At 45.0% G+C, this 144179-nt stretch overlaps 1 protein-coding gene and 2 long non-coding RNA genes across 5 annotated transcripts; 2 read left to right on the top strand and 1 right to left on the bottom strand.

Moving 5' to 3' along the window:
• Positions 1 to 30039: 30039 nt before the first annotated feature.
• LOC140619793 (uncharacterized) lies at positions 30040 to 38229 on the bottom strand. The gene is made up of 3 exons (XR_012019578.1): positions 38129 to 38229; positions 30561 to 30732; positions 30040 to 30453 (listed from the first exon to the last, which is right to left on the bottom strand). It is a non-coding gene; the product is annotated as an uncharacterized lncRNA (long non-coding RNA).
• On the top strand, positions 37736 to 51706 carry LOC140619792 (uncharacterized). Of its 3 annotated transcripts, none has more exons than XR_012019576.1 (4): positions 37736 to 37864; positions 41543 to 41628; positions 43757 to 43910; positions 45884 to 51706. It is a non-coding gene; the product is annotated as an uncharacterized lncRNA (long non-coding RNA). The 3 variants fall into 3 exon arrangements; XR_012019575.1 differs by lacking the exon at positions 37736 to 37864 and adding an exon at positions 39655 to 39840; XR_012019577.1 differs by lacking the exon at positions 37736 to 37864 and adding an exon at positions 39656 to 39840 and having other exon boundaries at positions 45913 to 51706.
• Positions 51707 to 77109: 25403 nt separating this feature from the next.
• Positions 77110 to 123377, top strand: MINPP1 (multiple inositol-polyphosphate phosphatase 1). The gene is made up of 5 exons (XM_072803718.1): positions 77110 to 77804; positions 80859 to 81056; positions 85722 to 85819; positions 95198 to 95331; positions 120306 to 123377. The coding sequence occupies exons 1-5, from the start codon at positions 77144 to 77146 to the stop codon at positions 120700 to 120702; spliced, it is 1488 nt and encodes a 495-aa protein (XP_072659819.1). The 5' UTR covers positions 77110 to 77143; the 3' UTR covers positions 120703 to 123377.
• Positions 123378 to 144179: the final 20802 nt, after the last annotated feature.

The following is a 144179-nucleotide window of genomic DNA, read 5'->3' as shown; positions in this document are numbered from 1 at the left end:
GAACTGTAGGATTTTGGTAGTTGCACTTTATCAAATTGTGGAAATTCCCTTCTATTCCTATCTTTCTGGTAGTTTTTTTCTTAAATCATAACATGGTTATTGAATTTTGTCAAAATTTTCCTGTATCCATTAATTAATGTGATTGCTTTGTTTTTCTCTTTATCCTATTAATATGGTAAATTACATAGTCTAATTTTCAAATTTTTAAACCAGCCTTGTATCACTGGAATAAACCCCACTTGGTCATGGTATGTAATTATCATATATGTTGCTGAATTCTATTTGTCCCTTTTCTGTTTGTTTGTTTGTTTGTTTGGCTAAAGATAGTAAGGGCTTTATTTCATGGGGTCTTTGTCTTGGCTCACTGGCATTTCTAGGATGTTAGCTCCTTCATCTCCAGGTCTGGAATATATGGGGCAAACAGATAAGCCAGGTAACCCAGTACCTTGTCATGTCTGGGTCCTGATGTCCCTAGGGTCTACCTTCTTCTTCCATCCTTCAGAAGCTAATGTTTATTTTATATGTGATTTCCAGGATTTTTATGACAGGAATAGGAAAAAGTAAGTCTATTCCATCTTTCCCCAAACAGAAGTTCAGTTTTTAAGAGGTCTCTCTGAGCCTTGATATCCCCCAACCTGGAGGTGGTCATTTTTCACCATTTCATGTCCTTGCTTTGCTGTTTATCATCTCTCATTCATAAACATCCATTGATCCTCTACATGCTGGACATAATCCAAGACATGATCCTCGTTGCCAAGTTAGACCGCATCTTGGGGCGCCTGGGTGGTTCAGTCAGTTAGGCATCTGCCTTCGGCTCAGGTCATGATCCTGGAGTTCTGGGATTGAGCCACACATTGGGCCCCTTGCTCAGCGGGGAGTATGCTTCTCCCTTGGCCCCTCACCCCTCTCTCGCCCTCTCTCTCAAATAAATAAGTAAAATCTTAAAAAAGTTAGACTACATTTTACCCACCTCTGACCCCCAAGATCTAGATCTGTTACACATTGTCCAAGCTCTTACAAAATGTCTAATGAAAGAAAGAAAGACTACTGAACAACTAGGTAATATAATGTAGAATCATGTGTGTAGAAGTTTTATCATCTTGGAAAAAAAAATTATTGGCCTTAAATATTTGCCTTCCTGCATTAAAACAGTACATTTAATGCACAATGTTCATTGCTCCAAACTTGCCAAAACCAAAAACGATCCTTATCCTTAGCCATGAGTGACCCTATGAGCAATCAGTGTTTTTGCAAAGCATGGTCTGCCAATCATCTGTATGAGAAGCATCTGGAAACTGATTTAGGAATAAGGATATTTGGTCTGAAATCGTTAGATAATGAATAACTGTTTTAACCAAGGGCAGGCTGTGAGTGAAATTGAGCCACAGGTCAAAAGGGTGCTGAGAGAGAGGCCCTGATGCGGATGGGGGCAGCGAAGACTACTGGGGGCCCCTGCCTCACCTCAAAAAGAATGCTCAGGACCGGCGGCACAGAAGGGTGGGCAAGGTACAGCCTCACTGGAGAAAACAGCTGAAATTTCCAGTCGGGGAGACCCTAGGGAGGAACACCTCCAACAAGGGTGGGTTGTTCTTTTTCAATATTTTATTTATTTATTCATGATAGAGAGAGAGAGAGGGAGAGAGAGGCAGAGGGAGGAGCAGGCTCCATGCAGGGAGCCCGACGTGGGACTCGATCCCGGGCCTCCCGGATCGCACCCTGGGCCGAAGGTGGTGCTAAGCCCCTGAGCCACCCGGGGATCCCAGGGCGGGTGTTAACAACGGAGAGAACAGCTTCCGCCACGCGAGCGGCCTGAAGGAACCTGCGATGATGTGCCCACGGCCCCCACGCGGCAAGAATCCCGTGTTGGCGTCTGCGTGACAGACCTTGGACGTTCAGGCCAAGAAAACTGTTCACCGCAAACCCATCCTGTGGGGAGGCGCAGCCGGCCGCTCCCGGGCTGCCCCCCCCCCGCCCCGGCCGCGGACCCCCGACGCGCAGCAAGAGGACGAGCCCGTGGTGTTAAGCGAGGCTCCTCCCGGCGTAACCCCGGCGGCCTCCGCAGCGCCCGCGGGACACTGGCACCGGCCCGGTCGGAGGCGGAGAGCACCGCGGCGGGCTCGGCTGCACGGGGGCCCCGAGGGCGCGGACCGAGGAGGCCCCGGCACCAGCGCTCCAGGGGCGTCGCCAGCCCCGCCGCCGCCGCCGGAAATGAAGCTTCGCGCCTTTACGTTCACCAGCTCAGCGGCGCCCGCCACCCTGAGGGGGCAAAGCATCCGAGGCCCGGCCTAGTCCCGGGGCGGGGGGCGGGGGGGCCCGGGCATCGGCTTCAGGCCCCCGCGGCCCAGGCCCGGGCAGCCTTGACCCGGGGGCCGCTGGGGTCCCCACGGCCCGGAGCAGCGCGGGGCCTTGTCCGTGGACTCTCGACCGTCGGGACCCTGAGGGAGCCTCGGGGGAGCCTCTCGGCTGCCGGCGTCCTGGTCGGGGTCACCGGGGTTGTGAGGAGACACTGCGGCCCGGCCTCCGAGGCGCCGTCCCGGGTGAGGAGCCTGTCCCCTGAGGCGCCATCCCCATCCCCGGGTGACGAGCCTGTCCTCCGAGGGGCCGTACCTGTGTGAGGAGGCTGTTCCCTGAGGCGCCGTCCCCATCCCGTGTGAGGAGCCTGTCCCCTGAGGCGCCCTCCTGAGGTGAGGAGCCCGGCCTCCGAGTCGTCGTCGTACCTGTGTGAGGAGCCCGGCCTCTGAGGCGCCGTCCCTGTGTGCCGAGCCTGTCCTCCGAGGCGCCGTCCTGAGGTGAGGAGCCAGTCCCCTGAGGCGCCGTCCGCGGTGAGGGCCTGTCCCGGGGAGGAGGTGAAGCGCGGTGGTCGTGGCCGAGGAGCCCGGGGGGGGGGGGGGCCCTTCAGGACTCTGCCCCCCGGCGCGGGTGCAGCTGCAGACGCCGTTTATCTTCTGGCGACGCGGGAGGCTCGGAGGAAGCGCCTTGGCCCGCGCGGAGCCGGCCGAAGCCTGCAGCTGCGGCGTGTGGGGAGCCGCGAGGCGCGCCCGGCTCCGGGTCGAGGCCCCACCGCGGAGTCCAACAGCCCTTGTGAAGGAGCCGGGGCTGGCGCGGGCGGTTTCGCTCTCCACGGCCCGGGCTGCTGGAACACGCTTTGTCCCGCGGGGCTTTTGATCTTTGCCGAGCCGCGAACACTCTTTCTACAACCCCTGAAAATCATTTTATTTTATTTATTTTATTTTTATTTTCTTTTTTCTTTTTTAATTCATGAGAGACCCAGAGAGAGAGAGAGAGGCAGAGACCCGGGCAGAGGGAGAAGCAGGCTCCACGCAGGGAGCCCGACGCGGGGCTCGATCCCGGGACTCCAGGGTCATGACCCGAGCCGAAGGCAGCGCTAAACCGCCGAGCCCCCCCCCCCCCCCCCGGGCTGCCCTGAAAACCATCTTAAACCCCGTTCCCTCCAGTTCCCTCCCCCAGGGGAGCGCTCCCGGACCGGACCGCGGAGGCCGAAGCCGAGAGCCCCCAGGCGGCCGGCGCCGCCTCCCCGTGGAGCCCTCACACGCGAGCAGGAGCGGAGCGAAGCTGCGCCGTGACCCCTCCCCCCACCCCGTCTCACCCCCCTGCGCTCCGCCCCCACATCTCCCCGCCCCGGTCCCCCCCCCAGTGACCCCCCGCCCCTCCGCCCGCGCGCTGGTGGCCCCTCCGCAGCCGCACCTTGGGCGGGGACGCGTCGGCCTGGTCGTCGCTCTCCAAGGCCGCGCTCCTCCGGGGAGGAGCCCCCGCCCAGGACACCTCCCAAGGCTTAGCTTGATTACTCCTGAAGCCTGGGAGGCGGCGGTGCTGGTGGTCAAGCAGGAGGAGCCAGACCCCAAGGGAAGTGAGGCTGCACCCACGGCCGGGCGGGGGCCCCCGGAGTTCCTGGGGGACAGAAAGCACCCGTCACAAGTACGCAGGTCTTGAAGAGAAATAAGGAAGTTACGAGAAATTATAATACACCTTATTATACAAATGCCCTGTTGTGCCAAAGGGAAGAGCAACGAACTGGGAAAATTAAAAGAACCCGGAAACAAGAACAGACCGGTGTAGACGTTAAAGGAAAAGGGAAGACACTACTCTGGCTCCCGCCCGCTTGCAGGCCCAGGAGCCCGGCTCTGGGAGCTCAGAGGGCGGCGGCCCAACCGGGTTGACCCGGACAGGATTCCACGGGGCTGAGGCCCAGAGGACAGCTCACGGGAGGCAGGTCCACCTGACGTTCGGTTCCTGCACACCTTTGATGTCACGCAGACCCAGGACGAAGTGGGCTGCAGGGTTGTATTGTTTTCACTTGCAGAGAATGCCATCTTGGGGGCGCCTGGGGGCCCAGCGGGTGAGGGTCTGCCTTGGGGGCAGGCCGTGACCCCGGGGTCCCAGGATGGAGTCCTGCACCAGGCTCTCAGCAGGCAGCCTGCTTCTCCCTCGGACTGGGTCTCTGCTTCTCTCTGTGTGTCTCTCAGGAATAAATGAAATCTTGAAAGAAAGAAAGAAAGAAAGAAAGAAAGAAAGAAAGAAAGAAAGAAAGACTCCCTCGGACTGGGTCTCTGCTTCTCTCTGTGTGTCTCTCAGGAATAAATGAAATCTAGAAAGAAAGAAAGAAAGAAAGAAAGAAAGAAAGAAAGAAAGAAAGAAAGAAAGAAAGAAAGAAAGAAAGAAAGAAAGAAAGAAAGAAAGAAAGAAAGGAAGGAAGGAAGGAAGGAAGGAAGGAAGGAAGGAAGGAAGGAAGGAAGGAAGGAAGGGAGGAAAGAAAGAAAGAAAGAAAAAGAAAGAAAGAAAGAAAGAAAAAGGAAAGAAAGGAAAGAAAGAAAGAAAGAAAGAAAGAAAGAGAAGAAAGAAAAAAAGAAAAGAAAGAAAGAAAGAAAGAAAAAGAAAGAAAGCCAGCCATGCAGAAGGAACTGGAGCTGTGCCCCCGAGGCAGGGGTGTCGGCCCACCGCTCAGGGCCTGGATTCTGAGCGGCCTGGGGCTGTCTGGGGAAGCCTGCAACCCGAGGGTCTAACACCTCCCGACGCCTGGACGCCTGCCGCCCGTCCCTAACTCCATGCCGTCCTCCTAGCGGCCCCGGGATGGGATGCAGCCCGGGCTCTCCCCTCCCTTCCCCCCAGCAAGAGCCACGAGCTGCTTCCGAGGCCCCCGCTGGCTGCCCTCCCTCCTTCGGACCGGCCGGCGCCCCTCCCGGGTCTGCTTGCTGCCCACGGGGTGGGGGTGGGAGTGGCAGGAGCCATCCCGAAGCCCAGGAAGGGCCCCCTCCTGGTCTCGCACCCCGATGCCCGCGCAGACCTGTGCACACTCGGGCCACCCCCAGTTGGGTCCCCAGCCTGCGGCCTCCGCGGCCCTGGCACCTGGGGCGGTACCGGGGCCCAGCCTCTGGCCGCCCGCCTGCCCGGGCCCCCGGGGTGCTCTCAACGCCCCCCCTCCCTCTCCCCTAGATCTCCCGCCTTTCCTGTGGCTGCTGCTTTAGGTAAAGTGATCCCGCGGGGCGTCAGCGGCTGCTCACAACCAGGCTCATTACCAGCTCCCCCGAGAGCCGGGAGGCAGGTGCAGTCCCGGGGGCGACTCCCGCGGGCATCCCACGGGCGCAGTTTGGGTGCTCGCCAGCCCCACTGCAGGCTGCAAACGGCACCCGACAGCTCCCTCCCCGGGACCCTCGGCAGTTGGCAACGCGGTGGGTGCCGCTGGCCCGAGGTCCGGCTGTACGGGGCCTGGCGGCGGCCTCAGCCTCAGGAGGGACCAGAGGCGGGGAGGCCCCAGGGAGGCGGGGGTGGGGGGGCGGGCTGGGTGGTTAGGGCAGGATCGCAGCCCTCATGCGACCGGTTCGAAGCTCGAAGGCTTTGGGCAAAGTACTTCTCCAAGCCTCAGTTTTCTCATCAGTGAAGTGGGGGTAACGAGCGGGCTTTGGGGAGAATGAAATGAAGTCGGCACAGTACTGGGCACTTGGCGCTGAAATGCCTGGAGGCATCCTCATTCCCACGGAGACCCCGTCCACCTGCAACACCCCGGTCTGGCAGTGGCCGCGCCGGGAGCTCGGCCGGAAGATGGGAGAGGACGGGCGGCCGCTCGCAGGGGGCTCTGGGCCTCCACGGCTGCCAGACGTGTCCCACGAGCGCCACAGCGACGGTGTTTTGAAACTATCCTTCTCTCTTCTAATGACAAATCGAGTTCCCTGCAGCGCCTGAGCAGGAGAGCCCAGGAAACCCTTCCCCGGGGGCCGATGGGATTCGACGCACACCTTCCCGCTTGGCAGCACAGGGAACGGTGATGAGTCTAACTGGAAGCCACTTCTGGCCCAGCGGGCTGCACGCTAACTCACGGAGGGCCAAGGTCAAGCCCGGGGCCTGTGCTCTCCCGGCCACACGCTGGCAGAGGGGAGAAGGACAGAGACAAAGGGGACATGTGCCCAGGCCTTCCCAGGACTCTGACAGCGGCTGCTGTGCAGGAGGCCAACAGCACCCCGGGACCCCCGCCCCGGCAGGATGGGGGGCAGGGCGACGCAGAGGGAGGCCACGGCAGGGCTCAGGAGGCTCCCGTGGGAGACCAGGCAGGTTACGGGACCCCCGGCCCCGGGCCTGGCCCAGCAGGGCCTCTGTGGGTGGGATGAGGACCCCAACGTCGAGGCGGAAGGGCAGGTCCCTATTCCAAGGGCCACAGGGAGGGCCTGGCTCCTCGGTGGGCCTGCAGCCCCAGCAGGTGTAAGTGGAGGGATTCGTGGGGGAGCCAAGGAGCCACAGGGTGCTTGGGGAAGTGCATTGCAGGGCATAGGGCACTTGGCTGCAGCAGCTGCCCTGAGGCAGGACCCCAGGGAGGTCAAGGCTGCAGCAGCTGCCCTGAGGCAGGGGGCAGGACCTCCAGAGGTCAAGGCCCCACTCTCCAGTCACTGTGGGGTCCACCTGCCCAGATGCCACGCTGGCAGAGGAGGGCAGACATGGGCCTGGAGGGAGCGGGAAGGATGGTTCATGGACCCTGATGGGAGATCATTGGTTGCCCCGAAGAGAAGTCTGGGCCTTTGCCTGAGAGGTACCATGTGGAAAGTCCTGGAAGGTCCTGCCCGGTAAGCGTGTCTCTGTGCATCTGGGAGCCCTAGCATTGTCTCCTCTCACAATGGGCCTCGGCCTCTGGAGTCGCTGGAAGCCAAGCGCAGGCCCGGGTCAGGCCCATCTCCGGGGCAGAGGGAGCTAAACCCACCTGCGGGCTGTCCTGCGCGGTTGCTGACAGGAGGGAGCACGGTCAGATCCTCAACCCAGAGAAGGTGCTGGAATCCCGGGGCTCGGGTCGCGGGGGCACTCTGCCCCCGGTGTTGCTTGCTGCCCCTGGGCCACCTTGATCTGCAGCCTTTTGCTGTAACAAATAGTCATTGTGAGTAAAGGAGCGTTCAGCGAGTTCCATGCCTCCTGCGGTGAATGATGGAAACTGGCGCAGGTCTTGGGGACCCCCAACCTCTGCAAACCCCACGAGACAGAGTACCTGGCAGGGCCAAGGTGGGAGACTTTATCCGTCAGAGAAGACGAAGAAGCCTCACGGCCTTCTCACCTTTGAGGCACAGTCTGTGAAGACGTGTACCTACTGCCCAGCCGGTAAGGGCTCCTCAGGACTCCAAGTGAGGCGTGGGTGCCGAGCCTTCCCTTGGGGTCGGGAGGAGGGCAGGGCACTGCCTTCAAACACTGTGCAGCTGTCATGGGAGGAAGGAGCTAGAATCGGGTTGTGTGGCTGGAGTGCCCTTCAGGGTCCGCTCCCTCCCGCCGGGAGGACGGCGAGTGGTGAGCCCCTATACGGGAGTGTGACTCTCTCACCTCGTCTGCACATGTGAACTTTTTTGAAATTTAGAAAACAAAAACAGAGGAAAAAAAACCTGGAAACTACTTGGTGACAAAAATCTTCCATCATTGTAGAAAGAAACACAAGGGTTTTGGGTTTTGTTTTCTTAACACGTTGAGATTAGACTAAAGGGCCACGGACACTCCACCCGGTGAATACCTGTGGCCGGGCTCGCATTTCGCCATTCCCGAAGCATCCGGGTACTTAGCCCTTTTGTCTTTAGTAATTGCTGTGGATTGGACTGTGTCTCCCCCAAACTGGCATGTGGAAGCCCTAATGCCCAAGGGGACTATATTTGAAGATAGGGCATTTAGGGGGTAGTAAGGTTAAATGAGGTTGTAATTGGAGAGGATTGGTAGCTCGTAAGGGGAGGATGAGAGAGAAATTTCTTTTCTTTTTTTTTAAGAGAGCAAGAACTGAGAGGGAGGGGCAGAGGAGGAGAGAGAGAGAGAACCCCAAGCGGCCTCCACACGGAGGCCCACATAGGGCTCCATCTCACGACCCTGTGATTGTGACCAGAGCGGGAATCAAGAATTGGATGCTTAACCAACTGCGCCACCCAGGCCCTGAGAGGGGAGGATTCTGCGTGCCTCCCCCGGTGAGGATGCGGTGAGAGAGCAGCGGGTCAGAAGCCAGGAAGGGGCTCCTGCCTGCAGCCAAACCCCGGCTCCGCTCAGCCGGAATCCTACCTAAAGCCCCCCAGGCTATGGTAGTTGGCTGTGGGCTCGTGGCCTAAGACACCGACCTTTTAGTGATTATTTCCTGACTTATTTCCTGCCTGTGTAGTGTTATCCCTTTTATTATATATGGCACACATAGGTATACATATAAAATAAGGCATAGAAAATATCGACACTTTATCAGATAATGCATAACACACGTATGTAATAGAGGTAGACAAAACAGATACTGTTTGGTGCGCCACCTTGTCAGCACACAGGCCAGAGCAGGTGACAGTGACAGCGAGTACTACGGGGCTGACTCCAAAGCCTCTTCTAGGAGGAAACAGCGAGAGAAAATCAAGTTCCTTGTAGATAACAAGGCACCTGCGAAGTAAGAATGACCCAGGCGGGCTTCCCCCATTGATGAAACCAAGACAGGGGTCTGCTGCGCACACCAGGTTCTTTCTGTGTATTAACATCTGAGGACGCAGCGTTGGGATTTTACTATGACAGAAACTCCATCAGCTCAGAACTGTAAACAGCAGAGACTGCATCCCAGGAATGAATGACTTCTCGGCTCTCTACCGGAGCAGCACCATCTGCTGGACTGGCTCAAAATACAAATTTTCCAGCCTTGAAGGTACTGAGGAAAGCCAAGGACTCCTCCCCTCTAGCTGCCCCTTCTTTGGACCCTAACCTCCCTTTTCTTGTTTCCTGACGTTGGCTGACACTTCCTTCCTGTGCTCATAAATATAGGCGTCCTATTTATATTTTGTGATTGCGTGGGGTTTCCTGGAGATCCGTTGCCCCCTATGCAATGGACGTCATGGAGAATGAATGTGGGGAAGGTTTCCTGCTAGCGGGGAAGGTTTAATGAGAGAGTTCGTCTGCAATTTTGCAAAGTGATGCCTAGGAAAGGGGAATGAATTCATATGTATGGTGCTCCCTAAGCTCAGTCGTTTCCCCAAAAGTATCGGGTGGTGTGTGTGTGTGTGTGTGTGTGTGTGTGTGTGTCAATGCCATCTAACTTGACTGAATTCCTGTCTCTACATCTAACCACTGACCAGACCTGGAGACTCCAGGTCTTTCTCCTCCTCCTAGCTCAGCCTATCCCCTCTGTCTCTCCAGACTGGGAGATGGACCCGACCCCAGCCGGAGGACTTGAGCGAGCCCCACACTCCATACTAAATCCACTCTACTTCCACCGCACCTTGGCTGGGGTCTAGCCCATGGCCTTCTGCCTGTGGCTGGGAGCACCCCCCAGAACCCTCTCCAGTCCCCATACTGATTTGAGCCTGGTCCCCCTCGGCCTGCACGTCTCTCTGGATTATCCACCCAGATCCTCTGTTTCTCTGTCCTCGTGGGGACAAGGATCTGAAGGAAGCCACGTGGGGCTCGTGGACAGATGGCTGAGAATCGGTCAGGGAGGACGGAGACCAGCACACGCAGTGCTGAGGTCCCCGGGGAGCCAGCTCTGAGACCCAGGTCAGGGGGTGGGAGGGCAGAGAGATCCGAGGGCGCCTGGAGGCTCCGTGGGTGAAGCGTCTGCCTTCAGCTCGGGTCATGATCTCAGGGTCCTGGGATCGAGCCCCATGTGGGACTCCCTGCTCAGGGGGGAGCCTGCTTCTCCATCTGCCCCCTCCCCCTGCACGGGCGCGCTCTCTCTCAAATAAATAAAATCTTGAGAGAGTCTGAGTGCCATTCAGTCCCAAATAAAGCCTCAGCTGGTCTTGCGGGGTGCGGTGGGGGTTGAGGATGGGATGAGTCCTCAGTAGTGACCTGACAGTGGGACGGGGCGGAGACCGGGCGGGAGGGCCGCCCCTTCACGCCCCTGGTCCCTTCGGCCACCGAATGCGGGCCCAGCGGGCGTGGCCTCGGGCGGGGGCGGGGCCCGGGGGTAGGCGGGGGCGGGGCCCGGGGTAGTCGGGGGCGGGGCCCAGGACGGGGCGGGGCCCGGGGTAGGCGGGGGCGGGGCCTCGGGCGGGGGCGGGGTCCGGGGTAGTCGGGGCGGGGCCTCGGGCGGGGGCGGGGCCCGGGGTAGTCGGGGCGGGGCCTCGGGCGGGGGCGGGGCCTCGGCCTCCGGCTCCGGTGGGCTCCCACAGCGCTCCCTGCTGCGGGGACTGGAGTCCTGCACACGCCGTGTGTTCTGCAGGGGAGGTGTGCGCAGGGCACGCCCGCGTCCCCCACTCCTGCCTCCTCCTCCCCCATTGTCTGTCCAGCAGACGACGCTTCGTCTCACCGCCCGCGGAAGTCGCTCTGAGCCCCTGGTCCAAACCCCTAATGTGCGGAGAAGCTGGAGAGTGCAGGGCCGCAGAGGGGGTCGTGGCGGGGAGGAAGTGCAGGCCCGGCAGGGGTGAGGGGGACTCAGAGCACCCGCCCCGCAGGAGAAGCCGGGTGCCCAGCGGGAGCTGGAGCTGGGACCTCACGGGGACGGAGCAGGGACGGGGCAGGGACGGGCCGGGACAGTCCAGGGACAGAGCAGGGACGGGGCAGAGACCGGGCAGGGACTGAGAGCCCCCCCCCCCCCAGGAGCCACTGTCCAGGAGCCCAGGGCCGCAGAGGACAGCAGCGGCATTGTGGGCCAACAGCAGACCATGAAATAATGAACAGAGCCCCGTGGTCCTGGCCGCCGGGCTGCGGGTTTCCCCAGTTGACTCACAGAGAGGGGGGAATTCATCAGTGTCCTCGCTCCACAAGTGGTTTCCTGTGGCCGGGGCACCTGCGGGGCTCAGCTGGTGCGGATCCGCCTTCAGCGCCAGTCGTGATCCTGGGGCCGGGGTGCCCGAGCCCCATGTGGGGCCCCTGCCCCGCTGGGAGCCTGCTTTTCCCCCTCTCACTGCCCCCCCTTCTCCTGCTCACACACTCTAATAAATAAATAAAATCTTAAAAAAAAAAAAAAAACCCAAGGCTTCCTGTGGAAGATCCTAGTGAGCAGAAAGAGAAAGCTTACACCAGAATCTCCTGCTTGCTTTAGGTTGTTCCCGCCAGCTGCACCCTCGCCCTGTAGCATGAACAAAGGGGAGCACGGGTAAATCCTTTAGTCCCATGGGGACCAAGCGTATCCTCCCCCCTTGAGGTTGGGGGGGTCTTTGGAGACAGCCAGGTCCTGACGGAGGGGCTCCCAGGAAGGAGATCCCAACCTTATGAACAAAAGGGACTCGAGAGAGCTCTCTTACCAGCTTCGCCATGGAGGGCGCAGAGGAGAGACAGGCGCCTGGGACACGGTCCCCACCAGCCCCTGCACAGCTGGTGTCTCCAGGAGCCAGGAGTGTCTGCTGTTGAGCCCACCTGGTGGCCCGTGTTCCCGTTAGCGCAGCCCCGGGAGCCTGGGACCGCCGTCTTGTAAGGCCTGCAGTCGGAGCCCGGCCCGGAGAGCCTGCCCTACCCGGCCAGCCGCTGGATGCGGACAACCTCAGATGCACTCATTCCTCCCGGAGGATGCCACGCCATCCACTAGCGGAGACAGAGGCTCCAGGCGCAAAGGTGCCAGAAAGGATCACTTAAAAATTAATAAGGGATCCCAAGGCCCGGCGCTGGCCATCATGCGGCCAGAAGCAAGCTCCGGCCACATACACCGGGGAGACAACCACCCAAATGTTTGGCCTCTGGGGGCCTGGCCTGCAGGAGAGCAGAAGCCACGAGCTGAGAAGTAATTCAGTTCTTGAAGAAATCTGTGTTCTGTGTCAGAGAGGATGTGCGAGGCACTGGGAGGGCCTGGACGAGGCCTCCCCTCCTGGAATCACACACTGTGTGTGTCGCCTCCGTGTCTGGCTTGTTGCGCTCCACCAAGGAAGTAGAGTCTGAAAGAGACCTTCCCTCGACTTACAGGGGAGGCCACAAAGGTCCAGGGAGAGAAAGCACTTAACAGAAGAGCGGCCCCAAATGCGAGGCCAGCCTGGGCCCCCGACAACAGCCACCAACACGTCCTAGCAGGGTGGCTTCAAAGCCCTGGCACCGCAGCTCTAGAGAACGCGCCCGGGATGTGTTGCCGCCTGCAAGGAGGCTGAAGTTCCACAAAACAACCGAGGTTACTCGGTGTGACACAATCTGACCTTTTTAAGATTCTATGTATTTATTTGAGAGAGAGAGAGAGAGAGAGAGAACGCAGGGGGAGATGCAGAGGGAGCAGCAGACGCCCCGCTGAGTAGGGAGCCCGACGTGGGACTTGATCCCCGGACCCCAGGTCACGCCCTGAGCCGAAGGCAGGCACTCAACCTCCGAGCCCCCCAGGCGCCCGTACCTTAACCTCACATAACCCTATGAGGCAGCTGCAGTCAGTATTCCCATTTCACAGTGAAGAAGTGAGTACACAGTATCGCGTACAGGCGACGGAAAATGTCACGGATGTTCCCAGTTCGTTCCAGTAGCACCAAGGGAAAGCGCCTGGCATTCCTGCAGACCTCTCATTAAGCTGGGGCAGAGGCACCTGGCAAGTGTCCCTGGCACCCCTGGTCCCCGAGCCCTCCCCACCCCCAACTCTGGAAAAAGCTGCCTCCAGAGCAAACACAGCGTGGCTGCCCCCAGGAGGGGGGGGATTGCTGTTTCCTTCACGGGACTGGCCCCCGGGAGATGACAATCGGGGCAGTTGGACACCCCATCCTTGCCCTACATCCCGTCAGCTCCCCATTCCTCTGGCCCCACACCCTCCACTGCAGGTTTTAACCCTTTGTTTCCCTACTAATCTCTTTTTCCACACGTGACTGTGTGTCCCTCCAGGGACATACGCATTGCTCGGTGGACCTTCTGTGCCCAGGACAGAGTCCGAGGCTGATCCGCTCTGAAGGGCCCGGGCGTCCGTGTGTAGCCCGCCCGCTATCCGTAGGCCCTGGGGGATCGTCCTTCCCATTGGCAGCAGGTGACTCCACTATTTATTTATAAGATCTCTTCTCCAAGTCCGGCGTCGGGGGAGAATGGGGCGGGGCGTGCAATTTTCCCGTAAGGAGTCTGACCCCATCGTAAGGTTGCATCAGGACCAAATGATAAGACAAAATCCAAGTATGTGCCCTCAGTCTCCAGGGAGAGAGGGGATGCGGGAGAAAAGATCTTTTATGTCCCCTCCTGCTGCACGGCTGAACCTAATAGGCCAGCGCACAGTGCTCTTGGTTGGTTGTTTTTACATCAGTTCTCGCCTGCCAGAAGGCAAAATAAATAACTTTCTGAAAGTTCAGTGTTCAGTCCCGGGAGTTTTTACGAATAAAATGAAACAAATTACATGCTTAAAAATCTGTCACTAACATCAGTTTTTCATAAAAAAGTACTCGGCGACTGTTCCAGTGGCATTTCTTTGTTGGGGCTGGAAATACTGTGTGAATATAGCTATGCTAATTTAGGGGCAATTTTCAAGTTTCATGAGTCCTTGAAAAGCTAAGAGTTGTTCAATAGGAAATGTTTTGGGGCGGAGATATTGGTAGACTGCTTTGTAGATTTATTATATCTTGACAGACTGATATGATGGAAATGAATGAAACATTAGACGCGCTTAATATTTTACATACGATATGTCATCATAATGGCAAAGTACCTAGGTCGCATTATTAACTGCCTTTGGATTTTAAAAATCTAGATTGTTATCCAGATGAATAGCTTTTCACCATTGCCTGCCTTGCTCTGTCAGTTTAAAGAAAAGATGATAATGGGCCTTCTTCCCGTTTTACAGCACGGCCGTCATCAAAACGTGGAAGCTGTTTCTGAAGGCAGTTCTAGAGCGCAGCAAGGACAAGGGCAAAGTCAAGGCTTTCACGGACATCTCCGAGCCCCAGTGACACTCTTGGCACCAAGTCCTGAACACGTCCCAACTCCCCATTTGTTGCCAGATGCTCCACAGGCCAAACTCCCGCAGGTTTCAAGAATTTGAGAAGGGAGGGGCTACTACACGTATCTCTTTGGGGGCTCCTGGTGGCTCAGTCAGTTAAGCACCTTCCTTTGGCTCAGGTCATAACCTCAGGGTTCTGGGATCGAGTCCCACGTTGGGCTCCCTGCTCAGCAGAGAGTCTGCTCCTCGCTCTCCCTCTGCCCTGATCCCCACTGGCCCCCTCCCCGCCAATCATGCTCGCTCTCTCACTCTCTCAAATAAATAAATAAAATCTTTTTTTTTTTTAAATATCTCTTTGTCTTCAACAGGGTATTTCACCTTGGAAGCAGCCAACATCTACTTAAACAAGAAAAAAAATCATCACAAAGATATAGGATGGCTCGAAAGAAATGAGCCACCAACCCCTGAGAAGACAAGGAGGGACCTTAACTGCTACCACTGAGTGAAAGGAACCAATCTGAAGAGGACTCGGAGCACAGGATTCCAACCGTGTGACCTCTGGAGAAGGCAAAACCGGAGACAGTGAGAAGACCGGTGGTTGGTGGGAGAGATGAATGAGTGGAGCAAGATCTGGGGGGACGTGAGGCTCTTCTGCACGATATCCTAATGGTCGCACCTGTCAGTGTACACTTGCCCGAGTCTATTGGGTGTTCGTTGCCAAGGGTGAGCTCTGGGCGGTGAGGATGCGTCCGAGTCAGTTCTGCGTTTCTAACAAAAGGCTTCCAGCTCGCCAGCGGAGTCCCCTGGTGACCACCTGGTGGGGGATGCTCCTAACGGGGGAGGCCGGACCTGTGGGGGGGGAACTACGGGAAATCTCTGTATCTAGGCCGCGGCCTCGCTCCTCTGATTCAAGACAGCTTTGAACTTCCCTTCCTTTTCCTCTTCTTTCCTTCCTCTTCCCCTCTCTCCCCCAGCCCGGGCACCCATCCTAGCAAACCCCTCAATGCCAGTCTCCAGCTTAGATTCTGAAGAAAGCACCGATATTTCCCGGTCACAGCTGTTGCCGATATCCTGAAATAGTGCACCTGCTTGCCCCTATCTCGATGTTACAGTCGTTATTAGCCTGCCGGGTCTTGTTACCCTGCACATGACTATAAATACATATTACTATGTTAAAACCCGTTTTTAATATTCTCCTACCTGTATTTCAGTATCACTGGGGCTTTTTGGCATCTCATAGATTTTATTTCATGGGTGCAGAGGATGGCAAAATGGGTCACCCCAGAATATGCCGCTTCGATATAAGGATGATTTTGAGCTAAAGGCTCTTGAGAAACGGCAGGTGCAAGAAGGCTCTGGCTTCCCCTCCTTCCCTTCCCACAACGCAAGGGATAAAACTCCCAAATGGAAGATGTCCTCCCTGTACCAGGAGAAAAGGAAGGCTTTTGTCACCAGGGATGGCAAGTCGGGGTCTAGAGAAATCCACACCAACAAGCCCTGCGAGCGAACCCCGACCTCCTGCCACTTCCCCACTACGAACTCCCCCAGCCCAGCTCCGTCCTGGTCCCAGTGTCACAACTTCCTCCCTTCGCCAGCTTCAGCATGGAAGGGTTCGGCTGGAACTGCTGCCCGGGGGCTTCACTTCCTTAGGAGGGCCCCACAACGTCCCCATTGCCTAAATGGGTGCGCTTCGGTCCCGTGGGGCTGCCTGTGTCAGTGTCATTGTCAGGCCCCGTGGAAAAGCCCACAAGAGCAGGCTGCCTCCCTTCCCCGGGGACCTGGAGCCAGGACACAGGCCAGGTGGGGGCGGGGGGTCCCGAGACGCCCTCCCGCCAGGCGCTGGTCTGCCCAGGCTCCAAGCAGCCGAGCTGCGACCCTGGCCCTGGCCCCGCCCAGCTCTTGGCTGCCCTCGCAGGCGACCGTCCCAGTCTCCCGCCAGACGTCCACACACGCGGGGCGAGTGTTTGGAAGGCAACAGAATGCGGCCGAGTGAGACCTACGGAAACGAAGCTTTTGGCAGGTGCCGCCTGGGAACCAGGCCCGGCCACCACTGCACTCAGCCTGCGTGTCACCAGTGTGGGGACAGCAAGGCTCCCGGGGAAGGAGCACCCGGGGTCCCACAGCCCCCAGGGCGGGGCGGATGCGGAGCTGGGCGTCAGAGCCAACGCGCCTGCTTTTTCTCTTTTGGAAAGGACGCTTTTAATCAGAAAAATTCTCAAACCCGCCCCCAGTACAGAGAAGTGTGTGATACACTCCCCCGCCCCGGGCCCACCACCCAGACGCAACAATTTGCACTTTCGTAACAATTTTATTTTGTCTTTCTCCCTCATACCCTCATCTTTTTTTCTTTCTTTTTTATATCTGGAGTATTTTTTAAATATGTATGTATGTATGTGATTGAGAGACAGAGAGCAAGCAGGGTGGGGGCGGAGGGGGAGGGAGGGAGAGACTCCAAGCTGACTCCACACTGAGTGCAGAGCCCGAGTCGGCTCAATCTCCTGTCCCTGAGATCATGACCTGAGCCAAAATCAAGAGTTAGAAACTCGGGGCACCCGGGGGGCTCAGCGGTGGAGCGCCTGCCTCTGGCTCGGGCCATGACCCCTGGGTCCCGGGATCGAGTTCCGCATCAGTCTCCCCGCAGGGAGCCTGCTTCTCCCTGTGCCTGTGTCTCTAACTCTCTCTGTGTCTCTCATGGATAAATAAGTAACATCTTTTAAAAAAAAAAAGTTGGAAGCTAAACCGACTGCCCCCCAGGCGCCCCTGTATCTGGAGTATCTTTAAAGCAAACCCCAGAATTTTACGCAGTAGAGCCGTGGAACCCGATAGAATCCAGTAGAACACTTTGCTGGAATGACGTTTTAACTATGCCAGTGAAGTCATACCATTCGGTCGGCTTCCAGCTCGCCAGCCGAGTCCCCTTCTACTTTGGATACGACCTTAGCATGGCCGGTACCCTCCTGGGTCGCGGCCAGCCTCACCTGCCGACACCGCTGAGGACGGTCGGCCTTGCTAGAGAACAGTCTAGGCCGCCTCGCCCCCTCAGCACCTCTAGCCCCTCGCCACTGGGGCAGGGCCCCCCCGCATCTCCCTCCCCACGGCAAGGCCCCTTCCTCAGAGAGGCCCCCAGCTGGCGCAGGGTCCCCGCTCCCCGGCCTGCGTCTTCCTCACAGCGCCCCGTCCTTCGCTTTTGTCTCGCTTCTCACAAGGGAGGATTTCGCCTGTACCTGCAGGTGCGTCGTCTCTGGCAGCAGAGCTGTGGGACGCCCGCCGGCCGTTCGCTGGGCCATACCTCGTCCTCGTCCTCGTCCGGGCACGCTCCGGAGGGTGCGCACGGGATGTATGCGCACAGCTAACACGCTATAAAAGGAGAAGTTGTGATGTATTTTGAAAGGATGGCCTCTTGTACCTAAACCTTTTATCTCCCAGTGTTCGGTTACATGAACGGATGCGCGTGGTTAGCGGCGCCAACCGATGAGGACGGGTAAGTGACCAGCTAGTCTCCTCCAAACAACACCCTCTCCACCATATACAACTTGTCCTTGTTGTCCTCAAGAGCTGGAACTTTATGACACACCTTCCTTTTGGTTCTAAATACAGACTTGAAAAAAAAAAAGACTTTATTCATTTATCTGAGAGAGAGAGCACGAGCTGGGGCAGACAGAGACGCAGACGCCCCGCTGAGCAGGGAGCCTGGCGCGGGACTCGATCCCAGGACCCTGAGATCATGACCTGCGCTGAAGGCAGACGCTTCATGGACTGAGCCCCCCAGTGCCCCTATATATATATATATATATATATATATATATATTTTTTTTTTTTTTTTTTAATGCTTGGTTGGGAGGTCTCTAGGTCATAAGCAAGAAATTCAAGTGTCTTTCTTGGAGATGCCAGGAGTCAGGGCCTAGGAGCCTGCCTCCCAGGCAGCGAGCATAAAACAGTCGTTTCCCATGAGGCTCAGAGAGTCGGCATGTGTTTTACCCGCATCAGATCCCTGCTTCCTCCTGCGACCCTGAATTATGGTGTTGGGCCCAGTCTCTATCCCAGTCCACACCCCGTGAATAAGACGGAATTAATAAGACACAAGGGGTTCCAGGTGGGGAACCAGAGTGCAACTGGCATTACAAGTCAGCCAATTGGCCAAAAGGGAAACATTTGTTCTCTTTTCTTTCTACAACCATGTTTTTATTGGAAAAGTCATCTGTGTATACTGTGAAAATGGAAAAGTGCTGAGAATCCTAAGGAACGGCATGAACATTGCTGACGATCCCACCACCAGGAAATCGTCACTGGTAATATTTTGGCTTATTTGCTGCCAGATGTTTTTTCCTTTGTGAAACTGCTATTTCATCCTTTCCACCTACAAACGTGTTCATTTCCTATGGTCTATGCTAATTTACCTAGATCACATCCCATACATATTCTTTCACACAGGTAAGAGCGTACTAAACAGGCTGTTTTCCAGTTTGCTTTGCTCATTTAACATTATATTTGTTCATAAAATAGAGACGTTTTGAGACCTGTCATGAAGGACTATTATATCCAGCGTGTGGTTGTGCCACAATCTACCCAACAATTTCCCGACTATGGGCTACACCAGCTGTTTCCATTTGTCCCCATTATGAACCACGCTCTGATAAACAGCTCTCCGTATAAGTATTTGTACCTATTTTAGATTATTTTCACATTTAGAAATGAGATTCTTGGTTACAGTTCACACATACAGGTTTGCTTTATGCCACTTCACTTAAAAAAAAAAAATCACTGACAGGAGCGCCCAGGTGGCTCAGTCAGTGAAGTGTCCGACTCCTGATTGCAGCTCAGAGTCGTGGGATCGAGCCCCGCGTTGGGCTCTGCGATGGGTGTGGAGTCTGCTTAGGATTCTCTCTCTCCCTCTCCCAGTGTTCCTCCCACGCCTCTTCCTCTCCCTCTCCAAAAAATAAAATTAATTAAAAATAAAATAAAACAAAATAAGAAAACATCAACACTAGGTACATGTTTTTTTGCTACCATGAAGAGGATTTACCACAAAAGCTTTAATAGGAATGCTCTTCTTTTGGATAGAAGAGGAAACGTATTAAGGTCTCTCTCTCTCTCTCTCTCTCTTTTTTTTTTTTTTTTTTAGATTTTATTTATCTATTCAGGAGAGACCCAGAGAGAGGCAGGGACCCAGGCAGAGGAAGAAGCAGGCTCCCTTCAGGGAGCCCTGTGGGGGACTTGATCCCGGACCCTGGGGTCACGCCCTAGGCTGAAGGCAGATGCTCCACCCCAGAGCCACCCGGGTGCCCCTTAAGGTCTCTTGGTACATGTTGCCAGGAACTTGATTTTAAGAAACACATGTCTTGTGAATGCAGGGGTTATGTGTGCTCACCCCTGTTTCCCCGGTGACTAGACCATTACCCACACTGAAGGTACTTAGTAAAATATTTGTTTAATGGGTTAACATAGGGCACCAGCCACTGAAAATAAAGGTTTCCAAAGGCAGCACCTACCTGTCAGCCCCTCTCCTGCATCCGAGACATCTTATCGTTGCTGATAACTAGACAGTGACGCTTACTGTGTCACCGTGGTAATGATGGAACTTCTCTGTGCCTGGTCCATCCCTCTGCAAAACCAGAGCAAGAGTATCTGCCTCACTGAGTGTTGTGAGCATTCCCTCCAGGGGTCACTGTGATGCCCTGGGGGGCACCAGGCTGCCATTGGCCCTCCCTGTGCCCATGCTCAGCCTCTCTCTCAGAGACATAAGCAACATCTTAAAAAACAAAACAAAACAAAAAAACCTACATACACCAAAAGTCAATTTTACTGCATGCTACTTATTAAAAATAGGCCGAAATGCCTATAACTCAAAATAATTTTTAATAAACATCCCAGCCAGGGGCTGGGTTATTATCCACCTCTTTCCTTGCTGCAGGCCTCTCGGATTGTTCCTGTTTCCGCACAAATAAAACTACCGAGCACTTCAGGGGCACACATCTTCATCCAGATTTAGGATTTTTTTCAATAGAACAGAGTTTCAGAAGTGGAATTACTGCTACGATGGGCATGAGTATCTTTAGGACTCTTGCAATCTGCTGCCAGGTTGCTTTCGTTCAGGGTTGTGCCAGTTGACCCTCCCACTGGTTGTGTCTGAGATTCACTGGGTTGGACACTGTTAAGCATGTGAACCTCGACTCCCTGTACGGGGTTGTTTGGAGAACCCTCGTAGGGAAGAAGGAGTAAGAGCAGAGGCAGGTGAACGCCTAGCCCAGAAGACCAACCAGACCTTCAGACCTGAAGATCTTTGTGCTCTTCTGATAAGGCCAACCTTTCTCCTCGTCCCAGTAGCTTTCCGGATTGGCTTCTGTGTCCTTATTCCTTCTCCCCCATCTCTTTTAGCCCTAATGCCAGAGCAAAGTTAGGTTCCCGAAGGGGAAAGGCTATTTTATATAATTGACTAAGCAACCCTTTTATAAAAATTTTATTTTATTTACGATGTGGGGCTCGATCCCAGGACTCTGAGATCGTGACCTGAGCCCAAGGCAGAGCCTTGACCGACGGAGCCAACCAGGTGCCCCAAAGCAGTCCTTCCGAAACACGAGTCGTGTGCAAGGCACCGTCCTAGGCGCTGTGAGACGTCGCAGGGCGAGAACGGCGTGTGCCGGCCGGAGCGCACGCTACGAGGGGAGACACGAAGGCAGCCACTGCCCCGGCCAGAAGCGCCTTTCTCTCTCCCGCGCTGCTAACCGTGGCATCAAAAAGCGGTAACACCGACAGATCCCCTCAGCCCTTTGGAGACAGAGGGCCCCATCGCTCCCAGTGGCGGTATCAGCCTCATAGGCTTCGGGAATTAAGCTGTGCCTGGCAAGACGGGTGCGTCCACGTCTACGCACTCCAGGTAGGGAAAGCGGAGGCAGGAGTGTGGAAGTGTGACTCCTTCCCTCTGATGGGCTTGTATGAAAACAGCAATCGAAAACCTCCTCTCCCGGGGTAAAGAGAAGCCGACTCAACAGCCCACTTGCGCGCATCGGCCTGCCGGGCCGAGGGAAGGCCCACCCCCCAAAGCAGCGCTCCGCTCCCACAGGCAGAGATAGCATGTATAATAAATGGGGAAAACGTGTGAAATGAGACATCTGCTCTGCATGCTTAAGCACCAAGGCTCCCGCAAGTTATAAACTTCCACTCTGTACTCTGGGGGCTTGCGATGATGAGCTGGGAAGGAGTCTGGAAGGTTCATCTCTCTCCAATAAAAAAGGTTCATCAACTCTCTCCAACTTTTATAATAATTATTTTGGAACACTGTAGATAGGAAATTGAAAGAGATCCAAGGAAAGAAATGATGACAGAACTGAGGAGGAACCGATGAAAGAGTCAATAAAGCTAAAGAATGTTGGGAAATGAATTTTAACGATGAGCTGAACAAGGCCTTCGGCTAATTTAACCAACTTGACAAAGCCATTATATTATAAGCATGGTGCTTATTTTGCCACAAATCTATGTAGACTAAAGGGTACGTTATGAAATGCGAAAACCTCATGTATTCAGGATCTGAACAAACGCCTAGATGTTTGAGAAAATAAAATGTAGATATTCTGTTACCGGTATGTTTTTAGGACAGGATGCCTTTTCCCCTGTATTGAACATTTTATTCTCTCTGGATGCCATTCATTTCTCCTATAAGGCAGCAGCTGTGTACTGTTTTCTAACGTGGTGTTTGTTTTCAGGTTCTCTCCTGACCTTGTAATACACGATAATTACTCCTAAATCCTACCAGATGGCCAAGTGTGACACTTGCTGAGGCCAATTTTGGGCACAGATCACCTTTTCTCTTGCCATGATGCTGGATATTATTTATATAGTGCTACATCTTACATGTTTCAAAGCTCTTTCCAAATACTAACTCATTGAACTTAATCAGAACTTGGAGATTCAAATCTACAAATATTTTTACCCTCATTTTATGAAAGGTGAAATTGAAAAAGTCTGAGAGTAACTTTCCCAAGATCATACAGGGAACTAGGACAAGACACTAGGTTTTCTGACTTCTATTACTCTGCTTTTCTATTCTACTATACACTCTAAGCTTGCATGTAACCAGGATGGGCCATTTCCTGTGAAACTCTCAGGGGAGGGATCTCTGCTCCCACACCCTTCTGCCTTTGTCCAATGTCTGCTTAAGTCCTCTCCCAGCTGCCCTTCTAGGCAGACATGTGGTGTCTGTAATGTGGATACGACAGGTGATGCCAGCCTGGAGGACAGAAATGTCCAAAGGTTCTTCTAGTAGTGGCCAGAGCTTTGCACTGGACTACCTAAGGACACCAGCAATTAGGTGGGCGGAGGCACTTGACTTAAGAACCACAATGTAGGGGGCACCTGGGTGGCTCAGAAATGCTTGATTTCTGCTCAGGTCATGATCTCAGGGTCATGGGATCGAGCCCCCTGTCTGGCTCTGTGCTCAGCGGGGAGTCAGCTTACCCTTATCCCTCTGCTCCCCACCTCAACTCACACTCCCTCAAATAAATAATTAAAAATCTTTTAAAAAATAGAAAAAAAAAAAAAAAAGAACCACGATATGGATAGTGACCTAGGAGAGCCCCACAGAGCAATCTACAATAGTGAGAGTCATAGCCAAGATCCAGGGTAGACTGGTCTAACCATAAGGGTAGTGGTCAGTGGACCACGGGGTGAGCCACATCAGCAAGGTTGGATGTGTAGCAAGATGGTCACTGGGATAGTGATGTCCACATCCCATGGTGAGGAGGTAAGAGAGCATGCGTGTGGCTTTCTGGGGTGGTATCCATCATTACACACGAGGGCGCAATCATTTCTCCTAACTTTGGAATGCTGGGTCTCCTCCTTCCCTCTTCTCAGGATTCTTAGGTAAGAGAGGAGGCATGTGAAGGATAGGAAGATGCACAAAGGAAAACAAACAGGCAGAAATTACACTAAAAGCCTATTCAACGAGAAATTGCGAAGGTAAGAAGATACATTCCTCCCCACTTTCTTTGACATAATTTTAAAATAATCATTATCAAAGACCATTTTGGGCGGATGCTGAGTTAGAAGTAAAGCTACCACCCCAGTGCCTGAGTCTACACTTGTGGATACCCCTGTGGAGACACCGGGTTTGTGTTCAGAGGAGGGCTATGGTCTTGTGTTAGGTGGGTGGATGCCAATGACCTAGTGAACTTTGTACCTATTTTAGATGGCCTGATGTTGTTCCCCAAGTTAATAAGACCTGGACCATGATTCTAAGACTCTGAAATGCCTAAGAATCACTTGAAGATTCTGACTCGATGGCTTTGAAGTGGAATCCACAAGTCTGATTTTCTAATTAGCTCTGGGTCATGTCTATGATACTAGTTCACAGCTCAAAATAACAAGGAGTGAGGGGACATTCAGACTGCACTGTATATATGATTTTTTTCTACTTTATAAACTTTTTTACTTAACATTTTAAGTGAGCATATTGCTTATGATATTACTTTTTAGATTCATGGTTTTAATACCTGTGTAATATTTAGTTGCTTGAATATATAGTGATTTATTTGCTTGTTCACCTTTTGTTTGAAATCTAAAATGCTTCCTATTTTTAGCTCTCATAAATTATGTTGCATCCCTACTCATAAATCTTTGCTACTCTGCACCACAACTTGCAACTGTGTTGGAGAATTCCATTAGGGTCCAAGAGCTTCAAAAGAGATGTATTTCAAAACTTGAAAATACAAAAACAAATACTGACTGAGCTTATATTGTCCATATCCAAGGCACTTGCTGATAGGAATTTTGAATTATTCAGAAAAGTATAGAGAGCTTTCCTTTCACCTTGCTACAAAGAATACTTGTCAATGATGCCATAAAGTATAAAACTTGGAAGTAGCTAGAATTTTCCCCATAGAATAGTACTGTAATTAGGGATTATGCTCCAAGATGAAGGGAAAAAGACCAGATGTAATAAAATTAAACAGTAAAGTCATAGGCAACGACCTACGCAATGGGAATATGCCATGTACATTAAATTTTAAAAACCTACTGCAACATAACTTAGCACAAAAACTAACAAAAATTATATTCAAAAAAATATATTCAATGACAAGTATTTATTTAATAAGTTGGCATCTCTGATTTGCTGCTGTGTCCTCAGGTCCTTGCTCTCACTTAAAGGACATCTAGCCCACAGGGCACACTTGAATAGAAAATGGTACCCCTTCCTCAAGGTACTTTACTTCCATCTGGCTGAACTTTGTTATACATATTGCTTTTGTTAGAACAAGACACTGTACTGCCATCTGCTAGAAAATTGTAGCAATAAAAATATAAATGTACAACGTGAATGGCATTTCTTAGATGTGACAGTCTTTGCGGTACATGGTATGCACAACCATAGACAATATTCCCACAGCTGAAAAGATATTTGTAGAATGAATGTGTGACTATATTCCATTGATTCTGGTTGAAGTTGTAATCTGCCTATACCCTTAGCTGCCACTAGCTAGAAAGCTTAGGAATGTGCAAAGTGATCAGACAGAGGTAATGGGAAGCCCTATATTAGTACTTCTCAAACTTTAATGGGAAGTGACATGGGCAAGATGGCAGATTAGGAGGTCCCAACCCTGGCCACCCCACAAAAACAGGGATTTAAGAACTATCCACCAATGACTAAAGCTCCAGGAGAGTTCTGGAGTACAATTAAGAAGCAGCAGCAACTCAATGGAGCACAAAAACTAAGGATGGCCACATAGAAACATGTAGAAGGCATTTTACCTCTGTCACCCCATTGCCCCAGCCCAGCACCTCTCAGAATCAAGAATATCCTTGGTCACAACCTCCTGTAGGGGAAAAGTGGAGCTGGAGGATCTCTAAAGCCAATGCATACCATTGCTGTGGACACTTACAGCCTTCGCCACTGAGGCCCCCACACTCTGTGCTGATGTTGACTTCCGCTGACACAGCATCTCAGAGTCTCTGCCACTGTGCCCCCTGAAGCAAGCTGCCACACCCTACCTAGCTGGCATCCCCACACCCATGCAAAGGTAAAGAAGTTTTTCTTTTCTTTTTTTTTTTTTTAAAAAAACATCTTTTTTTAAAAAATTTATTTATTTACGATAGTCACACTCAGAGAGAGAGAGAGAGAGGCAGAGACACAGGCAGAGAGAGAAGCAGGCTCCATGCACCGGGAGCCTGACGTGGGATTCGATCCCGGGTCTCCAGGATCGCGCCCTGAGCCAAAGGCAGGCGCCAAACCGCTGCGCCACCCAGGGATCCCAAGAAGTTTTTCCCCACTGAAATTAGTCCAGAAAATCTAGAAGATGTGACTGTTCCCTCAAATGTCAGACATCGATGCAAGGCTACAAAGAACATGAAAAATCAAGGAAATAAAAACCAAAAGGAACACAATACAGTTCTAGTAACCAACCCCAAAGAAATGGATATCCACAAATACTCCAGAGCAATTGTTGTAAAGAAGTTAAGCAAGCCACAGGAAAATACAGACTACTCAAAAAGATCAGAAAAACCATACATGAACAAAATGAGTAGTTCCAAAAAGAGATAGAAAATGTAAAATAGAACCAAATGGGAATTCTGGATATGAAGAATATAGTGAATAAAATGAAAAATGCAATACAAAACTTCAATAACAGACTTGGTCAAGGAGAAGAAAGAATCTACAAATTCAGAGACAGATCATTTGAGGTTTTTTTAAGATTTTATTTATTTATTCATGAGAGACAGAGATAGATAGAGAGAGAGAGAGAGAGAGAGAGGCAGAGACACAGGCAGAGGGAGAAGCAGGCTCCCTGTAAAGAGCCCAACATGGGACTCGATCCCAGGACCCTGGGGTGCCCTGAGCCATGCTCAACCACTGAGCCACCCAGATGCTCCAAAGACAGATCATTTGAAGTTATCCAATAAGAGGAGGATAAAGAAAAAATAATGAGAGGAGAAAAGCTTATCAGATTTATGAGACATCATCAAATGAATAGACATATTTTTTTATGGCAGTCCCAGCAGTTGAAGAGAGATGGAGAAAGGAGAAAAAAGTTATTTAAAGAAATAATGGATGAATTTTTTTCAAAGTTTGGGAGGGAAATGAATCCACGATCAAGAGTCACATGCTCTACTGACTGAAGGGAATTCTTACTATATTACTGTCAACTTCCTTTCAGATCTGTCAATGTTTGCTTTATACATTTAGATGCTTTGATGTTGGGTGTGCATATATTTATAATTGGATCAATTATAAATTGGATAAAATCAGAGAGAATCAAAAGTAATTTAAAAGATGTCTTGAGATGAAAATGAAAACACAACATATCAAAATTTACGAGTTGCAGCACAGGCAGTACAAAGAGGGACATATATAGGGATAAGCACCTACATTTAAAAATAGAAAGTTGGGACGCCTGGGTGACTCAGTGGTTGAGCATCTGCCTTTGGCTCAGGACATGATCCTGGAGTCCCAAGATTGAGTCCCACATCGGGCTTCCCGCATGGAGCCTGCTTCTCCCTCTGCCTATATTTCTTCCTTTCTCTATCTCTGTGTCTCTCATGAATAAATACAATAAAATCCTTTAAAAAAAAGAAAGTTTACAAATGAATAACCTAACTTTATAACTCAACGAATCAGAAAGAGAAAAACAAAGTCCAAACTTAGCAGAAAGAAGGAAATAATATATATTAGATAGAAACAAATTAGAGAATTGAAAAACAATAGAAAAAAATCCACATAAACTAAGAGTTGGTTTTTTGAGAAGATAAACAAAATTGACAAACCCTTAACTAGACTAAGTAAAGAAAGGAGACTCAAAATCACAAATGAAAGGTGAGACATTACAACGGATGTCTCAGAAATAAAAAGGATCATAAAGAATTATTATGAACAATTACATGCCCACAGATTGGATGACATGAAAGAAATGGATAAATTCCTAGAAACATGCAACCTACTGAAACTGCATCAAGAAGAAATAGAAAGCCTGAGTAGACCAATAACAAATAAGGACATTAAAAATAAAAAACCTCCCAATAAAGACTAGGCCTAAATCAGATGGGGCTTCACATGTGAATTCTATCAAACATTCAAAGAAGAATTAATATCAATCCTTCCAAAAATTTTCCAAAAACTGGAAAAAGAGGGAACATTTCCAAACTCATTTTATGAGCCCAGCATCATCCAAATACCCAAACAAAACAAAGCCAACCCAAGCAAAGAAAATGATAGGTAAATATCCCTGATGAGCATAAATGTGAAATCTTCCACAAAATTCTAGCAAATCAAACTCAACAGCATACTAAAAGGGTCATATGCCATGACCACATGGGATTTATCCCTGGGATGCAAGGGATGGTTCAACAAATGGAAATTAATCAACACGATACAGCACATTAACAAAATGAAAGTAAAAACTCATATGATCATCACAACAGATGCAGAAAAAGCATTTGACAAAGTTCAACATCAATTCATGAGTAAGAGTTTTACCAAAATGGGTGCAAAATAGGTACCTCAACACTATAAAGAACATCTGTGGAAAGCCCACAGCTGGGTCACCTGGGTGCTCAGTAGGTTAAGTGTCAGACTCCTGATTTCTGCTCAGGTCATGATGTCAGGGTTGTGAGATCGAGCTCTGCATCAACTCTGCTGGGCATGGAGCTTTCTCATACACTTATTGGTCATTTGTATATCTTCTTTGAAAAAAAAAAGTCTATTTAGCCACTTATTTTATCAATTAAAAAACAAAGGATCTAACTAGACATTTTTTTTCAAAGAAGATATACAAATGACCTATAAGTATATGAGAAGGTGCTCGATAACACTCATCATCAGGGAAATGCAAATCTAAACCACAATGAGATACCACCTTACACCTGTTAGAATGTCTGTCATCAAAAAAGTAAAGGTAAATGTTAGCAAGGGTGTGGAGAAAAGGGAGCCCTCATGCAGTTTTTAAATTGATACAGATATTATGGAAATCAGTATGGAGTTTCCTCAAAAAAATAAAAAATAGGGCAGCCCCGGTGGCGCAGCGGTTTAGCGCCACCTGCAGCCCAGGGCGTGATCCTGGGGACCCTGGATCAAGTCCCACGTCGGGCTCTCTGCATGGAGCCTGCTTCTCCCTCTGCCTGGGTCTCTGCTACTCTCTCTCTGCATCTCTATGAATGAATAAATAAATAAAATCTTTAAGAAAAAAAATTAAAAATAGAACTGCCATTTGACTGAGCAATCTCACTTTTGGGTATATATATCTAAAGGAAATTAAATTTGTATCTGAAAGGCATGTCTGCACTCCTGTGTTTACTGCAGCATTATTCCCGATAGTCAAAAAATGGAACAGCAGTAATGTCCATCAGCAGATGAATGGATGAAGAGACTGGTATGTATCGACACTGGAACATTACTCAGCCTTCAAAAAGGAGATCTTGCCATTCAGGACAACATGGGTGAAACTGGAGGACATCATGCGAAGTGAAATAAGCCAGACACAGAAAGACAAATGCTGCGTGATTCACTTATATGTGGAATCAAAAATACTCAAACTCTCAGAGGCAGAAAGTGGAATGCTGGTTGCCAGGGAGTGGGTGGAGGGGGAAATGGGAAGATTTGGTCAAGGAGCACAAAGTTTTAGTTCTGCAAGATGAATAAATTCTGGAGTTTTAAAAAAGATTTTATTTATTTATTCATGAGAGACACAGAGAGAGGCAGAGACACAGGCAGAGGGAGAAGCAGGCTCCCTGAGGGGAGCCCGATGTGAGACTCGATCCCAGGACCCTGGGGGTCATACGCTGAGCCAAAGGCAGATGCTCAACCACTGAGCCCCCCAGGTGCCGCAAATTCTGGAGTTCTAATGCACAGCAATATGAATACAGTTAACAACAGTGTTGTACACTTGAATTTTCTTACCACACACACACACACACACAAACACACAGAAATAAAATATATGATGCAATGTATATGTTCATTAGCTTGATGGTGGTGATTATTTCACAATGGGTATGTATATCATACATCAAGTTCTGTACCTTAAGGAAAATAAGTCTTAAAAAATATTAGACATTCTTTTTAAAAATATATTTTAAGTAAACTCTTTGCCTAATGTGGGGCTTGAACTCACAACCCCGAGACCAAGAGTTACATGCTCCACTGACTGAACCAGGCAGGCGCCCTTATTAGACATTCTTTTAAACTGCATAGAAATGAAGATGCAACATATTAAAACTTGTAGAATACAGAAAATCACTGCTTAGATGAAAATATTTTTAGCTTTAAAATACTTATATGCTAAAAAATGGACAAGAAATTTGATTATTTGGCAGAAAAGCAAAACTAAAGGACCACTAAACCAACAAATGGTTATCAATCTTACTTATAGTCAGGGAATTGTGAATGAATATGTCACTTATTTTAGATCAGAAAAAAAAATGTGGGGGGGGGGATGACACCTGGTGGCTCAGGGGTTGAGCGTCTGCCTTCGGCTCAGGGTGTGATCCCCGGGTCCTGGGATCGAGTCCCACATCGGGCTCCCCACATGGAGCCTGCTTCTCCCTCTGCCTCTGTCTCTGCCTCTCTCTCTGTGTGTCTCTCATGAATAAATAAATAAATAAATAAATAAATAAATAAATAAATAAATAAATAAATAAGAAAAAAATGCGGGCAATCTTAAGTATTGGTCAGGATGTTGGGATTTGGTGGCTTTATTTGCACAATAGTTTTGGGGTAGAGTTTACCAAAATTGCTCCAGCTGAAATCTACTTGTGGGTACACGCCCTGTATAGACACTTTCACAAGTCCACCGGGAAGCCAAGATAAAATGTTTGTTTCAGAAAAACATGTTTATTTCAATACAGTAATGGTGAAAATGGAAAACTATTGAATTTGGGGATTATTAATTTTAAACACCTGACAAATTATATAACGTGTGGTATATTCACAAACGGAATATGACGCTACAGCTGAATAAATGAGTTTGAACTACATCTGTCAGAATAGATAGTCCCAACACAGAATGTTCAAAAACACACAAATTAGTAATTATAGAGAACGCAGATGTAACGTTCAGAAGCACAGAGCCACTGGAAAAGAGACAATGAAGATATAAAAACCTGGATGGGGGGTTTCAGAACAGTCCCCCCCACTTACGGGAAGGAAAGCAGATGAAGAGACACTAGAAAGACCACACAGGAGCGGGGGTCTCGATTGTTTCATCTCTTTTCATTGTAGTCTTCACCTAAAGACACGGGGCAAAATGTCAGGCACCTGGACGTTTATTTATAAGCTTTTCTATACGTGTGAATATTTCATAATAAAACAAATGGACACAAAACAAAACCAAACCTTTAGCGGGCATGTGAATCACTGGTTGGAACCTTGTTAAAATGCAGATTCTGATGCAGGGGCCTGAAATTCTGCATTTCCAACAAGCTCACAGGTTATAAGGATGCCCTTGGTATACAGCACATGCTTGGAGTTAAAAGATTCTCAAGTGATGGTTCTCCATCTAGGCTTCCTGCCAAGGAAATTTTATTTAGCAAAAGTTAGTAACTCTTAGTCGTTCAGTATTCTCTTTTAATTCCTGTGTCGAATCCTGGAATGGGAAGACATTTCTAGGTGATGCTAATGGGTAGCCAAGGTTGAAAAGCACTGGTCTAGCGTAAAGTGAAGGATTCAAAGCATCTAAACCCGGGGAACTGCCTGTAAATGGCATTCCCACACGAAAAACTAATCGTTGTGATCTTTAAAACTGTTGAAACATAGAATTATTAATCGGAACATATTTGATTAAGCGCCCAATGCGTGATGCACATTAAATACTGCTTAAGGAATGCAGAGAAGAGCTCTATCAGCTTGGGATAAAGAATGGAGGACCCGGATGAAGATGGGACAAGACTCTGCCCACCCAGAGTCCGAGGGGTGCTGTGAGCATAGGTGACCAAGGGAGTGGGCAGCTGAGCTGAGGTTAGCTCTTCCAATCCTCTGGAACTGTGCTTTTTCTGGAATTGAAACGCCCCCGAACCTTCTTGTGTATACTGCTGGCCCGATGAGTTTGGTTTGCAACTCAAGCAATCCACATGTTTGTGTGTTTTCCCACCTACTATAATCTCATGGCTGAGGTTGAATTCTGACCCTCTGAACTGTATTCCCAGGACCTGCCTGATTCCCATTTGAAAAAGTTAGGGTTTGTGGCCACTTTCGTATTTGAAACTGTTAGAGATAGCTCTAGGCAGGTAGTGGCACAGGAGCCTGATGGGGTGCTTCTCCTTTGCCTGGAATACCTTCCCCCCTACTCTTCCTGCCTTCCCTCACGTACCCTCCTTCCCATCCTAGGATTGTCAGGCTAGCCTTTGGCACAGGATCACAGTACTTTCGAAAGAACTCAGATTCCCTGGGGGAAGTCAGACATGCCAACAGCCATGGGAACAAGCTTCGGAAGGAAATCCTTCCCTGGAGTGAAGCCTGCAGATGACGACAGTCGTGGTTGACACCGTGACTGCAGCCTCGTGAGTCTGAGGCAGAACCACCCGGCTAGGGGGCTCCTGGACTCCTGACCATGGAAACTAGGAGATGATGTTTGTTTTCTCAAACTGTTAGGTTTGGGGCAATGCCTGTATTGACCACCAGAACGGAAAGGAATGTTCAGTGTTGGGGTTAACCCGTAGATCAGTGGGCCCAATGGAAATGATATGTGTGTGTGTGTGTGTGCATGTGTGTTTAAAATATATCCCACATCCTTGGAAGTGAAAAACGAGTTTTTGGAAAACAAAAACAAAAACAAAAACACGACCCACCAGGTTCTTTGTTGTTATGGAAGCCATTTGATAACCCTTAAGCACCTCCCCCCACACACATACACACAGTCACACACACACACACACACACACACACACACACACACAGAGTCACACGCCCAAGAGAGTAGAGGACAGTAGCTCAGAAGATAAGAGGAAGACTGGTTGAACAACTCAGGTCCATGGGAGCTGCCCTGCAAACAAGAAGTACCATAAGTTAGGGCTGTTTGGTTTTAAAGGACAGAAACCCAACTCAAGCTAATTAGCAACATATGTAACTTACTGGCTCACATATATGGGAAGGGTAGGGGTAGGATGGCTTCAGGACTCTTGTTTACATGCGCTCATCTGATGCCACCTCTTCTCTGTCCCCTGTATCACCTCCAGCTCTCTTTTATGCTTTATCTTCTCCTGGGGCAAATGGCTTTCTTTGGCCACCAGCAGCTAACTTCTCATCCCAAGTTAACCTCCTTTACGGGGAAGAGCACATCTCCTCTGACATCTATTAATCCAACCTTAGGAACACTGTGATGGATCAGCCTGGGTCACAACCCCTTGTGGGAAGTAGGGCTGGGGTTGGGGGGTCAGGGAACATGCTGTGACTGACAGGCCTGCCTGGACCACAGAGAGAGAGGGTGGTTGCCCAAGGGATCCAAGAGGAGGAGGAAGAGAGGGCTGGGCAAACAAAAATATAACCACCACACCGCCCTACCACCTGGAGGCTTGACAAACAAGCCATTCTAGACGTGCAGTTGCTATTCTTAAGGTGCTCTGGAGAGATGCAACTGGAGGCTTAGCCAGGAATGGGATTTTCTTCTAGAAATTTCCAGAAATGGAAGTCCCTGGAGGCCATGGCAGGCTCTCAGGTCATTTCTACTTAAGAGCTTTTCGACTTGTGAGTGTGAGAAGTTAACTCTCCTCCATTCAGCAGGAGAGAAGAATTAGGTCAATTTGCCCTTATATTTTGAAGAAAGCTCATTTGAATTTTCAAAACACAGGGAGACTGAGGATGTAGGAATGTGTGGAGGTGGTAGACATCTGCTGATTTTTTTTTTTTTCTTAAGCAAGTTTGAGTTGGGATTCCAGCTTATGCAACCAAAAGATCCTAATAAAGTTGGTTTTTTAAAGATCCAGATTTTTTTTATCAGCGATATGATAAATGAGATATAAGTGACTTTGTATTAGAGATTAAAATGTTTTGTGCTGGAAGGTGAATTCAAGGGCAAATATATGCAAAAAATGTGCCAACTGAATCTTCTATATTCAGAATCATAGTGTGTTAGAACTGATGAGGTTTTAGGGATCCTATTTAACTGGTTTTTCTTTTAAATGAAAACAAGCATCTTCTCATATGTTTAATTGCTGTATTTCTCCTGTGGATTGCCTTTCAAAATTCTGCTGTCTCAAACTGAGAGGCTCTTAACTCTAGGAACCAAACTGAGGGGTGCTGGAGGGGAGGTTGGTGGTGGGGTGGGGTAATTGAGTGATGGGCATGAAGGAGGGCACCTGTTGTGAGGAGCACTGGGTGTTATATACAAGTGATGAATCACTAAATTCTATTTCTGAAACTAATATTACACTAAATGTTAAATTTAAACAAAATCTTGAAATAAAATAAAATTCTGCTGTCTTTTCTATTGAAGAATGAATATGTTAGCAATTTGTTTTTATATGAAAAATATAAACATCTGTTATATACAGTACACACCTTTTTTCCTCATGTTGTTATCCTTTTTATGTATGTATATATATACAAATAAGTTTTAGATTTTATGTATTTAAACTGACTCATATCTCTTTTTATAGATTATATCTTTTGCAATTGTAATTAGTATAACTTCCCAATCCCAAAATACAGTCAATATCCACTTATATTTTCTCAAATAAACTGAATACTAAAAAAAAAATGTGAAGAAAAAGGGAGTTTCTGAAATCAAATCCTCCAAACCAAATTAGTTCTGATTTTCTCATTTTATTCAAGTGCATCTGAGCAATGAAAAATGAAAAGTAATAAAAAATAAATGCTAAGAGATATTTTGATAAAACCAATCTCAGAATGCCTGAAATATAATGAAGTAAATTTCTCTCTTTGGCTCATTTTAAGTATAATTGTAAGTTTTTTTAAAAATTTTATTTATTTATTCATGAGACACACAGAGGGAGAGAGAGGGAAGCAGAGACACAGGCAGAGGGAGAAGCAGGCTCCATGCAGGGAGCCCGACGTGGGACTTGCTCCCAGGTCTCCAGGATCATGCCCTGGGCTGAAGGCGGCGCTAAACCACTGAGCCACCCAGGCTGCCCTATAAGTTATAAACATAATCTTAAAACTTACAAAGATATCCACAAATACATTTATGTTGAAAATTGGACTTGTGATGTATGAACACGCACACTTCCTGGTTTGATTAGACCAGCTCTGTGGTACCTGGATGGCTCAGTCAGTTGGGTGTCTGCCTTCAGTTCAGGTCATGATCTCAGAGCCCCATGGTGGATTCCCTGCTCAGTGGGGCGTCTGCTTCTCCCACTCCCTCTGCCTCTCCCCCTGCTTGTGCTCTCTCTCTCTCTTTCTCAAATAAATAAAAAATAAATAAATAAATAAAATCTTTTAAAATATATGGATAGACCAGCTCTAAAGGACTTGTTTGGGACAACTGAGGAAAGTTGAATATTATTTGAAAATGAAACATTATTAAGGAATAACTGTTAGTTTTGTAAAGTGTGATCATTAAGTTGTGAATTTTAGGAAATATTTTGATTTTTCAGGGATGGCTACTGAAGTATTTAGGGGTAAAATGTCATGATGTCCATAATGTGTTTTAAAATACTCTAAATTTACAAACTAAATATGCCAAAATGGTTACTGTTATTTTTTAAAGGTGATCGTGAAGTGTTTATGATGCTAGCCTCTCTACTTGTCTATATATTTTTTGTAACAAATGTGAAAAAAATAAAAATATTCACTTACATTTTCTCATTTTATGATTGATTTTATCTAAGTTTAAAAATTGATCTGTAATTCAATTATATGTAAGTTTAATTTATGAAGTAGGCCTCTAACTTTATTTTGTCTCAAATGGTTAGCCAAATATCCCTGTTCATTTATTAAGTAACCCATCTTTTCTGTGTTCATTTGAAATGCCACTTAAGTTAATATTGCCTTTGCATCATATGAGGTCACAAAACTGCTCACAAAACAGAGATTAATTTATTTATTAACAGAGTATAATGTTTTATGTAATTAGTATTTGATTTTATAGCTCAACTTCCAGAATGGAAAAAAAAAAAAAAAAGGGGAAACAGATTCCAACACTTTGAACAGTGTTTGTTGACATTTTGAAATTACAGAGCTTGAAAAAAATTCTGACGTTGCTTTATTTTGGAGTAGAAGCTAGCTGCACTTGAGAACTGTGTTCTCTCTGCATTCTTCCTCTGCCATTTGCAGATTCTCTAGAGGACTTAACATCTGGTACTGAGAAAGCCTGAGGAAAGAACTTTGCTATCAGGAAATTTTTCTTGGAATGTTAGGATTGAAAAAAGTGGGGACTGTGCATTAAAGATTTCAAGAGGGATACTTAAGATTTTATACTCTATCTGCACAGCCCCTATTTGGGTTGAATTATGTACCTTCCACCAAAGGAAAAAAAAAAGAGAGAGAGAGAGAGATGTTCAAGTCCTAACCCCTGATATTTCAGGATGTGATCTTATTTGGAAACAGGGTCATTAAAGATTAATTAGTAATTAAAGTTAACTTGATGGGATGAGCACTGGGTGTTATTCTATATGTTGACAAGTTGAACACCAATTAAAAAAAGGTAATTAAATTTAAAAGTTATACCACACAAATAAACGGGAAGACAGTCCATGCTCATGGATTGGAAGAATCAGTTTTGTTACGATGTCTATACTACCCAAAGCCATCTGTACATTGCATGCAATCCCTATCAAAATTTCCCTGGCATGTTTCACAGAGAGAGAACAAACAGTCCCAACATTTGTCTGGAACCACAAAAGGCCCCCAGTAGCCATGGCAATCTTGGGAAAGAAGGAAAGCTGGAGAAATCACACTTCTTGATTTCAAACTGTATCTCCAAGCTCTAGTCACCAGAACAGCGTGGTGTTGGCATAAAACCAGACACAGAGACCGATGGAACAGAATAGAGAGCCTGGAAACAAAGCCACGCTCATATGGTCAATTAATTCACAACCAAGTAGCCAAGGACAAACGATGGGGAGCCGACAGTCTCTTCAACAAACGGTGTTGGGAAAAGTGGGCAGCCACACGCAGAAGGGTGAAACTGAGCCTGTGTCTTACACCACCCACGAGGTACACTCAGACTGGATTAAAGATTCGAGCCTGAGGCCTGAAACCGGGAAACTCCGAGAGGAAAACATGGGTGGTGACACCAACTGTGGGACCCAGGAAATCTAACAAAAATCCCCTACCCCTGGACAAGCAGAGCAGGACTAACTCCATTTTGTGCTACACCCATCTCATGTAAACCCCCCCCCAACACACGACCTGCCTATTGTTCAAGGCACTCCCTCACCCTAGTTTAGCTATTAAGCACACCCTTATCAGAAACCAGCACACATAGGAATGCGGGACCTCTGACCTTTAACCGCCAAGGAATGAAAACCCCTCTTTTGCCGCCAAACCTGCGTGCCAATTCTAACCAGAATAATAGGCTGGTTCAAATGGTCACTATAGGGTGAATGGTAATTCAATCGGCCACCTGCGTGTGGACCAACATGACTGTGCAACTCTCTGCGTATGTCACGATCTCCTTGGCCACTGGCCCCTATAACAGAGGGTCCAAGTCCCTGCCCTGCTGCGTCGGGTATACTTGGACCCAAGCTCGAGCTTGTAAATAAACCCTCATGTACTTGCATCGGTGTCGGCTCCTCGGTGCTTTCTCGGATTCCCAATCTTGGGCACAACACAACCTTAATCTTGGAAACGACTTTTTGAATCTGACACCAAAAGCCAAGGCAACAGAAGCAAGAGATGGGGGGATCCCTGGGTGGCGCAGCGGTTTGGCACCTGCCTTTGACCCAGGGCGCGATCCTGGAGACCCGGGATCGAATCCCACGTCGGGCTCCCGGTGCATGGAGCCTGCTCCTCCCTCTGCCTGTGTCTCTGTCTCTGTCTCTCTCTCTGTGTGACTATCATAAATAAATAAATTAAATTAAAAAAAAAAGAAGAAGATGAGAAGGCAACCTACCAAATGGGAGAAAAATATTTGCAGGCCGTGCGTCCGATAAAGGGGGGAGGGTCATTTATAAAATATATAAAGACCCCATACAACTCGATGGCAAAAAAAAAAAAAAAAGAGAGAGAGAGAAATAAATAAATAAAAGAAACAGAAAAAAAGCAAACAAGCGATCAAATTTAAAAATAGGCAGAGGAGGGCAGCCCCGGTAGCTCGGTGGTTAGCGCCGTCTTCCGCCCAGGGCGAGACCCCGGGGCCCGGAATCGAGTCCCGCGTCGGGCTCCCTGCTCTGCCTGTGTCTCTCATGAATAAAAATAATAATTATAAAAAGAACAGGCGGATCTGCGCAAATGTTTCTTCCTAAGCAGCCGCACAGCCGGCGAGCCGCACCGCAAGGCGCTCAGGGGGCTCCCGGAGCAGCGGCTGCGCGGGGGCGGGGCCCCTCGGCGAGGAGGCGCACGGGGCCTCCCGCCCCGACGGCCAGGGCGACCACGTGATCCGCTCGGCCGTCCTCGGGGCGCGGCGCGGGCTCCGCGGGCGGCCGGTGAGGGGGGGCGGCGCGGAGGAGGCCCCGGGGGTCGCCGCGCGGGCCGCACGCACGTGGAGCGCTGGGGAGCGGACGCCGCGGCCGGAGCGGAAGCAGGTGAGCGGCGACCCGAGCCGGGCCGGGGCAGGGGCAGGGGCAGGGGCAGGGCGGCCGTGGGCGCGTCACTGCTCCGTAAGGCGGCCCGTGAGGCGGCCCGTGAGGCGCTGAGGCGGCGGCCCCGGAGGTCAGCCGCCCCTCCCCCAGCGAACGCCTCCCGCGACGCCGCCACCGCCACCGCCACCGCCAGGCCGACGTCGCGTCCACCCTCAGGACCCACACACGCGTCTGTGGCTCTCCCGCCCTCCGCGGCCGCGCGCCCACCTCGGCCTCCGGAGGGCAGCGCCGGCTGCCCAGGAGACGTCCCGCGGGGAGCCCTCGGCGGCTACGCTCGCGTCCGGGACGGCCACTTCCGGTGTGCGCACGTCGGGCCGCGCCGTGACCCCACCCCGCCCAGGGCCTTAGGCTCCCGTGAGCACCCGGGGCGGCCCCCGGGGCGGGTCTCCTCGCCGCCCTCTGCGGAGGCCGCCCTGGCCTGCTGCCTTCCTGAGGCCTCCGCGCCCATCCGCTGGGGGCCTCGAAGGCCGGCACACACCCTCCATCACGCTGCTCGTCTCGCTGACCCGGCCCGGTCCATGCTGACCCCGCACACACCCCCTAGAAGCCCTCCTGGATTTCCACTTCCTGACTCCCTCTGCCCACGCCCAATCCAGCAGCAAGGCTTGTCTTCCCTCCCAACTGCACTTTTTTTTTTTTTAAGATTTTATTTATTTATTCGTGATAGACATAGAGAGAGAGAGAGAGAGGGGGAGAGGCAGAGACCCAGGCAGAGGGAGAAGCAGGCCCCACGCAGGGAGCCCGACGTGGGACTCGATCCCGGGACTCCAGGATCGCGCCCTGGGCCCAAGGCAGGCGCTAAACCAACGAGCCACCGGGGCTGCCCAGAACTTTTCTTCTTAAAAAGTCGGTTCCCCTGTCCTCCCACCCCCCAGGCAACCACTGATCTGCTTTCTATCCTTGTAGTTTTGCTTTTTCTAGAATTTGCCTTTCAAGAATTTACAAACATGGGATCACGTGTCATCTTTTGTGTCTGGCTTCTTTCTCCTAGCATTGTATGTTTTAAAAAAATTTTAGGGACACCTGAGTGGCCCAGCGGTTGAGCGTCTGCCTTGGCCAAGGGCGTGATCCTGGAGACCTGGGATCGAGTCCCACGTCCGGCTCCCTGCACGGAGTCTGCTTCTCTCTCTGCCTCTCTGTGTGTCTCTCATGAATAAATAAATAAAATCTTTGAAAAAACAATTTTATTCCAATTTCAGTGAGTTAACATACAACGGAATATGAGCGTCAGGTGTAGGGCCTAGTAAAACTCTGCACATCCTTACACCGCCGTGCTCATCACAGCAGACCAACCCCCACCCCCTCCCTCTGGTGACCATCAGTTTGCTCTCCTAGGCGAGTCTGCGTCTTGCTTTGCCTCTCTCTTTTGCCCCCTAGGTTCATTTGCTTTGTTTCTTAAAGTCCACGTATGAGTGAAATCATGTGGTATCTGTCTCTCTCTGGCTGGCTTATCTCCCTTGGCATACTCCTTTCCAGCTGCGTCCACGTCACTACCAATGGCAAGGTTTCACAGCTATTTACTACTATTTGATAAATACCCCACAGAGATGGTTAATCCTGAATGTCCCAAGCTGCTCTCCTTACTTCCCCTACGCATCAGCTACTGCTCTTGCTCAGGGCACTCCCCCCTGGTTTCCGATGTGCAGAGCACTGAAGGCCTTACGCGGCACTCTCATTTCCATTCAAGGAAGCCGACTGTTGTTGTTTTTTTAAAATATTTTTTATTTATTTATTCATAGAGACAGAGAGACAGAGAAAGAGAGAGAGAGGCAGAGACACAGGCAGAGGGAGAAGCAGGCTCCACGCAGGGAGCCCGACACAGGACTCGATCCCCGGTCTCCAGGATCACACCCTGGACTGAAGGCGGTGCCCAACCGCTGAGCCACCGGGGCTGCCCAAGGAAGCAGACTGTTGACCAGGTTTGCTGCCTGCTGTTTTGGACTCTGTCCTGAGTCCCTCTCCTCCCTCTTCTCACTGTCACCATCATCACGATAGCTAATATTTCCTATGCGTCTCCCTCCCAGACAAGACACTGGGTGGACCATTTCACTTGATCTCTGCACCCACCGTATAAGCAAGCTGGTGCTGCCCTGTCTCACAAGCGGCCCAGTTCTAACTGCTGTTGCACAAGCCCCTTCTCTTCCTCAAACATCATCTGTCCCCCTTCCTCTGAAGTACTCAGGGAGCCCCGTGCGGCTGCTTCTTGGACCCTCCTCCAGCTGCCCATCTCACGCTGGCCTCTGTTTTCACAGAATGTCCGTCATCCTGCGTACCGGTACCCCCAAAGTCAGGACAAAATTGTTCTTTGGCTGTCAAATATATCAAAATCATTAAAAGTTAATGGCAGGAAGGAATTATCACAATCTAGACTGTCTCCTGTGTACTCTTTACGCATGCCTTTTTTCTGCCTCTTTATGTTTTACTATTAGAAAATCTGTATCCTTATGCCCCTCAACAACAGCATTTGAAATTACTGAATAATATACCATCAAGTGAACGGACACATTTTCTGTGTGATTGCATTAAAGGAGATAGAGTCCATAAAGGAAATTGAGTTATCTGACACATAACAGGCAATAAAAAGATTATCACATAGGATATCACTTGATTGACATCATATTGAAGGCTTCAGATGGAAGGAAGTCTGTTCTTTTTATTTTCACAAATTACTTAGTGCAGTACTGTGCTCATATGAAATGCTCAGTCATTTTGGGGGAAAGTTCTTTTCTTCCCCTAATTATGAAGTAAGGTATGCTGACTGCAAAAAAAAATCCAGAAAATGATGAGGAACATATTGAAGATCATCTGAGTCCGCAGAAATAAGCACTGTAGACAGCATCAGTACCTTTTCCTTGAACCCAGATTTTCCATGTTCTGCATGCACCCAGGCACACACACGAAGCTGAACACAAGACAAATGTCAGACGCTCAACACTGTCCCCCCAACATTTTATGAAATCTTGTGCAACAGCTCCCTCCATGGTGGAGAATGTCTTTAGCTCTGTCTGAAAGCAGGTCAGTGTTCAATAGAGTCAGGCTCTCCAATGTGATTAACTCGGTAAATATTCTCAGTGTGAGAGCCCGAGGGAGAACCAGGTACACTCAGTCTCTCACCTGACTACCCACCATGAGTGACACCCCCAGACGGTTGCTATTAATAACTGAGCTTTTTATTTCATTTATTTCTCTTCATAGAGACCAGGAAAAAAGTCACAGATAAGAACCACATTCATTTCCTAATACTTGACAATAACTAGTTAGAGATGCCTAACATGTTCTCATATTTTTGTCTTACTCCTGTCTTACGATTTCCCAAAATAGATATATTATTGGAAGAAAGAGTTCACGGGCAAATGTCACACTTTCCTTGATTCAGCTAATTATATTTCTGCTTTTGGTTAGGATAAGATTAATTTTCCTATTCTGCTAATAAACCATGTGAGAGTAAAACGCTTTTAGTATTTTTATGCTATGAAGTGCCTGTGACATTTTAAAGAATTGGGAAGCTATTTCAGATAGGCCATCATGTGCATAAAGATGAATTTATTCATGTGAAATGTTCAATAACTAGAAAAGGCTGATTTAAATAAAACCATCTCACAGTCATTTTTTTCGTTACAGACATAGATTTCTTGTAAGAAATGAAGCACCCGGGTACATGCAGAGAGGCTAACAACAGTAAACAAATATTGATTGCGCCTAGCCAAGTAAGCAGCATCTTTGGTTTTGCAGATGGTGTTGACTTGTCATTAACTGTATTTAAATGCTTACGACGAAACCTTGAAATTGGAAAAACAGTTTTGTTCCTGAATGTAATGCATGTTTTTTAACTCCTTTGACCTAAATTCCCTGCTTGATAATCACCATTTTCAGGGAAGAAGGAGCCATAATACGTGATCGATCTATATTGAAATATTTTTTTAATCTGAAAAGTTCATACCCATCTGACTTCTAGCAAACCTGGAAAAAAATGGGGAGAGAAAACTGGAGACATTAAAATCTCTAATATGGAGGGGTGCCTGGGGGCTCAGTTGTTTACGTGGCTGACTCTTGATTTCAGCTCAGGTCATTATCTCGGGTCCGGAGGTCAGGCTCTCAGCTGGGCCTGGGGCCTACCTAAGGTTCTCTTTGCCCCCCCCAGCTGCTCTGCTCACACCTGCTCTCTGTCTCTAATTTTTAAAATGTTTTTAAACATTTTTTTTTTTTTTTGAGAGGGAGAGTGTGCCAGGGGAGGAGAAGAGGCAGAGCGAGAGAAAGAATCTCAAACAGGCCCCTGTGGAGTGTGGGGCCCCGTGCGGGGCTCAATCACAGGACCCTGAGGTCATCAACTGAGTCGATTACCAAGAGTCAGATGCTTAACCCACTGAGCCATCCAGGCACCTTCTGAATCGATGTTAATGCATCTAGAATATTGTTACTTTTTTTTTTTAAGTTTTTATTTATTTATTCATGAGAGACAGAGAGAGAGAGAGAGGCAGAGACACAGGCAGAGGGAGAAGCAGGCTCCATGCAGGGAGCCCGACATGGGACTGGATCCCGGGGTTCCAGGATCACATCCTGGCCTGAGGGCGGCGCTAAACTGCTGAGCCACCCGGGCTCTCCCCTGCTGTTACATTTTTAAAGGACTTTTTTTCATATTACCATGTTCTTTTAATTTTGTTTTCTAATTTCCCACAACAGAGCTAATTACTCTGGGGATTATTTCACCTTTATCTTCCCATTTAGACAATAAGCCTCATGAGAGGAGGGACTGACTTTATTCCCAGCATTTATTACATAGTCTGCACTAAATAAATATAGACTTGTATCTACTTTCCTCCTATACTGCTGTTTGGAGTCAGGAGTTTCCCAAATTTACTGCTCTCTCATTTTATTTACTCAAAAATTTATTTCAAATGCATAGGCACGCCCCTTCATCTCATTTTTTTTTTTCTCTTCATCTCATTATTCTAGGGTTTGCTGAGCAGAATGTGCGTCTTCTTGCACTCGCTCTTTCAGAGCTGTCTAGACTGACAACACACCCTGAGATCTTGACTTTCCTCATCGGGGAGTCCAGTGTCCAGGCCGCCCACAAAGCCATTTCCTAGCGCCCTGGGCAAAGGCTGGTGCCCATGATGTCCTTCCCAGGATCCCTGGGGATATGATGAAATAAAGACACTGATGATAATCCCTTGGCGATGATAATCCCCTGGCATAGTAGCTCAAGCCGCTCTCACCCCTTAGGTAACACTCTATCGCTGGAATGGAGGATGGCGGTATTGCACCTTCATAAAGCTTGGTGGGATGTTGGCTGGAGTTCTTCCAAACATCCAGCATATAATCTGTTCTCTTTCACCTCTCCCTCAGAGTGTTCTTCCATAAAAGACCCCTGTTAAGTGCAGAAGGAAAGCTATTCTGAGCACGAAAATTATTGTCCTTCAGTTGTGTCAGGGTGGAAACCCTCCGTGAGCTCCTGCTGTGGGCACCTACCTGGTGCTCAGTGCTAGTAACTCCCTGAAGCTCGTGCTCTAAGCACCGGTGCTCATTACTTCATGCAAACCCCAGCAAATAACCAAAGATCCCCAAATTTTAGGACTTCCCATGTCCCTTTCTCTCCAACCTTCCCTTCTTCCCAATGTTGTCAGCCTGGTAGCCTTCATGGTCTAGCCCAGAATCCACAATATACCATACTCCATGGCAATGTATAAAGCACAGATAGTTACAAACATTATCTAATTTTTCACTTTAGCTTGGTGAAAATTCACAGGTACTCGGAATTTTATAGGTATGACTCTCAGTTTCAGTTTGCCGAATTCATCCTGACTTCGACATTTAATTTAGCCCTATTTCTTCCAGCTCCTTTGAGATAAAAGGCATCGGACCCCAAGTCCTCCAGTCGGTTCCATGATTAAATGATTCTAGAGCTGGCTTCCTTACTGCAGGCTGAGCAGCTCCCTTGTTCTGGTTGGAGGTATTTTCTGTCTTGGACATTCGACATCTTGAAAGCAAGGTACGTCTTCCATGTCTGTCCTCATCTTCTGGCTGACACATTTCCCATATTTTCAAGTCATGGTGTCTCTAAAACAATTCATGTTTCTTTTATTATTAAACTCCCTTTCCCAGAGTTCTCCTCTGTAGCCTATAATCTTCCTTCCTGATATCTTTAAATCCTCAAGGTTCCTGGGTGGCTCAGTCAGTGAGGCATCTGCCTTCGGCTCAGGTCATGACCTCAGGATCCTGGGAGTCTGCTTTTCTCTCTGCTTCTGCTCCTCTGTCTGCTCATGCTCTCTCTCTCTCTCTCTCTCTCCCTCTCTCAAATAAATAAAATCTTTAAAAAAATTCAGTAGCATTAAGTACATTCTGATGTTGTACAATCATCATTACTCTCTCTTTCAGAGCCTTTCCATCATCTCCCATTAAAACCATATATCCTTCTTATATATAAACAATATATGTATTATATATAATTATATATAAACAATAGCTCCCCATCCAGCCCTCCCTATAGCCCCTGGTAAACTTTATTCTTCTCCTTTCCATCTCTAGGAATTTGCCTATTCTAGGTGCATTATATGTGGAGTCATACAATACTTGGCCTTTGTGTCTGGTATATCTCATAGTGTTTTCAAGGTTCGTCCATGTTGTAGCATATTTCTGATTTTCATTCCCATCTAAGGCTAAATAATATTCCATTTTTTGTACACATTTATCCATTCATCTGTTGATGAATATTTGGTTTGTTTCTACCTTTTGGCTATTATGAGTATTGCTGCTATACATTGGTGTACAAGTTTCCATTTGAGTCCTTGCTTTTCAGTTCTAGGGCTTATCCCTAGAAATGTAATCGATGGATCATATGGTATCTCTATGTTTAACTTTTTGAGAACCCCAAACTTCCACAGTGACTAACATTTTACATTCCCATCAGCAGTGCACAAGGGTTCCACTTTCTCCATGTCCTCGTCAACACTATTTATTTCCTAGGTTTTTTTGTTTTGTTTTGTTTTAATGATAGCCATCCTAATGGGTGTGGAATATTAGAATTTGTTTGTATCAAACTTTTAAAAAGCATACACTTTAAAATGTCAAATACTGAGGCACCTGGGTGGCTCAGTGGTTGAGCGTCTGCCTTCAGCTCAGGGTGTGACCCCAGGGTCCTGGGATCGAGTCCCACGTCGGGCTCCCTTCAGGGAGCCTGCTTCTCCCTCTGCCTGTGTCTCTGCCTCTCTCTCTCTGTGTCTCTCATGAATAAATAAATAAAACCTTTAGAAAAAAAAGTCAAATATTTTCTTATGGTTTACTAAGGAAACATCAGTCTTTTTAAAAATTAAATTAAAATAAATTAATTGTATTTATTTGAAAGGGAGAGGAAGCTAGTGAGAGAGGGCACAAGCAGGGGTAGAAGGAGAAGCAGACTCCCCACAGAGCAGGGAGCCCGGTGTGGGACTTGATCCCAGGACCCTGGGATCATGACCTGAGCCAAGGCAGACGCTTCACCGACTGAACCACCCAGGCATCCTGAAAAACATGTCTTAAATACCTCTCTTTTCCCTCACAACAATCATTTTTATTTCATTTACTGGGCATGTGGGCATCTATTTCCACACCTTTAAAGAACGTGCATTGACTGATATTTCTGGATCTGTAGTTTTGGGGATCACCCTCTGACCTCCCACTATGAGACGACTGCTCCTACCACACCTTCACTTTTTTACCTCCTCATGATATGGTCACAGCAAATTTCCTTTCGATTATATCAATCAATATGTTGACATGAACATGACTATGGAAAACCACTCACACCTGAGCCATGTAGAAAACTGTGGTTGATTTTTCTTTCTGGAACAGCTTTTTACTTGCTCTGCAGCAAACTGTCTTGCTTTATCATTGGTTTAATTTTCCAGGTACTTATCACAATTTAAACCCCAATTTTTCTTTTTACCAGTTCTCTAAATCTTAAGATGTATTGATTTCATCTTGCAGATGAAATATCTTTTGGATTCTTCTGACAGCTCCTGTGTTGGTCATCATGCCCGGTCCATAGCTGCTGTCCTGGGACGTTGCCTTCAGCCTCCTCCTGGACTGACTTTCTTTGCTCCCCTGGCCTTCCATTTCCTGGGTCTCATCTCTTGTTTTGGTGAGGTGCTCATAGTCGCTGTACAGAGATCAGGCTGGGCAGTTCAGTTACAGAACCTCTGATGTCACTGCTGTTTTTCCCTCCTGGGCTCGTCAGATAAGACTGCAAGAGTCCAGTACTCTGAAGAGTAGAGTGGCAGCTTCTAGCTCCCGGAGCTGGGGAGAACAGGGTGGGTGAGCAGAGACGGCTCCTCGTGCACACGGGCTCACTGTTTCCATAAGGTTGCACCAAGTTCGACTCTGTCAGGGGTCCCACAGCCAGAAACCCATATTACTCCCTCCTGAGAATGTATCTCCAATGAAAGGGGAGCAGTGATGCAGCTTCTCAGAGGTCAAAAGGGATCTGGCCGTCTGATTCTTCAACAAATTTTCAACGGATCATCATTTCCAGTCTCTCTTCTTCACCTCATTTCCAGGAGAATCTGAGGCTGCCAATTCCTGGGACTTTGAGGATTTTCAGCATCAAACAAGTCACCCCTTGGCTTTGCTGCTTCCAGCAAAGGGATTTGGTTGAGGGAGACCTGCTAAGTCTTTTACAACCCATCCACCATCTCTCAAGTTTCCAGTCTGGTTCCAGTTGCTTCTCCTCCCCACTTCCCCTCTTTGAGGCCTTTTAAAAGTTCAGTCATTGTTTTTGGGTCAGGTCATGATCGCAGGGTTGTGAAATGGAGCCCTGTGTCCAGCCTGGGTATGGAGCCTGCTTAAGATTCACTCTCTCTCCTTCTCCCCCCGCCCACCTAAAAAAAATAAAAATTTTAAAAATTCAGTCATTTTAATTGGGTTTGGGAGGCACCAAAATTTGATTTCTGTTTTTAACTTACCTTCTGTACTAGGGAACTTTGTCAATTTTTTTTAAGGTTTTATTTATTTATTGAGAGAGAAAACGAGTATGGGGAGGGGCAGAGGGAGAGGGAGAAGCAGACTCCCCGCTGAGCAGGGAGCCTGACGTGGGGCTCGAACCTAACCCCAGGACCCTGAGATCATGACCTGAGCCGAAGGCAGACACTTTACCAACTGAGCCGCCAGGCACCCCCTCCATCAAATTTCCTACAAGCATAACTAGGACAGTTGATAGCAGTAGTCCTGTGAATCTGAGGGCAAGGATGAGAGCCTGCAGCTGCTCACTCGGCAGCTGGCTCCTCCCCGGGCTTGTCCTGAACCAAGGCAGGACACAGGTCAAAGGGAATGCATGAACCCCTGCACGGTGACCGGCACCTGTGAGTATCGGAGAAAGAGCCACTTCAAAGACTGTGAAACTGAAGGCACCACTGATGTACTGAGCGGTGCAGAAGACAGGAACGCAGCTATTATGCTCCAACTGAAACCCAAACATGAGAGTCAGGGCCTCATGGGCAGCTTTTAAAGAGACCCTCGTCACTGGTGACCACAGGGATGACGGAACTAAAGGGCAGACATGAGCCTTAGTTAAGAGTGGCAGGACTTGGAGGAGGTGAATTCTCAGCCCGGCAGTATCAGGGCCCTCGTAGCCATGAGAGACTGGGTGACTTGGAGCACAGACACCTGCTAGACACTTGATGGCCTGACTCACCTGGGTTCCCCTAAACGCTCTGGACCTCCGGAAGAGAGAACTTCTCTTGCTTGTAAACTATACAGAAGCTTCAAATGAGCCGGGTTATCTTACAAAACAATGTTGACCCCACTCAGAATTTGCCTCCACTTCTCTCCTGACCACCAGCCAGTTCTAGGATCAAATTTTAGTATGATTCAAGTGGGGAAGTACAGGGTTGGCCAAGGGAAGAGAGGAATACATGGCAAAGGAGCTGCAGGAGCCCAGAGAATGAGTCTGGAGTGGATCCCACCGGGCCTGGATCAAGTGGGTGGAGTGTGAGTGAACATGCTGGCAAGGGCCCTGGAGCGACTCTTAGGAGGCTGGCTTTCCTCCTCCGTCTGTGACATTCAGAACCCTGTTTACTAATTGAAGGTTTCCATGAGTGTTTATTGGCCATCAGATAGGTACGAGGCAGCAGATGCTCCAGGAGACAGACGGTGCTCCAGGAGACAGATGCGATCCTTGGCCCCGCAGCACCTCACAGGGGCGGTCGGCAGACCAGTAAGCACAAAAGTAGAGCTGTTCGGGGTGCAAACGCCTTGGAAGGAAACAGCCAGGCGCTGCAACAGGGCCTAGGGAAGGGAGCACCTCGTTCAGCCACCGTGCCATGGAGGGCCCCTCTCCAGAGGTGATACTAAGCTGATAACCGACGGATAAGGAGCCCGCCATGGGAGCAGCTTGAGTAAGAGCTTTCCAGGCTGGAGGGAAAGGAAACAAAGATCCTGAGGTGAGAAGGAGATCGGGTGTCTTCCAGAAGCTGATAAAAAGTCACAGCAACATCCATGCTCCCTTGCTGTTGTTTTGCTGCTTGGGCTTTAAAACTCTACTTAATATTTGGAGCTTTGCACTTCTAGGCAAAAGTGCCTCTGATGTACAGGATAGGCACCTACGTGGTGGTTTTGGCTATGGACTCACACATTGTTATTTGGGGATGTAAACAATAACAGTTTCCATTTTTTTAATCCCACTACATCCCAAGTTACTTTACAAATAATCCTTATCTCATTGAACTGTCCCAGCAATCCTGCAAGACAGCGAACATTACCCCATTTTACAGATGACAAAACCAGGGTTTAGAGAAGCAAAGAAGCGGCCACAGCATTTCTTCCATTCCCTGCTCCCAAAACCTACCCCAGAGACTCGGGAGTGAGTTTCCAAATGTAAAACTCTAAGGGCTTTTTGTTATCTTTAATGTCAAGCTTTGGCCCGAAATGTAGTATATTATTACGTTAGGATAGAAAACAAAGGGAAAAGAGCCTCTCCTCGACAGGTACAGTGAACACCAGTGTTCTGTTTTTCTAGCCTACATCCCGCAATTCTCTTCGGAAGCCAACAGGACACGGTATGTCAACACAGCAGCCCAGGTTTGATTTGGAGGGCAGAGCTAAAACAAGACCCAGCATGCTTTAAGTTCAATTCAGCCAATGAAAGGACCAGGAACTAATCTGCAATAACAACAAAAACACAGTAAGATTATAGCTGAAGAAACTCCTCAGTTGTTTATATTCTGAAGGGAGCTCCCGGACACTTCCTGGGGACGTCTGGAGAGCACCAGAATTTACAATTTAAACTCCTTATTTCCAGGGCCAGTCCAAAGGCTACAAATATAGTAATTAAAATTCAGGCATGTATAAACATACAAACAAGCAAACTTTGTATTGTTTCCAGCCCTTCAATTTCTTAATTACAGAGTAGGAAGTCAACGTTACCAGCTCGGAATCCCTGGGATAATCACAAGGGACAAAACGAAGGCAGATTTTCTTGGCCCGGAAATATACTTGTCAAGTTAGTGCAGGATCAGACTCAAGGGCTGTTGCCTACACGCACTGAGCACGAGTGATGACAGGGTGCGTGTGGTCACATACTCGAGGTGGCGGAGGAGACAGGAGGTGGGGGGGCTGTTTCAGCACAGAAGTGAGAAGAAGAAATGGCAAGAGGCATAGTGTCTAGTCAAAATGAGAAAGCCATTCTGAGCTTCTGGTGACTGTCACTCCACCCAGAGATGAAGCTGAGGAATGGAGTGACTGGCAGGGCCAACTGGACAAAGAGGTGGGACCCTGGCTGAGCGGAGCCCAGGAGGCAGCTGTTGTCAGCTGGACCGGGCACTGCCCTTGGGTAATTTTAGGAGAAAAAGAAAAAGAAGAGAAAGCATGCCCCAGGCCTTATCCCAGACCAGATGGACCAGACCCTCTGGGAGGTATTAGCATATTTGAAAAGCTCCTTAGGAGAAGCCCTGTGTGGCTCACACTAAGCATCACTAGCTTAAAGGGACTCAGGGCTGTGAAGCAGAGTGGGGGGATGCCGGGAAGGTAGGAAGGCACCACGTGGCCTACGGGACAGAGTGAACGGGGCGAGGCAGCAGGCTCCACCCGGGTTCCCTGGGGACGTGTATGGTTTGGAAGATAGGACTCAACCATCACTTAAAGGACTGTGGCTCCTTCTACATGGTCCACGTGTGACCAGCTGAGATAACCGAGTTTCACACCCAGCTGGCCCCCCCCTATCTGCGTGGTATTGCCGCCCTAGTTCCCAGGGTTGTTTTGACAAGGAAAACAGAAAAGTTCCAAACGGACTCACTTTCTCTGCTGTTTGTCACCCGTAAATTGTTTCCGTTTGAGCTCAGGTCTGAGGACTCATAAGGTCGCTAGGTGTTGATGGTGACCTGGTCCCTCACGGCCTGATACGGGAGTGTTTACACTGCAGAGTCCACCTATGTGCGGTTGATGAAAAAACATTACGGGGACTCCGTCACTGCTACTAGCGCCTCTGAAAAGACATTCTAAGTGTATGGAAGTTTCTTCTTCAGGTCTTGAGTTGATGCAAGTTTCAAACAAGTCCAGACAAAGGGGAGACTAAGAAGCTGAGATTTTAAGGATCCCAGGACAGCTTTTTTTTTTTTCTTTTTCCAATATAAATGTCTCTATTGGTCCCTATAGGCCCCACGTTAATCATTTAATGGACCTCAGTACAAGTACAAATGGTACCCGAGATAAATAGCAGCACTTACTCAATTTATCATGTTAACTAGTCAGCTTGCAGAACCCCAGGAAAATTGGAAAGAATCAGTAAGTTCTGATAAATAAAAAGAGAGAGCTTAGGGGGCACCAGGATTGCTCAGCTGGTTGGACATCTGACTCCTGATTTTGGCTCAGGTCATGATCTCAATTGGGCTTGCCCTGGGTGTGGAACCTCTTTAGGATTCTCAAGCACATTCTATTTACTAACTAATCAAATAGCTTTGAGAATGTATCTCATGATAAGACTCTCAGAAAGAGAAGACAATATTCCCATAGATCTGCAGAAGAGCACATATCATCCCAGACTGTAAAGCCAGTTCTGTTAAAGTAGAGAATTCAGGCCATTCACTAAATTTTTGCCATTATTCCCTAATCAAATATGAAAATGTGTAAAAACTATGGAATTGTATTCTAATCTTCTTTGGTTTAACAGAAAAATCTTCTAATCTTTTTTTTTTTTTTTTTTTTTTTGAGAGAGAGAGAACATGAGTCGAGGGGCAAGAGGGATAGAAGGAGAAGGAGAGAATCTTAAGCAGGCTCCATGCCCAAAGCAGAGTCTGATGTGGGGCTTGATCTCACCACCCTGCGATCATGGCCTGAGCTGAAAGCAGGGGTTGGATGCCCAACCCATTAACCCACCCAGGTGGCCAACAGAAAGGTCTTTTAAAGACACCTGGACTTCTGAGGACATATGTATACCCTGTGAAAAGAGAGACTCATCATTGCTAGAATTCTGTAATTCTGATTAGTTAACTTATGTAATAATTTCTTGCTTGAGGAATAATGTTTAGATTGATCTCTCTTTTCTGAGAAGTATAAACACTTGCCAGATTTCTTCGCTAACCATGAAGAGATTCATATCCTTCTCCCTTCATATATAAAAATGTAATAAACCGGAGCATCTGGGTGGCTCAGTTGGTTAAGTGCCTGCCTTCGCCTCAGGTCATGGTCCCACGGTCCTGAGATCGAGCCCCGCCATCAGGCTCCCTGCTCAGCTTTCCCTCTGCCACTCCTCCTGATTGTGCTCTCTTGCTCTCTTTCTCTCTCTCTATGTCAAGTAAATAAATCAAATTTTAAAAAATAGGCAACTAACCTATTTTTCGTTGCATTCCCCATTCAAACCAAGAGTTTGAGAGTCTTTGTCTCATTTAAATTCACACTGCTAAGTGGTCTGATAGAAGTTAAATTAAGAGACATCACTGTCAAGAAGTAACAGTCCCTTTTAAGCTTCACACAGGAGATGACATTTAAGATGCTGTAATAGAACGGTCAGATTTCTGCAAGCAAAGAAGAGAGGAAGGGGTTGGGAAGGGAGCATTTCTGGTAGAAGCAGTGGTAATGCCTTGAAAACATAAGTGCCATGTGTTGAAGGAATACCATCTGTTTCAGCATGGTGAGGAGTGGGAGCTGGTTACTGGGTGAAGCTGGAAGAGTGGAATGGGTCAGATCAAAAGCTGAATGAAGCATTCTAGGACTTTAAAAAAATATAAATCAGTGGTGTGCAGTGAAATACTTGTGAGTAAGGGGTCGTGTGATTTGCTGTTCACTGAGAAATGTAAATAGCAGGAAGATGGAAGACATATTGAAGAGAGGAAGACCCGGGTACAGGGGTCCCATTCAGGACGGCACCTGAATAGTCTCCGCAAAGGGTGACAAGGTCTGTGGCAATGGAAAGATAAGGAGAGCAGGAATTCAAAAGACATTCCAGAAGTGTAATCCTCTGGGAATGAGAATGAAGATGAGAGAAAGGTTGGATAAACCTACAGGTTACTAAGGGAGGGGTTGTAGCATCCTTCTCTTTTGAAATTTATACTCATGATATATGCACCTGTGTCTACAGGATGTCTCAGAGGTGAGAGAAACACATAACCACTGGGGTGAATTGCATAACGATTGGAGGTTTTCCCTAATTCTATTATCTGTGATTAAAAACCTAAGATCTGCAATGCAGTCTACTCCCAGGAAGTCATCGACAACAACTGAAATCTACTCTTATCTCTTGTCTATGAAGCCACCGCAGCATTTCTACTCTGGAGGACTCTAATCCTCTCACCCTGGAATGCCCATCTTCCTCCAGAGTGACTTCCAACTTTGCTCATATCTCAGACTATTTCTATGTGAATAATTCAACCACTTCTTTACACCTGCAGAATGAGTTTTTACCAAGACTGAATGAATGAACATTATAAGATACTTCTATAAATCCCTCATTTCTTCCTTTTGAATCAGTGGCTCCCAACCTCTGAGTATTTTCTCTTCAATTTTAATTTTATTGTTTTTCTTTGTCTTTAAGTTTCACTCACTCAGTTTTGGTAATATTTTTCACAAAGGATGAACTATGAAAATAAATGATACAAAGTAAGCCACTGATGTGTCATGTCATTGGAGTAGATGATGTTAAGGACTTTCTCAGTTCCAGCTTGATAAAAAGGGGCTCACCCAAGTGAAAAGGCTTGGCATTAAGGTGCTCCAAGTTGTTACGTATTGAGATTTAATTTTAGAAAAGTTATGATTGTGAAATATGAATCGACCAAATGAATTGATAAATTACTTTTATCTCCAGTCAACCATATTGTATCATTTTCCAAGAGATAAGTTTTGATGTAATGTAGGAAAGCTTTATGTTTTGAGTTATCTATAATACTTATTACTAGAGCCAAAGACCTTATTGGTATTTTCATTTTCATTATGAATTTCAAACTAACAATAAAAATTTAAAAGTCAACACCAATTTATAAAAAAAAAAAAAAGGAGGCAGAGAGGAAATCTGTGTATTCTTACAGATTTTGGAATAATCCAAAAGAGAAAATAATTTTCTCTGGGAAGGTAAGACTGAATTGGGTATTTTGAAATTATATTGTTGAGATAAGCAAAATGTTTGGTTCTAGAGGCTGAGAGGATGTATTACTGAATGATTATTTAGCCTAAGAGGTTTATCCTCAAGGAAGTCTTGAAACAATAATATGTTTATTGTTAATAAACAATATTATATTTTATATATTGTTTATATTTATTATAAACAATAATTATATGATTTTTTATTTCAATTTTAGCTACATGGATTTTACCAAATGTCATTCATGCAGACATTCACTAACTTAACAAAAATCTATGCAACATCTTTTATGAAGCAGGTACAGTGTTAGAGACCAGTGACCCAAGTAAAAGATCCCTCATTTTGTGGAGTTCATGATCTAGGGAAGGAGAGAGGCATTGGACATGGAATCTTGAATTCGTTCATTTAGTTATTGAGAAATATTTATTGAGGCCTTTTAATGTGTCAGGCATTGTTCTAAAGCACTGAGTCACAGCAATGCACAAAACATAAAAACCGCTGTCCTCATAAAGCCTACATTCTCCTTGTGGTAAGAGCTACAGAGGTAAATGCAGGTTGTGGAATACAGTCAGTCCAAGCCCCTACAGTTGGTCTGAATACTTGCTTAAACGCCTCCTGGAAGGGGCTGGGAAACTCACCCTTGCAGTGTTTCCTCAGGGATGGGTTCAGGCTCTACTAGACCAGAGAGCATGAGAGTGACAGAGGGGGGTTTTGTTTATGCCAAAGACCCTGTATCTTGCCACCGCATTTTATGCAGCATGGTAACTGCCAGGTTGATGAGGTGCTCTTGGGTCAGCTATTCTCTTCTGAATACCTACACGGGGCTACAGGCAGGAAAGTTCCAGCACTGTACATATGTATATATGTATGACTATACTTGAGATTTCTCTACTTCTAGAGCATCTGACAGGACCCTTGCTACACAGGCATTATCATCTGAGTACATCCTCCTGGGAGGCATCCGGAACCAGGAAGCTGCACATCTTGGTTTGTTCCAGCAAGTTGTCTACATATTTTAATTGTGTTGACTTCCTTCTGTGTCCTTTACACTTAAAATTAACTCTTACAATGCTATCTGTGCCTGACCTTTCCAACCATCTAAACCTGGAACATTTAGCAGATGTACAGCTTAACGTACATTTAACGAACATATCATCTGGCTTTAGGTGCAATTTGAAAGGTGATGATAAAAATTATAAGAGAACTTTTAGAAGCTCCCTAGATTCGGCATTACATCCTATGACCGTACACTGCTGGGGCCAGGGAACAGGGTCATCTCCAGCCCAGCTCATTTCACTATAAAGGTTCATCAGAGGGTAACAGCACACCCACCTCTGCGTGGAATATGCAGCTGCCTTGACGGGATGATTTGAGGGAAGCTGGAGAAGATTGTTTTTAATCAAAAATTGTTCCCACCGCTTCTTGCCCAGAATCCAACTGAATGCATGATAGGTGTCTTCGTTTGGGTTTGCCCTAAAGCAGACCATTCAACAAGGGCTTGCAACCACACATTTTATTTGAAGGTGATCTTAGGAATTAGGAGTAAGGGAGTGGAAGGAGTGAGACATGGAAGAGAGAAAAGCTCTGGAGAAACTTGAGAACAGAACATCCATCCTTATCCTGCCTCACAAGAGAGCTCTTAGCTTATAAACCAATCTGCCACTAGTCTAAGAAGAACACCCCTACATTACTTTTCATTGAGTTTTCTGATGTTAAAGGAATTTATGCCTGTTTTTTTTTTTATGATAGTCACACACAGAGAGAGAGAGAGAGGCAGAGACACAGGCAGAGGGAGAAGCAGGCTCCATGCACCAGGAGCCTGACGTGGGATTCGATCCCGGGTCTCCAGGATCACGCCCTGGGCCAAAGGCAGGCACCAAACCACTGCACCACCCAGAGATCCCCAACTTATGCCTGTTTTAAGAGAACTTAACAGAACATAAGAAAGGTTACTGAGTAAACGACTAGAACAGATGACCCACACTGATACAGACACAACAGAAGGGGCAGAAGAGCTCTCCTGCAACAAAATGAGAACTCTCAGGCAGATAGAATAAGAGAGCACAAAATAGTTCCTCAAACTTAAAATTTAATAGAAAACCTGAGGAAAAAGAACTACTGGAAAAAAATTATATGGAAGAATGATGAAGGAAATATAAGACAAAGCCAAACTAAAAGTAATGAATGAAAAGCTAACAAAAAAATGAAGGATAGATTCAGAAGACCTTATGTGCATGGACTTTCATAACATTACTAGAATCCAAGATGAGTAAAAACATCTTTATTTCAAAAAAAAAGTTCTCATGTGTTTGTTACTGAACCAACCTACTGATGCAGAAGCATTACGTACGTAACAGAAAAATCACTCTGCCGATAAAACATGTCTATGGTTCAGGCCGTAGTGATGTAGTTTACAGGGCGATGTGACGTGAGCAGGTGACACATGTGCCATCTCATGTGTGATCCATCTCTTGCAGACCCAGCGTGGGTCTTCTCCAATACCTCCTCCTGGAGCTGTACCTTAACAGTTTTCATCTGAATCCACTACAGAATGGGACGATTCTGTGTTTGCTTCTTGGCCAGGAATTGCTTGATCCTGAGAGTCTTGTGAGGGGCAGACAACCACACACACTTGACGGTGGAGGAAGGGAGCCAAGACCAGCCAAACTTTGATCCTGGAAAGTTACTAAGAATGGGAATATGAGCAATAAGAAGAAAAAGATTAATTCTATGATGTAATCATTCTTGAAAATAAGTTTTGCTTCCAAGTTTGTAATTTTTCATATTCCTCTTTTTCATATTTTTCATATTCCTCTATGATGTAATCATTCTTGAAAATAAGTTTTGCTTCCAAGTTTGTAATTTTTCATATTCCTCTTTTTCATATTTTCATATTTTTCATATTCCTCCTCTGCTTCTTAAAGTGGAAACTAATACATTGTGTTTGTGACTTTGTTTTAAAACGTTAAGTTTGCAACACAAAATACTTCTTAATCCTTATGATTTACTTATATAAGTAGAGATATTTAGAGCAATGTTGCTTGTTTCACGATATAATAAATGCTAATTTTTGATATATATTTATATTCATTTGCCAGGATTGCCATAAAAAAGTACCATGGACTAGGTACGGTTCTGGAGTTAAGTCTGAAATCACTTTCACCAAGCTAACATCACCATGTTGTCAGGGCTGGTTCTTTCTGGAGATGCTGAAAAGAGAATCCATTTCCTTGACTTTTTCAGTGTCTGGTGGCCTCCTGTATCCCTTTGCTTGTAGCCTCTACCTCTGTCTTCAAAGCACAATGCTCCATCTTCTGTTCCAACATCCCAACACCTCCTCCCTTACATGGACTCCTCCTCTGACCACCCAAAAAGTGTTGTGATGACACCAGCCCACCCAGATAATCCAGAATAGTCTCCCATATTAAGGTTCTTAATCCATCTGCAAAATCCCTTTTGCCATAGAAGGAAAAATTCACAGATTCTGCAGGATTAAGACATGGACATCTTGAGAAATCATTATTCAGCTTACCACAGTATCCTTAATACATGTCATATGTATAGCTTGAATTTTAAAAAACTTGGTGCTCTTACTAGAATTGAGGTGTTCCGTGGGCTGGCTGCACTTAATTTTTATTCTTTCATAATGATACATTGACATAGTCTGTCGGTATAATTGGAAACTTAAGTATGTCTTATCAGCACTTCATTATCATTATAGAGTCATCTAAATGTTATATTACCTGGAAGATGAGAAAATGAGTGTATGCAGTTAAGTTTCTTTTGGGGGGACATTTGTCCAATTTTTCATCTTGAAGCACATCTTCAAACACACCATTGGACTCTCATTTAAATGGTTACTGTGTGTGACTAGAGGTGCTAATCAGCTATTACCTCCTGTCCTCCAGGGAGATCCCTTCCTTGATTCTTGATAGTCTTTTTTTTTTTTTTTTCAGACTGCTGTAAAAAAAAAAATTCATGAACATTGCTTCACTCTGTCCTTACAAATAGAAACAAGAACTTGACGGGATGAGCCCTGGGTGTTATTCTGTATGTTGGCAAATTGAACACCAATAAAAATAAATTAAAAAAAAAAGAAAAAAAAAGAAATCATCACGCATGTGACAACCACAAAAAAAAAAAACAAGAACTTCTTTATGAATGGATATGCTTAATACAAATAGATATAATATTATAAATCTTAATAAATTATATATTCTATATTATACATTATCCTATTTACTAAAATTAACAAAAGCTAAATGTAATGTATTCACCTTTTTATGTATTTACAGGTATCATTTTTATACCTCATATAAAGTTTCCTTTTGTATATCATTATAAACTTTAAATCTTTTAAAAATTCAATGAGTCTTTTTTTTTAATTTTTATTTATTTATGATAGTCACACAGAGAGAGAGAGAGAGAGGCAGAGACACAGGAGGAGGGAGAAGCAGGCTCCATGCACCGGGAACCCAACGTGGGATTCGATCCCGGGTCTCCAGGATCGCACCCTGGGCCAAAGACAGGCGCCAAACCGCTGCACCACCCAGGGATCCCAATTCAATGAGTTTTAATTTAATATAATGATTATAATTGTTTTGTGATCAAGTTGGCTCAATGTGGTGATAGGGAACCCCCTAAAAATGGCCTCCTAGAAAAAAAATAGGAATTTCCAGATGCTTCTTGATGGTTTCCTGCCCCAGGACATTAAACTATCCTCAGGATCCTTGGTTTCCTCTAGTAGAGAATGATGGAGATCGAAATACGGGCTCAGCGGTGTGTAATACAATGAGCAAAAGGGCTGCTTCTGGGCCTCGCAGGACTGCCAGGATGAAGATTTCTTTTCATGATTCAGACTGGTAGTTCTAATTTAATACATTCTATTCTTGTACCATGCTTGTTGGTATATGGTTCCATCAGTCACTAAGACTTTCCCATGTTGACACTTGTAAACAAAACGAAATAAAAGCCAGCAGTGGGATATCATTTTTCATCTCTCAAACAGGCAAAGATTAGGAAGACTGATGATGCTCAGTGTTGCCCAGAGGGAAGGGAGATAAGACACTCTCATCAACCGTTGGTGGTAGTGTAAACTGGTATAACATTTTCAGAGAACAACTTGGCAACATCTATTGACAGTAAAATATTCTTCAGCCTAGAAATTCCATTTTTAGGAATTTATCTTATGTATCTTATGTATATAAATTCATACACAGTATGTAGACCACTGTAGCACCAGCCTGAGCTGGTGTATAATAGGAAAATATCTAAATGCCATCATAAGGGGATGTAAAGTTAAAAAGTCAGCTGAATGTTTTGTTTGCAAAAGTCACATTTATCTGAACTTAAGTATATTCACATTATCTTTTACCACATTATCTCCAATTACATGCAACTAAATTCAGTGAGCTTTGTTCTTAGTATCACAGATGTAAAGTCAAATAATACATGGCTACTTCCTGTTAGAACCTCACAGGAGGTTCTATCTATAGATAGAACCTTTACAGGTTCAGATATATCTATACCTGTCCATAAACCTTATCAAAACCAAATGGGAGGGGATCCCTGGGTGGCGCAGCGGTTTGGCGCCTGCCTTTGGCCCAGGGCGCGATCCTGAAGACCCGGGATCGAATCCCACGTCGGGCTCCCGATGCATGGAGCCTGCTTCTCCCTCTGCCTGTGTCTCTGCCTCTCTCTTTCTCTCTCTCTCTCTCTCTGTGTGTGACTATCATAAATAAATAAAAATTTATAAAAAAAAAAACCCAAATGGGACAAGATCTCTACTAATGGAATAAAGTGAAGATTGTAAGGATATAGAGAAGTGGTTCCTTCTTCCTATTAGACCAGCAAACGGCTCAGAGAAGGGCATGCCACTGGAGCTGAGGTTTTTGTTTTTGTTTTTTTTAAAGATTTTATTTATTTATTCATGAGAGACACACACAGAGAGGTGGAGACACAGATAGAGGGAGAAGCAGGCTCCTTGCAGGGAGCCTGATGTAGGACTCTATCCCAGGACCCCGGGGTCATGACCTGAGCCAAAGGCAGATGCTCAACCACTGAGCCCCGCAGGCATCCCTGGAGCTAGGTTTTAAAAGTTAAGTAGGACTTGGTTAGTCAAAAACAGAGAAGATAGGGCATTCAAACCAGAGGGAACAGCATGAGCATCCACTCAGCATGGAAGTATGTATTACCTCTGGGGATTCACAGGTAAATGATGTAGTTCGAACATTCAATTAAAATAAAATTTGGGGGATTCCTGGGTGGCTCGGTGGTTGAGCGTCTGCCTTTGGCTCAGGGTGTGATCCCGATCCGGGGATCGAATCCCACATGGGGCTCCCCGTGTGCTTCTCTCTCTGCCTGTGTCTCTGCTTCTCTCTGTGTGTCTCTCATGAATAAATAAATAAAAATTATTTTAAAAAAATAAAAATAAAATTTGGGATCCCTGGTGGCTCAGCAATTGAGCGTCTGCCTTCGGCTCAGGGCGTGATCTTGGAGACCCGGGATCGAGTCCCATGTCGGGCTTCCTGCATGGTGCCTGCTTTTGCCTCTACCTGGGTCTCTGCCTCTCTCTCTCTCTCTCTCTCTCTCTGTTTCTCATGAATAAATAAATAAAATCTTTAAAAAAAAATAAAATTTAAGGGATGCTTGGGTGGCTCAGTCAGTTATGAATTTGCCTTTGGCTCAGATCATGAACTCTGGGTCCTGGGATTCAGCCTCACATTGGTCGCCCTGCTCAGCAGGGAGTCTGCTTCTCCCTCGCCCTCTGCCCCTCCCCCCTGCTTGTGCACTTTCTGTCAAATAAATAAATAAAATCTTCAAAAAAGTTTTTAAAGCAACTCTTTATTACTGTGATAACATGTCACATGGATGCTTATATTTTTCAAGCTCTTCACAAATAAATAGTTGTTCATTTTGGTCACTGGCATTTCAGGAAAGGAATACAGAGAATGGAGAAGAGCAGTAGATAGAAACGGAAACTGGATCGGGATATGTCTCAATCTTTCTTGTCATCTAAGAAACTGTGTAAAACAGATGTGATTTAGATAACACCAAAGCATCAAACCAAGGTTTGGTGAATGAATTTGGTTATTTTCATGATGGTAGAGCTTCCTCACATGTTCTTTTTCTGTCTACCTCTGGATTTGGTAGTTTTTCTGGGCTTTGTTCTGAATCAGTTTCTTTAAAAAAAAAATCATGTTAGTTTCTTTGTCCATATGGCCTGAAATAAACACTAAAGATTATATTTATCAACAACTTAGATGTCTCTTCTGAACCATAGACTTATATATATCTGAGTGCTTTCATGCCATCCTGACTTGAATGTCATACTAATGCAAGACACACACAGCTGGACTCCTGTGTTTCCACCTCAACCCTGCCTTGCCTCTCGTCTTCCACATCTTCCTTAATCACGCCACCCTGTCCTCTGGACAGTTCACGCCAGAACTTGGAAACGATTCCTTACTCCTCCCTCTTCCTTCCCTACATATTCAAACTCTCACTAAGACCTTCTGGTTGTCCCCAATCCCATCCTTTACTGTGTCACCCGCATAAAAACCACCATCTTCATCAACTTCCACGATTGCCCCCACTATGCATTCTCCACCCGAGAATGACAAGATTGGGTAATTCCTCTGATTAAGTCCCTTTCATGGTTCTTCTTTGCTTTTGATACCATGCAAAGTCCTTAATAAAACTAGCAGCTTTCTGCATCTCTCCCGTCTCATTTCTAATCATTTGCTAGGTTACTGGTGTTACGTCTTTCCAGTTCATAACCTTCACACTTGTCTTTCCTGGCTGGGATGATTTTTCCACTCTCTTGGCTGGTTGCCTCTTTTAGGCTAAGCTTTAGCTTAAGTGTACACAGTGAAAATCAGCTCCATCCACTTATCAGGCTGGAATACTAAACATGGGTAAAGCCAGTCACAAAGTTTACGGGAAACTACATCTCCCAAGAACATGCGATTTCTCCCAAGGACAAGCGTCATAACAAACTCGTTGAGTGATTACTTGCTGAAAAGCTTTGTTCTCTAAAGCCACAGACTGTAAGAAGCTTTGTTGCTTGAAACTATATGTTGAGAATAAAATATCTCGCTCTTGTCTGGAGATTCTAAGACAATTTGACACTGATAGTCAGCCTTGATTTCCAACCCATGTAAGATAAGGGGGTTCTGGATACAATACTCTGCATCTATCTTAATTTTTAGTTTCTTTCTTTCAACCACTGACCCAGTCAGGTGCCCTGGTCTTTACAACTTTTATGCACCATGCAAACATCCTGAGGTATGGTATGAGGCAATGAATATTTTAAATTGCTTCAGACTTCAAGTTGTGAACATTTAGGTTGCTCTCTATTTTATTTACTTTTTTAAAGATTGTATTTTATTTTATTTTTAATTTTATTTATTTATTTGAGGGAGAGAGGATGAGAAGGGAGGAGAGAAGCAGATTCCCCACTAAACAGGGAGCCGAACGTGGGGCTCAATCCCAGGACCCTGAGGTCATGACCTGAACCGAAGGCAGCCACTTCACTGACTGAGCCTAACCTACTGAGCCACTCAGGTGCCCTGCTCTATACTTTATACAGTTACCAGTAGAGTAGAACAATGTAACTAGTTAATGTTTCTAATCAGATATTTTGACTAAATCACTGCATCACTTTAGAGTCTTAAAGGACCTGGTAAACCATGAAAGAAAAGCAGAATGTTGGGCAGCCTGGGTGTCTCAGTGGTTTAGTGCCGCCTTCAATCCAGGGAGTGATCCTAGAGACCCTGGATTGAGTCCCACGTCGGGCTCCCTGCATGGGACCTGCTCCCCCTTCTGCTTGTGTCTCTGCCTCTCTCTCTCTCTCTCTATCTCATGAATAAATAAATAAAATATTTTAAAAAAAGAAAAGCAGAATGTGTTTATTGTGGAGCACAGTAGGAATGCTACTTTATCCTGAGATAAAACATCAGAGCAGGCCTCTCTGAAGAAGTGTCATTTGGCCTAACAGCCTACAAGGGACCATCCTGTACTCGTCGGCTTTATTGACTCATTGCAGTGAGGGAGATCGCACACAGAAGATTGTGAGGCATCTTGCCAAACCAAGAAAAGATAAAATTATTACAGGATTGGGGGTAAGAGTAAAATTTGAGTGAAATATAAATGGAGCACTGATTGGATAGACTTAAAGCAAGTCAGAGGTCAACGTCAGGTCTGAGCAGGACTGGCATCCTGTTTCCTTAGAAACTACAAAGTTGGGCACCTGGGTGGCTCAGTGGTTGAGCGTTTACCTTCGGCTCAGGGCGTGACCCTGGGGTCCTGGGATTGAGTCCTCTATCTGGCGCCCAGCAGGGAGCCTGCTTCTCCCTCTACCCGTGTCTCTGCCTCTCTCTGTGTGTCTCTCATGAATAAATAAATAAAATCTTAAAAAAAGAAGTTGTAAAAATCTGTAGCAATTGGAAACATTGTTTTGACCAATTTGGGGGAAAAAAGTTTTTAAACAATTTAAACTACGTAGCCAAATAAGCCAAGCAGGCCTGATAAACTGCAAATGAATCAGAAAGAAAAACACTGACATAGTAGGAAAAAATTTTAATACTTTCTTTTTATTGTTTCTTGTCTTATATATACTTTGTTTTTTTCTTACTCTGAAAGCAAGGCATATAATTCCCAGAAAAAAGTAAAAAGAATTAGAAAAAGAACTCCAAGGACATCATAGTTCTACTGACCCACAGGGAACAGAATTTCACAGCTTGGTGCTACTTCTTTCCTAAACCCACATTCGCGTCTTCCTCTGAACACACCCAACCACCCTGTACCCTCCACAACCAGCATCCCTGTCTCCGGAGCCGCCCGGGGCCTCGTTTCTGAGCTCCCAAGCCTGAGCCGGGAGCCGGAGGGCTGAAGGCTTGAGAACAAGCGTGGCAGGGAGACTGAAAAATAAAACTTCCTACTGCACGTTTTTTGCCCTGAGTTCATTGTGAGGTCTAAACACACAACCAAGCAGCCGCCCAGTGACTGTCTCACAAAGAATGGACAGATGTGTCAATAAGCCAAATCGGTTTAGCACATTTCTACCTAACACTGGATTTTTTCCTAAGAATGCTATTTCCATCTTCAGGATAAAAATTCAAAATAGTGTTTTCAGCTTGTGACACGGGCCGGCGTGGGCACACACTCGTCTCTGTCCGGCCCCCTTCCTATCTGAAACCAGCACCCTGCGCCAACTAGCGCCTTATCACTTCACATTTTCCTCACCTCCTCTATTCTGTGACATGAAATAGTTTGTTTAATCCTAAATACTTCAGTTACTGCTCATGTCACAGGCAGATACCTTATCACTGGGATTTGACCCGAGGGCAGAAACCCCTCTGCAGTCAAGAGCCCAAACGTTAAGAGTCAAGCAAAGCTTTTATTCTTTTTAAAAATATATATATGCCAGCCATCCCTCATCTGCATCCCACATCATCAAATATTTTTATCCACTCCCTTGGAAAATTTTCAACTTCTTAAAAAATGTTTTATTGTATTTATATGTAAAACATGATAAGTAAAAGTGGCCCAGTATTAAACATCACTGCTTCTTACTTCAAAGAATGTCTAGATTTGCTATTGTTTGCAAAACAAATATGTAAAATCTACTTTAAATGTAAGAGCAACAATTATGAAAAGCTTCAACAAACAATACTTGTGCCTAATAGACCACGCAGCAACGTTCATTATGACGTGTTTTTTTTTTTTAAAGATTGTATTTATTTATTCATGAGAGACACAGAGAGATGTAGAGACACAGGCAGAGGGAGAAGCAGGCTCCCTGTGGAGGGCCGGATGGGGGACTCGATCCCAGGACCCCGGGGTCACAACCTGAGCCCAAGGCAGATGCTCAGCCACAGAGCCACCCAGGTGCCCTGTAAGTTCTTATAATACAGAGAATATTTTTTCCAGAAGCCATAAGAAAATGGATCTTTGTTTCGTGAACATCTAAGGTGTGAATATTTGGCTTTCAGAAGCCCGACACAGAAATGGCCAGTTGCTTCCTGCTTCCTAAACTCCCCATGTGACCCAGAGGCAAGCTAACCTGACCTACACTTTCCTGAATACCCACAGCTGCCCATCCCAACATCTCTCTCTTCTTTCTTTTCTCTCAGACTCTGCATTCTCTTGCTGGTAACCACTGCCTTTAGTCTATCAGGAGAAACAGAAATAGCTTGGCTCCTGTCTATTCTCTATCAGCACGTGCCCGGTGACACTACCTCTATGTGACCTTAAATAGGTTGACCTTATAGAGCCCATTTCCTCACCTATAAAAGGAGATAAAGTACTTCCCTGAAAAGGTGGTGAGGATTTTCGAAGTAAAGCACGCAGAGCTCTTAGCGCGATGCTTTGTTGGCGAAGGCACCGTCCGCATCACTCTCTCAGCGAGGAGGACAGTCCTCAAACCCATAATATTAACTGCGTGATATAAAAACAGTGCTTGGGGTAAAACAGTCTCTCAAAAAAGTAACAATGACTTAGGAAGTAAAATCTGTCATTGCATGCATTGTGTTGCTGCTGGAACAAATTATGACGAACTTGGTGGCTTAAAATGATACAAGTTCATTGTCGTAAGGTCTGGAGATTGGAACTTCAACAAGGGGCCGCAGGGCAGCTGTCCTGGTGGAGGCTCCTGAGGGAGAACCCACGGCCTTGCGGGTTTCCGGCGCGTTCCAGAGGCTGCCCGCTCTCCTTGGTGAGTGGCCCCGCATCGCTCGGGCCTCTGGGCCTGTCATCCCAGTGCCTCCTGTCCCACAGCCGCAGGCTCACATCGCCTCTCCTCTCGGTGACCCTCCTGCCTCCCGAGAGGGACCCTGATTACTTGCTTACATCAGATCCTTCAGGATAATCTTCTCATCTCAAGATCCTTAACTGCATCCACAAAGCCCCTTTTATTGTGCAAGGTCACATAGTCCCAGTCCCAGGGATTTGGACGTGGACATCACTGGGGCGATTATTTAGCCTACCGGAGTCCTTTAAAATTATCAGGCCATTTAACCTTCTGGAAACTGCCCTGAAATTTTGCGAAAATCTATAGAAAACTTTCTATTTTCTCATGTTTCACGAATAAAATCAGGCTTTTTTTTTTTTTTTTTTTTTTTTGGTGTAACCAGTGGATAAAAATAATGCTATTTCTGATTCAATATGTTTTTCTATTTTGGCTAATCATCAATGTTTTGGTAGACTAGTGGGCTACAAATGTGTATTCTGTGTACATGGGATAAATTGAGACACAAACAGCTATCATGACATTTATCTTCTGGGTGAATTATTTCATAGTCCCAAACAATGTACTTGCCAGCGTGCAAGATAAACTATTTTTTTTTATTGTGCTAAAACATGTATGACTATTTTAACTTCTATTTTAACTGCAGTTGAGCAATCTAGTGTTGCTAACATTGTGCAACCATCACAACCATTTCCAAAGTTCTCTTGTCACCCCAAACAAAACCCTGTACCCACAGAGGAATAACTCCCATTTCCTCCTCCCAGCCCCTGAGAATCTCAAATCTACTTTTGGTCTCCATAAATTTGCTTACTTTAGATATTTTATTTAAGTGGTGCATTATGATATTTGTCCTTTTCTGTCTAGTTTATTTTACTGGCCATAATATTTTTCAAGGTTCAACCATGTTGTAGGATGTGTAAGTACATCTAAGGAACAAAGATCCCCTTATTTAAAAAAATATTTATTTATTTATGTGAAGGACAGAGCACACATGTAAGTGGGGGAAGGCAGAGGATGAGGAAGAGGGGGAGAGAGAATCTCAAGCAGACTCCAAGCTGACTGGAGCCTGATGTGGGGCTTCATCGCACGGCCCTGAGATCATAACCTGAGCCGAAATCAAGAGTTGGTCACTTAACTGATGGAGTCACCCAGGTGCCCCAGTGCCTCGTTCTTTTTTATGGCGGAATGATATTCTATTATGCACATAATAACACATTTGTTTACCCACTGATCTGTTGAGGACACTTGGGTTGTTCCCACTTTCTGGCTGTTGTGACTAATGCTGCTATGACTACTGGTGTAGGAGTATTGGTTTGAGCCCATGTTTGGGGTTTATGTCTGGGAGTGGAATCGCTGGATGATAAGGTGTTCTATGTGTCACTTTTTGAGGAATTGCCAAACTATTTTCCACACTAGTTGTTCCATTCTACATTCCCACAAGCAATGTACTACAGTTACACTTTCTCTGTATTTTCACCACCACTAGTTATTATTTTGCTTTTAATTTTAGCCATCCTGGTAGGTGTGATGTGACATTTCCTGTGGTTTTGATTTGCATCTCTTCATGTGCTCACTGAAGAGCGGTATATCTTTTTTGGGAGAAATGGCTATTCATGTCCTTTGCCTATTTAAAAAATTAGGTTGTTTGTGTTCTTGTGGTTGAGTTACATGATTCTCTATATAGTCTGGATGTTTGTCACTTATCAGGTATATGATTTGCTAATATTTTCTCCCATTCTATGGGTTGCTTTTACTTTCTTAAAGTCCAACCTAATTGTTTCTTTTGTCACTTGTGCTTTTGATGTCATATTTAAGAAACCATTGCCAAACCCAAGTTTTCCTATTTTCCCCAGAGTTTATAGTGTTTAATTTTTATCTTTTATGGCTTTTAAATTTAGGTCTTTGATTCATTTTGAGTTGATATTTATATACGGTATAAATAAGGGTCCAATTTCATACTTTTGAATGTGGATATCCCAGCACCCCTTGTTAAAAGACTATCCTTTCCTCACTGAATGGTCTTGACAACTTTGTTGAAAATCAATTGGTCATAGATGTGAAGGTTATTTCTGAGTTCTCAATTCTCTCAAGTCCCTTGGTTTATATGTCTTTCTTATGCCAGTACCACACTGTTTGGAGTATTGTAGCTGCATAGCAAGTTTTGACATTGGGAAACGTGAGCCCCATAGCTTTGTTCTTTTTCAGATTGTTTTGGTTATTCTGGGTCCCTTGAAATTTCATATGAATTTTAATATGGGCTTTTCCATAACTAGTGGTGGTGAAAATACAGAGAAAGTATAAAAAGTACTGTTGGGACTTTGATAGTGATTACACTGAATGTGCATATCACTCTGGGTAATATTGTCCTCTTAACAATAGTAAGTCTTCCAATCTATGAACATAGGATGACTTTCCATTTATTTAGGTTTTCTCTAATTCTTTCAGCAGTATTTTGTAATTTTCAGTGTGAAAGTTTTGTGCCTCATTGGTTAAATTTATTCCTAAGTATTTTATTCTTTTGGATGCTATCGCAAAAAGCATCTTTTGGGTGCTTAATTTCCTTTTCAGATTTTTCACTGCAAGTGCAAAATTAAACTGATTTTTGTGTGTCTGTGTATCCTGTAAATTTACTAAATTCGTTAATTAGCTCTAAAAGGAATGTGTGTGTTTGTCGGGGTAGGGTGTATGTATGCATATTTACATGTATTCTTAATGTTTTCTACATTTATGTAATCTGTTGTAGTTTTACTTCTCTTTTCCAATTTGGCTGCACTTTATTTCTTTTTTCTTGTCTAATTGCTCTGGAACTGCCAATACTATGTGACATGGCAAAAACAGGCATCCTTGTCTTGTTCCTGGGATTAGGGGAAAAGTTTTCTATTCTTCTCCATTGAGTATGATGTTAGCTGTGGGTTTTTTATATATAGCCTTTATCATGCTGAGAAGGTTCCCTTCCATCTCTAGTTTATTGAGTATGAAGGGATGTCAGATGTTGTCAAGTGCTTTTTCAACATCATTTGAAAGGATCATGTGGTTCTCCCCCACCTTCATTCTATTCACATGGTGTGTACATTGATTGATTTTTTTATGCTGAACCACTATTCCATTTCTGGGATAAATTCCTCTTGGTCATGGTATATGATCTTTTCTATATGATGCTGAATTCTATTTGCTAGCATCTGTTGGAGATTATTGTTTCTAGATTCAGAAAGGATATTAGTCTCTAGTTTTCTTGTAGTGTCTTGTCAGGCTTTGGTATCAAGGTAATGCTGACCTCATACGAGTTGAGAAGTATTTTCTTTTCTTCTTTTTATTAAATAGAAAGCTTTTCTTTGTTGGGAGATATTTTTTTAAATTAATGTGTTTTTTTTCATAAATAGAAACCACATAATTTCATTTGTTATAGTGAATAATGAGAGGCAATAATTCAAGAGGGCCACAGAAAGCCATTTCATTCTATTTCAATAATAGAAAGGATTAGCACCTTCACCACTAATGCCTTTGGTTAGCTTTCTCTTTTGATTTCTGTTCTACTCACATCAGTAGTTGCTTCCAGAATGGGACTTTGCCTTCAAATCTTATACTAGTCTATCACCTTGCCCTAATTACAGAATGGAAGTTGTTGGGAGATTTTTTATTACTGATCCAGTCTTCTTACTTGTTATGGGTCTATTTAGGTTTTCTATGTCTTCCTGAGTCAGTTTTTTGATAGTTTTGTTTCTAAGGATTTGTCCATTTCCTCCAGGATATCCTAATTTGTTTGGTATACAGCTGTTTATAGTATTCTCTTATAATGCTTTTTATTCCTGTATTCAGTAGTAACATCCCCTCTTTACCTTCTGATTTTAGTAGTATAAGTATTCTCTTATTTATTTATTTATTTATTTATGATAGTCACGAGAGAGAGAGAGAGAGAGGCAGAGACATAGGCAGAGGGAGAAGCAGGCTCCATGCACCGGGAACCCGATGTGGGATTCGATCCTGGGTCTCCAGGATCGCGCCCTGGGCCAAAGGCAGGCGCTAAACCGCTGCGCCACCGAGGGATCCCAAGTATTCTCTTTTTTATTAATGTAACTAAAGGTTATCAATATGTTGATCTTTCCAAAGAACCAGTTTTGGTTTCATTGATTTTATTGTTTTTATATTCTCTACTTTATTTATTTCTGCTCTAATCCTTATTATTTTCTTCCTTTTTATGGCTTCAAATTCAATTTATTGTAACTGAGAAATAGTTTTTTTCCCTCAAATTCCTAAAATGTAAAAATAAATAAGTACCTCTGTGCCATCAGGCAAAGAATAGCCTACTTGTTAGATTTACTGTTTAAATCCACATGAACAGATCTCATGTAATTATTCGTATATCTTTACAAAGAGTTCACAAAAAGCTTAAGGTCATGAGGGAGATCTATCCTAAACTGATGCTAAGGCCATCCTCTAGTTTTCAAGAATTGTGTCAGCCTGGAAGGGAGCACTACCATGAGCCTCTCTGGCACCTACAGGAAAACCTGAAATCAAGCCTCTCATTTTTAGACTATGGCATCATCATGAAACACATCAGAACTTGGTATGTTTCTGTAGAAAACAGGCATGACAAGAATCCTCTGATAGCCTATGAACAATTATTTCTTCCCTTAGGAAAAAAACACAGATCTAATTGACATCATTACTATAATGATGACTACAACTCTCCCCATAGGTGTGCTCCTGAGTCTGTAAGACTAGCTTTTTATGGTTGTGCTTGGAAGAGTTGCCTTCTTTCTGATTTTCATTTGCATTTCTTGCATAGCTTTCACACTTCACCTTGTCTGACCCAGATCACCATCACCAGATATCTCATCCCGCTCATCTACCTCCTACTCTTCCCTATGTTTCCCATGCTTCATAAACCATGATCATTCTGAGAGACTCAAGGTCAGGTCTGAGGATATGGGATCAGGTGACTCCAGCAAAATCAAGAGAGGCATGACAGGTTTAACCAAAGGGGTTAAATGAAGCTAATAATTACTTATACCAATTAGGAGACTTTCTATGGAAAATAATGAAACACTACTTCAAACAGTAAAGATGGTTATTACCTTAGGTGACAGGAAGCCCACAGGAGGCACACTCCCAGTTTAATTCATCAGCTCAATGGTATCATGAAGGACTCAGGTTCTTTCCACATTTGGCTGTGTCATCTCACTGTGTTGGCTTTGTTTTCATGCTGGCCCCTCACTGGTTGCAAGATGACTGCAGCAGGTCTAGTCATCACATTTGGACATATTAATGTCCAGGGCAGTTGCCTCTTCCTTATATGTATCATTCTCTCTCATTTTAAGAATGAAGTTTTTTTTTAAGATTATATTTAAAATTATCAGCATCTCTGTGCTGTCAATCTCTTTCATCTCTACAAACCATCAATCATATCTATTAAAAACAAAATGTTGTGTACAATAAAATTTTTAAAATAAATTTCATGGAATAGATGCCGAGTGAGCTGGGGATTTTTAAGAGTTGGATAAAGAGGTACATAGACTAGAAGGTGAGAATCTAGTGGGGCTTAAACCCTGTAGGAACAGAGGTTTAGAACCAGGAGAAAAAGTTTCCACCTAGGACTTCTTGGCCTCTCCATTTTTTGTTTGTTTATACCTTCTTAATTCTAAAAGAATTGTATTCTATAACTTGCCTTGGCTAAATTTTCTTACTCTTATATTCTAAACTCTCTCATTTAATCAATAACAAGTGCTCTACCATCTTTGAAATATCCATTTTAGGCATTTCATTTACTGAATATCATCTCCTTTCCTTCCAAAATATTTAACTGTGCCAACTGCAATATTTCTATGCATCAACAGGATCTCTGATCCACTGATCCTATGAAGTTTTGACTGCTTGTTACCCCACCGTTTGTCTTTTTTAGAACCAAAAAACTTTCTCAGAAACTGCTAAGTAGACTTCCCCTTCTATCTCAGTGACTAGAATTGAGTTACATGCTCTTTCCTAAACCAAAACTGGGAAGAAAAATAGAGTTACCAGGATTGTTTTAAACCAGCCTTTTTCTTTACGTGGGGACAGAATGATCTTCCTAAAAGATGCATGCGTACACCCTGATTCCAAGAAACAAGGGAGAATAAATGTTGAGTGGTTACCTAATATAACTGCTATAGTATCATGTGCAACATTTATTCTTTTAGTCTCACCCACAAATGTCACTTTTTGAGGTCACTGTTCATTTGTCAAGAATAGGGAGGTATCAGGAAAAAAAATACAAAGATAGCTCGCTTTTCACTAATCATATTCTAGAACTGCTTCTACTAAGTACTTGTTAGAGGAGATGACTTTTGGCAAGGGCATCTAACCTCTCTGTTTTGATTTCCACCTCCACAACGTGATATACATACTGTTCCTCACAGGTCATGGGATACCTGGGAAGGTAAAATAATTACATTGCTTAAATACGAAGCGATATTATTTCCACCTTTTATCTTCCCACACTGTTTGTTCTATTTCATTTATTCATTCATACATACACCCTTTTAACAAATAATTGCTGACAGTCTACTTGATGTAAGGGATGAATATTTGAGTAGCAAAAAGTTTTCACCATGGCTCTTATGTCTAAGGTATTAACTAGTGAATGATTTAGCAGCGGCTGCTTTGTCCCTTGGAGTACAGAATCAGTCGAGGCAGTAGAGGATATAAGACAAGAAAGGTGGGGTAATGCAGGTGTTGTTTATGGAATGTGAACTGTCCTGTTTACTAAAGTTGCTGCTCAGTGTGTGAGTCCATAGATGCCAACATTGCTTTTCTAGTTTAGGTATTGTTGGATTTTAATACTTACTGATATACGATATAGGCAAAGCAACTCAACCCAAGAAAAATAGATTCATGTTACAAGAAAATAGTGAACAAAAACTGAAAGATTGGTTCATATGTGGGCTAGTGAGAAAACATGAAATGAACATTAATGTACTAAGTAACAAACACTCTTTCTGATAAAGAACTGATGAATAACTTCTCTGAAAGTTCTCTGTTCTTGGGAATAAGGAAATAATGATGGCTTTAAAGTCAACTAACCACTTGTCTTAAAGGTCTTATCGCTCAAAGAGATTTTCCAATTTTGGAAAACTAACATTTCAGAAAAAAAACAAGATGTTTAAACAACTGTGATTATCCATACTTGTTCTTGAAAAATACAGGGAAGAAGAGAAATTTTTCCCCCAAATTTAGAACATATTATTCATCTTTGTGATGGATAACAAGATATTTTGGAGGGGACTTCTGGAGGAAATTTTGCCTCTGAGCAACAGTACTGGCATGTACAGGAAAATCATTACAGAACATGACTAGAAAGTGAATAGCTCCAGTTTCCTCCTATTTTTTTTTAAATTTTTATTTATTTATGATAGTCATCACACACACACAGAGAGAGAGGCAGAGACACAGGTAGAGGGAGAAGCAGGCTCCATGCACCGGGAGCCCGACGTGGGATTTGATCCCGGGTCTCCAAGATCGCGCCCTGGGCCCAAAGGCAGGTGCCAAACCGCTGCGCCACCCAGGGATCCCCAGTTTCCTCCTATTAAATGGAAGTAAGAATCCTGCCAATTTAAACATTGTATCTAGGGATCCCTGGGTGGCCCAGCGGTTTAGCGCCTGCCTTTGGACCAGGGCGCGATCCTAGAGACCCAGGATCGAATCCCACGTCGGGTTCCCGGTGCATGGAGCCTGCTTCTCCCTCTGCCTGGGTCTCTGCCTCTCTCTCTCTCTCTCTCTCTCTCTCTATCATAAATAAATAAAAATAAAAAAAATAAAATAAAAACATTGTATCTGGTTTCTGAAACAGTTCAGTGGCTTTAAAACCCACATGTGATGGGAAGGAAGAACTCCCATCAAAGTCCTAGGCGTGTCAAGACACCACAAGAGAACCTTTGTCACCACAAAATAACCCCCTTAGCAAGGCAGGATAGAGAGTGTAAAAATAGCAAGTCCCCTCCATCACTGTGCGCAGTTCAGCAAAGTTCTACTCATCAACTGAAACACAACTTTAAACAGTTCAGCTTGGCTGGTAGATGCTGGGGAACAATGTAGGGGTTTGCTATCAGTGATTGTTTCTTTTGAGCAAAGGTATCTTATCAGTGGAGTCTGGCGATCTATGCAATCTCCACATTCAAGTGAGGTTGAAGGGACTTCTGTTGAAGCATGGGTCACCCCTGCCCTGTCCACACACGTGGACCCTTCTTCTGTTGGCTGTTTCTACTGCAATAAAAAACAAATAAGCACTAAATCTATAAGTAGGAATGGAAAGATGAAACAGCAGGGCAATAAGATACTAGAGTTAAAACTTTCTTGAAATAGGTACAAGGTTAGTTGCTTAATGTAGTTGTATGATAACAAGTATCTATGACAAACTAGCCATTGTCTGTTTACTCGGTTAAAGGAAAAGTGTTAACAAGAAACATTTTAATTATGCTCAATAAAACTCACAAAGTGATTTGGGTCCAGAACTATAGAGAGTCTCTATGTAAACTGCCTCCTTTAATCCTATCAACAGCCATATAGCATAGGTATTATCCCAAATTTACACAAGAAGATAAATTGAGGCAACAGTTTATTTTTTAAAATTTTTAAAAGATTTTATTTATTTATTCATAAGAGACACAGAAAGAGAGGCAGAGACACAGGCAGAGGGAGAAGCAGGCTCCATGCAAGGAGCTCGATGTGGGACTTGATCCTGGGAATCTGGGATCAGGCCCTGAACCAAAGGCAGACACTCAACCGCTGAGCCACCCAGGTGTCCCGAGGCAACAGTTTAACTGGCTCAAAATCTCACATATATTACGTGATGAAGCTGGAATTTGATAACCAGAAAGTCTAACTTCCGAAACCATGTTTTTAATCAGTATTTTCTATGCTCACATGGACAGCCTACCTTTTACCCCAAAGCATTTCGCCTTTTCCTTTATTATTTCCTCACCAGAAAGCCTCTTCTTTAGTAACCATCAGAAAAGTATTATAGATGTCTGTAACTTAAAGTACTATATTTGACACCATGCAATCTTAAGAGTGGAACAACTATTTTAGAAGTCCTATGAATAAATTATCTGGCAAAAATAGCATATTCTTTAATATAGTGGATTGAATAGAAAAGTTCTACTTAAGACAAATTAGAATAATGTGAAATGATAGAATTCAATTTTTTCCTTTTCCACTCTGAAAGACACAACAGATAATGTCCACTTCTGGATAAAATTGCATAACCATTAGCAATTCAAGTCCTTCCCCAGAGCTGGTCATCCAACTTTTTTCTTTTTTCCTATTACGTTTGGTTGCAAATCCTTTCCCACTACTTTCCCATTTCTCTCAGTTCTAAATCCAAGCCATTTTTACATTCCAATGACCGAAATCCAATTCTCCTATCTCTTCAGACAATCTTGCCTCCTGTCACTGAAGAACCTGAGGCCATCAGGCTTAGATTCCATGAATTCCGTCCTGCTAGACCAACAAATGTATCTACATGTGCATCCACCCTGCCAGTCTTCTCTCAGAAAATAAGGTCTCCTCTGGTTCTGGTCCAGATCAAATTCTCTGTGGTCTTGGTTCCATGCTCTCATCTCTTCAAGGAATCTGAACCATTAATTTTCCATCCTACCTCTCGTGTTATGGTAGATTTGTCGAATACACTGCTATCATGCTCAGAGCCTCACAAGAGGGAAGGCAATCTATCCATGGTCTTTACCAAGAGGCAACCATGTCTTATACTACACAGACTCCTGGGTACTAGCTGATTGGACAAGGTGGGCAATTATCTCAAAGGGCACCCAACTTACAGACTGGCCAGAGGACTAAGACATGGCCTGACATGAAAAGATGAGCAGGGCCTGTTGTCTATTTAAAACTTCTCAAAAGTACTCACTGCTTTAAGAATGAGAAACTCAATTTAAGTAGGATGAGTGGATTGTTATTATTAGAAAAACTATGGGATTCCTGGGGAGGGGTGGGGGAGATGGGGCTCAGTTGGTTAAGCATCTGCCTTTGGCTCAGGTCATGATCTCAGGATCCTGGGATGGAGTCCCGTGTTGGGTTCCCTGCTCAGTGGGGAGTCTGCTTCTCCCTTTCCCTCTGCCCCTCTCTGCCACTCGTTCTCTCTCTCACTTGCTCTCTAATAAATAAAATCTTTAAACAAACAAAGTCATGAAATGATCTTTGGTGCATGTCTGGCTTGTGAAAGTCAGTCCTTTGAATGGCCAGTGGAAGTTTATACCTAGTATAGCTGCTAGAGAGCTATGTGTCTAAGCACAGGAATAGCACATAATATTACTGAACTTTATTGATAAAAATACCATTCGTGGTAGCCTGTCCTATGAATTTCAAATGTCATCTGTAATTCTCACAATAATTCCACAATGTCAGTTCTAATATTCCTAATTTTCAAATAAGGAGACTTAGTTGTCTCCGAGAACTTGAGTTACCTCCCAAGGACACTCAGTGAATGATTGGAAGAGGTTGGTGTCAGGATCCAAGGCTTATTTCCTCTTTGCCCTCTTCTAACTAAGTCTGGCTTTTTCCTAATGAAAAACATGAAGAGCCCTGGGTGGCTCAGTGGTTTAGCACCTGCCTTCGGTCCAGCCTATAAAATGTAAGGGTTAGGAAGCTCATGAAGAAAAGGTAGATTTCACCAAACATCGCTTTGAGCAAGGTTCTGTAAAACTATCACGGGCCCCAAATATCCATCCTGCAAGACGGCCTATCGGGAAAAGAGCATGTCGCGGAAAGCTGGCTTCCTGCTACAGAACGTCTTAAAATTCGCGGCGTCCCAGTGGGGGACCCGGTCTCGGTTCTTCACCGTCTTGCTGGGGGGTTCACATACAGAGACGCCTGTCTGAGCCCGAGCCGCCTAAGCAAGGAGGAAAGTGGTCCAGACGGAGACGGGCTGACCCAGAGCGACCGAGTCGGCCTCTGGAGGAGAAGCTCCATCACACAGAACTGGGTCCAAACTCCCCTGAGGCCGGGGCACCAGGGGACTCCTCTCGTCTCTCCTCTTTTCCCAACGAACCCACAGAACGGTGCTCGACGGGAGACAGGGAGGTATCGTGCGGATTTATGACGGGTCCTTCTTGTCCCTGGGGCCAAGGATTCTGAGCCATGAGCACGAACACACGAGCCCACGGGAGTGCGGAATTGCGCGGGGGCAGTTTCAGCTCGGGGGGCGCTAAGGGCACGAGCGCTCCCTGCAGCAGATCAGCTCGTGCTCCGCCGCGCACGGTGTGCGGCTCCCTGCAGGGCCAGGCGCTCGCCCGTGCTCCAGGGACCGACGGGGCGCGGAACGGGCTTCCCTGGAGGAGGGCAGGGCCCGGCGGATGCGCACTTCCTGCGAGCGGGGTGCGGGCTCGGCCTCTCCGCAAACCGCGAGCGGGGCGCGGGCTCGGCCTCTCCGCAAACCGGGAGCGGGCGCGGGCTCGGCCTCTCCGCAAACCGCGAGCGGGCGCGGGCTCGGCCTCTCCGCAAACCGGGAGCGGGCGCGGGCTCGGCCTCTCCGCAAACCGCGAGCGGGCGCGGGCTCGGCCTTTCCGCAAACTGCGAGCGGGGCGCGGGGCCCGGCCGCCCACGCCGAGAACGCGGCCTCTGGGGCTCCGCGGGCGGCGGGGTTCAGCCCCGCCGGGTGCACGGGTGGGGGGGGGCGGGTCCGGGCCCCGGAGCATCCCCAACAGCCGGCGCGGCTTGGCGGAGTCAGCCCCGCGCCCACGCGGGCGGCAGAGGGGACGCCAGCGGCACCTCCGCCTCCGCTGCCCGGAGCGCCCCGAGGCCCGCCCCGCCCCGCCAGAGCGCACGCGCGGCGCAGCGCCTCCTGGGGGCTCGCGCGCAGGCCGGAAGCGCCCTCGGGCCCGCCCCCGCCCGCCGGAGCCGGAAGTCGCGCCCGGGCCGCCCGCCCGTCGCCCTCCGCGGGCCGCGCCGCACCATGCTCCGCGGCCGCCCGCGCCTGCCCCCGGTGTCCGTGGCGCCGGTCGCGGCCCTGGCGGTGGCGCTGCTGTCGTCGCTGTCGCGCTGCTCCCTCCTGGAGCCCGACGACCCCGCGGCCTCGGCGCTCAGCCCCTACTTCGGCACCAAGACGCGCTACGAGGATGCCAACCCCGGGCTGCTGCGGGACCCCGAGGCGCCGCGGAGGGACCCCGAGCTGCTGCAGGACGCCTGCACCCCGGTGCAGCTGGTGGCGCTCATCCGCCACGGCACCCGCTACCCGACGGCCAAGCAGATCCGCAGGCTGCGGCAGCTGCACGGGCTGCTGCAGGCCCGGCGGGGCGCGGGCGGGGGCGCGGGCGGGGGCGCGGGCGGGGGCGCGGGCTCGGCGGGCGGCCGGGACCTGGGCGCCGCGCTGGCCGACTGGCCGCTGTGGTACGCGGACTGGATGGACGGGCAGCTGGTGGACAAGGGCCGGCAGGACATGCGGCGGCTGGCGCTGCGCCTGGCCGCCCTCTTCCCCGCTCTCTTCAGCCGCGAGAACTACGGCCGCCTGCAGCTGGTCACCAGCTCCAAGCACCGCTGCGTGGACAGCGGCGCCGCCTTCCTGCAGGGGCTGTGGCAGCACCTGCACCCCGGCCTGCCGCCGCCCGACGTCGCAGGTGACGCCTGACGCCGGGGCCTCGGCGCCCCCGCCCTGCCCCGAGCCCCCCGGGGGTGCGCGCTCGGCCCTAACCCAGGTGTGCCCCGGGGGTGCGCGCTCTTCCCTGCCCCAGGTGTGCCCCGGGGATGCGCGCTCTTCCCTGCCCCAGGTGTGCCCCGGGGGTGCGCGCTCGGCCCTAACCCAGGTGTGCCCCGGGGGTGCGCGCTCTTCCCTGCCCCAGGTGTGCCCCGGGGGTGCGCGCTCTTCCCTGCCCCAGGTGTGCCCCGGGGGTGCGCGCTCTTCCCTGCCCCAGGTGTGCCCGGGGGTGCGCGCTCTTCCCTGCCCCAGGTGTGCCCCGGGGGTGCGCGCTCGGCCCTAACCCAGGTGTGCTCCAGGCCGCTCTGGGGCGCGCTCGGCCCTAACCCAGGTGTGCTCTGGGGCAGGATGGGGCGGGAGCCGCCGCGCGGTGGTCGCCTCTCCATCCCAGGCAGGCGCCAGCCCTGCCTTTCCTTCCGCCCTGGCAGCTGCTTCCAGGACTCTTCTTCTGCAGGCTTTGCTTCTCATGCTGTTTGGGTTTTTTTCACTTACCAACATTTTTTTTTTTTTTTTTTAAATAACATGTTGGTTCTGGAGCCACATCCTGTTTTAGGAAGCTGCTCCCAAGCTTTCTCCACTGCTGGGCTGTTTTCCCTCTGTGTTGCTGTTGTGTGTGCTGTGAACTTACCCCCCCCCTTCCCCTCCCCCGTAGCTGTGGCTCACGGTCACACGACTTTAATTTATTCCGTTACTTTTGCAGAATGGGAGAGATCATCTAGTGGGGGGGGGGGGGCTCGTGTGCCACAGGTGGAGAAACAGCCCAAGAGTATACCCTCTTGACTGTCCCTGGTTACTTTGAGGAGCAGAGTCAGCCTGGAATCCATGTCCTCCCCCCACCCCATGGTGCGCCCTCCCCACCGCACAGAAAATGTGTCCTAGCCACGGATCCTAACACTAACAGACACTTAACGCCCGCTATGTGGCTTTGCGCCAGGCATGCCTAACATTTGTTTCCCTAAATCCTTGCCAAAGCCCTCTGACGTTGGTCATGTTTTCTCCCTGCCCAGCAGAGGGGATTGAGCCACAGAAACACTGGATGATCCTCCCAATTTCCTATGGCTTGGGATGGACCCAACCCTTAACTACAGCTTCTGTTCTCCTGTAATTCAGGAATAAGGATAAAAACATGTAACATGTTGGGATCCCTGGGTGGCGCAGCGGTTTGGCGCCTGCCTTTGGCCCAGGGCGCGATCCTGGAGACCCGGGATCGAATCCCACGTCGGGCTCCTGGTGCATGGAGCCTGCTTCTCCCTCTGCCTGTGTCTCTGCCTCTCTCTCTCTCTCTCTCTCTCTCTGTGTGACTATCATAAATAAATTAAAAAAAAAATGTAACATGTTTGTTCCAGAGAGAAGAGCAAGTGTTACTATTTTGTTGCCCATTTCTAAGATCAGAGATGGAGTGAGACATTGTTGAGCCTTAAACCCAAGTGAAGAGTGAATTAGAAGTAGCCTGGGTTGTCCTTTGTCCCGTAGCATCCTCACGTACCCGGTGTAGCTGCTCCAGGAGGCCTTTCTGCTGAATGTGTGTCACGTTCCTGCTACGTGGGTCATTCTCTTGGCTGACTTCTGTTTAGTCACTTGTTGTGCTTTGTAGTGATTAATAGAAGTGAAAATCTCCCGCGAGTTAAGTTACGTGACCGTTCAAAGCAAAATGCATTTCATTATAGTACAGTATGTATAGTGTAGGCCAGAAAGGGGCTACTGGCCCTCCTGGGATGAGGTCATAGAGGTTGAGCCCTTTGCCTGGCTACTTTATTATCTATAAACTGTCGTTTTGCCTCTTGTGCACCCCTGGCTTTCAAGGGAGGCCATTGAATTAGATTTTGTATTCTTCCAGCAACTCAGGACAGTACCTTTGTTTCTGTTTGAAGAGCAGCAGTAATGAGTTCACAGCAAGGATGAAAAATCCAGATCCACCTGGGAAATTGTTTTTTGAGGCCACAGAGAAATGATAAAAGTCCCTTATTTTCCAAGTCAAGGTGTTTTATAAACTATAATCCAGTTGGCAGTGACCGTGGGCAGAGTTCTCCGTTTCAGGAGATCCTGAAATGGAGACACATACGTAAATATAAATGTGTTTTTTCACCCCTACATCCAAAGCAAAATGGTGTAACTGACTTGGTTTTCTCATTTTGTATATAGAAGTAGTGTTCTTGGTGTTCTTTTCGTGGTAAATTATCAGAGAAATGATTGGAACCGATGAGTTTTGAACATGACTGAAGAAACTTAAAAAGGCCCCCTGGTAGTTGAGGCATGATTGCGGATACTTTTATAATACATATATTTGCTGCCAAGTTGGGGAAATAATAGGACTTAGTAATTCTAAATAGAAAGTGTCTGGGAGCTTTAGTTATAAATCAAAAACAGAAGCACCAACCAGCACCAAATACAGGAGACCTGAAGCGTCCATGTGTTTGTGCTGTTGTCAGTAGTTTTTGTCCAAAGCAGAGTCTTTTGTAAAGTAACACAGCATTGGAAAAGTTAAAGAGAAAATAAAACACACTGTGTAGACTTTGCTTAGAGTAGAAAAACATTTGATCTGCTGAATTAGTCTTTCACGGTGTAATGAGGAGCTTTGCTACATGGCAGAAACAGTACTTACAACACATTTCTGCACTTCTTAGGATTTTCATGCTAATTATTTTTGCCTTAAGAAACTATTTCAACCACCTTTTTTTTTTCACTGTGTAGTGTAGCAGTAACATATTATCTCCGATTCTCTGTTTCTTTAGTTTTTTTCTAGGATATAAACCCATGAATTAGTCATTACAAATGGGGAATAGCTTTGCCCTGTCTTTTGTGATCAGCGTGTGCGTATTTCAGACACACCAATAAACAGATTTTGTGTTCCTTTTCACACTTGAAGCAAAATTTTCAGTAATCTGAAATTATCAATTGTATTGATGGTATATATAATATATGTATATATATCTGTTCATATATATGTATATATAAACAAAATATTGTTCTTTTTCAGACATGGAATGTGGACCTCCAAGAATTAATGATAAACTAATGAGGTTCTTTGATCATTGTGAGAAGTTTTTAACTGAAGTGGAAAAGAATGCTACGGCTCTTTATCATGTAGAAGCTTTCAAAACTGGACCAGAAATGCAGAACATTTTAAAAAAGGTTGCTGCTACTTTGCAAGTGCCAGTCCACAGTTTAAATGCAGGTAATGTGTGCATTTGTTTTTCATTTGAACTTTGAGATAATTTAAATGGTTCTTGAACTCTGGAGAAAAAATATGGAAGTATAAAATAATTCTTTTTAAAGGTTCACAGTTGATTTTATGTTAAGAAAAGAGTATGTTCTCAGTTGAGAAAATTGTGTATCTCATGCTTACTGTTTTTAGATTCATATTCTTTGAGCTTTATGTAAATTAAGGTACAAGATTCCTTCTATATATATCATGAAATTTTTTTTGAGGGGAGAGGTATATAAATCTTCAACTCTAAGCATTATTTATATAAAAGACATTTTTTTGAATTATTACCCCATAAAATGATAAAAGTGGGAAATTACATAAAATTCTTTAGCTTTGAAGCTGATCAGAAATGTGAACCTGTTAATGTTTTGAGATGGGGTATTAGAAAGTGAAAAGCAAAGTAGTGTATTACATTTATTTGAGGCTTTTAAGCCTAGAGATACTAAAAAAAATTAGCATTTGTGTCTGTCAAAAGGTATTGCGATGGACGGGCTACCTGTTGCAATTTGTCAATCAACCCCATACACTGGAGAGTGAAAGGGGGCATTGTTAATAATTATGCTGGGATATCAGGTGGAAAAGCCAGGTCATATGCTCACCTACCAATAGGAAATTAAGAAAAAATAATGAGGGCAGCCCTGGTGGTACAGCGGTTTAGCGCCGCCTGCAGCCCAGGGCCCAATCCTGGGTCCCGGGATCAAGTACCATGTCGGGCTCCCTGCATGGAGCCTGCTTCTCCCTCTGCCTGGGTCTCTGCCTCTCTCTCTCTCTTTCTCTGTGTATCTCTCATGAATAAATAAATAAAATCTTAAAAAAAAAAGAGAGAAAGAAAAAATGAGATTTTTCTCTGATTTCTAAGAATTTATAATTTGTACAGCAAATGTTGACAAACATACATACAAATTTTGGATTTCTTATATTGAGAGTAAATTTCCAAAAGTCTAGAAGTAGGAGATGTAGGGAAAACAATAGACTAGAATCATGGATTTTGAATGCTTTATAAACATCAAAAAAGTGAAGATACCTGGACTAGCATCTAAAATTGAGGACGTCTGGGTGGCTCAGCAGTTGAGCATCTGTCTTTGGCTCTGGGTGTGATCCTGGGGTCCCTGGATTCAGTCCCACATCGGGCTCCCTGCATGGAGCCTGCTTCTCCCTCTGCCTATGTCTCTGCCTCTCTCTGTGTGTGTCTCTCATGAATAAATAAATATAAAAATCTTTAAAAAAAAGTAAATAAAATTGAATTTTTTTCTTTCCCCAAAATGGCTAAACATTGTGATCACCTACAGAGCTTTATTTTATTATTTTTATTTTTATTTTATTTTTTACCAATAAAGCTTTAAAAACTGTTTATTTTAGGGTCACCTGGCTGCTCATTTGGTAAGGCCTGTGGTTCTTGATATCAGGGTTGTGAGTCCACATTGGGTGTGGAGATGACTTAAAAATAAAATCTTTTTAAAAAGTTATTTATTTTAATGTGAAGTAATTTAAGCCTGTAGATAATAATAAAAGCTGATAATGAATGTTGATATACCCATAACTCAGTTTTATCAAATTTTCACATGCAGCAGTTAGTTGGTTTAAATGAGTTGAAGTCCCTTGGTCCCTCTCTGGGACTTATTCCTCATCTTTTCTTCCCAGCAAGTAGCCGTTGTCATGAATTGGGCATTTAAGTCATCCCATGCCACCTTTAATATTTATGTTTCTACACATAATTAGGTTATTTTGCAGGTTTTAAAACTTTTATGAAAGATGTCAAACTATGATATCAGTCTGAAATTTGATTTTAATTCAGCTTTTTATTTTTTTATTTAATGTGTGTGATTCTAGTGCTACATTTTAAACTTTATTTACAGAATTCCATTATATAGCTATATTAGTATCTGGCTATTATTTGGTTAGTGACTGGTTAGATGTTGAAAATTTTTTAAGACATAATTTTTAGTCACTGATGGGGTAGCTGAGAGTGGCTTCTTTTTGGAGGCAAAATAAGCATCGTGGTTATAATAATGTTCTGCAATTGGACTGTTTGTGTTTGAATCTTGACACTGTTGTACTACTAACTCTGTGGTCTTTACAAGTTCAGTACTATCCATAGGCCATAGTGTTTTGTTTTTTTCTGTAAAATGGGTATAGGAATAGTACCTTTCTTTTAGGATTATTGCAAGGATTATATGAGATTAATTCATGCAAAGTGTTAGGACAATGCCTGGCGGAGGAATTTCTCAAAACTATTGTAGCTATTTAAGTACTTTTTTTTTTAATGTGGAGGGATGACGATGTATGTATTTTCTATAACTCATTTTTACTCGGTAGTATATCTGTCTTACGTAGCTCTGTCTCGTTCTTTTGAAATCTATGTGATTTCATAGGATATGTGATTCTGTTTCTAAGTCAATGATAGTTAAAAATGTACTGAACCCATCGGATTTTACTGGTAGGGGGGTTGGAGCTAAAACAATGCAAATTTTTTTGTAGCAAATCATTTTCCTACTGAGGTTTTTCTTAGATTTTCACCCTTTCAAATGATGGTTCAGTGAACATTTTTATAGTCTTGATTTTTGATCTCAAGAATTTATAAGGTGAATAACTGTGGATGGAATTATTGGGCTAAGGACAATGAATATTTTACACTTTGACATGTCCTTCCAAATTCTTCTCTGAAAGTGTAGGAATTAATATAAACAATATGTGAGAATGCCTGTTTTCCCCTTCTCTTATCCAACAGTGATTGTTAGTCGTTTTGATTTTTGCCAATTTGATTAATGAAAAATGATATCCAGCTTTTGTTTGCATTTCTTTGGTTACTTGTGAAGATAAGCATGTCTCCCTATGTGTGCTAGCTACTTGCATTCCTTCTTCGGTTTGCCTCCTTCTTATCTTGTCCATTTCTTAGATTATTTTTATGTTTTTCATACTGTTCTTAGGGACTCTTTATGTGTTATATTAATTATATAACCTTTAATTTTGCTTGACAAAGTATAAATCCTTTGCTTATTGTATGTTGCTAACAGTTTTCTCTTAATTTGTTGCTCACTTTTTAAGTCTGTTTATGGTGCTGTTGATTGTACCCGTTGCGTGTTTATATGGCCACGTCTGTCATCATCGTGGCTGTTCAATGCTGTATTCTGCCTAGGAATCCTCTTACCCAAGATTTTTATATTTTCCCATGTCCTCCTTTATTTTATTTTAGTTTTTTTACACTTAAATCTCTGAAATAACTAAAATAACCAGAGGTTCTAAAAAACTGCCCAGAAAGTCAGCATGATCATAATAGACGGGTCAGGGCGGTAACTCCTCATGAGAGACCGTCTGTCCTTCCTATTTTGTAGATGGGAGGATTGAGACCCGAGAGGCTGGAGTCAGTTGCTCAGGATGATTAGTGGCAGAGTTAGGTCTCATCGCCTGTAGTCCTTACGTGTTTTTGGTGAAATTTTTCTGTCAGCTCCCATCCAGTTAAAGAATAGACCATTAGGATTGGCGTTCATAGTTTCAGAACTAGAACTTGGCGTGTGAATGAGTCAGGTTCTTTCGCAAACATACATCCATGGGGCTTGGAAGTCACTATATCCTATTAGGTATTAGGATTATCCACCCTTTTGTTTATACGAACTAAGTTTTTAAATGGCTTTTACTTGTATCCTCAAGTATTCCTGTTGTACTATATACTGCTTAGGGGAGTTCTTTAAACTCAAGCCTGGTTCCTTGGGAACGAGGCAAGACACTGACGTTAAGGAGAAAGCAAAGCACAGGAGGCAGCCCCGCAGCGACCTCGACAGTTCTGTCCGCAGCTTGCCTCTGGCCAGAGAGCGCGGCCGGCCGTGCGCCACTGCCCCGCCAGCTCCCCTAGCCCAGGCTCCTGGGGCCCCGCCCGTCTCTGCAAACCCGCGGTAGCTAAAAGCACTATAATCAGCTCATTCGCAGTGTGAAAATCCCAGGGAACTTCTGAAATCTGCTGCCTGGCTGAGCAACAAGTTTGAAAAACGGATGCTGTTAGCACGTGCTTTCCCCAGTGGGGTTTTTCCCTCTTTGTTTCTCTCCCTCTTGACCCTTGGTTTCTCCGTCTTCCTGTCCCAGCTTGACTCTGCCCCTGCCACCGGCTGCAGTCTTCTCGCGTTCCTGTGTCCCCTCTCTACTCCTTCCGCACAGTTAGAACACGAAGTGCTGTGTGGTTGAGAGAGCTGTTGGTTACTGCTCATTTTCGAGATGGGGACTGAAAGCTTCCCCACCTTTCTCTTCCCTCCTCCAGCCCTCCAAAAGGGAGAAATTCAGGTTGCGTTTAGCGAGTTCTTCGGTTGAACTTTTCGTTGGGTTTGGTAGGCAACCGTGCTCTTAACAAACACATTACTTTTGAAACCAGAACAATGGTAGTTACCAGTTAACTTAGTTTCATTGGACTGAAATCTGTGCCTCCGCATGGTTTCTTCCTGGCCGTCCTAGATCCTCCTGTTCAGGCTGTATACACAGAGTCTTCATTCTTTGGTTAGGAAAAAGCGGAATCATCTTTTCTCGGTGCTCAGCCTGCCTGGGTCCTTGGACTGTGCTGCACGTGGCATTCTGTGGGTATTTAGCCTTTGGAGGATTACAGAGAACAGTGACTCACAAACTTTACCTTTCTCTTTTCCCCCCCAGATTTAATTCAGGTAGCTTTTTTCACCTGTTCATTTGACCTGGCAATTAAAGGTGTTAAATCTCCTTGGTGTGATGTTTTTGACATAGATGACGCAAAGGTAAGTATTACTATTGCAGTTTCTTTGGTGGTTTTTTGTGGGTTTTTTTTTTTTTTTTGGCATGATTTTTGTTGTTGTTATTTGAAGCAGTTTTTTAAAAAAATAACCAGAGCAGAGAACATGGACTGTCTTTGACTAACGTGTAACTCTCCTTGCATAGGGGTAAATTGTTGAGATGCGGTCAGATGGGGTGCTTCTAAATAGTTTGGGTTCAGAAAATTCTGGAAAACATTTTTCCATGGCGATTTGATTTCTAGGTCCACCCAGTCAAAACCCTATTTTCCCCATTAGATTGTATTGCTGGAAAGGATTGTAGAGCTCTTAAAATCCAAATTCTTCTTTTTATAGGAAGCCAGAGCTCAGAGAGGATGAATGGTTTCTCAGATACCTAACTTGTTTTTTTTAAATAGTTTTTGTGATAAACTGAGCCCCGTGTTCTATTCCTCTACAGTTTGTCTGCCTGCCTCATATTTCCTTTTTTCCCTCTTCAGTCATATTACTTCTTTTAGAGTCTAGACAGAGAAGGCCAGACCGGCCTCAGATGACCTTAAGGCAGGCAAATTCTGGTCATTTCCGGGATGTGGGGAGCCAGAGAGGTAGGGTCGGGGAGCGTCCATTGTCTTCCTGAGCACCGAGGATAGCAGCATTGAATAGAATCCTGGTGTCTGTAGGGAGCATTCAGGAATGTGGACTTTTGAAACTTCAGTCATCTCTTGCATACGTATGAAACGGTCAGTATTCCACATGAAAATCAATGATTAACTTCAAAACTTAACATCAAGTTCTTAAAAGAAGTGTACTTCCTGTTTGCCAGATACAGTCAGGCTTGCAGGCCGAGGGCTAATGTACTATTTGAGGGTAAACAAGTGCTTTATTTCGTTGCTCAAAGACCAAAGTGACCACAACCAGGTGGTTTGACCAAAGGTGGTTTTGTGTGTTCCTGTGCTCAGGTGGGAATGGGACTCAGCAGGTAAGCTGGAAGAAGAGGACAGGACCCTCAGTGGACAACCGCTCTCAGTCACTGAGCCCCAGGGGTAACGGTGCATGGTATTTCCTCTGTCTGCTGCTCCCCTCTGACTGCCCCAGCCCATCACTTAGAAACCTCCTGACCACAGAATTAGTAATTATGCCAGTATAGGTGTAGACTGAAACTTGGGGTCACCATCCACATGGGTCAAATTACTCACCTCCCTTGTCTCCCCACCCAGATTACTCTAGGGGAAAAAAGTTGGTAGAGTACCTTGCTGATGCGTGCTGGCAAGGGAAATTCACGTCTTAGCAGAACAACAACTTCGTTTGCCCAGGTTCCTGCCGTTGGTGGAATGTCTGGCCCGTGCTCCCCTGACCTCCGCTCTCTGCCCCGCTGTTCGGAGCAGCTCTGGCCAGGTGGTCTCTTGCAAGTACCGACAGCTTCTGATTCAAGCGCAAGCTGCTTTCCTTGTGCTGAGGACTCACCCCTCACATCCAAGCCGACTTCCCTTTGCTCGTCCTCTTTTTTTTAAATCACTCTGACCTCTGCTTCTATGGTTATAGCTCCTACTCTGACCGTCCTTCCTAACTCCTTCTTATAAGGATCTTTTTGGTTACATTAGCACATCTAAGTAACCCAGAATAATTTTTCTCATCTTACTATCCTTTTTTTTTTTTTTTTAATGAACATGTATTACTTTTTTTTTTTTTTTAATTTTTATTTGTTTATGATAGTCACAGAGAGAGAGAGAGAGAGAGAGAGCGAGGCAGAGACATAGGCAGAGGGAGAAGCAGGCTCCATGCACCAGAAGCCTGATGTGGGATTCGATCCCGGGTCTCCAGGATCGCGCCCTGGGCCAAAGGCAGGCGCCAAACCGCTGCGCCACCCAGGGATCCCTCATCTTACTATCCTTAATCACACTGGCAAATTCCCTTTTGTCATGAAAGAGAACATATTCATAGGTTCTAGAGATAAGGATGTAGACATTTGGGGGGCCATTTATTCTGTCTACCTCATGTATGTAATCTTTTTTCTTTGCAGACATGAAAGCACTTCACCCTTGTATCTAAAAAATAACATTCTGCTACATAGATAAAATATAATTATATATATATGTAATAGTACAGTAATTGTCTAGTATATAGCCACTACTGAAGCTTTCACATTTGTCTTATTTAGAGGTTTTTTTTTCCCTTTAAATTCAAGGTCTATTGAAGGATCACTCATTGTATTTACTTGTCACATGTCTTTTTAGTTTCCTTTAATCTAGAAAAGTACCCCAGCCTTTCTTTTCTCTTTTATACATTGCCTTTTGCAGACGTCCAGCACCACTCCCCCTGCCCTTTTTTTCTGCCAGAATGCCTTTGTGTTTGATTTTCAACTTTTGATTAGATTAAGGTTTCAGCATTTTTGATAAGAATGCTCTGTAAGTGATATGTCCTCCAGTGCATGTTTTTTTTGTCACATTATTGATGATGACTTGTGTGATCATTTGATTAAAGGGATACCTGGCAGATTTCTCCATTGTGGAGATACTTTTTTTCCTTTGTAAATAAAGAACTTCTTATGATCTGAAAATTTGAAATACATGTTTATTAAATTAATTGAATAAGAGCTTTCTTTATATATACAGAGAGCAAATAATTTTTATTTAAAAATACGAAGTTCTCTTTTGATTTATTTGTTTTCTGTGATTTTCTTTTTTAAAGATTTGACAGAAAATAAATTATGCGTAGAACTTTACACTGTGAAATAGGTTTATATACTGAAAAATTTACAGATGAAACAAAATGTCTGGGATTTGCTTTAAAATAATCCAGTGGTGATAGTGGAGGATAACTAAAATGGGATTGGCCAAATATTGATTATTATTGAAGTTGGATGATGGGTACACAGGGATTCATTACATTACTGTTCACTATTTTTCACATGTTTGAAATTGCTAATCAGGATATTTTTAAAAAATTGAAAATGAATAGACATTTATGAAATTCTGAGAATCCCAAAGATTATTAGATACCCAAAACCTTGTGAAATGCTGGACCATATGTGCCTTCATTAAGCAAATTTTGTTTGGGGCCTGCTTGGTGCTAGGCACTTGGTTGGAACTAAAGATTCTAACATAACATAGGCATTGTCTTCTAGGGAGTGAAAGACACAGATAACCCGCAGTAAGACAGTGGGATGGCTATAAGAGATATGAATAAGGTATAGGGATACATAAAGGAGAAAGTTGATGGCAGTCAACTTTTAGAAAAGAAATGACACATGAACTAGTACTTTTATGCTGGATAGTATTTTGCAACTTTGTATATATTTTATACTGTAATGAGTATATCTTGATTTTCTGTCTCTTCTGGATTCAGTTTTGGTATTTAATATTTTCTTATAAAAATCATTCAGGTTTGAAGTACCTGGGTGACTCAGTGGGTTAAAAGTCTGACTTGATTTCCACTCAGGTCTTGATCTCAGGATTGTGAGCTCTGAGCTGGATGTGGAGCCTGCTTAAGATTAGATTCTCTTTCTCTCTCCCTCTGCCCCCATCCAGTTGCACGCTGTCTCTCACGCTCACTCTCTTTTTCTCCCTCAAAAAAAAAAAAAAAAAAAAAAAATTTCAGGTTTTCAGATTTACTTATAGAGTTTAGTAGATTTATCTCACCATTTTTTTTTTGAAAGATATATTTATTTTAGAGAGAATGTGTGCACGAGTGGCAGGGGGATGGAGAGGAGGGGGAGGAGAATTGCTAGCTGACTCCATGCCCTGTGTGGGGCCTGACTCTGGGCTGGATCTCAGGACCCTGAGATCAAGACCTATGACCTGAACTGAAGGCAGACTGAGCTACCCAGGGGCTCCTATCTTGCAATTTTTTAAACAAAATATTTTCTCTCTGTATAGGAGATTATTTCCCCATTATTATTACTTGTGTATTTGTATTTTCTTTTTTTTTTTCTTAAAGATTATTTACGAGAGAGAGCATGTGGTAACACAAGTGGGGGTGGGGGCAGAGGAAGAGGGAGAAGCAGGCGCTCCCTCCTGAGCAGAGCAGGATGCAGGGCTCTACCCTAGGACCCTGAGATCATGGCCTGAGCTGAAGGCAGATGCTTAACTGACTGAGCCACCCACATGCCCTTGTATTTGTATTTTCATGGTTTTCTTCATTACACTAATTTAGTGTTTACTGATTTTTAATTTTTTTACAAGTAATGATTTACCTTAACTTTAATGAAATCATGCCTTTTTTTTTTTTTTTTTTTAAGATTTTATTTTTTCATGAGAGACCCAGAGAGAGAGGCAGAGACACAGGCTGCCTGCAGGGAACCTGATGCGGGACTCCATCCCAGGACCCTGGGATCACGCCCTGAGCTGAAGGCAGACAGTCAGACACTGAACCACCCAAGTGTTCCAACACACTTTTTTTTGTACCTAGTTTTCAGCATTACATTTTTTTTTTTTTTTAATATTTATTTATTTGAGAAAGACAAAGGGAGCCCGAGCAGGGTGAGGGGCAGACAGAGAGGGAGAAGCAGGCTCCCTGCTCAGGGACTTAGCTGAGTCACCCAGATGTCTCTCTTCAACATCATGTTTTTAAGATTCACCTATGATGCTGCATGTCACAGTAGTTAATGTATTTTCATTGCTGCATAGCATTCTATTTTATGAATTATCAGGGCTTTTTTTCTTTAGTCCATTATCTTTTTGGTAGACATTTGGGCTGTTTGCAGTTTGGGGGTATTAACCTTATCATGTAGGTCTGTTGGGGCACACACAGACATTTCTGGAGGTCTGTGTCTGTGGTAGAGTTGCTGGATCACAGGTTATGTAGAACTTCAAATTTTACTGTTTTTGATGTTATACCAGCTTATGTTTGTTTGTTTCTTTCTTTCTTTCTTTCTTTCTTTCTTTCTTTCTTTCTTTCTTTCTTTCTTTCTTTCTTTCTTTCAAGATTTTATTTATTCATGAGAGACATAGAGAGAGGCAGAGGCAGAGGGAGAAGCAGGCTCCATGCAGGGAGCCCGATGTGGGACTTGATCCCGGGTCTCCAGGATCACACTCTGGGCTGAAGGCAGTGCTAAACCACTGAGCCACCCGGGCTGCCCCGAGCTTATGTTTCTTATATTTTTTCCTTTGCTTTTTGGGATGCTCTGCTAGTCCTCTTTTCTAATTATTACTTATCTTTGGAGTTTAGCTTTTCTTGCTCCCTAGCCAGCCAGTCGGATGAGGTGCTATTCGGGGATGAGTAGCTCCATTTTAGAGCTGCTGTCCTCTGAGATCCTTGCAACATGGAATACCTGTCTGTTGCCTCCTAGTGTATCCCGTACAGTCTGGGGAGGCTCCCCTCTGGCTTCATTCTGAAGGTCTTGGTTTCAAACAAAAAATTATTGATTTTGCTTCTCCAAGTGTACCCTGTGATAGAGTTTTGGAATATAGGTGATGTTTGGTGGGGTGAGGTCTGGAGTTGACGACCAAGAAAGAATTCTTGAGACATCTTTGGTACAAAAAGGTGGTTTTATTAAAGCTCTGGGACAGGACAGGGTTGTGAGGGGTGGCTGATGGTAGACTTGGAAGTTGGGGGAGGTTTTCAGAGAACTTTCATATGTAAAGAGGACCTGCTAGATACCAGAGGCCTTGCCTTTGTCAAGCTCAGGTGGTTTTTCCCTCTAACAAGGCATTACTGCTAAGACATTAATTTGGGAGCTTTTGGGAGGACATTACACTCTCCCCGTCTCAGGTATTCGTCAGTGGGCTGCAGGTTACTAAGGATATTTAATTTTATTTGTATTTCCTTCTGCCTTTGTTTCCTACATCAGTTATCATTACCAATTAAGGAAATTTATTTCTTGCTTACTGAAGCCTTCTATTTATTTAGTGTTTTTAAAATCAGGAATGTGTGTTGAATTTTGTCATCTAGGAAGATGATTGTGGTTTTTCCTTCTTTAATCTTCCAACATAGTAAATTATGATAGTACATTTTCTAGTATTGAATCATGCTTGCATATTTTCTTTCTTAAGATAAATTTTTACAGATTGCTTTTTCTCCTAGTTAGAGCTTACATTTCCTGTTCATGTGTTTCTAGCAATTTTTTATTAACTGCTGGACATTGTGAATATTATGTTGTTGAATGCCTAAATTTTTTTGCATTCCTTTAGTATATATATTTTTAAAGATTTCTCTTTTATTCATTTGTGTGAGAGAGAGAGAGAGAGAGCGCGCACAAGTAGGTGGGAGGAGCAGAGGGAGAGGGAAGCAAACACCCCACTGAGCAGGGAACCCCACATGGGGCCCAATCCAGGACCCTGAGATCAGACCTGAGCTGAAGGCAGACACTTAACCATCTGAGCCACCCAGACACCCCTGTTGCCTTCCTTTAAAGAGTTTTGAATTTTGTTTTATTTTGCAGTTAGTTTACTTTTGTGGGTCAGCTTGATCCTTTTGAGGTTTATTTCTGAGTTTCATAATCCAAATCAGACCCACAAAACCCTAATCCTTTATTCGTAAAAATGCCTTTACTATTCAAGTGTGACCTTTCTGGGGTCTGTATTGAAATTGTGGACGTCTGGGTGTCTACTGAAATTCTCCTACCTCAGTTGCTTGGAACTTGAATATCTCCCAGCTTTGTGATAGGTCTGGGATTCAACTTATTCACAACATTAGCAGCAGAATCAAGAGGACCCCAGGTTTCTGGAGCGGTTTTCCTGTGTAGCTTCCTCCTTCCCGGCACACTGCCCTGCTAATTCCAGCCCCTTAAGACTGCTTTCTGATTCCTCAACTCAGCAAGACTGCAGGATTCTGCACAGCATCCCCTTCCTCCACCCCCCACCCTTACCCTGATCGCCACCCCCTTCCTGTGCCACAGTTTTCCAATTGCCTCCAGGCAGAAACCTGGGGCAGTTGTAGGGTTTGTTTTGTTTCCCTTGTCTGCGTGATCTCAGTTCAGTGCTCATTACTCAGTGACTGAAAACATTTATTGTACATATTTTGTCCTGTTTTCTACTTGTTTATGTCTGGAGGGCATGCCTAATGTCAGTCACTCCATCCTGGCAGATGGTGCATTCTTTCAGTATACTGCTGAATTTTGGGGGGGGGGGGGTGGGCAGCGATGTATTTCACATTCAGTAAATCATGTTTACAGTGAGGTTGGCTTAGGGCCCGGGCTCATCTGCGCTGGTACTACTGGCCCCTGACGCTATTCCTTTTCCTGGAAGAGGGGTTAGAAGGTAGGGGGGATGTTTGTGTGAGCCACAGTTGAGAGGACAGGAATCGCAGTGCAGTGGGCTGCAGTTTCGCTCCTCGCGCCTTTCCTTTGTGCTTTCTCTGTTGGGTTTTGGGTACAGGCTTCCATCATCTCCCTAAAGTGAGTTAAGAAGCTCTCCATCCTCTCCTGTGCCCTGGAATGGTTTAAATATTAGGAACTAACTCTTCTTGAAGGTTGGGTAGAACTCCTACTTAAAACTGAGTATGTGTGGTGTCTTTCAGGTAGATCTTTGTCTCTGGTTATTTGGTATAGTCAGATTTTTCTGCATCAGTTTGAGTAATTTTAGATTTTCCTAGAAAAACTTATTTACATTTTCAAATTCTTTTAAGATAAAGTTTCAATAGTGTATGTGTGATTTTTTTTTTTTATTTTTTTATTTATCATAGTCACACAGAGAGAGAGAGAGAGAGAGAGAGGCAGAGACACAGGCAGAGGGAGAAGCAGGCTCCATGCACCGGGAGCCCGACGTGGGATTCTATCCCGGGTCTCCAGGATCGTGCTCTGGGCCAAAGGCAGGCGCCAAACCGCTGCGCCACCCAGAGATCCCCAGCATGTGTGATTTTTAAAAAATCTTCAAGATTTAAAAAAAATTTTTTTTAAATTTTTATTTACTTATTTAATTAATTTATTTGAGAAAGAGCAGAGCGAGGAGGAGAGAACGCGATTTGGTGGGCAGGGGCAGAGGGAGAGAGAGAAGCAGATTCCCCATGGAGTAGGGAACCCAGTGCGGAGCTCAGTCCCAGGATCCTGAGATCACAACCTGAACCCAAAACAGACACTTGGCCACTGAGCCCTTGCTCAGGTGCCCTTGCTCCTGCATTTAAACTTATGGCTTGTGGTTAGTTTCTCTAGGGGCTTCTTCGGGGAAGAATAACTCGTAATTACTGCAGAGCCTTGTACCTATTTTTATGTTTATTTTTATTTTTGTGTAAGCTCTGTACCCAACGTTGGGCTTGAACTCAACAATCCCAAGATCAAGAGTTCTCTTGATCTACCAACTGAGCCAGCCAGGCGCCCGCTTGTACCTCTTTTCATTGGCGTTTTAGTCCTCTAGTTTGGGTGTTTGACCATGTGATACATGAGTATGAAGTTTAACATTCAAAGAAAGTCTACCTTAATCACCAATTCCAATTCAAGACCTCTCCATAGAGATCAGTCCCTGTGATGTGTCTCTTTCAACATTTTTCTGTGCTATTTATAATCTATATCGTTCTTAGAACTATAAACAGTATAGTGTGTGTTGTGGGTATGCGTGTCTTGGTAATAAATGGTTTTATACTGTATTTGTTATTCTTAACCTGCCCTTCTCATGCAGTATGTCTTGGAGATCTTTCCACATTAGTACACGTAGATCTATGATAGAGAAGTTTTAAATAACTACATAGTATTCCATAGTATGTGTATACCATAGTTTAGTCAACCATTGAAACCAAATTTCGATATTTCCAGGAATCTCTTTTCTGCTCTATCTATAAGCGGTGCTGCTGTAAGACATTCTTAGACATTCTCTCGTAGGTTCATCTGTGACTATGACTTCATAAGAAATGGGCCATAGAAATGTGTGTTTTTATGGATCTCGCCAATTTGCCCATTAGAACATCTGTAGCAATATACATTCCTTTTCTATATCCTTGATCTAAATTATTATTGCAAAACTGGTACATGAATCAAAGCAACTTGTTTTCTGTCTAGTTTCTAGCTTTATAAAATTCTTAACAGTTCCCTATCCATTGCTAGTGTCTTTCCACGCTATAGTGAATATTCTTCTATTTGTATCTTTTTTCTGTATATTTTTTTGCTATCACTTCAATATAATTTTGGCAGAAAGAGGAAGTGAGCACATGTCTTTAAACCTCTGACAGTCCTGAACTGTCACGGATGCTGGATTATTGGCCATGAGTACTAACTTGCTCTTGCATGCCAGCCTCTACATTCCCACAGTTCAGATTTGTGTCTTATCCTAAATCTCTCTGTGTCATGGACCTTTGGGGCACTCTTAAAAGCAAATACAAACTTGATGAATGCTAAGATTCTACTGTACTTTGTGTAGAACGATAATTAAACAATGTAAACTTTCCTAGAATCATTATTAAATTAGGAATCTCAACATAAAGAAATGTAATACTAATGATTCTTGAAATCTTTATTTTTAGGTATTAGAATATTTAAATGACTTGAAGCAATATTGGAAAAGAGGCTATGGGTATACTATTAATAGTCGATCCAGCTGCACCCTGTTTCAGGATATCTTCCAGCACTTGGACAAAGCAATTGAACAGAAACAAAGGTAAAAACTTAAAAAATTTGTTTTTGATGTGTATTCTCTTGAGTGCCTAGTTAAGCTTCTGGAAGATGTTTTATAATGGGTGATTTAAAAAAAAATAAGTATTGCTTGTAATTTTTAAAATATTTTAATATAATCACTAAGCTTATGAACGAATTTGATGACATAATGTGAGTTATAAGATGTTTAAATCCTTCGTGCAACCCAGGAACTAGAGCATTACTAATAATTCCTATGTGCAGTGGTTCCTATTCCTGTCTCCTCTTGCCCCCTCTGCTCCTCATCCCATATAATTTGTTCCTCTCAAGTTGGTGGATATCATTGCTTTGCCTCTTTAAAGATTATTTTTATTATAAATGTATGTGTGCAAAAAGTATGTTTAGTTTTGCTCAGAGTCAGATGCTCATTGTCTTCTGGGACTGGATTTTCTTTTTTTCTTCCTTCAGTGTTACAGTTAACATTTTCATCATGCTGTATATACTATAAAGTCAAAAAATAGACATTTTTACTATAATACAATATTCAGTAATGTATGATACTCAGTAAAGAAGTACCACAGTTTATAGCATCTGGTCAGTGGACATTTGGGTAGTTTTTTTTTTTTTTCTCTATTATAAATAACGTAATTATACATGGCTTCTCGTAGGAATTGCAGAATGTTTTTATTTGGAATGAGGGTTTCTCATGGAAAAGCCTTTGTTAACATACTTTTCAAGGTTTAAAATAAAAAAAACTTTTCATAATTTAAACCTGTGATAGAACCTGAGCCCTATATTATTTGACAAATATGCTTCTGTGAAAGTTTATACATTCAAAATTAGAGACAAAAATGCTATAAAGATTAAGAGAGACTGAAGATTGTCTATTTGATTGTGTTTTCAGTATTATGTTTCTCATACATGTAGAGAGAATTTGTGTGTGTGTGTGTGTGTGTGTGTGTGTGTGTGTGTGTGTGTGAGACTCTAGTTTATGGAATTTTGTTGGGTTTGATGGGAGTTAGGAAAGAAAACTAGACTGAGTGTTCAGTTTCTGCTACCAGACACTTTGTGGGTAGAATAGTGAAAGCAGTTTCCATCTTTGAGGTAGGTATTAACTTCTTTCCTATTTAGTTTTATGAGTGGTTTATAACCTGTAGATTTTATAAGGTAACAGATTCTTGCTCTATCTGTTCATTGTTATTTATGCCATTGTTCAATGGCAAACTGAAAACTGTGTTGGAAAGGTTTTTAAATAATTTTTGTAAAAACTTAGTAAACAGTATTACTATTAGTAATATAATTAGTATTTACTATTATAATTTGATACCAGGTTTAAAGTTTAAGTAAGATGTTTATTATTGGTGTTTCAAAATGAGTATTTATGTACACTGGAAGCTATGAAACATTACAGAGAGAAGTTAAAGATGACCCAAATAAATGAAGAGATATACTATCTTTATGAATTGGAAAACAGGTCGATCATCTATAGACTGAATGCAATCCCTATTACAGTCTCAATAGGTCTCTTTATAGAAAATGAGAGGTTTATTCTAAAATTTATACAGAAATGCAAAGTACCTTGAAGAGCTGAAACAATTTTGAAAAAGAACAAAGCAACAAAAACTCATAAATATCTCACTTCAAAAGTTACTATAAAAACTATAGCCATAGAGAAATAAATCAGTGTCAATAACCAAGTCAGTAATAGACTCATATATAGTCAATTTTCGACAAAGATGCCAGGGGGTAATGCATTGGAAAAAAGGATACTCTTCAACAGATGGTGCTGGAACAATTGGATATCTGTATGTTAAAAAATGACACTTAGACGCTTACTTCCTGCTACACACAAAAATTGGTCATAGATTTAAATGTAAAATTGGAAATATTTTGGAAGAAAATGTAGGATCAGTGACCTAAATATAAGAGATAAAACTATGAAACTCCTAGAAGAAAACGGAATAAATCTTAATGATCTTGGATGAGGTCAAGATTTTGTAGCTAAAACACTCAAAAGCTTGATCCATCAAAAAATTTGATAAAATGGACTTCATCAAAACAAAACATTTTGCAGTTCTAAAAACACTATCTGGAAAATGAGAAGATAAGCCGTAGATGTGGAGAAAATATTTGCAAAATATACATATTTGATTAAGGATTTGAATCCAGAATGTATAGAGACATTACATCTCAATAAAGAGACCAACCCAGTTTTTAAGAAGGGCCTGAGATTTTAACAGACAGTTAAGATAACTCTGGCAAATAAGCACGTGAAAAGACACTCCCCATTGTTAGGTATTAATATCACAGTGAAATGCCACCAGTATGCCCCCTAAACTGGGTGTGAAGTAATAGGAAAAATATATATTGATCTCTGCCCCAGATTCTTGACATAGGGCTCCTGAAACCATGTAATTTCCTGGGTGATCCGAATGTCTTTTGTTCTAATGAGGCAGCTTTGGGTGGGACCCTGTGAGAGCTCGTCACTGAGAGAGACCAAGCCATGATAGAAGCTTGGAATTTTCAGACCTGAGTCCCAATTTTTTGAGAAGGGAGGAGGACTGGAAATGGAGCTAATGATCAGTCCTGCCTTTGTGATGAAGATGTCATAAAATTCCAAAAAAGTTTGAGGTTTATGGCATTTCTGGGTTGATGTAGATAAACAAGTAGTGGTGCCAAGAGTGACTTGGCCTGAAGAGGGCGTGGAAGCTCTGTGCCCCGTTCCATGTACCTGGCCCTTCCCATCTCTTCCATGTGGACATTCTTCTGTGTCCTTCATATCCTTTTATAATAAACTGGTAAATGTGTTTCCCTGAGTTTTGTGATCTGCTCTGGCAAGTTAATAAACTGAGGAGGAGGTCGAGGGAACCTTTGATTTGTAGCCAAGTTGAACAGAAGTGCATAGCCTGGGACCTCCTCCTAGAGGAGGGTGAGTGGTGGACAGTCTCCTGGGACTGAGCCCTTCCTGGACTGTGACGCTGTCTACAGGTACACAGTGTCAGAGGTGAGTTAAATGGCCGGATACCTAGCTGGTATCTCAGTGAATTGCTTGGTGCGGGGAAGATGCCCCACGTTTGGTGACCAGAAGTGGTATGAGTGTGGTAGAGTGGGAGAGTACAGCAGAAACACAGGAGGAAAAGGCTGGATGTTCTTCTTATTCACTGGCTAAAATTTAAATTAAAGCAAAAAAAAAAAAAAATAGATTGTCCTAATTGTTGGCAAGATGTATAGAAATTGGAAACCTTATATATACATTGCTGGTGGGAATGTAAAATTTATACAGCCATTTATGAAAAGTTTGGCAGCTTCTTAAAAAGTCAAACATCTACCATATGACTTAGCAAATTTAGTTCTAAGTCCCTTACAGAAATGAAATACATGTCTACACAGACTTTTATGTGACTGTTTACTGTAGTATTATTCGTAATAGCTAAAGACTGAAAACAATTCAAATGTCCACCTATAAATGGATAAACACAATGTGGTATGTCCGTATGATAGGATACTACTCACTCGACGATGAAAAAGAATGAACTACTGACAGGTACAACAAAATGAATGACTTCACAAACATTATTCTAACTGAAAGAAGTTGGTTGCACTATACATTGAATGATTGTTTGTTTGAAATTTCTAGAAAAAGCCAAACTTTACAGTTGAAAGTTTTTTAATGGCTGCCTGGATCTGGATGTGGAAGCAGAGATTGACTCCAGATGGGTACCAGGAAGTTTTTAGGGCATAGAAGTGTCCCAAACTGGATTGTGAGGATTGCACACATAGCTGTTTCGAGTCAAACAATATAGGTATTTAGTAAAAGGAAAAAGGGGGTGGTAATGAAATAATCTTTTGGCAAAAGTGGAAGTAATTTTTAAAGAATTTACTAATTCAGAAAAATAGAGTCTTTCATTAGAATTTTTTTTTACAAGATGACTCTAAAATGTTTATGACATGGATTACTAAAAATGTGTTTTAAAATTATTAGTTCACTTCTCTGCCTTAAATACATTGTAAAATAATTGAATATTTTTTTAAAAATTAGGGTTCTTGCAGTTACGTGGAGGTGATCAGGATTCCTATAAACAGGACAACTTCATTTTATTTTTTAAACAGAGTTTATTTTTTAGAGCACTTTCTGGTTCACAGCAAAACTGAGTAGAAGGTACAGAAATTGCCCACATACTCCTTGCCCCCACAAGTGCACAGCCTTCCCCACTACCATGGTCTCATGCCAGAGTTCCTTTTTAAAAACAGTTTTGAGAAATAGTTCATACATCATAAAGTTAGTTCACCCTTCTAAACTGTATGATTCTGTGACTTTTTAGTACATTCAGAGTGGTGCAACCATCACCACTATTTTTTGAAGGATTGATTGATTGATTGATTTAGAGCATGTGTGAGCTGGGGTGGGGGGGTGAGAGAGAGACTCTCAAGCAGACTTCCCGCTCAGCGTGGAGCCTGATGTAGGGCTCTGTTGCACCACCCTAAGATCACGCCTTGAGCCAAAAATCAAAGAGTCAGTCGCTTAACTGACTGAACCACCCAGGCTCCCCTCTCTAGGAAGTTTTATTTGTTTTTATCTTAAAGTAAGATTGTAGTTTTTAGCTTTTTTTTTTTTTAAAGATTTTATTTATTTATTTGAGAGAGAGAGAGTGTGTGTGTGCTCAAGCATGAGTGGGGGAGAGGGGTGTAAAAGGAGGGAGAAGCAGACTCCCCTGCTGAGCAGGGAGCTGATGTGGGGCTTGATCCCAGGACCCTGAGATCATGAGCTGAGCTGAAGTCAGATGCTTATCTGACTGAGCCGCCCACTTAGCTTATCTTCTTATAATTTGCTTATCTCACAGATGAAACACAGAGGGGAAAATGCAACTAATTGATTGCTTCATTATATTAGGTAGCAGCTGACTCTCTATTCTTAGAAGCTAATGAAGCTAATTTTTGTGCATGGCTTGTGGAATCAGATGCAGTAATACAGAGGCAGTGTGATGCTGTAGGCAGATAATTGGACTTTAGTTTTGGTCCTGGTTCTGATTTATTGATGCTGCAGATTCCAACCTTGTGAAAGGAGTTGCGTGTCCTGACATACAGGATGGTTGTGATAATGAAATGAGATGATGTCTTTAAAGCACTTATATAATGAGATGCTTTCATCGGTAAGATGAGGAAAGTCTACTCCTTTTGGATGATTTCAACTTTGTGAATTGAAAAGATTCATTCGACAGTATTTTAAAACACCTGCTGATATATGTCAGGCAATGTTATAGGACCTGGAAATGGTGATGAGTAAGACCAGACTCATTGCACTTGTGACCTTTATTATCTAGAGAAAACAGAAATGCATATAAAAGCCCCAGGTAATTGTATAACTGTGTGAGATTGTGAGACCGTGTAAAACGTTAAAGGAAGGATGGTTTGACCTTGTACGACAGGAAGTCATCTTGTTTTCTACTGGTGGAAAGAGAATCCATAATTGTGAAGACAGTAGCAGGTGCTTTTCAGGGACGGGTTATCTCTATACTAAAAGACGGATGAGGTTTTGAAAAAGATTTGTGTAGCTGATTCAAGATTAAATCATCTTAAATAGATAAAGGAAGAAAGCGTTTTTAGAGACTTCTATTAGATTTCTGTCCAAAAACAGATTGATATGGATTTTATGAGCGGTGCTCAATTTAAGAGTACTTCTAAAGAAAACTGACATAGACTCAGCAAAGAGAATATAGTATAATTTTTAAAAATTAATAGACTTTGTTTTTCAAAGCAGTTTTAAGTACACACCAAAATTCTCGAGTTCCCGTGTACCATTCCCTCCTCTACCTACACAGCCTCCCTCAACAGTAATACCACATGCCCGTGTGGTAGAGTAAGATTGTAATAGTCTTTTATCTTTGTACTTTCTCTGATCTGTTCTATCAAAACATTAACCTTTTTTTCCTGTGACTCTTAAAATATTTCTTGTGTTTGGATTTAGAGTCTGTGAGTGTGTTTATATATGAGCAATATTTTGTCATTGCTGTTTGAGTGAAATGTCTTCACCTAATTCCAGAGTCCCCAGGTTACCCTTGCGCTCCCGTCCCTCCTCCACCCCACGCTGATGTGCTACTGTCTGCCTTGTTATATTGATGTTAAAACAGAGATGCTCTTCAGTGTTTCTGAATATTTCTTCAGCATAGTTTTAAGAGCTTGGTTTTACTTTTCACAGAAATGTTAATTGGCAGCATTTTGGCTGAGTGTAACTGTGCTTTGAGTTCAGGGTCCCCGACTCTTATTAGGACCTTGGATTTTATTTTCCTTCTTGAACCATCACTAAAGTGATGGGATTAAAGTTTAAACCAGCGCATCTACTATTTAAGCAGATTTAAGCAGCTTTTGCCATTAGGCAGCTGTGATTAGAAAAGCAGATTGGAGGGCGTCTGGGTGGCTCCTTCAGTGAAGCATCTGCCTTAGGCTCAGGTCATGATCCCAGGATCCTGGGATTGAGTCCCGCATGGGGGCTCCCTGCTCAGCTAGGGGTCTGCTTTTCCTTCTGCCCCTCCCCCTGCTCGTGCTCTCTCACTCAAAGAAATAAATAAAATCTTTTAAGAAAGAAAAGCAGATTGGATTTACAGAAGAGATAAGACCTATCATATTTCATTCTACTCTTCCCTTCCCCATTATCTCTGTTGATGTATTTTTATATTTCTAGATTGGGGGAATTTTTTTTGAATATTTTTTTTATTGGAGTTCTGTATGCCAACATACAGCATAACACCCAGTGCCCATCCCGTCAAGTGCCCCGCTCAGTGCCCGTCACCCAGTCACCCCGTCACCCCGTCCCCCGCCCTCCTCCCCTTCCACTACCCCTTGTTCGTTTCCCAGAGTTAGGAGTCTCTCATGTTCTGGCTCCCTCTCTGATATTTCCCACTCAATTTTCTCTCCTTTCCAGATTGGGGGAATTCAGTAAGGAATTCAATCCGCAGGAAGTGTCCTGCTTTTTTTAAAGTAAGGTTTACATTCTGAACTGAAATTGCTAGCCTCATGAGGGCTTTCATTTCATCATGGGTACTCTCAGACACCAAAACCAACTGCTGTAAATACTTGTTACTGCCATTAAAGTCTCATTAATTTTTTTGTCTTATCTTTTCATTGACTCTCAAATCTTTGATACTTTGAGATCTCATTGTTGAATGAGTATGGTTTTTTGATGTTGTGTAGTTCCACATTTTAACATTAGATGGCAGCATTGAAATACACCTGTGGTGGCAACAAGTGGTTTTTGGTTTTTTAAATAGCTTTTTGGTCAATTACTTAGACCATAGGAATGGGGGCATTCTGTCTTTTAATGTTCTTAGAAATGTGTGCAGATCTCAAGTCCTCAGAACCTGTTTTCTGGTCTTTTTTTCCCTTTCTGACATCAGGGTTCCAAGGAGCCTCAGGAGGTATCCTGGGGAGCTCTGCTGGTGCCGCCTGTCAGAAGAAACGGTCTAAGTAAAGGTTAAAACTGGGGCTACCTGGCTGTGCTCTGAGTCCAGTTTCAAATGTCCAGCTGACTTCTGGAAAGACTTTCTGACTGTCAGGGGACCTCAGGCCTGTGATGCCTGGTACTGTCTTTCAGCGTTCCCTCCTCGGTGCTGAGAACCGGCGCCTGGGGTGCAGTTGGTGGTCGGGAGGCATGAAAGGAACATCTGAACTCCTCCCTGTTCTCCCGTGTCCCTGTGCTCGCCCTCGCTACCATCGTCCTCCCACAAGCTGTATCGTGCTGGACTCTGCGTCCGTCACCTACATCCCCTCACCCCATGTGTTCTGGTTTGCTTTTGCTTCCAGTTTTCTGTCTGGTCCTTCCACTTTTCTTTACCCCCCTCCACCCCCAACTGCAGGGAACAGGATTCAGGCTAATACCTTCGTCCTGGATTGCAGCAACTGCCTCCTGTGTGCTTCCCTGATCTGTGTACTCAGACTCTACTCCAGTGTCTTAGGCAGGCAGTTGAGGGTAAACATTTAATTACTGTCTCAAGGATCCCATGTCCTAATTTGGAGGACATTTATGTGATAGCACTAAAACATGGTTGTTAAAAAAAAAAATACTAAAGGAGAAAATTAATTTGAACTGTGGAGTTTGGTAAAGGCTTGATGGGAGGAATCCTTGAGGTTGGTCACAGAAGACTTTCACTAACCTTAGCATGTCCACTCTTGTTTCAGTTTCTTAAAAGCAGTTTTACTGACGTAGCATTGATGTAAAGTAAATGGCACCATTTCAAGTGTGCAGTTTGCTGAGTCTTTGCGTGTGTATGTATGCACGAAGCTATTGCAAGATAACATACTGTGCATCACGTGTGAAGATTTCTTTGTGGCTCCTGCTCCCCGGAACACAGTCCTGATCTGCTTCCTCTCCCTACAGATGACTCTTCCTGGGCTCTTACAGAATATGGGACCGTATGCTGTGTACAGTTTTTGGTTTGGCTTCTTTCACTCAGCGTAATGGTTATGAGATTGATCCACATTGTTGTGGGTGTCCATAGTCACTCCTTTTTAAAGTCGAATAGTGGGCAGCCCAGGTGGCTCAGCGGTTTAGTGCCGCCTTCAGCCCGGGGCATGATCCTGGAGTCTTGGGATTGAGTCTTACGTCGGGCTCCCTGCGTGGAGCCTGCTTCTCCCTTTGCCTGTGTCTCTGCCACCCCCCCATTAATAAATAAATAATTTTTAAAAAAGATTAAAAAAAAAAAGCCGAATAGTCTTCCACCATACAGAGACACCACAGTTGGTTCATCCATTCTGCTTGCAATAGACATTTAGGTTGGTTGCAGTTTAAGGCTGTTGCACATGAGGCTGCGGTGACTTTTGGTTGTCTTGGTGGGACCTCTGCTTTCGTTTCTCTTGGGTAGCACCTGGAGGTAGGCCAGCTGCGTCATGTGTAGGTGACTGTTCACATTCTTAAGACACATCCACATGCGAGAGTTCAGTTATTCTCCGTCCTGGCCACACTTGGTACGGGAGGGCTTTTTGGCTTGCGCGGTTCTGGTGGGTGTATAGTAGCTCCTCACTGTAGTTTTAGTTTGCACTTCCCTAAACATTCCTGATGTTGGGCAGGTTTCCGTGAGCTCATTTACCGTCCCTGTGTTTCCTCGGGTGAAGGGTCTGTTCCCATCTTTTGCCATTTTGTAATCGGGTTATCATCTTTTATTTTTGGAAGAGTTCTTTGTATATATTTCTAGGTACGAGTCCTTTTCAGGCTTATGCCTTACAAATATATTCTTCTAGTTTGGGTTCACCTTTTTGTTTCTGTGATCGTGTCTTTTGGGGGTCGATTTTGTCCCCCCCCCCCCAATGGAGGTAGTTTCTCCTGAACATCTGTTTGATACCCTGTACAGTTTGAGGTTTTCCTGGTCTGGCTTATGGGATGTAGACTCTTCCTGGCCCTGTGTTAGCTTTGCGAAGTTTTCTCACCTGTCCTCTTCTGGTATTTTCCCTGGATTTGGATAGTTTCTCGCAAGCATGTGTGGATCGGAAGCAGCCGAAAGTCGAGGGGAGTCCCTGCACATCTCTCTTCTCTGGAACTCTGCCCTGTGAACTCCGGCCAGTGTGGCCTCCCTAGGTTCTCAGTCCCTCCTCATCTGCTCAGGAAGGACGTCAGGCTCTGTTCGTCCGGGCTCCCCTCCGCTGTGCTGCTGCCTGGAAGCTGGGTGATGGGCTGCGAGAGTCCTTAGGGTTTACCTTCCCTCCCTCAGAACTGCTGCCTCCTTTGTTCTTTCTGGCTTTAGAGGAATTGAAGGCAGGAAGGTAAACCCAGTCCCTGTGGCTGGAAGAAGTTATTTGTATTGTATTTTTGCTGGAGAAAAAACTTTATGCTTAAGTCATTGTAGTTCTACATTTGTCCTAAGCTGACCAACTGATGCTTCTCCGAATTCCTCATTGGAGCTGATGCTTCAGTCAGATGTGTAAGAAAACTTAAAAAATATATTTTTTTTTCCTGGTAATTTTCTTCCCAGAGCATCTCCTGTCTCTGGCACTTCACATTTATTTGTTACGTTAAGTATGGGAATTGTTTGAGTCATCTAAAGTTTGATTTGATATTCCTGGATCATGTTTAAAAACACACTTTGTGTAATATTAGTTAAATGTGAAACGTGAATTAAGAGCTTAGAAAGATCTAAGCTGAGTACATTTAGAGCAAAAACATGCAATTATTAGTTGTTTTTCTGGGTGAGCTTTTTGAATGACTCTAAGTACCTTCTTAAGATATTTTACCTAAATGGAACACATACATAGTCATCAGTCCTTATTTAACAACATAATTGTAGACTTCAAATTAAATTTTGTTTTTTATTGAAGATTTGATAAAATCTTCTTAACGACTTACATAAGCAAAAGGGGCTATTTGGAGACCTACATTCTTATCCTGCTAGATAGCTTTCAGTAACACACATGTCTTTTTCTAACTTTTAAAATGAGAGGGCTTGACCACATCTCAACCCTCAAACGTTAGGGTCCCAGTTGTGTATTTCTGAAATACATTAGCACAGATTACTCATTTGTGTTCTTATATTTGTATTAATGGTTTACATTTTCCAGATTTTTTTTTTTTAAAGCTAATGTGCCTATCTCTTGCATTGTTTTTTTTTTTTTTAATTTTTATTTATTCATGATAGGCACACAGTGAGAGAGAGAGAGAGGCAGAGACACAGGCAGAGGGAGAAGCAGGCTCCATGCACCGGGAGCCTGACGTGGGATTCGATCCCGGATCTCCAGGATCGCGCCCTGGGCCAAAGGCAGGCGCCAAACCGCTGCGCCACCCAGGGATCCCTAATGTGCCTATCTCTTAAAGTGGTTTTGTCACATTTGGAAAATGTGACATTCCAAGTTTAATGCATTTTATCAGAAGGAGAGAGCAGAGGTAAAAGTGTCCTATTTCATGTCCTTGTATTCCTTGTTCTTTGGGAGACTGTTCTGCTAAGAGTTCTAAAGAAAGAATTGTCCTTACAAGTCTGGGGATATGAGTGAATTTGAGGAATGTGACTGTTAGAAATCTGTGTTTGTTGATGGATCAGAATATACAGTCAGAATGCAGGAAAATAGGTAAGTTCAAAGCAAATTTAAAAACATCTGAATTATTAACTTGAAATTAAGTATGTAAATATTAAACATCTATTTGTTTAGACATTTTTACATTTTTACATTACATTTACATTTTACATTTTTACATTTTACATTGTTTACTCACTGGGGTAAAATTATTAGACTTCCGTGCATGGGATTGATGCAGGAGATACAGATGTGGGACGGAAGTTTCGCCGACTGTCCCCAGGACAGCAGGCTGTGATACGGTCCACAGAGATCCTGGGGATGCTAGAGTCTGAACTCCCACAGCTGTGTTCGTATTTTTATGGGCACGTGCATTTCTCTGGGGAGAAGTCCCATTCCTTTAGGCAGAGTCTCAGGGGTTTTATGTCCCCAAAAGTTAAAAGCTACAGGTGTGGTAGATCTTTTTTTTTTTTTTTTCTTTTAAAGATTTATTCATTCATTCATTCAGAGAGAGCGAAGAGAGAGGCAGAGACACAGGCAGAGAGAGAGGCAGGCTCCATGCAGGGAGCCCGATGTGGGACTCGATCCCGGGTCTCCAGGATCACACCCCAGGCTGCAGGCGGCGCTAAACCGCTGCGCCACAGGGGCTGCCCGGTGTGGTAGGTCTTGAACCTGCTCACCTCTGGTTGTCTTGGCGGCAGCTCCTAAAAAAACGTTTACATCTTTCCGTCAAAAGATTGCATTCTTTTGTTAAAGATAAAAACTTGGTTCTTTCTGTCCTGACATTCCGGACTTCCCGACTTTGTTTATGGAGAGAGCTACAGGGATGGGGTCATAGAGTGGAATGTGGCCATCTTTATGTTTTCAGCAATCTTCTGAAAAAAAAATTATGTGCAGTGATCTTACATTAGGAGTTGAATAAACTGAGGAGTGATTTTTTTTTCCACATTCTTTCTCCTTTTATCCTCCCATACATTGTATTCTCTGTTATTCTGGCCCTCCACGCCAACACACACGCTCCCTTCCTCAGTCAGACACACACACGTTCCTACCTGTGTTCTGTTGCCAGTATTTTGGGCTTAATCATAGAGCAGCTTTGCTTTGAAGAAGCTTGGGAATGAAACCCAGAAACATTCTTACGCCACCCGTAGGACTTAGGTATGTTCAAGGAGAAGCTGATTTGATCGTTTCAAATATCAATTGGGCCTGTACTGACTAGAGTAAATCACTTCCTAGCAGGTGGCCTAGGACACTTGTAAGATTTATTGTTACAAGATAGAGCAAAGGGCAGTGTGTTTTTGAAATAAAACCAGCTTACTTCAGAGAAACTACTGGTTCACTGTATAGAACCTGGCACATACCTTTAACGGCTTCTGATGAAATATGGACCATAAATAAATCCTCTTTATGTATTTGCTTTGACATCTTTAGAGTTAGAAAAACAGACAAAAAACCTTTTTTATGTGTATACACACACACTCCACAACTCCTTAGCCTCCACTAATTGAAGATCTCCAAGTCCCCACTCTTAGCATGCAGATGTGAGGTAGGACAGAAATACAATATGTTTTTCCACTTAATCTAATGCTACTTAACTCCGTCAAAGAAAATTGAAATGTGAGTGAGTCTTAAAAGAGGACAAACAGGTATAAGCTTGAACAGCTGCTTAAGAGGGATTATATTAACTCTTTGGAGGGAGAGTGTACTCTTTCTGGTCACGTATATTCCCATGGCAGCATAGTTTGTTTCTTTGTAATGAACTTTATTTTTTGGAGCAGTGTTAGGTTCACAGCAAAACTGAGCAGAAAGCAGAGTTCCCATAAACTCCCTCTGCTGCCCCAGCACTACCTTTCTTACTGTTGCCACCCCACACCACAGTGGTACCTTTATTATAACTAAAGACCTACACCGACACAGCATCATCACCAGAGTCTGCGCTTGACGTTAGGGTTCACTCTTGGTGTTGCACATTCTCTGGGTTTGGACACATTATACTATCTTCAGAGTTTTGTCTTTCCCAGAATGCCATGTATTGGAATCCTATAATATGTAGCCTTTTCAGATGAGCTTCCTTTACTTAGTAATATGCATTTAAGTTTCCTCCACGTCTTCTGATGGTCTGATAGTTTAGCACTGATACTTCATTGTGTGGATGTGCCATAGTTTATTTCCCCATTTTTACCTATTAAAGGGCATCTTGGTTGGTTTCAAGTTCTGACAGTTAGGAATAGAGCTGCTGTTAACATCCATGTTTAGGTTTTGTGTGAACATAAATTTTTTAATTGTTTTTAATTCATTTGCATAAATACCAAGAAGCAGAAATGTTATATGGTAAAAATATGTTTAGTTTTGTAAGAAACTTCCAAACTGACTTCCACAGTGGCTGTATCATTTTGCTTTCCCACCAGCAATGAATGAGAGTTTCTGTTGACAGCATTTGGTATTGTCAATGTTCTGGATTTTTCACTCTTCTAATAGGAGTGTAGTGGTATCTCCTTGTTTTAATTTGCAATACATAATGATGTATGATGTTGAATACCTTTCATGTACTTACTTAACATCCGTTTGTCTTTTTTTGGTGAGGTGTGTGTTCAGGCCTTTTACTCACTTTTTAATTTAGGGTTGGATGTTTCCTTATTGTTGACCCATAAGAGTTTTTGTATATTTTAGATAACAGCCCTTTATAAGATATGTCTTTTGCAAATACTTTTCTCACAGCCTCTGACTTGTCTTTTTATTCTCTAGACATTGTCTTTAGTAGAGCAGAAGTTTTTAATTTTAATGAAGTCCAGCTTGTTAATTTTATCTTTCCTTGGTCATGCCTTTGGTGTTGCATCTAAACAGTCCTTGCCATAGCCGGAGTCAGTCACCAAGGTTTTCCTCCAGATTATCTTCGAGGAGTTTTATATAGTTTAAGGTTTACATTTGGGTCTATGATCCTTTTTTGTGAAGGGTGTAAGGTCTGTGTCTAGATGCTTTTTTTTTTTCCCCCCTGTGGATGTCCCGTGCTCTAGCACCATGTATTGAAAGGATTGTTTTTGCTCTATTGTATCATCTTTGCTTTGTCAGACATTAGTTGACTCTATATATATGGGGGTCTATTCTGGGCTCTCTTTTCTGTTCTGTTGGTCTGCCTATCTGTATTTTCACCAAGACCGCAGTATCTTGATCACTGTAACTTTGCAGTAGGTTTTGAAAAATGGTAGTCCTTCAGCTATGTTCTTCTCTTTCAATATGGTGTTGGCTTATCTGGGTCTCTTGCTTCTCCATATAAACTTTAGAAGTCTATTTGTTGAAATCTGCAGAATCACTTACTGGGATTTTTATTTGGATTGTATTGAATCCATTGATCAAGGTGGGAAGAACTGACCCTTGGACAGTATTGAGCCCTCCTATCCATAAACATGGAATATCTCTCCATTAATTCAGTTCTTTGATTTCTTCCGTAAGAGTTGTGTAGTTTTCTCATATAGATCTTGTACATATTTTGTTATTTTATACCTAAGTATTTAATTTTGGAGGGACTAATAAAAATATGTTTTTAATTTCAGATTTCCAGTTGTTTATTGTTGGTATATAGAAAAGCAATTGACTTTTATATATGAACCTTGTATCCTGCACTTGGCTATACGTACTTATTTGTTCCAGGAGGGGTTTTTTTTGTTGTTGATTATTTGAATTTTCTACATAGACAAACATGTCATCAGCAAAGCCAAAGTTTTATTTCTTCCTTCCCAATAAGTATACCTTTTGGGAGGGGTCTCATTGTGTTACCTAGGACTTCCAGTGGAGAGGAGAGGAGACATCCTTACCTTGTACCTGATCTCAGCAGGGAAGCTTTGCATTTTTTACCACTAAGTATGATGTCGTTAACTATAGCTTTTTTGATTTTTTAAAGCTTTTATTTATTTATTCATGGAGACACAGAGAGAGGCAGAGACACAGGCAGAGGGAGAAGCAGGCTCCCTACGGGGAGCCCGATGCAGGACTCGATCCCAGGACCCCGGGTTCATGCCCTGGGCTGAAGGCAGATGCTCAACCACTGAGCCCCCCGTGTGCCTCAACTATAGCTTTTTGTATATGTCCTTTATCCAGTGGAAGAAGTTCCTCTATTCCTAGTTTGCTGAGAATTTTATCATGAATAAATGTTGAATTTTGTCTGGTGCTTTTTCTGAATCTATTGATAATACGATTTTTCTTAAAGCCTGTTGATGTGGTTGTTTACATTAATTGATGTTTGAATGTTGAGCCAGCCTTGACACCTGAGATAAATCCTACTTGGTTGGGGTGTATAATTCTTTTTATATACTGTTGGATTCCATTTGTTAATATTTTGCCTAGGATTTTTGTGTGCATCTATCTTCATGTATATTGATTGTGTATATATAGTTTTTTAGTAGTGTCTTTGCTTGGCTTTTGTATTAGGATAATATTAGTCTCATAGAATTAGTTAAAAGTATTCCCTTTGCTTCTGTTTTCTGGAAGAGTTTGTAGAAAACTGGTAGAATTTCTTCCTTGGAATTGGTAGAGTTCACTGGTGAATCCTTCTGGGCCAGTGCTATTTTGGAAGGTTATTAATTACTGATTCAATTTCTTAATAGATACAGGCTTATTTAGATCATCTATTCTAGTGTTAGTTTTGGCAATTGTGTCTTTCAAGGAATTGGTCCATTTCATCTAGGTTATCAAACGTGTGGGCACAGAGTTGTTCATAATATTCCTTTATTATCTTTTTAATGTTCATAGAATCTGTGGTGATCTCTTTTCTGATATGAGTAATTTGTGCCTTCTCTCCTTTTTCTTAACCTGGCTAGAGGCTTATTGATTTTATTGATCTTTTCAAAGAACTGGTTTTTGATATTATTGATTTTTCTCTGTTGCTTTTTTGTTTTAAATTTCATGGTTTTCTGCTTTTATTAAATTTATTTTCTTCTGCTTACTTTGGGTTTGATCTGCTATTCTTTTTCTACATTCCTAAAATGGAAGCTTAGATAGTTTTTAGGTCTTTCCTCTTTTCTAACATATACATTAGGTGCTATGAAATTTCCTATAAGCACTGCTTTTACTGCATCCCACAAATTTTTGATAAGTTGTGTTTTCATTTTCATTTAGTTCAAAATGTTTTTCTTTTGAGATTTCTTCTTTGACCCATGTGTTATTTAGAAGTATGTTGCATAATCTCCAAGTATTTGGGGATTTTCCAGTTATCTTTCTGTTACTGATTTCTAGTTTTATCAACTGAGCAGATGTTGCATGATTTCTATTCTTTTAAATTTTTTGAGATGTGATTTATGTCACAGAATGTGGTCTCTTGGTGAATGTTCCATATGAGCTTGAAAAGAATGTGTAATCTGCTATTGTGAAGTCAATAGATGTCAATTATATCCAGTTGGTTGTTGGTCTTGTTGAGTTTAACTGTATCCTTACTGATTTTTTGCCTGCTGGATCTGACCATTTCTGAAAGAGAATATACATTAAGGAGTATTATTTCTACTTGGGGTATTGACCCCTTTATCCCTAATAACTTCCCTTGCTCTGCAGTTGGTCATGTCTGAAATTTATAAGCTACTCCTGCTTTCTTGTGATTAGTGTTAATTAGGATGTTCTTTCTCCGTTACTTTACTTTTAATTGGGGCACATCTTTACGTTGAAAGGGGCTTCTTATAGGCAACATATCATTGCGTCTTAGATTTGATCCACTCTGACAATCTCTATCTTTTAATTGGTATAATTTGTCCATTGACTCTGATAGTGTTTATTGATATAATTGGATTAATATCTGCCATGTTTGTTACTATTATCTATTTGTTGCCCTTGATCTTTGTCCCTATTTTTGTCTTCCACACTTGAAAAACACTTGCATTTTGTGGTTTCACTTGAGCATTTTATATCTTCCCATTTCCTGTCGTTTCTTAGCATATCAGATACATTTCTTTTTTTTTGGTGGTTGCCCTAGAATTTGCAATATGCCTTTACAACTAACCTAAGTCTACTTTCAGATAACACCATAACACTTCATGGGTAGTGCAAGTACCTCATAATAACAAAATATTTCTAATTCTTCCTTCCTGTCCCTTGTTTATCATTGCCGTCATTCATTTTACTTGCACATAAACATACAAATGTGTGTACACACACATGTATATGCATACATAATCAAGTGCATTATTGCTATTATTTTGAAAAAAATTTTATCTGTTAGGTCAGTAAAGAATTAAAAAATGTAAACGGGTTTTTATTTTACCTTTACTTACTCATCTCCACTGTTCTTTATGTAGCTCTGAGTTTCTGACCTACAGCATGTTCCTTCTCTCTGAAAGAACTTCTTTTAACATTTCTTGTGAGGCCTGTCCACTGGCAACAGATTCCCTGTTTCTATTTGTCACTTCTGAGGGATAATTTTGCATGATACAAAATACTAGGTTGGTCAGCTTTTTTCTCTCAACACATAAATATTTCACTTCACCATCTTGCTTGCATGGCCTCTTTCAAGATTTTTTTTCTTTGTCTTTGATTTTATGAAGTTTGAATATGGTATGCCTAAGTATTCTTGTTTTAATTCATTTGCTTGGTGTTTAAGCTTTCTGGATCAGTGGTTTGGGTTCTAATATTAATTTGGGGGAAGGGCTCAGTCATTATTGCTTTAAAGATTGCATTGTTTTCTGTCTCTACCTTCTCCTTCTGGTCTTCCCATTACACATGTCAATCAGACCTTTGGCAGTTGTCCCCAGTTCTTGGATATTCCATTCTGCTTTTTTTGGTCATTCTCTGCTTTTCAGTTTGGGAAGTTTCCATTGTTCTGTGCTCAAGCTCAGAGATTGTTTCCGAGCCGTGTCCAGCTTACAGATGTAGTCCTCACTTCTGTACCATGTTTTTATATCTAGTGCTTTTTTAATTCTTAGAATTTCCACCTTCCAAAAAAAAAAAGAATTTCCACCTTTCTACTTACACTATCCATCTATTTTTGCGTGTTATTTAGCTGTTCTTTTAAAGCCCTTACATACTAATCATATTAAAAAAAAAATTCCTGGCCTGATCATTCCCCCACATCTGCCCTATCTGATCCTGGTTCTGATCCTTTTCAGTGCCCTTTGGTGTGCCGTGTCAGTGTTTTGTCTACAGTAGACGTGATGTACTGGGAGAAAGGAACTATTGCAGACAGGCTTCAGTGATGTGGGCGCTGAGGGGCCCAGACTGGAGTTCCGTGATGAGGCCTCAGCCTCTTGCTGAGCCTGTGGCCCGGGCTGTGAACTGCACCAGTGCTTCTGGATCTTCCAACCTCAGATGGCACAGGATGGCTGGAGATGGCTGGAGCTGGGTGTTGCTCTGCCCTGAGGCAGGTTAGGCTCTAGGAAAACCTAACCTAACCTAACCCCCTGAGGGCCGGCCTTATTAGGAGGGACAGAAAGCTTTGGCTTCTTTCAGAATGGTTTCTCTGGGTAAAACTCACTAAGTGTGGGTACTGCCTGGGGTCCCCCAGAGTGTTTAACCCCGACTTGTCCACACCAAACCTTTAGCAATTTGTCAGTTACAGTTGAGGTTTTCCTGGCCCGCCCTGGCTTCCACGGAAGTGTCTGCTCTTGTACATGGTGATTCTCTCTTTTGTGGGGGAGAGAATGCCTTATGAGGTTCTCTGAAGAAGCTAAGAAGACCTGTGGATTTTTCAGTTTGTTCAGATCTTTGTTACTGTGGAGTGGTAGTTTCTAAGCTCCTCACTGACTGGAAACAGTAAAGTTCTAGTTGGGGTGGTTTTTTTGTTTTGTTTTGTGTTTTTTTTTTTTTTTTTTTTTTTTACATGTATAGATATCCAGATTTTGATATTTTGGCAGTTGAGTTTCCAACATTAAAGTAAAAATCAGTTTACATATCGTTTAGTCATTATTTATGAGAAAAGCATTCTAATATTCATAGCTGTAAGTGGATCTCTGTGTTGAACTAGAGTGTAAAAAGGCTGAAAAATTATGGGCTAAGTGCTTTTTAATTTTATACTTCGTAATTATGAGTTAGATTTTTTACTTCTACTTTCTTGGGGGGAGCCTTGTAGAAGATTGCTTTATTTGGTTTTAACACCAGAACCATTAAGGATTACTAAGTTGAGTTTGGCTAGGAAAAATGAAATAATAAAGAAAAACAGTTATGTTTGAGACTGAAGGGACTTATATTCTGACCTGTAATTTAATGGAAATACTTGTGAGTTAGTGCAAAAAATACTGAACATTCTTTTAAATCTCTTAACTTATTTAAGAGTGTGCTAAATTCTTTTTTGCCCTTAGCACAACCTAGACATTTAGCATGCCCTGAATTTTCTTTCTGAAATGCAGAAATCAAGAAGAAAGATTTTTAAAACTCTAAAGAATGTGAAAGTGCTTAGTTTTTAAAGACAACTTTAAGGTTTCGATTTTATGGTCATATTGATAGCATATTTTATAAAATACAGTGAGGCATTCTTTTCTATTTTATAAGCTTTTTATGAAATAAAATTTCTCTCAGCAAGATTTTTAATAGTCTGCTTTCTTGACACTTTTGAAAAGCCATAAGCCAAACCATTCAGTGTCTCCTTACTGTATACTCACTAAGATTTGTACACACACATTTATGATTTATTTACATACAGTCCATGAAGTGATCCTTTTTTCGGGTGTGGATGAAGCAAATCAATGAATGGTCATTTTTGTAGTGACTTTAATCAGTAGTTCAGAGCTAGCTAGCTCAGGTAAGTTAACCCCAGTGTTTTCATCTGTGACCAGGAGTTGGGAATGTCCAGATCCTGGAGTAAAGCAGCTGTTACACTTCCCTGAGGCCACAGTGGGCAATGTTTCTGCAGTAAGACTATTCTGGGAATGCATTCGTCACCCAGCTCAGACCCCACCTCCTCAGCAGAGTGCAGCCAGGTCCTCCCCAGACAGAAGGGCTTGCTCTCCTCTCTGGGTTCCCCTAACACTTACACAGGTGCTAGTCTGCAAGAGCCAAGAATAAGTTCTATTTGTTTTCTTTGTTCTTTCACCTTATCACCTTTCTTATTTTTCCTCCCTTCCTTCTAAAAACAAAACAAACCAGCATGGTACCTGGCACATGGGAGGGAATGATTCAACCTGTGGCATCTAAGCAAGAGAACCAAGTGGACTTTGAAAAAGTCTCCTCTTGTTATGTTTTGGAGAATTTGGTATAGCTGTTTTGTGCAGGGCCTTTCTGTGTGAACACAGGCAACACCAGCCCGCTTCTTTCTCTGGAGTTGTAACAGTGCCTGCTCTGTGTGCAAGGCACTCTAAGGCACAGAGGGAAATGTAGACAAAAATGATCACAAGTAAAATTGTGCTCATTTCTCCTTTGTATTTGATATTGTCTCATCAACTTAAAATATTTTTATGTAGTTATTGTAGAAAATCCAACCTACAAATAAGTTCCTTATTTCCTGCAGGCACTTTTGGATTTTTAAGCAAATTAGTGTTTCTAGTTTTTAAGACTGTTTTGGGGAAGACAGATATTAGATTTCACCCTGTAATCTATAGTTTATCCTTGTCTTATTATTATTGGTGAATTTAACCAGACCTTTAGAAATACAATTTTTTTGTGTGTATTGCCAGCTTCTGTAATAAAGATTGATCTGTTATAGGAAGATAGTAGTTACGGCATATATTTAAAAATTGGAATTTTTCCTACTATTTGCCTGGAATTCTAAATTTGAAAATTTTTTATTGAAGTATAATTAACGTGCAGTGTTATATTAGTTTCAGGTGTACAGCATACTAATTCAACATTTCTGTGCATTACTTGGTGCTCACTATGATAAGTGTAGTCACTATCACCAAACCACATTATTACTGTTTCATTGACTATATTCCTTTGTAAATTCCTGTATTTCATTGACTGTATTCCATTGTACTTTTCATCTCTGTGGCTTATTTATTTTGTAACTGGAAGTCTGTACCTCCTAATCTGCTTTATCTATCATACCTATTCCCCCAGTTACCTCCCCCCTGGCAAACACCAGTTCTCTGTATTCAAGAGTCTGGTTTTTTATCTTTTTTTTTTTTTCTGTTTGTTCATTTGTTTCTTAAATTTCACATCTGAGTGAAATCATATGGTCTCTGTCTGATTTATTTCACTGAGCATAATACCTTCTAGGCCCATTCATATTGTCACAAATGGCAAGATCTTGTCCTTTTCTAATGGCTAAATAATATTCCATTTTATGTATACATCATGTGTGTATAACACACTTTTATCCATTCATCTATGGATGGACACTGGGCTGCTTCCATCTCTTGGCTTTTGTAAATAATGCTGTGATAAATGTAAAATAAATTTTTTTAAATGTATCAAATGGCAGAGAGACATTTATTTGTGTTGATACAGCTCTCTATGTGAATCTAATACATAAACTTATTTGATTTCCCATAAAATTCTTATTATGTATTTTTAAAGCACAGTTTTCCTCAACTTCCTTCTTGAAAATAGCTGATTTTAATAGTAAAGTAAGTCAAAAGAGAAAATGAAGTTTATTGCTTTTTATATATAAACCTGAACAATCTTCAGGTTTAAAACTTAAATGTGGATCACAACCTAAACTTTTTTGTTGTTAATTACATTTCTTTTTTAAAAATGTATTTACATTCAGTTTATTAACATAATGTATTATTGGTGTCAGAGGTTGAGGTCAGTGATTTATCAGTCTTACAGAACACCCAATGCTCAATTTAATTTATTCTGTAGCTTGGATGTGATTACTAGAACTTTGGACTCTTATGATTTTACATAGGCCTGTTGATTTCTTCTCTTTTCCAGTGTACATTTTAAAAATATGTATGTTTGTTATTTGTCTTGTATCTTTTTTTCTCTTTTCTTTTTATTTGATTGACTATTGAATCTCAGTATGTACGGCTCTCTGCACCGCTGTGTATCCTGTTCTATCAGCACAGTGGCTACCAGCCACATATGGTTTATTCAGCACTTGAAAATGTGGTTGGTCTAAATGGAGATGTGCTGGAAGTGTAAACACTGCATTTTGAAGACTCGTTAGAAAAAAATGAATGTAAAGTAGTTCATTAATAATTTTGATGTAACTTGTTGAAACTAGAATATTCTGTATTATATATTGTCTTACATCCTGTTCTCAGCTTGTTGGGATTCCTCTGTCCGGAAAAGAGGAGAGTTGCTGACAGTCAGATCTTTCTGTGAGACCATGGGGTGCTGCGCTGTCCTTCCTGACCTCTTGCCCATCCTGGTGGATCTCGTAGACGGAAGTAATTGGCCGAGGGTTGTTCTTGGCTTGACTTAAAATGTAAACCAGTATAGTTGATCCTCGAACAACACAGCTTTTAACTGCGGGTTCACTTACGTGTGCATTTTTTTTAGGGTTGTTTTGGGTTTGTTGTTGTTGTTTTTTTTTGTTTTTTTTTTTTTTTTTTGCTTTAAAAAAAATAAATTCACAGTACTGTGAATGTATTTTCTTTCTCTTAACAATTCTTTTTAAAAGATTTATTTATTTATTCTTAAGAGACACAGAGAAAGAGGCAGAGACCTAGGCAGAGGGAGAAGCAGGCTCCCTTTGGGGAGCCTGATGCAGAACTTAGCCCTAGGACCCCAGGATCATGACCTGAGCCAAAGGCCGAGGCTCAACCACTGAGCCACCCAGGCGCCCCTAACACCAGCATTGTTCAAGGGTCAACTATATTTTACATACTTTCTTGAATTACTATTAAATTCCATTATATTCACATTATGACAACGTTGTCAGCTTTGACTTGCGTGTACTCAATGCATAAAGGCACCAGGCAAGTAATGAATGGATCCGTCCTTGGTTATTTTTTTTTTTCTTTTTTTTTTTTTTTTTTTTCGTCCTTGGTTAGACAATGTGCAGTGACATATGTCCTGGGCAGTGGGTATATGTCCTCTCCGGAGTGACCCTTATTCCTGTTCAGCTCATTATTCCCTTAAGGGCGTATATGTTGTCAGGTCTTTCAGGTTTTCAAGAGGAGCAAAAAATCTGGATTTTTAAGAATCTGAAATCACCCTATCTTTATATACCGACAAGTAATACGAAATTTAAAAATAGTTTTGCAAGTCAAACCAAATATAATTGTGTTCTGAATGATACTGCTTTGTAACTTTGGCCCATGGGGATGCTTCTTAGAAATAAATACAGGTTTTAGGTACATTAAATGACCTAATCAGAATATATCAGTTAAAAAGAGGAGCTTGTAGTCACCTGTTGATGAATGGCTTTAACATTTCCTTTTTTAGAAAATATTAATCTCAGAATAGCAGATGATTGTGTAACAGTATGTTATAGTTTCTCTGTATTTTTTGAGTATGTATTTCTAGTATTGTATCCTTTTATTTTTTGTAGGGATATTTTTCTGCCCGATATTCTTCTATTTACTTTTCGGTTGCTCATTTTATTTTTTATTTTATTTTTTAAATTTATTTATGATAGTCACACACACACACAGAGAGAGAGAGAGGCAGAGACACAGGCAGAGGGAGAAGCAGGCTCCATGCACCGGGAGCCGATGTGGGATTCGATCCCGGGTCTCCAGGATCACGCCCTGGGCCAAAGGCAGGCGCCAAACCGCTGCGCCACCCAGGGATCCCCGGTTGCTCATTTTAATGTGACTTTGGTTTCCCTGAACATTTAGAAGAAGGCTCCTGTCAGATTGCTTTTCTAACCTCATGGATCTCCCTTTTCTGGTGTGGTGTGTGTGCTGGTCAGAAACCTGGTGGGTTCCTTTCTGAGCTTTCCTGGCTCTGGTCCTGTCGCCTGACTTTGTCTTTGCTGTCCCCGTCCGCTTAGTCTTCCTCTGCTCCCCGCAGTTTCTAGCATTTGTGGCCTCTGTCTGAAACGGAGCCTTGGAGGGGCGAGATTTCTGCAGCTCCGGAGAGGCCTGTGGTGGTCCTCTCTTGCACTCACCAAATCCTAGGTCTTGGCATGCTCTGTGGCTTCCCTCTGCACGCTCCACACAGACACTGATCATATATTCAGGTCTTGAGGCTATTGGTGATTCCGTGAGAAAACTTTTCCAGATGGTTATTCATAAATGTTTCCCTTGGGTTTTGGACCTGCTCTCTAGTTGCATCTGTTTCCTTGTGGGGAATCTGCTGCAGATTGTGCTGGCCTCCCACAAAACCCAGGTGCATGAAGTTTGTAATCTCATGTGTGGGGTGGCAGCAAGAAATCAGATGCTAACTTGTTTTGAATAGATTTACAAATTATGTGTTAGAACCAGCTCATATTCTTTCTATTAAAGTAGGGAAAAACTAAACAGTCATCTGCTGCTGCTGATTTAAAAAAAAAAAAAAAACAAAAAAACCCTTTACCCTCCCTCCGTAGAGACATAGAAAACTTGCAGTTAAAGGAAGGTGACTTAGCTTACGGTGTTGAAAGCTGTTGTATTTCTGGCTTGTGTAAACTCCACTCCCACTCCACAAACACAGTAAATCAGCTAGAATGGATTGCATCTCTACCCTTTTGTGGCTCTCAGTGCCCAGATCAGGTCTCATAAAACCCTGAAGGATCACATGAATTAGCATTCACTGTTCAGTCTTGATTCTCACCCGGAAATTTACTGAATACTGCTTGTCCTTATTTCCTAGATACAGATAAAACAGCGTTTGAAGTTCAATTAAAAGCCCTCCCTGGAGTAACTGATCCTAAGGGCCAGTTTGCGCAGTTTCATTCATGGAAAGGCAGTACAATTTTGAAATATGTATTGCCCAAGTTCCTTGATCTCCTAATGAAGACTGTCTTCTCTCTGGGAACTGAAAGATTAGCAAGTGTGCACAGTGTTTTAGATGGATCTGCAATACCACAGTGATCCTGAATTTGGACTTAACTTTGAGCGTAAACAGTTCAGTTCTCGGCCACGCAGAATTTTTCGCCATATTGTTGAGTTGTGTATGTAAAGACTAGATAGGATGAGAACATTGTACACTGCTTCTCACTACTGTGGATGTTATCTTACATGACATGAACATATGTACATATTTTTTCTCCATTTGTTCTTTAAGGTCTCAGCCAGTTTCCTCTCCGGTCATCCTTCAGTTTGGTCATGCAGAGACCCTTCTTCCACTGCTCGCTCTCATGGGCTACTTCAAAGACAAGGAGCCCCTCACGGCTTACAATTACAAGGAACAACTGCATCGCAAGTTCCGAAGCGGCCACATCGTGCCCTACGCCTCCAACCTGATATTCGTGCTTTACCACTGTAAAAATGCCAAGACTCCGAAGGAGGAATTCCGAGTGCAGATGCTGTTGAATGAGAAGGTCTTGCCATTGGCTCACTCACAAGAAACCGCCTCCTTATACGAGGATCTAAAGGCCCACTACAAGGACATCCTTCAGAGCTGTCATTCCAGCAAGGAGTGTGAGTTAGCAAAGGTGAACAACACGTCTGATGAGCTATGAGTAGCTGCAGAACACGTTTCATTCATCAGGGAGTGATTCATAGGGAGTGATTACGCGCTTTGGAATAGGTGGGCAATCCGCGGTTACAGAAAGCTTTCACAGTACTTGAGTATTTCTGTCTTTTCACAGAAAAATGTTTAGTTTCTTTTTGAATCTGGACATGGACCTGTGAGCAACTATTCTTCACTGGAGCAGCTCTCTTAAGGGGAAAAGAAATCTATTTAAAGAAATAGCTGGGCCTGCAGACGTTTACAGAAATTAGATTCGTCCTATTTGTATGAGAAATCTCACACTGAGAATATGATTTCACAGTGATACTTAAAAGTGCTGTACTCACAAAATACGTCATTTGGGTGATCTGTAACTTGACGGGACCAAGTGTAGAACCTTGACAGTTGTGACACCCTCCCTTCTCCGTGTCTCCATCACGTGGCACAGTTCTGATGTCATCCTTCTTCAGCAGAGTTATCGGGTGCCCCGGGACTGTTGCTCTGGAGGAAAGCTAACATCTCTCTAGCTAAGAATCTGGAACAGTATTAAGAATCAGTGTGATTTTCAAAGGACACCTTCACTGAAGGAAGACAAAAAGTCTAATAAAGTAGATATTTTTGTTAATACTATTTATAAAGTATTTGAACACTTTTTCAGTAATTCCTTTTAACCTCCTAGAAGTCTTGCAAGGCCTTTCTTTAATTATTTTCCCACCTGTTTTACATTTACAACTATGAGAGGACAAAGAGGACCATTCTCAATGGGGAAGATGAATCAGAGTTTCTTAAATCCATTGCTTTGCGGTGTTTTTCATTCTGTCACTTTGCTTCTATTTTTATATTTTGCTATTATGTGAAGTGTATCTTTTGGTTGTTTATTACTTTTCCATTCTTTCTTTCTTTCTTTATTTTCCCTAAGTAAAAACTTCATCCTGGCTGGGTTAGTTTCATAGCTCTGAAACCATCTCACAGGGATACTTCTGAGTTTTGTCAAATGCCATGAAAGTGTTTGCTATCATAATAAACAGAATTCTTGTGTGACCTCACTACCAGGTCTTTTCTGCTGTGTTGATATACAATCAGTAATTGATGGTAAAAGGTTGGCACTTCAAGCAGCTTTGACTAAATCAGGCAACATAAGGCAATTTTCTTCTAATAGAAATTTCCTCAAGTAAATTTCCACTTCTTTAAGAAAAATGGAAATATATTTTATTTAAAAATCTAAATAAGAAATATCACAACTACATATTGAAATTATAAAAGAAGATGCATAGGTCATCTGTTGATCATTGATCTTCAAATGAATTATGTCCATAAAACGGGATTAGCTGGTGCACATGGCTGGTACACTATATACTGCTGGTTGTTCTGCAATGGGCTGCTGTTACCTTTTTCTTTTTAATTTGTAAGTGGGCAGAGAAGAAGAGAATAATATAATATACATTTATGGCCATCATCCTGTTTCACCAAAATAACATTGTAACTTGTAGCTTAGATCCAAGTAAGAACAACTGAGAGCTTTTTTGTGTTCCCCGCCTAGAGATAACCAACAACAGAAAACTCGGTATTCACCGTTTGTTGCATGCTCAACGCTGGAAACTTACAGTATTGTTGTGGGGATTTTAAAATTTTCTATAAAATACCATTCTTGAATGTCATATTCTTGGATGAGGGATTTATTTGTAATTGCTGTGTTCTTTTTCAAGACTTTTCTTGATCCAAATTATTTGTCGCAAATTAATATTGTCAGTTCATCAATACTTGTTGAGTACTTTTTATGTACAAACACTAGACTCAGACTATAGGTGAACAAAATTGAATGGACCTAGTTCTTTCAAAGGGGTTATCTCAAAAGACCTGAAATTTACTCGGTGTCTGAACACTAACTAAATAATTTTTGATTCACAAACTTCTAGACTATGAGAGTTTTATAGGAGTTATTTAATTTTATTTTAAGATAGGACCATATAATCATCTTGATAGTATTTCAAGATGGAGGGTAAGTATGGTCCATCTTTTGCTGATACTAGAGATTGTGTTATTATTCTGGTGCTATTATTCTCATTTAGGATATGCCTGAAATAGAAGAATTTCACGAGAAAAATTGAAAGTCTTCTCTGGGATAAAAAAAAATTGAACATCGAAAAACGATCTCTGGCCGACAAGAGCTCATTCGGAACAGATGACCAGATCCCTCGGTTAAGCCAAATTTTAATGGCTGCTGGTTCTGACACTTTCATCAATTCATGAGCAGCCTGTGGACGTTTGCCATTTTTCTGTCTAATCTACAACTTGATGTGTGCAGTGCATTGAACCTACTGTTTTTTACAGTTGTCTCATTTTGGAGGTTCTGTCCTCCAGCACATAATCATTCACCTGATACTATTTTTTGTATATAGTCTTGACCATAATTTTAACGCTGAAAGCAGAGCTCCATTTGTAAAGAAAAAAAGCTGTTTTGTTTTTTTCAGCCATAATCAACTTTTCTATCTTTACTGGATTGCTTTTCTTTTGTGAACCGCAGAACCGATGCATGCCCTTCAATACTTGGGGGTCACGTACAAACAAACCAGAACATGTTTCCCTAGGATGGATATTTCATACGGTGTTCGTTAATGATCCTTGGAATTCGGACTGTCTACAGCCGGATGGAAGCTGAAAATAAACATTTGCATTACCCCACAATTTGCCTGAACTTACTTCCCCGATTACTGTGTTCCCTCCTGGCAATTCCTTGGTCTATCACTCCCTTAGTGTTTCCTTACATGCACCTTGCAGCCCAGTCTGCTCTTAAGCACCTGCACGCCAATCTGTTGAGATTGTTCTTCCAGTTAAAAGACTTATAGTTGGGGCGCCTTTGGGGGGGCTCAGTCGGTGAAGCATCTACCCTTGCCTCAGGTCAAGGCAGGGTCCTGGGATTGAGAGAGTAGGCTTCTCTCTCTCCCTGCTTGTGCTTTCTCTCTGTCACATATATAAATAAATACAGTCTTTAAAAAAAGACTTGTACGGGACGCCCGGGTGGCTCAGTGGTTGAGCGTCTGTCTGCCTTCAGCTCAAGACGGGATCCTGGGATCCTGGGATCGAGTCCCACATCGGGCTCCCCACAGGGAGCCTGCTTCTCTCTCTGCCTAGGTCTCTGCCTCTGTGTTTCTTATGCATAAATAAATAAAATCTTCAAAAATGATTAGTTTGAGCCTCCTACTTGGAAGCCTGGGAGGAGGCTAACCTCTAGAGCTGTAACGATTTGGGGTGCCTAGCTGGCTCAGTCATTGGAACGTGTGACTCCTGATCCCGGGGTCGTGAGTTCCAGTCCTGTGTTGGGTTTAGAGTTTACCTAAAAACAAAACGAAAAAGCTAGCATCATTGAAGTAGAGCCTTATAGGATAGGATTCTTCATTTTGATTCTAAAACTAGTCTCAATTCCACGTCTTCCGTGTACTATTCCCAGATCTTAAGCCATTATTTAGACCCCAGAGCTTTTGTTTGAGGAACTGGGAGAACAAATATTCATTAAAACAATGGCCTTCTAAATTAAATAATACTCCTATAAGGAGAAAATTTGCCATTAAAATATTATACAGGATTTCTGAAATAGCCACTATGGAAAATTAAACAGATGGAAGTCTGTAGATTCTTTCTGCTTTTTTCATTAGAGTTCATCCTGCCAAACTTGGTTCTGATGGTCTTCGACCAGACATTAACAATGTGGCTACGTTAGGAAACCTTTTCAACAAATCTGTAAAACGGAGAATCTGGTTTTGTTATGAATTATAAATACTGATGAACTGTGTCCTTGGGCGCATCCAGATGGGAAAGTTGTGTTCAGTTGCTAGGAAGCGTCGCTGCATGGAGGAAGCAAGGACACTAGTTTTGGCCCTGCCTTCCCGGGTCCGTGTGAGCACCAGCCCCCGCGTGGGCTTTCCCTTCCGCCTGCAGCATTGCTCCCCAAAACTTGCCGTCACTCTCCGTGTTGAGATTAGGGGAGCCCGACGTTCCCACTGGACTATCTTAGGGAGTTTGGTGGGCTCCTCGGCCCACCCCAGTTCATCCAGATGGTGGGGGAAGCAATTGGGCCTCACAGCTTTTCTGGCTCCCTGGCTGCTAATGACTGCGGGGGGGGGGGGGGGCAGAGGGTGTGGGGGGGAATCGAGAGCCTTGGGGCAGAGCCTGAGGGGTGAGCGGCCGGGTCCACAGGGGCCGGGGGGCTGCAGGCCTTGCTGCTCTGGGCGATGGGGCTGCGCAGCCCGCACCGGGACCCTCTCGAGCTGGGGCTGCACCTTCTTGCCTCTGTCACCTGCTGGAGGCCCGACACGAAGTAATACTTGATTTTCAAGTCCCGCGGTTCCCAGGGTCGCTCTTGAAAAACTGGACGGCTGACTGGAGATGTCCTTCCAACCCGGGGGCCCCACGGGAGCGTCAGAGAACTGTTGTGCTTTTGTCTCTGTTTTATTAAAACAGGTCTATGGGATCCCTGGGTGGCGCAGCGGTTTGGCACCTGCCTTTGGCCCGGGGCGTGATCCTGGACACCCAGGATCGAATCCCATGTCGGGCTCCCGGTGCATGGAGCCTGCTTCTCCCTCTGCCTGTGTCTCTGCCTCTCTCTCTCTGTGTGACTATCATAAATAAATAAATAAAAATTTAAAAAAATAAAAAAATCTTAAAAAAAAAAACAGGTCTAAAAGCTCTATTGACTATGTTATAAGGCCCCCGTAGATAGGGGTTCCTGCATCTGTTAGGATTCGCCCAAACACGGATTTGTCGCGTCTCGTCGTTGGAGAAAGACCATCCCGTGCTCAGTGTCGTCACCTGACGCATGCCTGCTGCTCCCGTGTACCCGGTGCTAGGTAGGTGCCCTGCACAACCGTGCGGGGAGCGCTGGCTGCCGCGGGCAAGGGGCCCCTGCCTGCTGTGGCAGGTGTTTTACTGTGGCCCCGCTGTGTCTCCGTCATGGCCTGTGAACTGCGTGGCGGGAACCCCATTTTGCAGATGACAAAAGGACAATGAAAGTGCCTTTTTCTCCCCTTTTTAAACGCTTTAAGCTCTGCTGCGATGTGCGTGTCCAGCAGGGCGAGGTGGCCCTTCCACCAGCTGATGGTAGACCACGCCGACCCCGTGGCTCTGCCCCCGGAGCAGCAGAAACGCTGCCGTCCCTTGTCCTTCTCTCCAGCCATTGGCCTAACTGCTGGGGCCCAGAAGTGGCGCGCTCGGCAGGAACGGGAGGGCGACCGGTGTCCCCCGAGGGTCCCACGCCACCCAGCCCGAGACGGCGCTTCCTTGTGTGTGCGCGGGCTCAGCCGACGGCTCCGCGCACCCAGCGGGCGCGCTTCCCGGGGGACCGGGGGGCGGGGGGCTGTTGGGTCACAGACCATCCCCCAGAATCGTCCCTGTCGTAGTTCAAGGCGAAGCCCGGCTCAGGCCGTGTTGCCGACCCGAGGCGGTTCCCGGTGCAGGGGCCGGGGCCGGGGTTCCGCGCGCACAGCAGCGCCCGGAGGTGCCCAGCAGGTGTCGGGGCCAGAGCTCTAAGCGGGGCTGACGGGCGAGACCTGCAGGCTGCGGACTCGCGCCCCGCTCCGGCACCGAGACGTGCCACTTTGGGTCCCCTGGCCGCGACAGCGGGGCTTAGAGCAAGCACCGCCTTAGGCCGGGGACTCCGCTTGCAGGCGGCACTGACAGCTGGTGCTTCCAGTCTGGGGACCTGAGCACAAGGCTGGGCTCCCGGCTGCCTCGACCTCTCCAAGTGTGGCCCACACACCGGCAGCCTTTGGCGTCGCCTGGGAGCCTGGGCACCGGCAGGTGGGATTTTCCCATAGACCTGCCGCTCACTCATTTTCCCGACCCTGGGTAGGGGCGGCGGGGGTCAGAGGAAGAGGTGGTCGGATGGGCCGTCCCTTGCCCTTGGTCCGCCTCCGGATCCACTTCCAGGCCCCGTTTTCATCGGGACCTTCTTCCTTCAGCCTTCATGCTCCTGTTCTACTTTGTACGGATTTTTATTCCCAGGAGATTCTCCTGGAAGCAGGCCAGCCCCAGCAGGGAGCGTCAGCAGCAGAGGTCCCAGGGCTCCCAGGGCCCCGCGCAGCGCCTTGCAGAGCGGAAGATAACCCGGCCGCAGTCGCTGCTGCTTTCCCGCGAGGGGCCGTGGCCGAGCCCGTCAGCCCCCCCGTTGCTTCCCATACAGGTGATGCTTACGTGGGACGGGCCATGGGTGGCTTGTGCTACTTGCCACTTTGGGGAAGTCTTGGGGATACTTGAGCTTGTGCTGTAGATGTCTGTCTGTGGGATGTCGGTCTTAAAATTTTTGCTGCTCTGTTTTATGGGAGGCGATGGGTCAGGGACAGTTAAAGAATTAGGCCGTCATTTGCCACCTTCCCAGATTCTTTCCAAGTCCCTCAGAGGGTCACCACCATTCCTAGCTCTTCTTTTTTGAAGTACTCATTTGCGTACTTTGCCCAAAGTGGATTGTCTTCCGTTTACGGAGATGTGTAAGGGTCCTTGACACATTCCGGATACAGATTCTTTACCAGATGAATGTTTTGCAAATATTTTCTAGTCTGTGGCTTCTTTCTGTCAACAGTATGTGGTGAGATTCACTGGTGTTTCATGGTGGTTCAGTCACTCTCACTGTCTATTATTTATGAATAAACCATACCTTACCCACTCATCTCTTGATGGACATTAGGGCACCTTCAGGTTTCTGGCTATAGCATGGTGCTGTTATTAGCATTCTCGTGCCTTTTTCTTTTTTAAAAAGATTTTATTTATTTATTCATGAGAGACACAGAGACAGAGAGAGAGAGAGAGAGAGGCAGAGGGAGAAGCAGGCCCCATGCAGGGAGCCCGATGTGGGACTCGATCCCGGGCCTCCAGGGTCACATCCTGGGTCTCCAGGGTCACACCCTGGGCCGAAGGCGGTGCTAAACCGCTGAGCCACCCGGGCTGCCCCATTCTCATGCTTTTGATGAAGATACCTGTGCATTTCTAGCAAATCTGTATACAATTCCATTAGGAGCGGAATCGCTGGGCATAGGGTAGACACACGTTCAGCTTTGCTACTTACTGCTAAACCTTTTCCCAAAAAGATCGTACCAATTCACACTCTCCACGACAGTATATGGAAGTGCTGTCCGGCCGACATTCTACTTGGTTTTATCTGTTTTTTTTTTTTTTTTTTGGTTTTTTTTTGGGGGGGGGGTTGGTTTTATCTTTTATCTTTCTTTTTCACTTTAACCATTTTCATACTGTGTTACCTCATTGTGGTTTTAATTTTGAATTTCTCAGATAATTAGTGAAATTGAGTGCCTTGTAGGATGGCTGTCACACAGCTTCTTTCATAACATGCATGTTTGAGTCTTTCCCCCCCTTTTCTATTGGATTGTCTGCCCTTTTCGTGTGTGTGTGTGTGTGTGTGTGTGTGTTGATCTGTAGGCTCTGGCAGAGGATTTAGGATTTTTCTCTTTATCCTTGATATTCTGAAGCATAAGTGTGGAATTGTCTTTGTGTCGTATGACAGGAAAGACTTCAAAACTCATGTCTTTTCCCAGTTCTGGAAACATCTTGATTTTTCTTTCTTTTATTATCTCTCTGCCATTTCTTCTGTTTCCATCTACTGGAGCTCCTGTTAGTTATAGGTGGGATCTTTCCATCTCTTCACCTGTCAGTTGATCCCACAAGCTTCCTCAGTGCTTTCTATGTTTTTTTAACCCTTTATCTCTTAATACGCCTTTTTAAAAATTATTCATTTAATGTTTTAGAGAGGGAAACATGGGAAGGGGCTCAGGGAGAGGGAGAGGGAGAACTTTAAGCAGGCACCACACCCAGCAGAGCTCGATCTCACAACTCTGAGATCATGACCTGAGCTGAAATCAAGAGCCTGATGCTTACCCAACAGCCATCCAGGCGCCCCTCTCAGTGCTGCTTTCTGAGTAATATTCTTACTATTTCAATCCGGGGAGGTGGGTTTCTTTTTTTTCTTTTTTCTTTTTTTAATTCATGTCTACTCTTTAAAGACTTCAGTGATGGGATCCCGGGGTGGCTCAGCAGTTTAGCGCCTGCCTTCCGCCCAGGGTGCAATCCTGGAGTCCCGGGACGAGTCCCACATCGGGCTCCCTGCAGGGAGCCTGCTTCTCCCTCTGCTGTGTCTCTGCCTCTCTCTCTCTCTCTGTCTATCATGAATAAATAAATAAATAAATAAATAAATAAATAAATAAATAAATCTTTAATAAATAAATAAAAATAAAAACTTCAGTGATTACTTAAACATAATTTCCAATACTTTGAATTGGTTCTTTTTCATATCCACCTGTTTGATTTCTGTGGTTTTGTTTTATCTTTTTTGTTTTGTTTTCTTAAAGTGAAGGTTAATCTTCAGTTTATCTCCTTGGTCATTCTGGACATTGATTAAGTCTTTGTCAGCCTATAGTGTAAAATCAGTTTTCCTTTTATCCCGAATGGATTCGTGGTTGCATTGTTGATTTTGTTTATTTTATTTTCCTTGTCCTAGCATCCGATTTTGTGTTGGAAGTGTGTCCGACACCCCTGTTTGACATAGACGTTGTGTGTGTTTATGCCTGCTTTTTCTCCTCCTCCTTCAAGCTTTCTGCCCTCACCTCGGGTTGCTGCAATGGAAATTCCCCGTCCCAGACCACATCTTATGACCATGCTGGGGGGTGCTGTGTCACCGAGCTCTCTTGGTCCTCGGCCTTGTCCTCCTGCTTCCCGAGGGGCATTGCCCCGACCCCGTGTTGCCCGAGCCTACACGTCTCCTGGGAGTGGGTGTGCAGCAGTTTAGTTTATCTTTTCAAACCCCAGACCCTGGTTTCAGGCAGCAAATCATTCATCTCTCATCTCAGTTGGGACCTTTTTAGTTCCCGTTACATTTGGGAAGTTACGGGCCCATCGCCTGGGCCGCTTCCTGGTCCAGCAGCAGCCCCCTCACCGATCACGTGGCTCGTCTGCTCGGGTTCCCGGGCTATGTAGCCAGTGGGTGAGGCCTCCCGGTCCTGGGGTTTTTTACGCCGTATCCTTTGGGCAGAAGGGGTATGTGAAAGTAGGACCTACTCACCGTCCTGACCAGAAATCCTATTACCGTGTAGATTGTTGATCTCGGTGCCTATTTGCAAATGTGGAGAGGACTTGCCAAGGCCTCTGGAGCTCGGGTGGCTCCTCTGCAAGACCAGGCTTCAGGCTGAGGCCCGTACAGTCTCTTCTGCTTCCAGGTCGCCTACTTGGCGCTACCTTGGGCCGCTCGGCAAGGGTGCAGGGGGCCCGGCCTGTGCCCTCGGCTGCCGCTGCCGCTGTCGCAGCCCCAGCGACCAGATCAGCTTCCCGGGCAGGACCTTCCTGATGGGCAGGGTGATTTTCCTGCCAGGAGCCAAGGGTAGCAACTGAGGAAGAGACTTTCCGGGGTGGCTGGGAGGATGTGGGGGGCCCAGGGACAGGTGACCGGGCGTGGCCAGGCCTCAACGCCCGCCGGTCCCCACACCTCAGGGACAGAGCGCCTGGGGCCTGCCACCAGCACCTACCGGACCCCCAGATGGATGGAAAAGCCCCCAAACGTCACACTTCCAGACACTGATGACGTCTTTCAGCCAGTTAGGGAACCGCAGGCTCCGGCTCTGCCACGGCCCACGGCTGCTGGTGGCCACGTCTGGGGACAAGACCGCGCCTGGCCTGAAGCTGAGCCCTGGGGCCCCAGGTGATGCCCGCAGCCCCGAGCAGCCTGAGCCCCACGGCCGCCTCAGCCGCCCACCGTCCTCCGGAGAGGAGGGGCTCAGGGGCTTGGGGGCTCAGGGGACCGCTCCTCAGCCCGGGGCCACGACGGCCCAGCTCGGGGGCCCCTCCCCCGGCCGCTTCGGTCCTTTCTCGGCGGTTCTGGTTTGTGCTCCTTAAGCACAGAGGGGCCCGATCAGCTCAGTTCGTTCATTTCAAAGCCCCGGGTGACAACTCCAAGGAGACGTCCCTAGAAGTGGCTGGGACTTTCCACGACGGTGACGGTGAGCGCGTGGGAATCGAGGCCAAGCTGCAGAGGCCGCGGCGGCTCGAGGCGGGCCTGAGGCTCCAGACGCCGGGCTTGGTGCGGTCGCCCCGGCTTGGGGGGCCCTGGGTCGGCCGCCTCCTGCCACCTCCCCTGGGGCTTAAGCCGCCTCCTGCCCTGCCTCCTCCTCCTCCTGCCTCTCTTTCTCCTCCTCCTCTTCCTTCCCCTCTTCCTTCCCCTCTTCCTCTTCCTCCTCCCCATCCTCCTCCTCCTGCTTCTCTTCCTCCTTCTCCTCCTCCTCCTGCCCCTCTTCCTCCTCCTGCCCCTCTGCTCTGTCACACCGTGTGCTCAGGGAGCCCAGGGTAAAGGGCAAAGCCATAGGCGAGGGGGGAGGGAGGCTCTGAGAGGGGAGGGCAGGTTTGCAGTGCATGAGCATGAGGTCAAGGCCTTGCATGTGCCCTCCGTGTCTCCCTAACCAAATGACTTATAAACGGGGCGGGGAGGGGCTGGGGGGGGGCACTTCAGCATCCGCCAAGGTCCCTACCACCTCACAGGGACTCGGTAAAGCACATGTTGAGTGAAGCGAGCGAGTTAGCCTGAGCCGGGAGGTGGTTGCTCTGGACTCTGCCGGCCTTCCTCCTCCTCTCAGGGCATGTGCAGACCGCAGTCCCGGGGGGCCCACACTCACCCCGGAAAGGAGGCAGCCTGGGGCGCCAAGCGCCAGCGGTGGGGGGCACACGTGATGCTTCTGTGCTGGTACCGTGCTCAGGTCCAGGGAACCCCGACTTTGGACTTTGGGAGAGGAAGGGATGCGGAACCTCTGCTCCGAGGCCGCGAGGATGGGATCGCGCCCAGGGCCAGCCCCGCTCACCGCAGCCTCCGGGGGGGGGGGGGGGGGGGCCAGCACATGCATTTGCCTGGCCCTGTTTGTTGTGCTTTGGTTTCTGTTTCCCTCCAGAAGCTAAGGTGGGAAGGAGGCCAAGAAGGAAGGGGAAGGAGAGAAGCATCTGAAATCCCGAGTCCCTTCATCTCCCCCTCTGTAAATCTTGCTTGCTCATATGTATGTATGTATTTATTTATAAGATTTTATTTATTTATTCATGAGACACAGAGAGAGGCAGAGACCCAGGCAGAGGGAGAAGCAGGCTCCCCGCGGGGACCCGACGCGGGACTCGATCCCAGGACCCCGGTGTCATGGCCTGGGCCTGGGAGGCAGACGCTCCCCCCTGAGCCCCCCAGGTGCCCCCATCCTGCGCCTCTTAATATGACCTCCATTGTTCATGAGACTGTGTCTGGAGGAAGCTGTGCTGTGAAGCCGACGCGTCGTGCCCCCCAGGCCGGCTTCCCCGGCCCCACTTCCAGGCAAGCGGCGGCGGCGGGCAGGAGCCGGGAGCTGCGGGCCGAGCGTGCGCTGCACGGCCCTGGGCAGTCGCTCACCCGAGTCACCAACCCGCGGGTCACCGCGAGCTGGGCGCCGCTGTCGTCTTACCTTACGGACGAGGACAGTGAGCTCGGGGCGAGGGGCCCGGCCCAAGGTCGGGACAGGGAGCCCGTGCTCTGCCCCCGGTGCCCCCCCCCCTCGGCACAGCGGGGCGCCAGCAGCGGGCGGCCACCAGCAAGGCCTGGCGCCGGGCTCCCAGCACACCGTCCACCCGACAGCCCTCCTGTGGCCTGCAGCTTTGTGCAGGACACGGGTGACACACCACACCGCATCATCGTCTCCCCAGAACGAAAGAATGAATTCGCTGTGTTTCTGAGCGGCTCGTTCATACATTCGTGCTTCTGCCAAAGAAGAGTTGCCACGTAGGTCTATTGTCTTCATAGAAGTCTTCAAAATCTGGGGCGCCCGGGGGCTCGGCTGGCCGAGCATCTGCCTTCGGCTCAGGTCGCGGCCCTGGGGTCCTGGGATCGAGGCCTGCGTCGGGCCCTCTACTCAGCGGGGCGTCTGCTCCTCCCTCGGGCCCTCCCGCCCTGCTCCTGCTCTGTCTCTCAAATAAATAAATAAAATACAATAAAGAGAAACTATCAAAATCTGACTTTGCCGATCATTCCTAAGGCACTGAGTAGTGTAAAAAGCTCCTTTTTGTAGCATTTCCATGCCCTTTTTGGAAAGGACATTGGCCCATAATTATTCTTATCGGGAATATTTGATCAAAAGAGCTACAGGACCTGGATGTGGTAGGACGACGGAAGGCCAGAGGGAATGGGGTATTTCTGCTCTCAGGGAAATAGTGCTTTTTGGCACTAAAAGTGAAGTCAGTTCAGGATGGCGAGCAGGTCAGCCAAGGGACAAGAGGACCGTATTTCTTTTCACTAATCTAATTGGGTGCCCTCGGAAACCACCAGGCCTGTGCACAGAGGAAGAAAGACATAGAGAAGCCCTGTATTCACGAGAATTACCATCAACTTTTAGATGATTAAAAAAAAAAAAAGGTCTTTGGAATGTATTCAAGGAGCTACCTCAAGGAATAACATCCTTCTATGCCAAGTGCCTGTATCTTTAGCATATAAAATCACTTCATTTTTCACAAAAAATCCACCTTTTTTAAAAATAAATTTATTTTTTATTGGTGTTCAATTTGTCAACATATAGAATAGCACCCAGTGCTCATCCCGTCAAGTGCCACCTCAGTGCCCGTCACCCAGTCACCCCACCCCCCCCACCCACCTCCCCTTCCATCACCCCTAGTTCGTTTCCCAGAGTTAGGAGTCTCTCATGTTCTGTCTCCCTTTCTGATATTTCCCACTCATTTTTCTCCTTTCCCCTTTATTCCCTTTCACTATTTTTTATATTCCCCAAATGAATGAGACCATATGATGTTTGTCCTTCTCTGATTGACCTACTTCACTCAGCATAATACCCTCCAGTTCCATCCACGTCGAAGCAAATGGTGGGTTTTTGTCGTTTCTAATGGCTGAGGAATATTCCATTTTATGTATAGACCACATCTTCTTTATCCATCATCTTTCGATGGACACCGAGGCTCCTTCCACAGTGTGGCTATTATGGACATTGCTGCTAGAAACATCACAGCATGTGTACCCCATGCATCGTATCTGTACCCCAAAGATACAGATGCAATGTAACGCAGGTGTCCCGGCGTTTCACTGTATCTGTATCTTTGGGGTCAATCCCCAGCAGTGCAATTGCTGGGTCATAGGGCAGATCTGTTTTTAACTCTTTGAGGAACCTCCACACAGTTTTCTAAAGTGGCTGCCCCAGTTCACATTCCCACCAACAGTGCAAGAGGGTTCCCCTTTCTCCGCATCCTCTCCAACATTTGTTGCTTCCTGCCTTGTTAATTTTCCCCATTCTCACTGGTGTGAGGTGGGATCTCATTGTGGTTTTGATTTGTATTTCCCTGATGGCAAGGGATGCAGAGCATTTCCTCATGTGCATGTTGGCCATGTCTGTGTTTTCCTCTGTGAGATTTCTGTTCATGTCCTTTGCCCATTTCATGACTGGATTGTTTGTTTCTTTGCTGTTGAGTTTAATAAGTTCTTTATAGATCTTGGATACTAGCCCTTTATCTGATACATCATTTGCAAATCTCTTCTCCCATTCCGTAGGTTGTCTTTGAGTTTTGTTGACTGTATCCTTTGCTGTGCAGAAGCTTTTTATCTTGATGAAGTCCCAATAGTTCATTTTTGCTTTTGTTTCTCTTGCAAGAAGTTACTGTGGCCAAGTTCAAAAAGGGTGTTGCCTGTGTTCTCCTCTAGGAAAAAATCCACCTTTTAAAATAACTGGCTTGGACTTTGCCGAGCTAGAAAGGTGAGGCTCACACCTTCTTCTCCCTCCCTCCCTTCCATAGATTTATGGACATTAACTAACGCTGATTCATTCTTCAAGGTAGTTGTGCAGTAACAAGTCACATGAGTGTCAAAGGTCATAGTAAAATGGGATCATGAAAAGAAATTAGTGAGTAGAGTTGTTCCCAAGTTCAGTGGTAAGAGATTATGGCTTTCTTGCCGTAGTTGCCAGTGTCGTTCTCTGATGACGCTTTTCAAGGAGAGCCAGGACACCCACTGATCCCCAGCCGGTAATCCCAGACGTGTTTTAGCAGAGGTCGTCTAAATCGGATGCCCAGCGGTGCCTGGGTGGCTCAGCTGATTGAGCGTCCAACTCTTGGTTTCAACTACAGTCGTGATCTCAAGGGCATGAGATCAAGCCCACATCTGGCCCCATGCTCAACGGGGAGTCTGCTTGAGATTCTCTCTCCGTCTCTCGCTGCCCCTCCTCTCTCTTGCTCTCTCTCTCTCTCTCTCAAATAAATAAATCTTAAAAAAAAAAAAAAGTGATGCCTGGAAGCTATGCTTCATCTTCCAGGCACTTCCTGAGCCTTTCCTGAGGTTCTACCCCCATGCCGGGCACTGGAAAAATGACACAGCCCCTATCTCAAGACCTCCTGGTCTTCTGAGGGAGACAGACTCTGCAGAAGGTCCTTGTTGTACAAGTGCTGAGACGGAGGCACAGAGTGCGCAGCTCTCGCCGGGATGGCCGGAGAAGCTCCCTCAAGGGGGTGACCTCTGCGCTGATCTGTGAGGGCCATTAGCACCCACCTGGGGAGGAGGGGCAGGTGGTGGGGCTCAGCGTGGCGGAGAGCTACGTTTAGGGAACTGAGAGCACATCGCAGTCATAAAACTCTGCTACTCTGGATGTAAGTCTGAACAAAACAGTTGTAGCAATTATTGGCTTTCTCGAGAAGCACGAAGGTGGAACCTTTGGGTTTACTCAGATCTAGCGTCACACCCTGATCCTGCCATGTACCCACTACAATCCAGAGGTTCCTGTATACTGCCTCTGTCTGTGCCTCAGTTTCCTTATTTGTAAGATTAGCATGCTTTGGGAGCAGGTTTTTTGGGGGTTACAAGAGATGGCATATGTACAGACCTATGGCGAGTAGGGTTTGGCAGATAAAAATACAGGATGTCCAGTTAAATTAGAGTTTCATAAAACAACAAATAATTGTTGAACATAAGTATATCCCAAATACTGCATAGGATGTACTTATGCTCAACAATTATTTGTTGTTTATCTGAAATTCAGACTTAACTGGGCATCCTGTATTGTTTCATCTAATATGATCTCTGATTATAAATGAGCTATAACTCAGTTAACTTATTGGCATAAGGGATCCCTGGGTGGCTCAGCAGTTTCGTGCCTGCCTTCAGCCCACGGCGTGATCCTGGAGTCCTGGGATCGAGTCCCACGTCGGGCTCCCTGCAGGGAGCCTGCTTCTCCCTCTGCCTGTGTCTCTGCCTCTCTCTCTCTCTCTCTGTCTCTCATGAATAAATATATAAAATCATTAAAAAAAAAAAGTACTGACCTGGAATAAGCAAGAGTTTTGAAGTGGAAGTATGGACTCTACATAATATGTGGATGTGGATGTACGAAGTACACAGGGGTGGGAAAACTATTAGTTAATGTAAGGAATTCAAAAGCTTCTCCAGGATTTATGAATATACTAAAAATTCTTTTTCATGTTGGTTAACAACAGCAACAGGGACGCCTGGGTGGCTCAGCAGTGGAGCATCTGCCTTCGGCTCAGGGCATGACCTGGGATCGAGTCCTGCATCGGGTTCCCCACGTAGAGCCTGCTTCTCCCTCTGCCTGGGTCTCTGTCTCTCTCTCTCTCTGGGTCTCTCGTGAATAAATAAATAAATAAAATCTTTAAGAAGACAAAACAACAACAACAAAATCGACAAGTTCAACAGAACTGTTTAAAGTCTGAAATCCAGTCAAAAGTCCAGTTTAGGGTCTACGTCAACAGGGTTGCCTCCCTGCACTTTGTAACTTAAAACTTCTTCAGAAACTGGAATGCTATCGCTGTTGACCTGTTTTCAAGCCATAAAGATAGCTCTTGGCCTTTACTGAGTCAGACTCTACATCTGCCACCCTCCTCTCCTAATCGCATGGCCGGGTCATGGCATCCTTGGCTAATGAGAGGACGGTGGTCGTCAGGCCAGGGGCAAGATCAGAGTCTAGCACTTTACAGAAGACTTCACTTGTGCCAGGAACTCTAAGAGTTCAAGAAGGGAAAAGGGTTTATGATGATGCTCTTGAGTCTGGAAAAGGAAAGATCATTGTTAAATTGAGTCACTTGCTGTGACATCGGCGGCGTGCAGACCACGTCGGCCTCAGTATCCTCAGAGCCCAGCTGGCCCGGACAAACTGGAGGCCTCATAACCGTTTGGTGGGTAAATGAGTCGGTGTGGGCCAGACTCACCAAGGACGGTCTTAGGGAATAGTAGTTGAGTCTGAAATGGGCCCCTAGAAGATCTTGCTGAGCCGGGATTGTCTTCGTCACCATCGCTGCAGCTGCCATGTACTGTGCGCCAGGCACTGAGCGAAGTAGTTTATGTAAACTCTGCTCAGACGTTTGCAGTGCCCTTAAAAGCTTAGGTCCATACGGCCCGAAAGTCCATTTTTCTCGTGCAGAGAGACCTTCCCTGACCGTCCTATCAGAAAGCATTCCTTCTTGTTAGTCTCTCTCTCAGCCCCCTCCTTCATAGCTTTTAGGACAACTGAATGTGAATTTATTCATTATTTTTGGTCTGTCCTCTACAATTCACGAGGGCAGGGATATCGCTGCTGTGCTCCCAGCACCCACCAGCCAGCTCATTCCCTGGCACTTAGTAGAGACACTCAGTAAATACTGTCTGCACAGAATCGTCTCCTCAGCCAAAAAAACCAAAATCCCCAACCAAACAAACAAACAAAAACACCTAAAAACAAAAAAAACATAGCTGACAAGGACTCGCCCCAGAGCTCCCGGATCCAAACATCCAGTGGTGAGCCCACACATGTTTTTCTTTTCTTTTTTTTAAAAAAATTCTGTATATGAATCTACTGCATAGCCAAAGATGAGGACGTCATAGAGGGCATGTCCCTATAAGGAATGGAGGTGGACCCGTCGTGCTAAGATCTCCCAGATGAAATCTCCTCTGTGCAGTCTTTCAAGTAAAGCTTTCTAGAACTTTCTCTTCTCTTCTCTAAGAAACACAATGACCAGGGCCTTTGCTCAGTATAAACTTGTTTCTATTGGGTGTTTCTAATCACCCATCATGTTCTCTCCAACTTCATTTTATTTTAATTCCAGTCTAGTTAACATACAGTGTTTTAGGAGGTGCAGGTGCACAGCAGAGTGATTCAGCAATTCCATACCCGACTCAGTGCTCCCCGTGATAAATGTTCTCTTCATCCCCGTCCCGTTTCCCCCGCCTCCACCTCCCGCTGGCGACCATCAGCGTGTTCTCTGTACTTAAGACTGATTCTTGGTTTCCCTCTCTCGCTCCTTTTCCTTTGCTCTTGTTCTTTCCAGCGTTCAAAGTGAGAAAATAGCACCATAAGCAACAGATAGATTTGGATTAAAATGCATTTTCCATGACCTCTAAACACGAAGAGATGCTCAGCCAGTAAGAGACGTTGAAATGGTAACTACTGGTATCACTTCTCATCCGTCAGATGGCAAAAATGCAAAAGTTTGACAGTGCATTTTAGTGGCAAGGCGACAGGGGGGCGGCCCCTCTGATATATTCCTGGTGGGACGCAAACTAACTTAGAGGGCAGCTGTCAGCGTCTGCAGTATTGCGTCTGCACGTACTGTTTGTCCCCGCATGCCAGTTCCAGGAATCTGTCCCAAAGGTCCGCTGGTAAAATATAATGACACACACTTAAGATTTTCATTGCAGCATCATTTATAATAGCAAAGGAGAAGGACTAACCCCAATATCTGGCAGTAGGGGGTTGGTTGTACTCAACGACCATCTATGCAGCCATTAAAAAAAAGTGGGGAAGCCGTCTATGTACTGGTATGCAGCAATCGCCAGGATATTATTTTAAGTGAAAAAAATCACAGTGCAGATCTTTATAGTGTGATATTTTCTGTGTGACAAGGGGAGGGAAATATGACTGTTTGTAGGCATCTGTTCATGTTTTCTAAAATAATGGAAAGATAGAGGCACCTGGGTGGCTCCGTGGGCTAAGCATCTGACTCTGGCTCAGGTCGTGATCTCAGGATCCTGGGATGGTGCCCTACATCTGGCTCCCTGCTCAATGGGGAGTCTACGTCTCTTTCTCTCTGCCCCTCCTCCTCACCTTGTGCGCGGGGAGGGATGAATGAATACATAAAATCTTAAAAAAAAAAAAAAAAAAGAAAGAATGGAAAGATAAACCTAAAACTTATAAAAATAATTAGCTATGAGGAAAGGAAAGTAGCCTTTTCTAAATATACCTCATTTAAAACTTCATTTGTGATGAGGTAAATTAAGTCAAAAAGAAAAATACGTGATCTCTAAAATTTAAAAGCAAACACACAAGAAAACCTAATTGGGTATTAAGGCGGTGACATATTTACACTGAGCAGAATTATTTAGAATACAGTGTTTTGGGGCACCTGGCTGGCTCAGTCTGTGGAGTGTGTGACTCTCGATCTCAGGTCGTGAGTTCAAGCCCCATGTTGAGTATAGAGCTTACATTAAAAAAAAGAGAGAAAGAGAAAAGAACTGAAAAAAATCCCACAATAGCTTAGGAAATATTCTTTTTAAAATTTTTTAAAATTTAAATTCACTTAGCCAACATAAATACATCATTAATTTCAGATGTGGTTTCCAATAATTCATCAGGTGCATATAACACCCAGTGCTCATCGCATCACATGTCTCCTTAATGCACATCACCCAGTCACCCCAGGAAATATTCTAAGGGAAAAAATAACTTTAAAGAAACTTAACACATAGCCAGTAGTCTTATTGTTAATGGTTATGTTGGTTTTTTAAATGTTTGATATTATTATTTATTTATATGATTTATCATGTTGTTAGGAATCAAATCTTATAGCCTAAGAAAGCTGCAGATATATATATAAAATATCCTATATATATATATATATATATATATATATATATATATAAGATGTTAAGTAAAATCTTTGCAATCTTAGATTTGAATTGAAATTACTGTGTGACCTTGATCTACTTTTCTCAAAAACACACAAGTTAATAGCTCTGTGTAGTGAGGTGTAAGAACAACGGCCGCGGAGTAGCCAGGACCAGGCTGTGTTCTCCAAGTGCCGCTTCCTCCTGGAAGGAACTGGGACTGGGCACGTCGGAGAAGTGGCTCAGTCCTGGTCTGGGGAGGAACGTGCAAGACCAGCCTGGGATATTTTTTTTGCCTTTCTCTCTCTCTCTCTCTCTCTCTTTCTTTTTTAAAGATTTTATTTATTATTTATTTGAGAGAGAGCACGCACAGGGGGCAGAGGGCGAGGGAGAAGCAAGCTCCGCACTGAGCAGGGAGCCCGACCTGGGGCTCGATCCCAGGCCCCTGAGATCCTGGCCTGAGCCCAAGGCGGGTGCTTCTCCGACTGGGCCCCCAGGCGCCCCCGGGCAGGTCTCAGGCATCTCAGCCTGACGGGGTCCTGCCAACAGGACCAGAGCCACCTGAAGAAGCGCCTCACTGGCCAGAGAGGAGACCATGGGAGCATCAGACACAACAGCTGCCATCGAGCCAAACATATCAAATATAGAAAACGGAGTGCATCATGACACTTTAAAAAAGAAACCCGAGAGTACGACCCAAACCATTCACCACCGAGCGCAGCCGGCACAGTAACACCTTACTTTGAAAATTGGTCATTAAAAGGAAAGAATTAAAATTTGCCTTGCCTTTACAGACTTCTCTGTGGAGTTGCCACACACACCTGGAACTGCCTGTTTGGGGGATTTCTTTTTTTAAGATGTATTTATTTGAGAGAGAGAGTGTGTGAGAGAGATTTATCTTATTTTGTTTTAAGATTTTATTTATTTATTTATGAGACACACACGGGGGGGGGGGCAGAGACCCAGGCCAAGGGAGAAGCAGGCTCCATGCAGGGAGCCCGTTGTGGGACTCGATCCCGGGACCCGGGGTCACGCCCTGGGCCAAGGCAGGTGCTCCACCAGCGGGAACCCCAGGCGCCCCCCTTACCTGATGTAATCAGCACTCCTGCAACCCCAGGAGGGTTACGGAGGCTGATTGCCTTCCGTCGTCGAACTGTTGCCAGTTTTGAAGGCATGTCAGCTTTTCGGGTTTAGCCCCCCTCCCCGAGGGACCAGGGAGGGCTCAAGGTGGCCCGAAGCGCCACCCCCGAGGCCCGCTGCTGACGTGTAACCGTGAGCCGCAGGCCCCCCGGTTCTGGTCACAAAGCTGCGGGCTGGATGGCGAAGGGCAGCGCAGGCAGCGGGCTGAGCGGAGGCCCATCGGCTGCCTGTCAGGGCCCAGGGTAGGCCCGACGGCGGGCACCGCAGCGCCCTCCGTCCAGGACGGGCACCCAGAGAGGAAGGCGGGGTGATGTGCTGTGGCGGGGCTCGGCCAGCTTGGCAGGTGGGCAGGGGCCAAGTCCAGGCCTCGGGGTGCCGAGGGAAGGGGACCAGGTCCCCGCCTTGAGCCCCCAGGAGACGGTGCCATTGCACACCTTGCCCGCAGCCCGGTGAGACCCGGTTCAGACTTCGGGCCTCCAGGACTGTAAGATAATAAATCAGACTTGTTACCCGCCCCCAAGTGTGAGCTTACACGTCGTAGCAGCAATAGCAGCCGCATGTGCCCACGTCGGGCCCAGACGGACCCTCCGACGGGCGGGCGGCGGGCGCCCCAGCTAACAGCGGCCCTGGTGAGAGGCCTTGCTCACAGAGCCCTGAGGGGGTGAACAGGTCAAAGGAGTCTAAGAAGTTCTGGAAGGACACCAGCCGTAGCCTGAGCCCCCGCGCCGGGACGTGCTTTGGCAAGGAGGCCTCGCGGTGCCTCCAGCTCCAGCCGGTCTTCCCTCCGGAGCCCGCCTTGCTCTCAGCGCCTCCATCTCCGTGGGAGACTAAGCAGCACACCTCTCTCCGGGGCTGCGCTTCCCCCTCCTGTATCAGTCGCTGCTCCTGCATGTAGAACACCTCTTAAAAAAAAAAAAAATTGAAACTAAAAAAGAAAAAAAAATCAAACAGGTTATGTCTAGGTGTTAATTTTTTCTATTTATTTATTTATTTATTTATTTATTTATTTATTTATTTTTCACTTGCGGTGATAGGCTGAGCTCTTGGAGTCCACGCACTACACTTTCTAGCCCCTGTTGTCAGCAAAGTTGTCCCCTCTCTTAATCCCCTGCTTCCTGGGAATCCTGGCTTGTGTCTCAGGGAGCGCTGTTATCTCCGTCCTGGATCGCCAGGCCCTGCCCTAGGTGTTCCTCTCACTTTTTCCCTTCTTTCTCTCCCGTGAGTCAGCCTCGTTGGATACCCTGTCCCGCGGTCCCCGGGGCCACAGATCGAGGAGAACAGAATTCCAGGGGACAGCTGGGCCATCCCGAAGGCAGCAGCACAAGGTTCACGCTTGCGCCTGGGCAGGAAAGCCAAAGCCCCGGGGAAGCCTGACGGGTGAGCGCGCGGAGCCGGAGCCGAACTCCCGCCGGTAGGAGGGTTGAGGCTGCGACAATGACAAAACAAGCAGAGGAAAAACACACTGTTCGCAAGAAAATAGGTCATCTTTTTCGTTATGCTTTCCCCTTCTCAACTCCTCCAAATCGCTGCCCCAGTTCCCTTTCCTGTCCATGTGTGGCTCATGGTGTGACCGTATTTCTGACTTTTTTTTTTCTTCCCATGGTCCCATTATCACATACAGCTTTTGATTTCTGATTCTCTCTCAACCGGCTCCTTTTTCATCTGTTTGTCGTCTTATCCGTATTTGATCTTCCATTTCATAAGATCCGCGTCTTCCTAAACCTTACGGAAAATTCGATCCCGGTGTTTCCCAAAATTAATTCGGCTTCCTGTAGAAATATTCTTCAAACACGTGTCATTCTGAAAACCTCAAGTGCCTCAGCCTCTCTTCAGTACGTTAGGTAATGACTCCTGGGCTTCCCTCATCACTTTTTCAATATTATCCTCGAGCAAGGAGAGCTGTAGTCCGCTGGGGCCAATGCCTGTAACCATGGGGCAATGGTCAGCGTCAGAATCCTTCCGTTTGCATCTTAGACCGGAGGATGGATACGGACACCTCCTAGTCCCTCTTTCTGTGAGCTTGTGATTGCTTCTTATTCTGAATCTGTCCGCTCTAAGGGATAGACCCTGGGCCCTTCCCAGAGAGACAGCTCCTGGCCTTCACCGTTGATCCTCCCCACCACCCGGAGGAGAAGCTCTGCCCACACTTGCCCCTCCCGCTTCCCCCACTGGCAGCCCCTCTGTTCTCTGGAGCCTCACTCCAGGCTTTGGTACATGGGCGTCCGGCACACAACCCCGCGGCCCTTCCCGCTTCGAAGGCCACTGCAGCGTCTTTATCTGCTCTCTTTGCTTCATGAGTATTTTAATAGGATGCAGGAGCAGGGTAATCAGGGTTGCCTGGCTTCTGCTCCCTGGAACTTGTGGTCAGGAATCCGTGGAGACTTCTCCGCTGGGCTTTCAGAAACCTTCTGCGATTTCCGATTTGCCTACTCCCAGATACGAACCTGAACCTGGGCTACGGCTCTCCTGGCTTCTTTCCCTCCTCTCTGAAGTAGCAGTGGCACTCCAAGGCCACCGTCTCCAGAGTAGCTCCACAGGCTGGGCTCCCGCGCAGCTGACGCCGAGACAGCGATAAGGCGCAGGACGTCGCGAGGGAGAGACTGCCATCCACCCCTGGGCAAGGGTCGCAGGGCAGCAAGAGGAGGCGGAAGGGGACTTGAGACACAGTCCCAACAAGGGCCTCAGACAACGCCGCAAGGAGCCCTGGGCTGGGGTGGCCCTTTAGATATCCCGTGTTGGGATAAGGGGGCCACGGATCATACTTTGGATGTGGGCTGCCCTGGAAGGAGGCATGAGCTTGGGTAAGGCAGTTTGATTAGGGCTGATGGTGAAGACCTGTCCCAGCAGCACTCCAGCCTCTGTGGGAGCAAATCCTTCATTCCTGAAGGCGAATCTGGGGGGAATAGCAGTGTCTACCCCGGGCAGTCCTTGGACACGACAGCCCGGGACTTTGACCTCTCAATTTTAAGGAACTATGTTGGAATATACAGAGTGCCAGCTTCGTTGGGTTGACTCGGCTATAAGGGAGAGATTATAAACTTCTTGCAGTCGATTAGAGAAAGATAATAACCAGATGGCCTTAGATCACATAGAGTTCTAAAAACATGTTTTTTAAATTTATTTTTTATTAAGATAAAATTTATTTAGGTAAAATTTATATAAAATATAAAATTTTATATCTTATATATAAATATAAAAATATATATTTATTAATCCATTTATAAACATAAATATATATATAATTTTATAAATTTTATAAATAGAAAAATTTTATTAAGATATAAAATTTTTTAAATTTATTTTTTATTAAGATATAACTGATGCTGACATATAACACGTGAGCGTCAGGAGTACATCATCGTGATGCCAGATTTGAGTGCACTGTGAGCGGATCACCACAGTACGTCTAGTTAACACGCATCGCCTTACACAGCTACCAAAAAAGAAGTTCTTTTCCTTGTGATGAGAACTTTAAAGATCTACTCTCTTAGCAATTTTCA

This window comes from Canis lupus, chromosome 27 (genome assembly GCF_048164855.1).
Source record: "Canis lupus baileyi chromosome 27, mCanLup2.hap1, whole genome shotgun sequence".
Lineage (NCBI taxonomy): Eukaryota > Metazoa > Chordata > Mammalia > Carnivora > Canidae > Canis > Canis lupus.
The sequence above is the reverse complement of the archived record's forward strand: the minus strand, read 5'-3'. Positions and strand labels throughout refer to the sequence as shown.

Coding starts and splice junctions, on each gene's coding strand:
- MINPP1 (XM_072803718.1), top strand. CDS start 77,144: ATGCTCCGCGGCCGCCCGCGCCTGCCCCCGGTGTCCGTGGCGCCGGTC. Junction 81,057..85,721: donor AGTCCACAGTTTAAATGCAG/GTAATGTGTGCA, acceptor TTTCCCCCCCAG/ATTTAATTCAGGTAGCTTTT. Junction 85,820..95,197: donor TTGACATAGATGACGCAAAG/GTAAGTATTACT, acceptor CTTTATTTTTAG/GTATTAGAATATTTAAATGA.